Genomic DNA, 144,179 nt, shown 5'->3' on the forward strand with positions numbered 1-144,179 from the left:
AACCACCTTCCTCCTTCCTTGTAGCAGAAAACCTAAATGCTCATTAAAACTAATAGAGAATAACTGTAACATGTTTAGGAAATATTTGAGTAAAAATTAAGCCAGCAAGTCAGTAAGTTTGCTGCAGCTATGCTGATGCACCACCAATATTAAAATCAAGATGTAAAAATCTCAGATGTTTTTATAAAATTTTGCTAAAAAATTCAAATTACTGTAAAATACAAAATACTAAATAGGTTTGTGTTGAAATAAATTAGTTGTTCTACCCGTGCTTCTCAACGGGGCGAGAATACAAAAGAGAATAATGTAGGTCATTTAATTTACTAAAAAAAAAAAAAAAAAAAAAAACAGTTAGGTTACACACTTACCATGAATTACAGAGGTGAAGTCCAATATTGTACATATTGATTATTTTAATGAAAATCTCTTGCTATTTTGGAGTTTGCAATAAACTGTGTTGCACCTAAACTAATAACTTTATTGTAGTTCAAACATAGTCTATGATATGATAAGAATCAGAAGTTTAACTCAGGAAAGAAAGTAAACAAACAATTATAAATGAAAACAAATTAATATATAACAGCTGGCGCAGATTTAATATTTGAAATAGGATCAAAAACGACCCAATAAACTAAGGTTTGTGCCCTAAGGTGAGAGTTTAACCAAACTCGGCACATATTTACAACATAAGAAATTGCACTTTTTCATCAAAGTTACAACTTTGCCCCAGCCCACAAAATGGGGTATTTTGGGGCAGCCCCAATTTTTCAAATGTAAAGACCTATCATGTGACCCCTCATTTTAAAGGGGTTATCAAGAGAAATTGAATGGTGCAAACGGTCAATATGGCGGTGGGACACACGGGAGGGACGATGGCTAACATAGTGTCAGCGTTCGCCGCTAGAAACCGCTAGTTGAAAAATTTGAATTAAGTTAATTTTATAATTTTTAGTTATAAAATTAACTTTTTAATTATAAAACTAAACTGTCATAACCTAACCTAACCAACCAAACTTGCTGATAATATAAAAAATATATAAGGTAAAAATTAAATGAATGTTTACTATAATTTTTAATTATAAAACCAATTTTACAATTTTGTATTATAAAATTAAACTGTCATAAACTAACCTAACCAACCAAACTTGCTGATATAAAAAAGATATAAGATAAAAATCAAATAATGCAAAATCTTTGCCAAAAAGCTAATGTCCCCGACGGGATTCGAACTTCAGACCTCCTGAATACCAGTCCGCGCTACCAACTATGCCACGAACGCCGCTGGAATCACATCGTCTCGTTACGGTAATCGTGTTGCCTCAAGAGAAGACATTAGCCACTACAGATATGACGTCACCCCACCTTTAGCCATCGTCCCTCCCGTATGCCCATTCCCTCAATATGGCACCCCTAATCAAAATGGCAGCCATTTTAATTATTTAAGATGAGCAAGCAAGATAAAGTCTGGACACCCCCAGTTAACTTAAAAAATTTTATATTTTAATACTGACCAAAAGTTAAATTCTCTTTTTTTATAAAGGTATGCTGAGTTTAGTATTCCTGCTATAACCTGTTAAAAAGTTAAAAAGGGATATTTCAAAATTACTGCCATTTTGATTAGGGGTGCGATATTGACCTCTAATTTGCGCTATTAATTTGCCTTGAAAAACCCTTTAAAATGAGGGGTCACATGATAGGTGTTTACATTTGAAAATTTGGAGCTGCCCCCAAAATACCCCATTTTGGCGGCCGGGTACAAGTTTTAACTTTAATGAAAAAATGCATTTTTTTAAGTCGTAAACATTTGCCGAGTTTGTTTTTCCCGCTGCCACTCGTTATAAAGTTAACTGGGAGTGTCCAGACTTTATATTGCTTGCCCATCTTAAATTAAAATGGCTGCCATTTTGATTAGGGGTGTGATATTGACCTCTGGTTTGCGCCATTCAATTTCTCTTGATAAACCCTTTAAAATGAGGAGTCACATGATAGGTGTTTACATTTGAAAATTTGGGGCTGCCCCCAAAATACCCCATTTTGGGGGCTGGGGCAAAGTTGTAACTTAGATGAAAAAGTGCAATTTCTTTTGTTGTAAATATGTGCCGAGTTTGGTTTTCCTACTGCAACGCGTTAAAAAGCTAACTGGGGGATCCAGACTTTTGCCTAACCCTGTATAGTGTTATGGTAATGGTAATAATGGTAATATTGCCAATTAGTTTTAATGAGTAAAAAATAAACACTTAAATGTTTAACAAATTAGCCTATTTCATTTAATGAACAGATGTTCATAAAAGATCATATTACCTAGAAAATGTCCAACTGTCTCTGTCTGCATAAACTGCATAAAATGGTTTTGAACCACACAGACACAAACCATTTTGCTTTGTGGAAGGTAATTTTGAAGCAGCCTAGCAGGGTACATTTTTACATATATAATATGTAGGAGGGTAGGCCTATATTTTTCCCGCTATAATTAATTCATAAATCACAGATGACATTCCATGTTTCCATTGTACATAACAATACATTGTGGCACAAAAACAAACTATATTACATGAAAATATAAAGTAATGTTATATTTTTTAATATTGTTTATAACTACAAATGTTGCTTAAGTTACAGTATAGTTTAAACATAGGCTAATGCCAAGCAACTTAGTAGACCATTAACATGTTAATGGTTTATGAACTATGTTGTCATTCAATTAAAAATCATAAACCAATATATGGATGTTTGATGTTTCAATAATAGCCTACCATATAGGCCTAATTACATAGAGACAACCTTAAACAAAATAATTCGCTATAAGTATAAAATTGAATAAATAAAAGTACTCACACTTTGAATTACTATCGGGTTTTCCACAAACTACTAATACAACAATGTATATAAGTTATAAGACTAGTCTAGTCTGCAGAAGGTGTTCTGGAAGGTAGGGTTGTGACTGCGGCAGTGTTTGAAAGTTTCGATAATCGATAGTAACAGTGTAGCTGTTATCGAATCGCAATACTCTCATCGTTATTTTCACACTTCACATCCGATTGTGGGGACTCGATATCGGCTTCAGTCTTCAGTCTTATCGTTATTTTCATTCAGAATTATAGCCTACATTATCTTTGTTTAGTTTTAATGCGCTCAATTAATAGTAACTACGGTTGGCCAATTAGAATTCTAACCTATAAAATGAGACGTCAGAGCTACGAATACAAATTTGAGGTTATCTAACACTACGAGAAGGTAGAATGTAATGAGCGATACAATTGCAGTATCCTTTTACGTTTAACTTGTTTGTTGACTTAAATTAAATTCCCTTTATTTCATTATATCCAATAATAAATCATTTTGAAATACAATAAAATGTCCAATCGGTAGTCATAAATACTGCGTATATCGAATGCGATATATCGATTAGTTGTATCGACCTCAATGCGGCATGGTGTTAGCAGACACGCAATCGAAGCGAAGGCGCCAAACCACCCCTTTAACCCCCTCTCCCCCTCACGATCGGCAAAATACCAACAACATACCCTTTGTTTATCTGTCGATACCACTTGGTATGACTCCAAATGACGTAAACTACCCTCTATTCATTTAGAAAGCTTATAATCACAATTTGTTTCAGAATAAACATGTTAGTTGAAAACAGTTTTTAGGTTATACAATAATTTTCTTGCTTTTACAACAATTTAGATCTTAGGTTTTCAGAAATATTTTATGTGAGATATTGTAATTCAAGTGTGTAATAAGAGATAAAACAATATACATGACTTTATAGATATATATTTCAGTTGCATGACAAAATTCAGGTAATGTAGTCATGCATTTTTAAATAATTAAAAAATATTCAGCAGACGGTACGATAACACTTTCTAATTGAATGAAAGGAAAAATATACACGAATGCAAAACGAAACGAGACAGTTGTTTAGTAGTTTGTTTGTTTGTACTTTTGTACATAGTCGTATGTTTGAGTAATTATTGTTGTTTGCTAATCTTATTTTTTTGTTATGCTTTGGATATTTATAACCTGTTATATCTTTGTTAACTTATATTTATTATCAAATTTTGCATACCTATTTTGTTGTATTCAACCATCATGATTGTCTTTGTAAATTGGCTGCTGCCGTTGGAAATAAAATAAAATAAATAAAAAGTAGTAAAAGAATAGGCAGCAATTCACCCTTTACAGAATTGATGATTTAATGCAAATTGTTGGCAAATCTTATAACTAACCATGCTTAGAGCCAACTTTTTTAGTTGTAACAGCTGACTAAATTCTTTTATTCCCTTTAAATATGAATACTCATAAGGTTAACACATGGGGAACAAAAGAGCCCCTGGGGCAGAGCCCGAAAGGATTTTTGAGATAAGAATATGCCTATATTTTAATCAGGAAATGTGTGAGCTATAATCATGCCAAATCTCAGCCCAATATCTGTCCAGTAGTTAATGCGTGATTGAACTTCAAACAAACACACAAACTTTCACATTTATAATATTAGTAAGATAAGATAAAATCAACAGTTACCTTTTGTTCAATATCCTTTTATTCTTCTTAATATTTATTTATTTATTCTTCATAATCTATTATTCTCAAATTATCAATATGATTTTAGAGCAAAAACTAGGCACATGCATTGCAATTGTTAATTTTATGTACTAGTAGCATAAATGCAAAAAAATGGTAACTTATTAGGTGATTTTTATGACAGGTCAAAAGCCTTTGACACTTTTTAGAACATAAGCTTTTACTTTCAGTTTGAGTTTTATGGGTTCACCAACCAACCACTCCATTGAACTTGTAAATTCCTATTTGCCAGGAAAATTTCAGACCGTGTATTTTAATAATTGATTTTCTAACTTCAATCAAGTTAAAACTGGTGTTCCACAAGGGTCAATTTTTGGATCCACAATATGTTTATTGTTTTGTTTTATGTAAATGATTTACCAGCATCTCTCACAAATGTATGTGTGTCATCTTACATGCAGATGTATTGGCAATACAGATTGTTGTCATAATGCTAGACTATTTGATCAACTTTTAGATCAATCAAATGAAATAATTGAAGATTGGACTGCAGCTAATTTCTTGTGCTTAAATCAAACACACAAGTTCACAAGTTCTTAAATTTTCTCTAAGTGATTATGCAGTTTCTGAAGTGATGTTAAATTTCTTGGTGTTTTGTTGCAACCTAATATTAAATGGTACAGTCAAATCAAACACATAAGTTCACAAGTTCTTAAATTTTCTCTAAGTGATTATGCAGTTTCTGAAGTGATGTTAAATTTCTTGGCGTTTTGTTGCAACCTAATATTAAATGATACAGTCATATTTTAAGCTTGTGTAATAAAATGTCTAATGGTATCTTTTTAATTAGGCGACTTAGGTTAATTGTTAGCTCTATATATTGATGACAGTCTACTATGCTTATACAAAGTCATTTAACATATTATCAAATTGTTAAGTGGGGCGGTGACAGTAATATTAAAGAGTTTTTGGTACTGCAAAAATGAGCGATTAGATTAATTTGTAACGTAAATGATAGAACCAGTTGTAAGCCATTATTAAAACAATTTAAAGTCCTCACTTTTCCTTCTTTGTTTATCCTTGAGGCTCTATTGTATGTTAAAGGTAGTTTAGATGAAATTCCTACAACCCGATCTATTTCATGATCATTTCACCAGATCAAGTAGGTAGGTACCTTGTTATGAGTGAAAAAATGTAACTACCAAGCAACAAAAAAATCAGTTTTTGAAAAAGGTAAAAAGTTATATAACCTGTTACCATTGCATGTTAAATATTTATATTTTAAGAATTTTAAGCTTTATGTTAAATCATCTCTATTGAAACTTAGTACGATGTAAATTATTTTGTAGACCATCTCACCAGCCATCTATAGAGTGATGTACAAGTAATATATTATGTATTCTTGACAATACCATAAATGTAATATTCATTGTGTAAAAAAGGCAATAAAGATTTTCATTTGATTTGCTCATAATTCATAAGGTGACTCAAACAGTGATTCACATTCTTTACCAAGAATAAACTAACTCTCCTGTAAACAAAGAAAATAATGTGATGCCATCTCATTGCTTTCAATCAGCACATTGATGTGCATTAACTTTTACTTTGTCTCATTTGTGTAAGAATACCAAAAAATCAGAATACTTCTGAGCTTGTTATACAGAGGTTTCTGTTTGTTCTATATCACAACTACTATAGTAGGGCCTGGGCTGTTTTTCTATTTAATATGCTACCGGTAGCTATATTATTAGTACAGGTAAATGTTTGTGCACATTTATCTAGTATTACTATGTGTATTTCTGTAAGGCAGATTTTTAAGCAAATGACTCTAGTCCAAGATAATAATTTGGTTTTTGGTCAAACACAAAAATATGATTGTAGTTTTACAACTACAAATTATGAGACATTATGAAGGATATAATTTATTTCCTACAGTTACCTAACAATGTACATGTTCTCTCACTGATTTGAGAAAGCAAAGTGGCCAATTCGCTCATCAGTGAGACAATGTTAACATTGTCTCACTCTAATTACTTTGTCTCACTCCATATTTGCAAGGTGAAGGCACAAAATAGTGAGCGCGTAACATGCAGGCAACGTCATATGCGCGCGAAGTACGTTGGCAGCACTGGCTGTAAATCAGCTGGTCAGCTGTTGTACTGTTGTATTTGTCACTTCACATTAAATGTTATATTAAAAGTTCACTTCTGTGTAAAAATAGGTTATGTTTGAAGAAACATAAGACCAATTTATTTGTTTTATGGTAACTGTAGGAAAAGTATAATGTGCAACTCGAGTTCAAAGTACAATTGCCTCACTCGAGAAACCATTCCTCACTCGCCTACGGCTCGTGAGTAAGGATTTCTCTCGAGTGAGTCAATTGCTTACTTTTCTCACTAGTTACACAAATAACTATTGTTTTATTGTGCAGTAGGCCAATTCTTATTTACAACGATTTAGAAGTGGGCATGCTCACACTTGCTGTTGTACAGTATTATGATGATCTACTTTTATAACTTCTTCCGACTTTAAGGACACAGGCTTAATATCCTCTAAACTTCCTCACACAAATCAAATTTTGTTAAAGGCACAAACAGCAACACAACCTAGACTAGTTTAGGGAGGCATGACCAAATTCCTTTAACATAAAGGAAAAAAAAAACTCCTAACTGAGTAGGAAAGAAAGGAAGTTAACAGAAAACTGAAAAAATACACTTTATTTACACGATTACAATTTGTAATTCACTTTTTAAAAACTAAAACATGCTGCTCACATACATACTAATAGATGTTTTAACGAGACATCTTAATTTAAATCATGCAAATTAAAACAGTCAATCCTCTCGACCACTAACCTAAATTACTCAAAGTCTTTGATCTCAGGCAAAGATGCTGTTAGTTTGAAAAAAATACATTTATAAAATAGTTATTTGTGTAACTAGTGAGTGAAGTGGCACTTTGCTGCACACGAGAGATATGTTTAAGCACGAGCCACAGGCGAGTGTGGAAAGTTTCTCGAGTGCAGCAAAGGCACTTTGCACTCACGTTACACATTATATTTTTCCTGCAGTAACTATAAAGCATATAAATAATTAGTCTTTCAAACACTATACAACACGTTTTTAGGTTAGGTTAAATTCAAGCGTTGAACCAAATGGGAAACACTGCACCAGCTGATCGTAGTCGTAGTATCTTTAAGTGTTGCCAACTTATTTTCAAGTGTACACGTATCATGTGCCTAATAAAAGGACACTGTTTTGTGTTGTTTGGTTGGAATACTGGAGTGGGGTAAAAAAATTGTGGCAAAAGTAAGTAAATGCAGCAATTGGCGAATTTCTTAGGATTCCTATATCCGGAGATTACCGGATTTTGATGTTCAAAATTTAGCTCCAAGGGATTTCTGCAAAAAGTGAGAAATCTCTTTTTTACTCTCTATTAAAATACATTATATAACGGCACTTTTGGAATAAAATTAATATTTGCATTCACAAATATAATTATGCAATGACTGAAAAATGCAACTCTCATATTCTCTACTAACAATATTTTATTCCTTGGTTTTACTTTGGGCAGCAACGTCCTTAGTTTATCTTTATCGTCTGTTTCATTGCTCCCAGTCCTTCAATTCCCGTCTGCTGGCCAGTCCAAAGGTATCCAAGTTGACTACCAAAGCCTAGCAGACAGGGAGCGTTTTGTTTACGTTATTCGGTTATTTTTAGTGAGATGTGACCAGCAAGATGCAACATTTCGCGTTCCTTAATTTGAATATTGACAATGCAGCACACAAATATTGAACATAAACGGTAAATAAACATGGACAGATTATGCCACTGGCCCAATGTCTATACTAATAGCTGTAACAACTGGTTTGCTTGTTTTTGACAGTACCATTTAAATATTAATAATAACGGGTTTACTTTCAAGCAAGTGACATAATTTTGTTTATGTTAATGACTCAAACCGTTTCTGTTACAATATTTTTGCTGTGTAGGTACAGTATACAATTTTGCTAGCCCGTTAATTTTCATCCACTATAGTATGGGGGCCGCCAGCTAAAATCTCCTCTTTTTCACAAATTACCAACATGGCAACCCTAAACTTTCTGTGCTATAATCAGTGCAAGGAAGCCCACTTGTCAGGTGACTGTAGGAAAACATATTTACTTTCAATACTACCGCCTTCAGACGAAATATCGCTGAACGGTGCACTGCAGAAAATAGATAGTTTTTTTTGCCGCACCCTATATTAAAAATTTTACTGTCTTTTAAAAAAGGTTATTACAACAAATCTCGTATCTACAATATAAATTAGGTTATTTTAAAATTTATACTTTAAACTCAAAATAGCGTTAAATTGGCCATAAAAAAATTAAAACAATAAATAGTATTGTTTGTTGAGAGTATTTTGTGTTTAACACACTAAACGGTAATTATAAAAAAATATTACAAAATTTTTTGAGGTCTCCGAGGATTTACGGTGTAGTGGGTGACGCCACTGAGTGAACGGACATCGAAAAGTTATCAGTGTCAAGAACAGACTTGAAGAACTTGAGCATGCACTAAAAGTTAAAGTTTATGCATTTTGACTTTTGATTGTTGTTTGGTACATCTTAAACTTAACTGTAACTTTGGACTAGGTTATGATTTTCATAATATACAGACAACCTTAACAGAGAACCAACATAATGAGCACTCTGCTATCAGCTATTGACGTTTGTCGCACATTTTCCGGTTCCAAATAAAATTTACATACAGATACAATTCATGGATACAAAAACCAGGTTGGTTATCAACATTCTCAAACTATTCCAGGTTTTCCCTGGTCAGCTTGACACCCTGGATTAACACTGTTAATAGCTATTTACATTACAAGTGTAGTAAGAGCGTTTTTACATCACGCAGGTGAACATTGTGCAACGAGCGGAAACAGTTGCATCAGTCACCTAAGTGATGTAAACACGCTCTTGTGTAACGTACAAGATTTTACCTGACCTGACAATAGACAGGGGGTTACGTACAATATTTTACATTATCCATTTCACTCATCTTCTAACAGTAACTATCTTTTACAAACAAAAGCTAGGTTAGGAAAATACTTTAAAGCATAACAATAACATTCAAGCGCACAGCTGATTTCTAGCGTTGAACGTCGTTGGCTCCATAGAGGTATATTTTTTAAGTTAAGCAATGTTATTTAAATGGGTTTCATTACCTCGCCGAGTGAGTTTTTTCAACTTTACATCACTCCTGAAGTAAGGAAGTTGTATACATCACGCTTGGGATAGGGAAGTTTAACATGGCGGGTTAGGTAAACAATATTACACTACTAACTTTTAGTTTAAAAAAATCATACGACTAACACCCTCAAATAGATCTATCAAAGAATTTAAAACCTTAAAATAAATCCATAAAAAATAAATATTATAAAGATTCTGATTGTTAAAGGATACAAACTAACATCCCTGGAAAATTAAAGCTTTAAAATTATTAATGTTCTGTAGTAAAATTATCAGTAATGAAAAAAAACCACTACATACATGCCACAAATAAAACAAAATGTTTATAACCAATTACTTAAGGAACATTATTAATTATATTTTAACCAAACAGAGCATAAAGCTAATTAGAAAAATACTATGATTTAAAAGTCATTCAAGCCGACACAATTCCACAACTTTTTATCTTATAACATTGATTATGATTTTGATAAGTTCATTCAAAACTGAGGTTGTTTTACTTAAGGCACAACCAGATGGTAGCAATGGAGCAAACAGATCACCACTAACACTGACAAAACAAGTAAATTATCTTCTGAAACTGCAATAGGTATTATTAATACTAACTTATACTGGAATAACGTACAATATAGTGTCATATTGATATTTATTTGAGACAAATAAATATTGACAATTAATATTGTTGATAATTTTTTCTTTAGTGTGAGGAGTCAATTTCTCCCAGTTATGGTTTTGTTTCCGTAATAAACATTTTAATAATACCTTTATTTTTTTAACCTTGACCAGGCAACTAAAAAGGTTTGTGTTAGGGTTTTGAGATTTGGAATTTGATTTTTTCAAGTTTTGGTTTTTGGTTTTGAGATTAGAAATATAAATTCCTGGTTTTGACCATCACTAGAGCAGTGCTAGCACATGAAAGGTTAAACGTCCAAATTAGGTAAAACGTTAGGTTAAACTTAGGTTAAATTAGGTTAAACAAGTGTCAATATAGGTAACTTAAAGGAAAGTGAAATCACACTATTACACTCCAAAAACCATCTCTTAAATTCAAAATGGTTGTTGATTTAAAAAAATAATAATTTGGTGAGTTTGTGGCTCAGTCAGCACTGATGCAAGATAGGTCTTGTCATTTGACTATTTGGTTGGATACTATCTATTACAGTATCAATTCTTTGAGACAGCTCTGCACACTTGGGAGAATATATAACCTAAACAAGAGTGAAGGATGAGTGTGGAGTGAGATTATCTTTGTAGCTTTGTTACTAAGACCAGCTGTCATTGATCAGGATCAATTTTTTAAAAGTGAAATCATAGACTAACCAAAACAAGTAGATATCTCATACCATTGTAAATTTTGAAGCTCGTTTTTCGTGTCTAGTTCATGTCCGGTGACACTGATTGCTAGTGTCGATGAAATTTTGTTTCTATTATTTTAGGGTTAATTTCATGATTTGTGCTTACTGTTTGGTTGTATAACTAGGAGACAAGTTAATGTTTAGGATTAGATTGTTTTATTTGGTTAAACAAGGTTTTATTCAATAATTACTGAAACAACAAGAAACAAATTGTAAACAAAACAAGACCTCTCAGGGTGTCTAGTTTATTTCCATTATAAAATTCAAGACTAATTCCAGACTTTTCAAGACTAATTCCAAATTTTTCAAGACTAGTATTTCAACAATTAGTGGGTGTTGATACCAAAACGTATCGATTCTCAATTCTTGATACTGATACCAATTTTTATAGCTTAACCAAATTTTCTAAATAATACTACACCAACCCCTGTCTTTGTCATAAAGTAGTATTATGATAATGTTGTGTTTTCAAGTAAAGAAATAATGCAGCAATAAAAAATTCTAACTAGCAAATTTGTTTTTTTTTTATCATGAAATCTTCCACGTACCGTACGTTTAGACATCATCATTGACTGCAGCGGTTACAGAAACGTGATCGTCGTCGTCCTCGATCAAGGCAAAATCATGAATATTTCCCGCGGCCTTGTAGACATCAATGACATCATTGTCATCTCCCGCGGTCACGGAAACGTCATCGTCGTCTCCCGCGGTCACGGAAACATCATCGTCATCTCCCGCGGTCACGGAAACGTCATCGTCATCTCCCACGGTCACGGAAACGTCATCGTCATCACCCGCGGTCACGGAAACGTCATCGTCGTCTACCGCGGTCACGGAAACATCATCGTCATCTCCCGCGGTCACGGAAACGTCATCGTCATCTCCTGCGGTCACGGAAACGTCATCGTTGACTCTCGTGGTCACGGAAACGTTATCGTCGTCCCCAGCGGTCACGGAAACGTAATCGTCGTCGTCCGCGATCGCGATAAAATCATGAACAATTCCCGCGGCCGTGTAGACATCATCATTGACTCCCACGGCCACGGAAACGTCATCGGCGTCTCCCGCGGTCACGGAAACGTCATCGTCATCTCCTGCGGTCACGGAAACGTCATCGTTGACTCTCGTGGTCACGGAAACGTTATCGTCGTCTCCCGCGGTCACGGAAACGTTATCGTCGTCCCCAGCGGTCACGGAAACGTAATCGTCGTCGTTCGCGATCGCGATAAAATCATGAACAATTCCCGCGACCGAGCAGATATCATCGTCGTCTCCCGCGGTCACGGAAACGTCATCGTTGTCTCCCGCGGTCACGGAAACGTCATCGTTGTCTCCCGCGGTCACGGAAACGTCATCGTTGTCTCCCGCGGTCACGGAAACGTCATCGTCGTCTCCCGCGGTCACGGAAACGTCATCGTCATCTCCCGCGGTCACGGAAACGTCATCGTCGTCGTCCACTATCGTGCCAAAATCGTGAACATTTCCCGAAGCCGTGTAGACATCATCATCGGCTTTTGCGGTTACGTAAACGCAAGACAACGATCGCGGCAAAATCATGAAAATTCCCGACTTTGAAATCAAATTTAAGACTAAATCCCGACTTTTCAAGACCATTTTGAAATTCAATACTAATTCCCGACTTTCCCGACTACTAGACACCCTGCCTCTATTTATAGTATACCGGCGGACAGAACTAACAATAACATTGGCTTCAGCTGTTCCATAAGGATGAGAAATCTAGTATGGTAGTATGTTTTGTTTTATTCGTGGTGAAATCAAGGATAACTAGGCCCAGTTTCGAACCATCAAAAACCTACTGACATTACTCAGAATGAATACTTATATAATTGTGCAGAAATGCAGAAACCAAACTCACTTAAATACTTTCAGCCCATTCTTCCTTTCATTTTCTTTATTATCATTCCACTACATTTTAGAAATGTTAAAACATGTAACTCATTTTAAGTTACACAAAAATTATGAAACTAAGCCTTATTATTAGCATGTACAGGCCTATTTACAATAGAATATCACAGATACAAGTTCCAGCGCAGTTTTGGAGGTTTGAAGGTCTATGCTTTATCTTTGCAACTGCGGACAGTTCTGCTTGATGATGTTCCTTGCAATATCAGTATGACCTGTACAACAAGAAAGAGATGTTTAAAACAATTGACATGACAAATAAGTCTACTACTTAAAACTTTATTTTAAATCAAGCAATGGCAAGCCTGAACTACAGATAGTACTAGACCTTGTATTGTAAATTATTTTGATGAAGGTGTATTGTCACTGGTGCGGCTGGAACTGCAGTTGTTGGACATTTATCGCTCGGCAATAATTGTTGCATTAGGCATTGTCACTGGTGCGATTATTACACAATAATCGTATGGTTGCTTCTTGACTGGTTGCCGAGTTAAAGTAGTGATAGTAATTGATGAGTTTAATGAAAAAAAAAAAACAAAAACGATTCAGTTATGTTTTTAGTTGAAGATCTAGAAGTTTAAGAAATCTTGGAAATGATAAGTGTTCCACGACATGCACACATGGTGTAATTACAAAATGAACAGAAGAGGCGTACTTCAGAATATTAAGAAACAATCAATTGAATTTTTTCCGAGTTCTTCAGACTTTCAAAATGTCAGTTTAAGTTTTAATCTTAGACAATAGACAATAGACAATAGACAATTTTCTTTATTTGTGATTTCTTTAAGAAATACAATGGCGTCAGAAAGATTCAGAATGTTTAACATTTAGCCTAATCTTGTTTGATCAATGAGGATCTTAAGAAGACTTCTTCAAACTACATTCCCTATCCATTTACAGGAGATGAGAAGTTAGATCTTACGTTAAGGCAGGATAGTTTATTTATACTCGTTACATTTTTGACTATGCTAATAAACTATTTGAATGCTACAGTAATTTTTTTTTCAGAAGAAAACACGTTCAAAACAGAAATATATTAATTCCCCAGTTGCAGCAAACCTGCGTACTCAGGGAGTTTCCAATGCATTTATGTGTGTCTTAATGCCACATAAAACCACTTACAATTTTACCAAGTATCATAAAAATGCATGAACAATTAAGCGATATACAGCATAAAATTTTAACTACCCTCCATAAGAATAACATTGTGGCTAAGTACACAGGTTTACTGCAACAAGGATCACAAATTAATGGCTTTTTATGAAAATATCATCAATAGATTTAGCACTTTTAATATCTAAATAACAAATTGACGTAAAGCAATAATTCAAAGCACTAAATTGTTTTTTTTTTAGGTTTAAACCGTGGTAAAAACTATAACTTGACTTATACAAAGTTCATACAGTATATATAAAAAATAAAACATTTTATTGTATTGTATTTTGTTGCACGTGAAGAGTTAACTAACTAATAACTGAGATAAGTGATTGGCCTACAAACATTTTTTTAATAATCAGCATCCCAAAAACTTATTCTAAATATTTAATTATTCTATTTTCTTCATGTTTTTATGATTGGCATAGATTTTTTAATTATTCTGATATATTGGGGTATTACAAAAACAAATATTTTAGAGTTATGATGTTATGATACATTTTGATCACACGCTAAACTGTAATCACACTTTCTTTACTCCACCCTTATTTCATTTTTCTGTTTGCAAACCATTGGAATTTTCTCACGATAGTAAGAGAGTCCAATCCCTGGGATTGATACATATATGTAGACTGTTCTAAGATATCTTAATGACAAATTGCATCTGTGTCCACATGGTTTTTTTTCATAAACTGTAAAACAGTAGAATCCTTATGCAGTAGCCTATCTTAATAATTCACTCACACTTACCTAGCAGCAACTCTATGTACAGGGCCAGTGCTATAACATGAATAGGGACATCACAGTTTGGTCCTTTGGACTTCCAAACCTGGAATAAAAAACAAAAATCACACTTCTATGATTTACATACACTACTGAGCAAAAAAGTACCAAAAACGTTCAGAAATAATAAAACATTTTTAATGCCAACACATTAATTTGAAAAGCCACCCATTCTTCCCTTTAAGTCACCAACTCTGATCAGTTTCCTCCCTTAACCTATATTTTTGAGGGACCTGTTTCAACTTCACGTCACCTATTAAACTTTGTTAACTAAACTCATTTCAATAAACCAACATTTCAATAAACCAACCGTGACCGTGAGTCTCAAGTTTCTATAGGTACCTGTATATTGTTACCCATTTTTTTGGTTTTTATAGATCAGTACCACAAACGGTAAAAATTGATTTTGTATGTATTTTTTTGGTAACTGCAATACTCAAGACTTTCTTTTTATGCACAGAAAAAATCCCGTCCCGTCCCGTCCCGAACTAAAAATTCAATCCCGTCCATCCCTACTAACCTGTTTGAGCATGTCGCCAGCCTTATCCAGCTCTCCCCGCAGTGCTAGGGCCACAGCCAGGTTGTACTGAAGGACAGCTCGGCCAGTAGCTGTTGTGGCTGGGAACCACGGCCTCAGTGGCCGAACTCTGGGATCCACCAGTTCGGCCATCTGCTCCGGGTTCAACAACTCTATAGCTGCTGGTATCTTGTCTAGCAGTACGTATGCCTCACCTGCATACAGCCTGGCTAGCAGCCTAAGGACAGAATGGTGTGTGATTATGTAATCTAATAGTATGCAATATCTTGGCTTAAGATCTAATATATACAATTTTCAAAATTTTTCAGGAGCGTAGTCAGAAAAATTAATTTTAGTCAAAATTTTGAAATAATTGAATTTTGGGATTTAAAAGATTCAAAGTCTGTCGGACGGTTTTTCAGGTTATGTGCACAAGGAGATTCTGTTGACATACTCCAGTTGATAGAATGTGCTACTATTGTTGTTCTATGAAAGTTAATGACAAAGTGCTACAGTTAACAATTATTTAATTTTTATTCAGCATTGCCTCCAGGATTGATTTAAGACAATATAAAATAGGTTACGTACCTTTACGTCGTCAATCCTAGGTTAGTCTTTTTAGCAGCGACTAGTTTCGAAACTGACGTTTCATTTTCAAGCCTTGTCAAATATAAAATTACTTGAACATAATGTCGTCGTCAAAGTACACAAATATAACATTTAACACGCACAAATACATTAAGATACAGAAAGACGCGCGGCCGGCCATTACACGCACGACGGACACGACTCAACTACCAAAGTATCATCAGTATTTTATATGACAAAAACCTTGAGGTACATTCTTTCACCAAATTTAGTTGAACTCACTTGTTGTAAACTTACTTGTGTGCACCTGAGAGGTTGGGTTGGGCCAGTAGAGCTTTGGAGTGTTCCAGACAGATGACAGGGTCTCCTAGACACAGAGCTACGTAGGCGCTAGCAGCCAACACACAGGCACGCAGTACTGGCACCTGTCGGGGGTCTACCGGTGGGGATGGAGGTGCTGGCACCTGCAACACAAGCCAGTTTTTAAAATTTAATTGAAACTACTAAAATTTGTTGAGCTATACTAAAAATTGGACCCAACCTCTCACAATCATGGTGCTAACCACTTCGCTATCAACACAACCACCTGAACATCTAACAGTTAAGATAACTAGAATTTCCTTTACTGATAAAATATAAAATATATAATTATTGCCATTCAATCATACTAAGGCATTTTCTCCAAAGCTAGGAGATATAAAGATGCTTAATGGTGCCACCACTTCTACTATGCAACTAAATAAATCAACATTAGGTTACAGGTTTTCACTAATAATGATTTGATTTTTATTATTTATTTAACATTTTTTGTACCAAAACCCGTTTCTGGCCAAAATCAATTCTCAGTTTTTCTTGCCGGTAGGCCTACAATGGGTACCAACTAAATATTCTCAAAAAGTATGTTGAAAACTAGGGAGGGGGTTTACCGGTTTTTAGCAGAAAACAAAAGCTGAGAATTGATGGAAATATTGGTTTTGGTTTATGCGTGACACGATTGCAATGTTTTTGTTATTGCGGGATACATTGCTAATTGACTTCAAGGTTGCGGTGGATGTTCAAGATTTTGCTGCGATTGCAGGCAACAATTATGACGTCTTTGGGTTTGTTTAAAATATTTTCAAGATTTTACAGAGATCCTTAAAGGTGATGACGTCTTCTATATCACAAGGGACGAATATGATTTTTTTATGATTGCAAAAGAAGACAATGATGTCTTCAAGATTTTTCTGCAATCACAAATAATATTCACCGTAATACAGGGTGATTATAAAATAAATGAACAATTACAGCTATTTAAATTACAAGGAGGATGGAACCTACATTTTCCCACGAGTGTCTACCAAATAGCCTGTTTCTACCTAAACTGACTGAAATGCAGCAATATACGGTCAGCTTACAATAATTTTAAATATAAAAAATAATCCATTCACTCACCGGAGGTCCCCCCTCTCCGCCAGTGGAAGGTAGCAGTAGTAGTGCATTGCGTAGACACAGTGAAGAGAACTCTAGACTGACCACAGGAATGGCGTAGGACTCACACCTCGGCTCACAACTGCACAACAAAACATATCACTATTACCTATTATAGCTCGGCCGCTTAGAAAACGACCTGCGCGCTAATGGTAAACCAATGCTGGAGGAGGTCGTTTTCTAAGCGGCCGAACTATACTAACAATGCTTCAAATATTACTTTTGCAGACCCTAAATGCTGGTCCCTTAAAAAGCCATTGCTATTGTTTTTACTTACCTATATTTTGAGTCTTTCCAAATATTTGGGTTTAAAATAATTTTTCTATGAACGCCACTACCAATCACCCCTTGAACAAGGTCGTTTCTTCTTGCTTTGAAATCAAAATCACCAGCATTGCTCTGAAAACAGACAACTAAAATTAACAAGTGTAAGTTAAATAAAACAGTAAAAAGTTTTTTTTTTATTGAACGTATGTGTCTATGTAACTAGTGGCTTAAAAAAATTTAAAAATACAAAAAAACTCCCAAAAAATGAATTTTTTTAAGAATGTTTAATTTTTATCTCAGGGAAATAAACAATTTGACTTCACAGGAAAGGCTCAAACACATTTGGTATATTTTGACTGTTTATGGGATTATAATTAACAAATAAAATGACAACACCAGCAACTTAAAACAATTACAATATAAAAGTGATGTGGATTTTTTTTATCGATCATGTAGCAGTCAACTTTCAGTAATTGTTTCAAAAGTGACTTTTTTAAGTTTTGATAGTACCTGTACTGTCCTTATAATTTTGTTTTGCCTAATGTGGTGTTCGTAACAGTGCTTTAGCCAGTTAAAACATTTTCTGGTGATGGGAACTTAAATGAGATTCTAACTAGCCAGAGCAACGCTTTCCAAAATGAGGATTTCTGATTACAACACTAGGGAGTAACTTTCATAATTAATTACAACAACAAACTAAATTTTAGAGATGTTTTGATACCAAAGTTTATCGAATCTAAATACGATTCTGATACATTAAAATTGAAAATTCAATCCTTGAAACCGATACTTTTTTTTATTTTACAAATTTTTCAATATGCATTGGTTATATTACACCAACTCCTGTCTTTATGTCCTTACAAAGTAATTTTAGGGTAATGGTGACTTTTTGAAATAAAGGAAAAGTTTTAATTCTAAACTAGGCGATGCAAAAATTTAAATCTTTATAAGCCCATGAAATACTATATTAAAAGTAAATTGAAGATTTAACAAACAAGTATCAAAAAGACAATTTTGCTATTACTAGAATTGTGTTGGCCTGAGATTTTTGATCAACCTGAGCTTGATGTAATATCATGATCAATTCTTGGTCAGAGACATCATCACTGTCTTCCACGGTTGCAGAAAAATCCTGAATATTGCTTAGCTGTAACATCATTATTGTCTTCTGTGATCTTGGCCAAATCCTGAATATCTCTCCTTGTCGTATCATTATCGTCTTCCACGATCACAGCAAATGCCTGAATATTCCCAGTGGCAACAGCAACTTCACTTTTTGTGATAACAGCAAAATTCTGAACATCTCTCGCGGTCGTTGTAATAAGGTCGTGTAGACATTATTATCCTCTCCCCCAGTTGTGGCAAAACTACAAATTTGTTCTCAACCGTGTAGGGCATTGGTATCAGCATCGATTCCAATTCGCAAAACATATATATTAGTGTAACTTGATATTGGTGGTATCATGAACCGACACATCCCTACAAAAATTATATTTTTAGATAATATTTTTTACCTCTTTATGAGCCATAATGCAGCACTCTGCTAGTCTCAACCATAACCTCGGATTTGTATGATACACCTGAAAAGAATATGAATTTACAACTGAAAATACTTATTAATGAGGACCTTACATGTCAGCAATTCTGCTTGAAACTATTAAATAAATTGTTTAGAACACCATTCAATTGATTGATATAAAAAACTGGAAAGTGATAATTGAGCGGAGCTCATTGAGATTGGGCATATATATACTATCTCCAATATAATATATGTATATTATTCAACAGTATAAGTAAGAAGTATGTACCGAACAAAAGTATACTCCATTGATGTCCACTGATGTAGTTGGCAAAAGATTTATTTTAGTAATAAAAAAGACAAATTATACTCTTGAATTGAGTTCATTGTAGTAAATCTAAAAACAATTCCTTCCACAAAATCACATTTTAATTGAGCTTGAAGTCGTTTTATTTACGTTTTGTCAACATTAGCTATACTAGTTGCCAAGTTGGTTAGCCTACAAAAAACCACAACAAAAATGTACACTTGCTTACACTAACCCTTCCTTTCACACAAACTCCATCAAAGTTTCCCGCAAACAAAGAATATTGAAAAAAGTATTATAAGTTTAAAATTGTTGGATTTAAGTTGTTCAAAGGGTTATTGTGGGAATTTTTCATCACTGATGATTTAGCAAAACCAAAACACAACTTTCACAAATATTAAACACTGGAATCTGTTGCATCTACACTACAGATTAGGAACCTAGAACTTGACAAGATTATTACAAAATCTGGGCAACATCTGAAAACTCAATAATTGAAAAGAACATTTTTAGACTTAAAGGTAGTTGTGGTGTATAATTCAAGGGTTGTCTGTGAACAGGTCTTTATCAAGTTTCTGTTGCAGCCAAATGAGCTAGTTAAACCTCAGACCAAAGTCTCCTTTATTTCATCCACTACTATTCTCGTTGGTTACCACTTTAATAGGATTATTAGTAACGCCATACAAACCTAACCATACAAAAATGTTGTGAAAGAAAAAGACTCTTCTGCCAAGTATGAATTGTGTTCTGTGATTAGATTTCTGTGTTCAGTTTTGTTTGGACGTAAATGCGCTAAAAATTACCACAAGTGCGTAAGGGGTTCAGAGGTCGTAAAAATTTACACAATATTTTACACGATGAAGGCTGTCTGTGTTTTTTCACCAGTCTTGTTTGAGGCAGCAACCAAATTTAGAGAAATGTTGTCTGCAGATAGCTAAGTGACTTAACAAGAGAAATGGCCTAATAGGGGATGTCTCCTAAGCTGTTAAGGACTTTTGGTAAACCCTGGTAGTCTAAAACACTCCTATCACCCAGCAAAGTTTCCTTGAATTTAATCACTCTCCAGGTGGAAACTCATGAACTCCCCTTGCAAAATGCCTTCTGTTAGTACTCTAAACCACTAATGCACATTTTAAAAGTCAAAACACATTTATGCAGTGGCAACGGATATAACAGGGGTTGACCTCCTTCCTACAGAAACCTAATCACAGAACGTGATTCATAATTGGCGGGAGGGTTGAATTTCTTGCACAAAGTTTTTGTTTATTATGAAGAGATTAATAGTCCCATAGAGGTTTGTAAACAGGCTAAAACAGTAGTGGACAATGAAAAGAACATGAGATTTGTCTCAGATTTGAACATGAAGCAAATCTGCTTCATGTAGATAGTAGCTTCTTTGTACACGCTTGATACACACAGCATTGTCAAATTCTACTATTCACGAAGTATAAGCAATATAAAAAAGTTAACACACTAACATCCAAACAACCAAATCTTGGAATTTCTCCATCCATCTAATGCTACAACAAAAATAAAATAAATACTAACAAAAATACAAAGATGGTTAAAATGTCTGCAAACTTACTAATGTGCGTGAAATAAAAAATACATTTTTTCCAACCACCCAATCCCAAGTACGGTATCCCAGTATCAGTATCCAGTATACCAGTGGGGTATACTGCAATCCCATACCTGTACAGCTTCTATAAGACAGTCAAAAGCCTGCGTAGGTTTCCCGCCGTGCAGCAGTGCAACGCCCAGGTTGTACATCAGGATCGGGGATTTGTTGGATCCGACGCAATACAGAGGTCGTCCTGATAGCGGTTCGCCTGCAGACATGGTTATAATATGTACCATAGGAAGGGATGTGTCGGTACCTGAAGGTGATTCTCCGTTGCTTAATTAACTTAAAGGTATAGTTAAAACCTTCAAAGTTTTTTTATTTAACTAGTTATCATCGGTACGTATGGTACCAGTACCAATAACTGAGAGTCGATTTTCGGTCAGGAACTAACTGGTAACAACTTTGAAAAAAAAAATGGTACCGACACATCAGCTACAGTAAAAATTTAACTAACTCGACAACTGTGGACCCAGAGGTTGTCAAGTTTGGAGGTAGTCGAGTTATCCAGATCATTGAAGTTTTTAATAGGCTTTAGGCTTTCTTTTAATAAAATAATAAATACCGATAGACTAATTTTGTTACACAAAAATTTACTACTTACATGAGTAAAAAATATATAAAGATATGTGGAATATGCAACAATTAAGGCCCGGTTCACACAAGCGACTTATCTAGCCGACTAGGCTATGATTAGGTAAGCCCGACTGGGTAGCGGACCACAGGATCAAATGGAGCCGTTCACACGAGCTTAGGGCGACGACTAGCTAGCCGCGTTTGAGCTTGGTGTTCCAAAACATAGTCTGGCCCCCCTTCCCAGTCACTCATGGCAACTACCCAGTCACCCGCTCTAGCGGCTTAGCAGTACACGTAGCCTTATGGGAGCGTTCACACGAGCGATCGGGTAGTCGCGCTGCAGCTTGCATTCTTCCCTTTGTTCTCATTGTGCACCAGTGATGGATCCGAGTGGTTTTGATATCAATATTTTCATCTAGTCCGTGGACATGTCGCTCGTGTGAACCGGTGTATCCTGTGGTCCAAGAGACAGTACCAAGGGTTTGAATCTAGAATCACTGAGCTCTATAAAATAGACCTGAATCCATGGTAGAGTACACTCCCTCTTATCCAGAAACCTTTTAACCGGAGTGGGTGGTAGTCAAAAAACTTTTCTTGTAGGAATGATTTGAGACCAGTGATCATATGTCTAAATACGATGCTCACCCGAATAATATTTGGGCCAGATTTTGAGTGACGTCAAGTTTAAGGGGACGTAGGTTTAGCCGAAAAACCTGTGTTCTGTACAAGTCTTGGTCCTGATAAGTCCAGATAAGATTCTAATGTATTTTAAAACATACATTAAATGCGTTTTAGAAATCAAAGAAGATATGAAAGTGTAATATTTGAAGATTTAAAGAGTAAAACAAACATATTAAAAATATCTAATCTCTATATTTTATGATTAGTTTTGGAGCATATTCCTGCATTTTAAAATCTTATAAAATCCTTAAAAACACATATTGTCACAAGAAACATGTTAAAATATTGATTTTAGAACATTTTAAACATAGGCCAGTCACCTAAAACAATTGGTTCACACTGAACCAAACACTGAACCAAATCCACAGAAAGTTACGACTCTATCCTATTTTTGAAGAAAATGGAGCAAAAGTGCTCTAAAACTAGTACTGTAATTCAATATTAGACATCGAAGAGAATGGTGGGCCTGTATAGCCATTTTTTCAACCCTGAGGAAATAATAAAGGAAGTATAAGTTATTTATTAGCATTGTACCTTGATCTGGTTTGGGATACGCTTTCATTGCAGCCTCATTTTCCTGCAGTGCCTTCTGCAGATAGAATGCAGAAAGATTAGGTTTTGCCATGTAATGGTGAAGACAGCCCATGTTGTTGTAGAATAATAAAGACGGTGACTCCCCTGACTCTCTTAACACAAAAATAAACATCTATAAATAATCTTGTTGTGCTAAAGTATTTTTTATTGTTTAATTTAAACTTTTAAAACAAGATCGTAAAGTTAACCTTGATTTACATACAAAATTAACTGTGTTTACTTTCAGTAAGCATTCAGTTCTATAGCTTATAGAGGAAGACACAGAGATATGATAAAAGATCAAATACTTTTACTACTGAAAATCTATTAATATCCATGAAAATGAAAATCCAAGTGAGAATGTATCAGCTCAGTGGAGATGACACTCAGACGAGTTGGCCGATTAACAGGTCCTCGCAAGGCAAACCCACATGAGGCTACAGGGAGCTAGATTTGGCTTAGTAATGAGGCATTTGACTTTTCTGCAACTTGTTTAAGTTTTTAACAATGCTATGTTTCTGTGATTGCAGGAGTCGATGATGATGTCCCTGCGAGTTAGGGAGATGTTCAATATTTTGCCACAATCATGGAAGATGATAATAATTTTTCCGTTATCACAGGTAGATGTCCTAGTTTTGGCTGTGATTGTGTTTTGGTAGTTTTTAGTAGTTGGGCTGTGATTGTGGCTGGGAATGACCATAAAATTTCCGTGATCACAGGAAACGGTGATGATATCCGCGATTGCGGAAAATGATGATGATATTTCCGTGACCATGAACAAGATAAACAAGAGTGTTTTGAGAATAAACAAGATTTGGCCACGATTGTGGAAGATGGTTATGATATTGTTCCACACAGCCATGATAAATGGCCACAATATTATCTTGATAACATTGTCCCCAATATGCGATGGCATGGTCGGATTAAGCGAGAAGTCGGACTAGTCGAGGTGGGGTTGTACTATAACTATATTTAATTTTGAGTATAGATATAGGATCTAATCTTGACTCGACTATATATCATAAAATTGACTTAGTTAACTTAGTAAAGTATTTCACACAATATAGACTAAGCTTGAAAAACTTTTCAACTCAAAACACAGCTTACCTATACACTTCAAACTAGTTTACAGTAGTCTAAAAATACTTACTTGAAAATATTTACTGAATTGGTCAATGGTATTGATGATAAAACTTTAATTGATTTATTATAATTTCCTCTTATATATTCTAAATTTCCTTTTAAGAAAACTGGGGCCAGGTTCTGAAACAAGAATTATAGAAGTTATAGAAATTATTAATTAGCATAGTAACATAAAAAGAAAAAACCTTTATAATAAAATTTATTTAAATTATAACAACTTTTAATTAAATCTTCATGAACATTTTTGAAAAAAATATGTTTTTAATTTATGTACATTTAATTTAGGATTTCCTTGTGATAGGATTTTGTCACTATTGCAAGTGACAACGATGATGTCTCCACGATTGCAAGAGATTACCTATCACAGTTCTACGGTGGGTGAACCCCCGAGCTATCTGGAGGCTTACCCCCAGTTACTTTGGGTGATGTTACTCAGTGGACAAACTAAACACTCGCTTACAAAACCCACTTTATTCGTTAGCCCACAAAACATACAAAGAACACAATGATTAATTAATAGCAACCAAAAGTTAGAGAGGACTGGAACAGTGTTAATAATTTAGTACCAAAACAAAACCTCAACCCGGAAAAAGAGCCTAAATTTCAATTTTGAAACTCCAATTTGAAGACTGTCTACCTAGACTATCTTACCGGGACCCTTCTACCCCAGTGGGACCCTGTCTTATAACTCACTACACGACCACTACACACAAACTCTCCCCCCCTATCAAGCCACAGCCTTCTGTAGGTCAGCACAACAAAATGATTTAACAACAATTTAATCCTGCTCACACAACATTGCCAAAAAATTCTCTACAATATTTTTGACCTCTCCTATTACAGTTATTGCAAGAGATGATGACATCTCTGTGATCACATAAGATTAAAAATCCTACATAAAGAAAAATTTAATCCCATTGCAAACTAAAAGTATTACTCCGACCAAAAAACACTAAACATAAAAACAAACCACGTCAATTAAACGTATACGTAAGATTGAAATAACACAATTTTAATATATTTACTTACCGAGGTCACAGCGTTGTTCGCTGTTACGATGCTTTTAAGCTCTCTCTTGCAAGCTTTGATGGCACAGGTGCTAAGGTAACATCTGGTTTTATATTGTAATAGCTTCAGTCTGAAAGCGTCAGTCGCTGCGTCCAAAGTCACAGGCTGAAAATAAAGCCAAGTACTCAGGGATTAGGGAACCAAAATTTGAAGCAACACTTGGTCAGAATATAATCAAATAATCCTAGCTATCTAACCAAAGGTCGGCGTTAGGTAGTAAAAAAATCAAGGTTTGGACAGTTTCCTTAAAAAAGTTTGAAATTTGAAATAAATACAACATTTAGGTAAATTAAGACCAATAAATTCTGTTCCTCACTCAACATATAAAACTCACTGCCTTCTCTTGATGTTCTTTCTCCAGCGTCTTGAGGTCCTTGTCGCCAATCATCTTGGTGGCGTTCTCCGTGGACACAAACTGGTTCTCAATGTAAGCTATCAGCGAGAGCGCCTGGTCAGGCTGCTGTGTACTGAGGTGGAGCTCTATCAGCAACAGACAAACTCTATGGGCCAGTCCCTCCTCTGTAACCAACATTATAACAAGTTTTAGAAAATTAACAGTTAGAAAAGAACAATTCAAATTGGTAATAAGTTATAAGTTAATTTCATTTTCAAGAGTTGTTAGCCTCCGGATTACATTTGAATATTTATAATCGTTTAAATACCTGCATTCAGTAATCAAAAATGCTGCTTGTGGCATCTATAGTTTCAGTTCAGTTAGGAACCATCTTCAGGCCGTAAAAGGTGTCATTATTTACCTCCGTATAAGGTCGTCATTTAAAATATAATTAGGCCTACATAAAACACACACGAGCATGCACATTGATTGACGAACATTTAACATTTAAAAAACCGAGTAGGCCTACTCGGCGACACAAGACAGGTGATGCGACCGGGCGGAAGTTGTAGCTCGAACTAAACAGAGGTACGTTCAATTTCTACTTGTGTTGTTAACACTTTGTAACGCAATCGTTGCATAAACTACGTTTACCAAACTCACAATTCATCATAAACAAACAATAAAGATCAAAGATAAGGTAACACTCACCCATTGGTTCAATAAATGAAAACACTTTGTTCATAAGTTTGAGGGCAGATTGATGTTGCTGAAGATGGTACAAGACAACGGACTGGTTGTAGAATAGCACACAATGTTCTACATCTTCGAGTGCATCACAGTCCTCTACGTTGACATGTGCCTAAACATTCAACGGCGGTTGGTTTATATTACAACGATTGGGAGGTGAAACAAATCCTTATCAGTTACTTATGGATTACAATAGGCCTACTTACCTATTTATAAGATATTTGTTTCAATGGTAAAAAAAGTTATAGCCTATCTAGTATCCAATAATCCAACATAAGCTTGCAGAGCATGTTTGGCAGACTGTTTGACGTTTGCGCTGCACATATAATATGTTCCCAGTGCAGGAGAAGTGTATCGCAAGATGGAGACTGCGATAGGGACTGAGGTTGGCAGAGGTGAACCTTACATTCTTAATAATAAATTATAGGCTAAGTTAAACACTTTTGTATTTTCGGATTCAACATGAAAAACATGTACAAGTAGGCTAGGCCTACATAGAAGTCATAAACTTAACATTTAATTTTTATCAGTGAATCTTCTATAAAAGTTAGTAAGTTAACAGCGCAGTAAAAAGGTATAGGCTTACTTAATGAAGGTGTAAAATAGGGTGCGTTGCTAGCCTAACTTGTTGGTCAACATTTCAGTCTTCAGTGAGAGAGGGATGAGTCACATGCACAAAACATTTAAGTTACTGTAGTGGGTTTGGACGGCTTAACCTCAAAGTGGAACCTCTGTATTTTAAGCACCTTATATAAAAAAGCCACAGGCGTTTGCTAAACAATAACAACAACTAACTTAACTTAAATGAAGCTACTAAGCATATACGGTACCAGGTAGGCTTACCTGTTGACAAACTTGATTCAAGGATTTCCTGAATACGTCAGTTTTCTTCAGCTCACTCTTGTAAAATTCAGCAACAACTCTATTATGAATGACTTTGACATCGTTTGGTCGAGCACTTTCAAGCTTGCTCAAGTGATGAAGACATGCAGCAAAGTTCATTTTGTTGAATTCTGTCAAAGCTAACTGAGCCAAATCTCTCTCTTGTTCAGAAATCTGACTGCTTTGTTCATTACTGTTAGTTTTATCACTTGTTCCTTCCTTATCCGCCATTCTGCAGGAAAAAAGAACCATTTTTATTTAATTAAAAAAGGGCTAAAAAGTAAAAAGTTAATAAGCCTACATTTGTAATACGAAAGAATGTAAGTTATCTTAAGACTTTGTTTTTACACATTCATAAACAACTTAAGTTAGGCTAAGTATGTGGTGGAAAATAAATGAATATAAGTAAGTTAAATTTATTTAAGTTACCATTTTACCTTCTTTTACAACTAGAAAATCACTTAGGCCTAGCTTAATGAAAAAGATACCTGTCTGTCAGTGAACTTTAGATGTCTAGTCATCTACGTATGGCAACTGATTTCAAGATACAAATTTCATTGTTAGGCTTGAACTTCAGATGTCATATCCCTCAAGTTGAGGTCGTCGGTAAACATAAAGACACGAACACAAACACAAAAACACTGAAATGCATTGTACGAATTAACTTATTATATTTAAATTTGGCCAGTAACTTACAGGACACGGCATCAAGGGTAGATGCAAGGTTATGACAGGCTTATTATTCGTGTTCACAAACTATCTCAACTAGATGACATTTGAAGAAGCCTGATGACAAGATTGTAATTTTGTAACCAGTAACTTAACTTAGGAATCGCCCATGGACAAGTCTAGTAGGCCTAAGTTAAGCTGCTTAACTTTCTAAGCATCATGGAACTAGGTCGATATAATCACCAAGAAACTGACCCTTTAGTGAATTGCTAAAATAATTTTATTTAAGACTCAAACTTACTTAATGTTTTAACATTTTGCATGATAACCTCATTCTTAATAGGTTAAAGAATAGCAAAACATTAATCTTTGCACAATGGTAACTTGACACCTATGAATGAGTTACGAACTTTTGCTAAGATAGGCTAGGTTAAATATCCTTACCTTTAGCTATTGAATAGGAAAGAAGACTTATATATATTATACCGGCTAATTAGTTAAAAATACCTGTTAAAAATTAGGTCTAACTTACAACACTCAACAATGTATACAAACAAAATCAGTAAATCAATAATCAATCACACTCACACAAACAATACAATTTTTGTATTATACAAAACAAACTTGACTGAAACACAATTCAATTCAATTCAGTTTTTTTTACACAAATAAAAACAAAACCAAACAAAACAACAACCAGTCTCAAAATCATGTAAAGGTAAAGTGAGAAACCCTGAACTGAAGATTAACATGAAATCTAACCACGTTCACCTAAAAGGTGGCTGTGAATCTAACCAGTTGGTTAAAACTGATTAGGCCTACTACTTTACTTTTGGAAATAAATATACGTAATAAAATACCGTAATACTACAGTTTGAATGAAACATGAAACATTAAACAAGTTTAACCTTGTAATACACCCGTTCCTTAAAGAACTTAAAACGATATAATCGGACAAATAGAAATAAATAACGGACCAGAGGCACGGCCACCTTTAACTACAGGCCGTGGCCTGGTAGAATTGGCAACGTCGCAAGTGGTGTTGTTTAGTGACAGCATAGATAAAATACCCCCGCCGCAGCGAACCTGCAGACTAGGTGAATTTCCATTTGCCTTATTGGATTTACACTAAAATGTCTCCTTAAAAATATCACATTTATTCCCTATTTAAATAACTTTAGTTTAACGAGTACTTAGGTTTGCTGCAACAGTGGTGGGGGGGGGGGGGGGGGGTAAAAAGGTGGTTTTTAGTAAAATGTAATAGTTTAGTGTGAAATTAATACATTTTCCAAATTTGATCAAAATATGTTCATAAACAAGCAAACTAAACTACCGTACAACAGTTTACTTATTCTCCTTAAGAATAACATAGGAATTTTAAATTTGTAGATTTTTAGAATTTTCTCCGTAAGTATTAGGCGCATATTAACGCTTCAATATACTAAATTATTTGTTTTTTAAGCTCTACAAAATGGTTTGGAAAGAAATTGCTAAATTTTAAGTTTTTAGGGTAAAAAAATGGGAAAACCCAATTTTTACTCCATAAAACCCCCCATAAACCCCTGTTCCCATAATCCGATCATGCTGGTTCGCGAACTCGTTCGAATAAACGTAGGTTTATACCAAATTTAATCAAAATCGGATTTTTTCGAGTTATCGCGCTAACGGACACACACACACACACACACATATATATATATATATATATATATATATATATATATATATATATATATATAAATATAATAACATAATTACTAAAAGGGTACTTTGTTAAATATGATTTTGATATAATTATATATATTTAATAAATAATATATAAAATAACATGAGTACCCTTTTTTGTATTCTTTTTTATTTAATATATATATATATATATATATATGAATTTGAACGGATGGTGTTTTTGGTCTCTAGGGACCTCAAAACGAAAAAGTAAATCGGTCCCGGGTCCAGGTCTTACCATGAGTACTGCGGTAATAGCTTATTCCCTATAGGGGAAATTCGCTAACATAGTCCGGTGACAGACGTCCCATAAGATAACATGACAGACAGATGACATCAGCTCATAAATTCACACTTTATTGATTTAAATTTATGAACATAAATTTAATAAAATATTGAAAGTAAAACAAACAGAATTGAAAACCGAAACAATGAATTAAAAATCTACATCTGTACATTTTTAAGTGGAATCAATATTGTCATTATGATAGTCCAGAAACAAATCTTTCGTAAATACACAAATACCATTAGCTGCATCCAAACAAAACAGCTGTTACAACACCACTTGCGACGTTGCCACTTCGAAGGCCGCGGCCTGGAGTTAAAAGTGGCCATGCCCGAGGATGTTTATTTCTAATGCTAAAGCCAAGAGCCAGATGTGTTTAATTTTAAAACTTAAGTTATAATAATAATCCACAAATAAAGATATAAGATGATAATTTCATTCACAACACTCTGCGGTCCATTATTTTGATTTAACATATATTTATAGCTTATTAATTAATAGTAATCCGCTCACTGATCTGACTTAACAAATACCTTAAAAGTAAAACAGTGTAGTTTCATGGTAGTTTTACTAAGCCAGAGCTGCTCGTAAGCGAACAAGCAATACGTAAAAAAGGTTTAAAGTCAAATAATTGTCAAATCCAGAATAATAGAATCCAGACCAGAGTCAGGTTAGGTTTATAGGGAATTAATTATATTTATAATATAAAAAACAATAACCTTATAGGTTTCTACAATAATTAGTTGCTGCCAATAATAACCAGTAACCTTCATCTAAGTGTAATTTAACTAGACCTTTTACCTCACATGAATTAAAAAGAAAATAGATTGATGTAACTTAAACTAAGTTAGTGTTTGCCTTTTCATCATCTCAATTTTCTATACATTAAATTGGCTTTAGGTAGCCAAAAAATTACCATCCATGGCTACGTATTCTTCAAATTCAAGAAATATTAGCTATTATGATCCATTTGGAGCAGGTCCTAGTAGTTCATTGGTTGGCATTAATGACCACGCCTCTTCTAGTAATTCAGGCCATTTGGAGGAAGAGGATTTTCAGTTTGAGGTAGGTCTAAGCTAAGTTTGGTATATGGGCTAGCGAGCCAGTTTAGTGTTAATAGCGTGGGGTCCTGGGTTGAAATCCCACCAAATCACCTTACGGCTTTTATTAAAGTGTTAATGCTGCAACGCCTAGGTCTAGCCTGAAGTAAGTTAATGGGATGTGCCTTCTAACCTGACTGACACAGTGGCGTCGTCCTGCAATCCAGCTACTAGGTGATCACTAATTGTGGATATTTATAGGCATGTAGGCCTACTGTGGATGCGATAATCCCTGTTGTGGATTAACATCCGCACTATTGAGTGCTAATGTACGACTATCCACAGTACTATCCTGATAAAAATGTGGTTTGGATTCCACTAAGTATGTTCCCTTAGTTGCCATTCCGTGTAACTTATGGGCTATGAATTAAAAGCTGCTGTCTAAGGAATATGTCGGCCTTAACTTAGTCACTAACTACAAGATCCCGCCACTCATCTCCATTCATACTTGGCTACACTCGTATGGTTGCGATTTCAAAGTAAACTAGTGTGCGACTGTACCTGTTGCTCGAATTCCAGAAATTTCGAAGTATTACAGGAGTTATTTTAAAACGAATAACAGTCATAATTTCTGATGACTTTAAAAGAGCCGACTCAAAGATTACGGAAATACCGTACCCCATGTTCATAACAGTTCAATATAATCAACATTTCTTGTAAATATCTTAAGTTATAATTTTCAAAAGCTGATCCTGTTTTTTAGTGTTTTCTACAAACGTTTCCCACTCATAGCCACATTAGGTTGTCCATAACAACAATGATAAATTAAAAAAAAAACAACATAATTTCTATTCCCTTCTACTTGGTGGTGTTCTATGTCTTTCCAATGTTTCCATAGTTTGCAAATCGGCTCTTGTTCAACGATTGCTCAAGAAATGCATCAAGTGTTATTCAGTTTTCTTTAAAGTATATCAAATTGTCCAGGCTTTCTTGCTTTTTCCCAGTGTAATATTTACGCCAACCCAAATCAAATAGGTAGCCTAGTAAGTTAAATTCAACCAAGTCAGTAAATGTTTGTAGCACACATTTCCTTACATTGCAACTGTTTTTAATAACTTGTTTAAATGTTTGAAAGTAATAACTGAAAATAACTAAACAATTCACTCACTTCATTTCTGTTCTTAATTTCTCATCCATAACTTATATAAATCCCAAAGTAGGTAGGCCTACCCATGAACTTTTGAGAAAACTACAAGTCACACCCCCATAAACCATATAACGGTACCGGTACTTAAAATGTTCGTCATGATGAGAAACCTTGCGCAAAACTCTCCATTATTTCATAAATTCCCCTTTAAGGTCAAAATTCCTTTCTAAAGGGAAATTTCCATATAGGCCTACCTAATGTTAAAAATACCTCAGCTGTACTTATTTGCTTGGTATTCTTTCAATTTATTACCTTACTAGCTGAGTATCCGTCCTTCGTACGGGGTTGGTATACAATGCATATTGTAGTTAAATACTCGTGCTTTGCATTTGCAATAAGAGAGGACACGTTTTGAGAAAATTTGGTTTACTATAATCTACGGTATACTATAGTATATAGAACATCTACCATAGCCATAATGTTCTACCACTTCACCTAAACAATAGAAAGAAGTTTTTCTATTTAATCATGTGGTTAGTTTCCAAGGGTTAAGTTAAGTTAGGTGAGTGTAATTTTTTGGTTACTTACAGTTCCGCCTAGAGAACCTATAGCCTAATACAAGTTAGCCTATAATTGTGTGAAATATTAGTTCTTTATATTTATCATATAGCGGTAGGTAAGTTAGTTTTCACTCGATATAAATATCCATTTGTATATTATTTTCCTAAAAGACTTTTTACACATGCTGCAATGGTTAGGTTAGCTTAATTCAGTTTGGCTATGCCTTATGTTTATGAAAATAACAAACTTGGTAAAATTTATGAAACAAGAGTTGATATTGAGAGCTGAGTTTTTGTTTACAGTAGGCTAGTTTGTTAAACAGTTAGAACTGAGTTGCAATTTATTTAAAATCAAACAAACCCCCGACCTTCATATTTTAATGTTAAAGTGTTCTAACTTAATTGAATGATCACAATTTTTGAATTCTTGCAGCACAACTCCTGTTACATCTGCAATGGATATTACGGGCCCTGCTTTGAAGAGCCAGTCTGCGCCACTTGCCATGCATTTTTGTTTCCTGAAGAATTGGGGAACGCTCAAGAAGTTCCAGTCTTTAGCGAGGTTTGTATTTCACTTGTGGCTTACTGATTACTTGAGAAATTAAAATTGAAATAAGTACAGTATCATACTCCATCACCAACAATAAGATACTCTGTTTCAGAAATACTCAGTAGTAGGTAGATCTAAATTGTCTCCACTCAATTTCATATAAAATAAACACAAACAGTATCACATATAGGCCTAAAATAAACAGTATCAGCGATTCTGACACATATTTTCATTAGCTTGTCAACAACCCTTATCATGGGCAAGATGTGGGAGTAACAACTACGATATTTTGTGGGGAAAATCCCAAAGTTGCACAATTTTTTCAACCAAATTTTACAGTACTGTACAGCAATGGGGGTTGTACCCGTACTACGGTACCGGTATTTTGTTTTTAAGCGTCAAAAGGACTATAACATAGGCCTAACTAGTTTTTTCAAAATCTATTGAGCCTTTTTTAGCCTAGGCCTAATTAAATTTTTTTGTGATTTTATGGATTTTTGTAGGGAGATCACCATGGAGATATCATGGATTCGTATCGTCATAACAAATTCTTCTTTTTTTTTACAAAAACAACAATTTTCCCATATCCATAATATGAGAGGAGAAAGTGTAAACAAAACCTTGACATGTGTTGATCAACATAAACATCCCCAAAGCAGTAGTGACATGATTGTTGATTTTAGCCAGCTGTTTGATTTTGTCAGTTTGTTTATTCGTTCCTATTTTTACCGGTTAAATGGTGGCTTAATACGATAGGCTACAAGACTACATTTAAAGTGGGTTAAGAGATCGTACAGTATTAATTGTTTATTTTGCCGATTATGTGGTACCGGTAGCTTATTATTCAGCCCAAACATGCAAACCTCAAGCCAAGCTGAATAGTGAATTATTCTCACCATTGTATTTCTCAATTAAATTAGGCTACAATTCAGCCTATGACTATGTGTCTTTACAGAAAACAGATGATGGGGATTCAGGGAATGATGAGCCAACAGATTTGTTCAGTGGCCCTGAGCGTCGCAGCTCTAATCAGGGAGGGGCTGCAGGGGGAAACGCAGCTCCGCCCACACCTCCTCCCCGCCCAGACCCAGTAGCCCACAGGTTGGAGATGCTCTCGACACCACGAGAGTCGGACAACTTCTCCCCTCGTATTGTAGAATGTCTGCCACCAGAAGGTTAGTGATAAGCCTAGAGTATATTTAGATCCGTTGAAAAGAAAATATTGATGTATTTATTTTTTGATGTTATAATCTGTCTGAACTTTTTTCTTTCATAAGTTAGTTGTATAGGTTTAAAAATGCCTACTAAAACATTAGGCCTATTGTTTACAAAATCTTGCTAAAATTGCTTTTACCGTGTTTCAATATTAGGCAAACACCTTCGTTTGTATGACCCCAACTGTCAGTAATCAGTTGCATGAGAGTTGGTTCCGGCATCTTTCTGTTAAAACAACTGTCCAATTTTTCTTATCAGAATGTCCTACTGACAGCCTATTATGGGGTCATCTTCCCTCATCTGGTATAGGTGGTGACGGTATGGGGAAATGAGAGTAAAAGAAACCGATTTCTATTTCGATTTCCAAAGAGAGCAATTCCAACTATCTTCAAAATCAGCTCACTAACTTCCTGCAAAGACTTTTTTTCATTCTTCAAATAGCCTATTTTAACTTTTCCATGCACATAAATCCTTGAAACACTCTCATTTCTGAAAAATAACATTAATATTTTTACAAGTTCCAGATCATGCCCATATTCTTTGCGAAACAATCTTAATCTACACATACCAAAGCGCACAACCATCTTTTTCAAAAAAACATATTTATTATAAAGGTACCTATATATTTATTGTTTTTCAATGCATTGCCAAACTATCTAAAAATTGAGTCAAACCCAGGGGTAATATTCCCCTGGGAGGGGGAGGGGCAATAAACTCACGTACACGGTAGTGTGACAGGTAACCGAATGAAACAACGAAAATGCACTACGAATAATAATTTATTTACTTAATTTATGATAAAAACAATAGTGAAGTGTTTAGCTTCCGACTTGCTGTATAATCCTATAAATTTAGTTTACAACACAAATAAGTTATTGGGGGACATAGCCTTCCGAGGAGGCTATGGGGAAAGGCGACGCGACGCGGAATTTACATGACCGATTGAATTGGATTTAGAATTTAGACTAACTGAACTGAGTGCGCTCTGCCCGTAGCCCAGAGTTGGGCGTGGAGGGGAACCAGCCAATCGCGTTGCGGCTATGCCGCGTGATGTCAGTGCAAGCCCCAGACAGTGCTGCTGCCTAACGATTCATCAGGGCATTAGGCAAACTATAGCTGCGCATTAACTGATTTCATCGAGTGACTTGCTGAGCTGTATCAGCAAATTCCAGCCATGCGCGTTACACTTTCCGAGAACGTTGGCCCGACCCAGCGCTGAGCCACGCTGACGGAATATTCCATGGTGAGGCAACTGGTTGACGCAAAAAGCTGGGAGGTTAACAGTCCAATATTACATACCCTCTTTTTATATTTGAAATAAAGCAAAGCTTCTGTGACGGTAAAGACAGGGTTTCCTGAGGGTGTAACCAAAACCTCCCCAACTGATATGTAATAGGTCTGGGAATTTTTGGGACCGTCACAGTAGTAGCATTAAAACACTAGTCATTTTCAAAGTGATTTTTTTTAATTACCTCACCTGTAATCTTTTACTAGTGTTTTAATGCTACTACCGTGTACGTGAGTTTATTGCTGACGGGTAGCCTTGGGCATACCGTGTGCTTTGTTTATGAATTGTTAAATATTGTTTATTTAAAGTTATTTTATAGTTTATAATACAAATTGCATTTTTTAATATATTTCTGACTTAGCCAATGCATTTATGTAAATCTGGCCAAATAAATGATTTATGACTTCCAGTCCTGCTCGCTGTGTTTTCCTATCTTGACGACATCTCGCTGTGGTGTGTGGGGAATGTTTGTAAGAGATGGAGACAAGTTTTACAATCCCATGTCACAGGTATGTATTTCAGTTGTTTACTTTGTACACAAATCTTTGTTTCAAAGTGGTTCGTTCTTTGCATGGTTCTCACACTCACAATAACACTTCTGAGCTTTGTCGATAGTCAAACAAGTCTCAACACATTTATAAGTTTTATTGTGATTTAGACATAAAAAATTTCAATAAGATTAAAGTCACAAGTTCTCAGATTGCCTGATAGTATACTTGACATTAACTGAAGGAAAAATATGGTTTAAAATAGCAAATTAATAGATAAGATAAAAATAAAAAATAATATACATGAACTTATAGACAAATTCAGGGTTGGGCAAAAGTTTGGACACCCCCTATTAACGTTTTTTATCCAGGAAAACCAAACTCTGCATACCTATGTGGTATAAAAGTTCACTTTTTTGTTGATATCCCAATTTCGTCTGAAAATCCTAAATGGGTTATTTGAGGGCAACTCACAAGTTTTAAATGTGAAGCCCCATCAAGTGACACCTTATTTTTAAAGGCCATTAGTTAAGGATATCGGCGAAACTACAGGTCTCTATCTAAAGTCTAAACCCATTACAGAATGGCGACCGTTTTAAATTTTCATCAGCCTGAGACCCCATGTAAAAGTATACATCAATATCCGCTATACATATTTATGTGTTGTACCAGGAAAACTAAACTCAATATTACCGTAACAAGAAACTAAAAACTACAGTACTTTTTGGTTGGTATGACAATTTTGCCCGGGACCCCAAAATGGGGTATTTTGGGGGCATTCCATAATGTTCATATATAAAGCCCCATTAGACGACACATCTATATGTATTTTGAGTCTGGTGGTGTGTTATTAGCTGTAATATTGTTTTTATTATATTGAGTTGGAACTTTTGGCTCTTTCTAACCCTATCATCTTAGTATGTATCTGTGTTGTTCAGACTACGCTTTTAGTGCTGACTTTACTTCTTGATTGAATGAGACTTTTCAGTTACTAAAACAGCAAATTTATTATTTTTGATCTAGTGGTGTGAATATTAATTATTTGACCTAATGGTAATTTGACTTATTGAAACGGATACAATTATTTCTGTTTAGGTGAGTTGTGGCATACGTACACATACAAGCGATGGCCACTGTACAAGCCTATATACAACGTCCAAGACTGGTTTGCTGTGTATACTCAACTGTGAGTATAGACCCGAAATTAATCAAGTAAAGTTACATCAGTCAATATTTCATGCTTTTATTGTTACTTGAGACTGTATATATATATAAAAAATTTGAAAACAAGCATTTATATTTGTAGCAGAGTTTTCCATTCATGTAATATCAATAATACATTTTGTTACTGAATCTTACTGTTAAGATGGTCGCCAGTTTTATCCAACCTTTAGGTTATACTACAGTAGTCGCAGCTAGTCTGGGCGCGCGGACCCTTGTGTACTAGCCGTGCTGAGAGTAACGGCTCACTCACCCCCACGGCCTCCCTGAACAACCCCTGAGAGCCGTGTGGGCCAGATGTTTTTGGAAATGAGCAATAAACACTCCCCTCTACACCCCCCGCCCTAGCGCGGCCGCGCGCCCAGACTAGCTGCGACTACTGTACCTAGGCCCGTTCCTTAAGAGACCTTGGAGGCTAGCGGCCATCTTGGATGGTTTCAAATAGCTGCCAAAGAGTTATTTATCGTAAAAAAATATTTTTTCAAACACCAAAGTTTTTTTTTAACTTTATTTAATTTACAATCTGTTTAGAAAGTTAAACATTAAGCAAATGCAATAACAATACAACATTAAAAGTTAACTTGAAGAACATGAGCTAGTGATTGATCACTGTCAACACTACTAGCTAACAAAGATAATTTTGATAACACCTAGGCGAATCTAAATGGGAGGTCCAATATTGTATGTCGCTTCAGTCTGTAAATGGTGTGATTGTCCAATAAATTTAGTGCAATTTAGTGCAAGATGATTTGAATCATTTTCCAATTTGATAATGTATTTTTCACTAGATTTTGTAATTTCTTCTTTGACTGTTTGAATTCTTGGATTCATAGTGTGTCTGGACAAGGGTTGAAAGTGGCTGAAGCATAAGAAGGATGAAGATTTTTCATGGGGAATCGGCCTGGCAAATAAGTCCCAGATTTATTTTTTTACGAGTTAGAACGTCTAGGCTCCAAGGACTCTTTAAGGTCCGGTAAGAAAGGCTGTACTATGTATCCTATTTATTTTGGCAGTTAAACATTAAAGTGATCTTTTAGGTTATCTGCCCTAGGCCTGGTTCCCTGGGGGCCAATAAAGAGAGTGTAGGGCCTACTGTGTGTATTTATCTTTGCCGTTATGAAAAAATCAGTTTCAAGTTGTGTTTCTCACAGGATTGAAAGCTGTCCTTGCAAAGCTTGCCTTATACAAATGTCTGAGCAACAACAGCCAATAGGAGAGGAGAATTCTTGGAGAAGACACAGACTGAGGAACGAGATCAAAGGTTAGTGATATGAACATAAATATCATTTATTACTGTTGTAGTCTATCAATGTCTGTCGAAGCCATGGTTGAAGAACTGTGCTTGTGTTCTAGAAATATGGTTGTGAATCCGACAACCACCCATTGTAAAAAGTACCGTTCTCATTTGTTATAAGAACCCACCTTAAACTGTTGGTCGTATCTAAATAAAAACTTATAAGTGAGAATCACAGGTTGGAGATATTTCCTCTTCTACTTACCAACTGAATTGGCACATCAGAAATCCACGGAGACCTTAAACCTTGGTTAATCGTAATAGTTTATAAAGTAAATTCCTTCAGATAAAAAAAAAAAAAAAATAGTAATCACACTGTTGGTGTTTTGATACTAGCAGCAAAAAATTAAGTCACACTATAAGCTTCCTAGCTGTGACTAATAAGATATTATATTATACTGTTAATTCTGTTCTATGAAATGGCGACCATACAAAGTAGGTATTTTAAGCCAAGTATGAATGGAGATGAGTGTAGGATGAGTGGCGCGATCTTGTAGTCTTGTTAGTGACTAAGGCCGACATTCCTTAGACACAGCTGTTAATTAATAGCCCATACAGCTAAGGGACCTACAGTTTATAGTGGAATCCGAACCACATTTTTGCATTGGTAATTACGAATTGGTCTAATTATCAGAATAGTACTGCGGATAGTCGTAGTACTCACCCGTGGGGACGTTAACCCACACAAGGGAGTATCACATCCACATTGCATGCCTATATATATCCACAATTCGTGACCTCCTGGTAGCTGGATTACAGGACGACGCCACCCGTCCCAGTCACTTACCAATCATTGATTAGCCCTGAATTTCCACATATGGTGGTCGGTACATGTTTTGACATAATAGTGTAATCATCAAGATGATTAGCGTCACATTGCAAAATAAGCCATGTTTGACATGCCTTAATATAGAGTCTGCACTTCTCTTCTAAACCTCTACATGTTTAAAAATTTAAACAGCTAGAAGCATAGACAAAAAGAATTAAATGTATACTGTCAGCCTATGACTGTCCTATGGTTACCATAGGTTCTGGCGCACACCACTGGTAGCGCCGTGTAGTATAGGCATGCACTGTGGATGCGATACTCCCTAGTGTGGATTAACGTCCGCACGGGTGAGTACTACGACTATCCGCAGTACTATCCTGATAATTAGACCAATTCGTATATACCAACACCAAGGCATAAATGTGGTTCAGATTCCACTATAAACTGTAGGTCCCTTAGTTGGCATTAGCTGTATGGGCTATTAATTAACAGCTGTGGCTAAGGAGTGTCGGCCATAGTCTTTAACAAGACTACAAGATCGAGCCAATCATCCTACACTCATTTCCATTCATACTTGGCTTAAAATACCTACTTTGTATGGTTGCCATTTCATTGAACAGAACAGAACAGTAGTTACGTATTGCGTGGGCCGTAACTACATAGCTCTCCCAGCTGTGTGTACCCGAACCTATGGTAACTGCAGCACAGCTGACGGTCTATATTTAATTCTTTTTGTCTATGCTAGAAGGTAGGTGGGTAAAATAAAATGAATTCGTTAAAATATTTATCTACAGCAAGTTTCTTTTTATCACTTCTTATAATAATTTTCATAAGGCTTGTGCTGATAGGTTTGAAGATAGATCCGCCAGAAGGTATTGAAGCTGTGCCCCTAGACCAGAAGAGCTGTCATTGGATGGCCACGATCACAGGACCCGTGGGTAGTCCGTATGAAGGTGGAATCTTCTACCTCTATCTACAAGTTCCCTACTGGTAAGCACCAATATTGTATCAAAATCAAACCAATGATTTTGCGAGAAAATTTTATTTTTATTAATTGCCTCTTGGATTGAAAACTGTTTACAAATAAATTATGGTCACGTTAATATTGTCAATCTGACAGTGTGAAAAGTGTTTCCAATAACTATAATTTTAAGGCTTGGGATGCATCTCTGTCAAATCTCCTACCTTCAATGTTGAATACTCATTGTAAAAAAATGTCATTGATAAGTGTTGATTTTTCAAGTGTTTTAAATATGATGTCAAGTTTTTAATTGAATTTCTATTTTCATGGAATTCGACTTTGAAACTCTGGAAGGTCGCTATGTTCAATTGGATTGGACCATTTTGAATTTTGTTACATAATAGGTATCTTTTAACCTAAGATTACATCTCACTTTACATAAAGAGCAGTTAAAAAGTAAAAAAAGATATAAATTTTGGTGTATAAAATCAATTTCTGAGATTAAACCATCATAAAATTGTGTACACTTACCTGTCTAGCTACCCAATGAAGCCTCCTACGGTGAGGTTCATCACCAAGATATTCCACCCAAACGTGTCTCGTCACGGAGATGTAGGGATAGACTGTATACAACACAACTGGACATTGGCCTTGACTATATCTAAGGTCCTCATCTCTATACAGAGCCTACTCACTGATCCTTTCTGTCAGGTATGTTAAATTTTATTCCTGGGTCTTTTGAGCACCTGTTGTGGTGGAAACTTAGTAGTTGGTAACGATTTTGTGGTTAAATCAAGTTGCAATCACCTTCAAAACTAGAGGCCGGCGTGATTGTTTTCTTTTTATATTTTTTCGAAATAGTGTGGGTTTATGCCAGTGGAATTTTTACTTTTTGGGTACATTTCAGCAGAGAACCTACGATGTATTATTGGATGAAATATCAGTTTGATTTTCTGTTATGGTTTTTTTCAAGTAGAGTACCCGTCCACCACTCTTTTACAGAGCCCTGGCCACTGCTGCGGCATTAAGTTCAGTAGTGTAAATTATGAAACTTATGAAAAAAGAGGATAGTACAAATAAATTTATCTCTTAACAAACTACACAATTTATCAACTTTTGTTTTTATCAATTTTCTTTTAATCATTTTTTTGTCTTGTCATAGACTAAACTAACTTAAACCGCAGCACAGTGAAAAAAGTCTTCATGAATACTTGAAAAAAACATACAATAGATATTGTATCATGTGATTAGATCCGATACGACGATATAAATATCAAACTGATATTTCATCACTTTTGTTTTTCCCAGGTGTGTATGGAGCCAGCCGTTGGGCGGATGTATCGCAACGACAGACAACATTTCGAGGCGATCGCTAGGGTCTGGACTTGGAGATACGCAATGCATGACGTATTGCCTCCATTCAAAGACTTTGGTCAGAATCCGTTTGTAAAGTAATGATATTGGTTTTTTTTTTATAAAAGCTCTTTATACATGTTGTACAGTTTTTCAATTTCAAGTTCGAAACAAGAATTTATATTTTATTAAAACAAACAAACAAGGCCAGGTTCAATTGAAAATACAATTGTTGTGTTTTAAACCTGGGCCTTTTTTTTGTATTCTTTGTGATTACATTACTGAACTTATTTTGCTGACATGCATTAATCAACAAAAATAACAAAATTTCCTTTTTAAGATATTTTGATTTACTTATTTTTATTTTTAATTCATTCCGTTTAATATTATTGATTTGTTTCAAAACACGGTATTTGAAAGAGTAAACTGTAGAGATTTTGACTATATTTGTAACTTTTGTTATCACTTTCAGTGAAATAAAATTTTGGTTAACAATAGGTACACTGTTTTCTCCTTAGTAAAATAGCTGTATCAATTGTTTTGGTATGTTTTAAAGATATTGTTTTGAAAAGTACTTTTTTGTGTAATTACTTATAAAAAGGTAGGTTTTTATGATAAATATCTAGATACAAAATTGCACCACCATCTATGTTGGTTAAAAAAATATTAAGCCGTTTCGGGACTTGCTGATCCATAAATAAAGAAATTGAGAGATTCTAACATTAAAGGGTAGAGAAATAATGTAAAACCAAAATATAAGAAAACGTACATTTATTATAATTTTACGTATGTTTAGTCAATACGATGCAACTTCTAAAAAAACTAATCAAACTATTGGAAATGCAGCACAACTGATTTTAGATACATACACATAATGCTTTACCTATTAACGTTTGTACATTTTACTGAATGTTGAGTAGAGAGTAATTAAATAAATTCATCAGGCTCCCTTGGGGCATCAAGATCTCTGTAGTGGATAACTGGACGATAGTCAGAAACTCCCCTGTAAAATAATAGATGATAGGTTACAGAGCAACAAGAAATAGTCCAAGGCACATAACCGGCAGTATTTTCTAATTGGTAAATTGACTTTTTTTGGATTTCACAGTAGAACTCTTAAATGGACAAGCTATAGCCAATTCTTTTCAAATAGAAAATATTTGAATGAGCCACATTGAAATTCCACGGTCTCCTTTAATTTTGATAATTTGATTAGTCGGATATCACTTAACTGGTGCTATTGTTTACCATTAGTTGCCCATTCAGTTTGGCTTTGTTAACAAGTTGGCCTACTCAACTATGTAGCTGGTTTATCATTTAAGTGTCAGTAGCTCAGTTAAACTACTATATATTCATTTTTGTTCTGAAAGTGGCTATGACTTAAACATGGGAACGGAATGTCTAGCTCTACCCAAAGTCAAAGAAAAAACACTTATCAGTTATAAATGAAGAATACTAGGAAATGTATGATTATGAGTCTAAAACAATTTATAGGCAATATTTGTCATGTCACAAGTTGGCTACTAAATTTTATATTTTTAACAAACCCACACCAAACTTAAACACTTATTACGCAGGACATGCTGACCTACATGCCAAATTCATCATAGTAAAAAAGTGATGATTTAAATAATTTTTCACATTGTTCAAACAGCTACCTATTGAGTATAGATTTACACAGAGTAGATTTACACAGAGTTGCAGAAGAAACTTAGCTTCAGTTTGAGCTTCTGGCACATAATAAAGAATTAGTATCTGTAAAATATGTTTGATCTCTGTAATTGCAAAAATTGCTTTAAATTTCACACAAATGTAGCCAATGCCAGTATATAGATATCTTTTATTGTCCTAAAAAACCTCAGAAATAACTTAAGTTCTAAGATTGAGCTCTTCGAAATACAGGTCGATTGGTCTCTAGAAAAAATGAAAAATGGATAATAACCAAAGAAAATTATGTAAATGAGTTGTGCAATTGAGTGTTGTTACAATGGTGAGTATGTAAATGTTTTCTACAGTGGATAAGAAAATTATTTTATGCACGAAAAGACAAAGGAAATCAAGAGTCTACCACTGTGTAAGTTAAATGAAATAAGGAAGAGCCTTTTAAGGATTTAGTAAATAGCATCGAGGGAATAGGATGCAAGTAGTGGAGAATACACGAAGCATCAATAAAAACACACCCCAAAGAATGAACAATTCTACCTAAATATACAATAGCACTGTTAAATAGCTGACCACCACAATGAGAGTTTATCCAAGACCACATTTAAACCAGAGTTTGCACAAAATGTTTAAAACATGTATAGACAACAAATGTTGCAAACTCCGGTGTAAAAACACCTTAAAACAAAGGACTCTATCACATGTTTGCAGCTTCTTGTGGAAAACAAAATGTCCGTTGAAATACTGAAAGTGTAGAGGTTGAGACCAAACCAAACAAGCATTCTTTTAATTGCTGTTTAAAACAGCATCTAAAATCTCTGTGTGTGTTTTTACATTATTTATTATTGTGTTGCACAATACAATCTTTTCTACTGTAAATTAAAAGACCCAATACTGACATAATAGATCCTCCCTTAATAAAAGTGTTGAAATGATAAATTAAAAGAAGGGAAAACGATCTTATAACACAAAATCACCCATTGACTAATTATTAATATAAAGTAAGGGACCATAACGACATCAATACAATTTGAGTTTATGCATAGTAAGTTTGAAGCCTAAAAGTAAGCAAACAAGCTAAAATTAAGCACCTCTGTCCCTCAGAAATTGTTAAGGCCATCCTCAAAATGTTATTGACCAACAAATTGTTTTATAATAAACAGAAGAAACTTCAAATGCCATCTTCAAACTGTGATCTTACTTGATGAATTGTTTCTAGAACTTGAATCGCAGGGGTTAATTTGCACTTGTATCAAAGGTAGAACATATTAATTATTTATCTATCATCTCAGCACTATAGATTTGATACAATTTAAATTTGTAAAATAGCAAAAGTTAACATCAGTATAAAATACCCCCGCCACAGCAAATCTGCAGACTAAGCAAATTTCAACTTGTCTGATTACATTTTTACTTAAATATTTCCATAAATAATACCTATTTATTCCGTATTTAAATAACAGTAGATTTAACGAGTGCTTAGGTTTGCTGCTACGGGGAAGGAAAAAAGTGTTTTTTGACCATACGTCAATAGTATAGGATGAAATAAATAAATTTGCCAAATTTTATCAATATATATCCATAAACAAGTAAACTACAACAATTTTCATTTTCTCCATAAGAACAACATTGGAATTTTAAATTACACTATTTTTGAATTTTCTCCGTGACCGTTAGGCATACAACAGCGCTTCAATATACTAAATTATTTCTTTTTTTATGCTCTACAAAACGGTTTAAAAAGAAATTGCAAATGAATTTGTTTTTAGGGTAAAAAATGGGAAAACCCCATTTTTGCTGGATCGCAAACTCCTTCGAATAAACGTAGGTTTACACGTTTGTATCAAATTTCATCAAAATCGGACAAGTTTTGCTCGAGTTATCGCGCTAACGGACACATATATATATGAATTTGAACGTATGGTGTTTTTGGCCTCTAGGGACCTCAAAATGAAAAATAAAATCGGTCCCGGGTCCAGGTCTTACCATGAGTCCTACGGTAATAGCTTATTCCCTATATGGGAAATTCGCTAAAAGACACTAGGTTGATGAAACTTTATAAATAATTAAAGTGAAACGCACACCACAATTTGTCTTAAACACTGTGTTTAAAAGTTGAAGCTATTGTTTTTAAAAATTCCTAGAGACCATGTAGTTTTATTTTGTTAAATAATTTAGATACATAATAATTTGGTTTATTGGATACAGTTTCAAAAAAAAAAAAAAAAAAAACGGTCAAACCATTTATAAAAAGGGGGAATGATCACCACCACCGTGCTTTCATAAATCGTACACATTTACATTCCCTTCACCAATGATGTGGGTAGTTATTCTTCCAATTCATCCCATCATTCCTTCAAACACCAAGGCAAATAGGAATTGTAGAAGCCTTCAAATATAACATACTATGTTTATGTTGGCATGTTGGTGCACATACTAATAGTATTATTATTATTGCATTTAGATATGACTGCATTTTGACTGGTTTCCAGAAGGCTCTTTTTCAATAGTAAAAATAAAAAAAGGCCGCTGAATGGAATTTGCTCTTTATTATAAGATGTTATTTTTTATTTAATGTTTTAAGCATATGGTTTTGAATATCACCAATGCTTGGTAAATATTTATTTTTTTCTAATTTGTTTAATTCTCAATATTTATCTCATGTATGAGGGATAAGCAACAAAACAAGGCGAATTGAGATAAAACATATGTTTCTGAAACAAAATGGTAGGCATTTAAAATTAAATGACAATACATAGTAAGTAAAATAAAACAAAATAGTCTTGTTGTTATACATACTTGAAATATGAAACCAAACATTTTTGTATATCACTATCAAACTCTAAAATAATAGATCTCTACAATGATTCAATTGAGTCCAACATTGCTTATTTGATACATTGTGTTGTATAATCTCTACTGTGTCGAGTACAGTAATCAGTTAGGAACAACAGAGTCTTTATTTTCATTTCATGGACTTTCACTGTTCATAAGTTTGCTTTGATCATGTAATTTTCTAAGCCGATGATGTTCTATGGTGAAGCAAAAGAAATTGCTGATGTATCACATGCTTAAGACGTGTCAGGCGAGGAATGTTTATAAACACTAATCAGTTTGTGCAAGTTGTACACAAACTCCTCATGTGACATCCCGACGCGTCCATCGTTCCAATACAGGCAAGGTACAACAACATTCACAGTCGCTCCTGTCAGTCGTTGAAATTTGACCAGGTTTGCAACAAACTTCTCAGGTTTGATTTTATCCCTCATGCAGCCCATTGGAGAGCATATCAAATGTCCAAATCCCTTGTTTTGGAAATCATTGGAGAGCTGATCAAAAGCCAAATCGTAATCCTCTTGTTTGGGTTTGTTGAAATATTTTGGCTTTGTGATCAAACCGTAGATTCCTGCTCCTCCGAATTGCTGAAAAGTCAGATGAGAGGACACCCGATGTTCTGCCGAGGGTTTACCAAACATTCGGGCAAATACAACAGCCACTCCTCCAGACATGTGTCTCTCTTCTCCGAGGTCATCAGAGATGCAATGAGAAAACGCTACACTCGGATCTGTACGACACCTTACCATCATCCTTCCCATCGTCTCTTCTATGATCACAATTTGACTTTCGCTGAAAAACCACAGATGTTGCATGCATGGCTGTGAGTGGGGGGGAGGGATGGATCTCGAATGGCATTGGAAGTATTTTGTGGTTGAGACGGAACTCTATGCTCTATAGTTATGAATGTAACATAGAGCACAAGGCCTAGGTTAACTGGATGGATAGTAAACTTACACGAATGGGAAGGAGCCTATTCTGTCACAAGAAAGCAGATTTACACATTTACATTAGAATACGTTAGTTCACTGTCTCAGTATTTCACCTTCCTTGGTTGAAAATGCAGTCAGTGAAATATTATAATTTTTGCAAAAAGTGTTGTGTTTCTTGTGCCAGATTACTCTCTTACCCATTTAGATAAGCCTGCTATCCTAAAAAAATCCTAAAATAGTCAATACATTGACAGCAACTTAAATATTTTGGAAGATTTAATGTTGCTTAGCGTTCTTATCTACCTTGACCATAGCGTGAATCTAATGCAACTGAATGTAACCCTTGTAGGGTCATAGATAAAAGACTAAACACACTTTTTAGAATACAACTTCTTTGTTTGAAAAGATTCAACAAAAGAAATGAGATAGAAACGGATATACAAATAAATTTTTCAACTGTGTTAACGTCTATATGGCCCCTTACAGTAAACAGTCCCTTAGACATAAATTTATCAATCACAAAAATTAAGCTTAGATTCAAAATTTTAAAAAGTAGTTTACCAGTGTTGATGAGGCATGGAAAAAGGGTCATAAGGATGGGAAATGTGCTGACCAAAATGTCTCCTCATCATCCTGAGAAATTAGAAAACAATCAGTAAATGTGTAAAGTGAACGCATACTGACAAAATAATTATAGTCGTGGACTGGGTATCTCTGAACCAGGAAAAGGAGACCTAACCTCGTCCTACCTAGGCTATTGTGGGGTGGCCGACCCTAATTAATGTCGCTTGGCTGGGCTCAACGAAAACTACTAGATACCCAATAACAAAAAAGTAAGTTAAGTTATTTACAAAATTATTAATATTTATAATCATATTATGTTTTGTTTTTAAATCTCAGATTATTTTGATACTAAAGTTGATGTAAATTGGCCTATTTTGACCAACTTCTACTGCCAAACTAGGTTTTCTTTTAAAAACTAATTTTTAATAACCAATTAAAATTGTATATAATTTATATAAAAGCGTGAGCATATGGAGGGATAAAAATAATTTACTCTGTAACTTTATTTATTGTACAATTAATATTTACAAACGTTTTTAAGAGATTTTTAAAATTAGTTTTAAAAAGAAAAACTAATATTTCTACTGGCGGTACAAATTGGTCAAATTGGCTGATTTACATCAAATTTAGTATCAAAATAATCTACATTCAGAAACAAAACATAAGATATAAATATTAATAATTTTTGTAAATTTTGTATTGGGTATCTAGTAGTTGTTTTCGTTGAGCGCAGCCAAGCGACATTAATAATTATTAGGGTTGGCCAGGCGGGCCACCCCACAATAGCCGAGGTAGGTAGGTCGCATTTTCCTGGTCCAGAGATACCCAGTCCACGACTATAATATAATAAGTTAAACCTTTTGTTTATTGAGGTCCGCACCTCACCTATCACTGCTTTTTTTACAATAGTTAAAACATATTTTTTCTAATAAACTTGATGAATTCATGATGATGAATGATGTAGTGACTGAAGCAAATATGACTCAATCAGCTTGATGATGTACATTACCGTTGATTTTGAATTGATTAAACAAGTTCAGCAATCAACTACAATTTTATCTGCAATTTTATACATATAAATTTTTTTTAAATTTAAAGGTAGATAATATGGTGAGATTTAGGGCAGAGTACCTACACATTTTCTATAATGTTTCAGGATCTATAATTTAACCAGTAATATAACGTCTTTAGTAAAAAACTCCCACAATTACAATACGATATTTCAAACAAAAAAATCTTAGAAAAACTTCATACAATGAACCAGTTTGTCTTTGTAAAGAAAAATAGTGTTTTTAATCATAAATCATTATTTTTTTATCAGATAAAACTCTTTAACTAATAAAATTACATTAGGAATTTACACATGTGAGCAAAGCTGTGTCAATATAAGCAGCGATAAAGCATAATAAAACCGCCACCACTCTCAATTCCAAAAAGCAATACTAGGTACAATCTTTTTGGTTAAACTGCAAAATGGGAAGTAGTTGATAAAGCTGTTGGTGCTTTATTAAAGTGAAAATAAAACAACTCAGCCTTAAGAGTATTATAGCTCTTTCTTTTATAAAAAAAAGAGAGTGCATACCTGCCGCCACGGGGGAACATTCCTCCTCGGCCTGGTCTGCTGTAACCTGTCGGATATCCTCCATAGTGTTGATAACCTCTGCCTCCTCCATAACCACCGTATGAAAAGCTGCAAACACCGTAACTAACTCAACCAACTAGGATATAACCTCAATATTCACTATCTATCTATATATTAATAGGCAAGCATGTTTCTTTAAAACCTTTTTTCTCAGCTCGTGTGCATCGCAGGGAAAATCTACGCATACTGTTGGAAAGATATTTTCCTGTAGATGTGCAGAATGCTTTTAAAAATTAAAATAGGCTAACAAATAAGAAAAAAATGAATTTGAAAACTTCAAAAAATTAACATGGACCATATGGGTTGCCATGATGGTGACGAAATAACAACAAAATGTAAACAGAAAATCAAAACAAATGGAAGAAATTCCAATCACGTGTTTTATTTACAGTGTGGGGAGAAAATAGAGACGTCTGTACATTAATTATTTTTGGTCGAGTTTCAACCACAGGACGACCACTAGTTTAAATTATAGTTAGGGGTCTGCGGTGCACCGAAAAAGTCGGTACGGTACGGTACAAGCTTAATTACCGTCATCGGTTCGGTACAGCATTTTACACGGTACAAATTCGGTTCGGTACAGCCTATTATAATAATAAATTACTTTCAGTTTACTATCGTAGTCAACGGCAGTTGGTTCCGAGCACATAAAAGTCTTATCAGATGTTTGTTTACGATCTTCATAATTTATTACTAGCGTGACGATGCAATAAAAAACCCATTAGCAGTCCCAAATCCATTAACATTTTATCACGACAATAATTGTTGTATTGAAGTACTTCCAAGAACTGTTGAGTTTTATCACTTTTATTTCTTTACGACTTTCCCCAATTCTGTTTTATCATAAAAATAATAGTTTTATGATGACTGTTAAATGTTATCTCTAACTTAATCAGTATTTTCGTGAATATTGAATTTGCCGCTGGCCATTGCCTACTGCCATAAAACTGTTTATGGCTACATATAAAACTTGTAACTAATCTACAATCTTATTTTATAAATTAAATATTTGTTATGGATATTTTATCTTTCTATTGACGTCCATGGATATATATAAACTTTTGTCGTGATTTTAATTTCAACATCAAAATACAATATTGCACAATCGTGATATTTTAGGCCATTGACCTTTATTATGCATCCGGTATTGCTGTTTCAGAAGAGAAGCAAGTTGATAAATTATAAATTGATATTCCCGTAGTTAAAAAGAATTATTTTATAAACCTATAAAACAAAATCATAAAATCTTACATAAAGATAACAATAACGGAAATTGTAAAAAGGGTATAAAGATAACAACGTCATTCTTTCTCTTTGTTCTTCTATTTCTTGGGTTTCCCTTCATCACGCATTCAACAAGTTGCCATGGTTACTAATCACCCATGTCGTTATCAGCTTTTCTGACATAGCGCACAGCAGGTGGTAAAACTTGACGAAAATCGGTAAATTTTTACCTATTATTTAATTACCAATGAATGTACGGTACTACTTTATTGGTATTTTATTAATAATCGGTTCAAATGGCAGATTTTTGTCAAATTTTACACCAAATTTATTGAAATTTCAAGGTGAATATTAATAAAACAATTATTACCAAATATTTGTATTCATTTAAAAGATTGATTTGTGGTATTGGGTTCCCCACTGAGTGCAGCCGAGCGGCACTAATGAGGGTCGGACCTTCTTGGGGGTGAACAATAGACGGCTTATCAGACCCTCCCCTCCCCCGTGGTCTGGAGAAAGCATGTAAACAAACTATTGCACAAGCGTGACTTGACATTGAGCTGCTTCAACTATAATTTTGTCAAATGAACTGTGATGTTTCAAAATCAAAAACAATAATTTGGGACCATACTGCTTAACACTAATGGACTGCAATTATTGTTGAACATACAATCCATTTTTAACAAACTAAGATTATACGATTCAAATACAATTATAAAAATTATCTTGGTATTTTACTTGGGGTAATGAAGTTATGTAGGCTAGTGTAATTCTCTGTTGATCAAGGTTCTACTGAATTATGTTTGGCAGTGAATAAGTGTAGAATGCAATTTATAAATTCAGGGATACACACCTTTTACACAGTTATAAAGTCTAATTGCCCAACATCAAATCTTACTCTGTGATAATCCAAATTTTAGTTTCAGAAAAAACTTTGCAAGAATTGTATCCATCTTATAACTTAACTAATTTTGAAGCTGATAAAAAAAAATGGTCTTTGCCATTACTTCATCATAACCTCCAGTTTTTCATTGTCATCTGCTGTGAACAGCTGGCAAAACTACACTGTCTTCTACTGAATGCTTTTATATGTTTTTAAAATTAAAAAAAAAACAACTAGACATTGTGTTGGTTGGAAATAATTTACCAGTTTTGTGAAATTATCTTGTCAATAAATGTTTCACACATGTTTATTCATAAAAACTCTTATCCTATTTTTAAACTACTTTATCATGGCTATTCAAAGTATCTCAGAGTAAAATAGGTAAAGCCTTTATCTCAACTGTGATTTTTCTTGACACAATCCTCGTAGTAGTAAAAGGTTTTGTTTTAATAATATGTGGTACAGTAATTGTTGTTAGAAAACCATGAATGTAGGATAATATCCATTTTCATAGTAATGTCTATGTATTAAAGTTAAAAATAATGGTTTAGATACAGTTCTGAGAAGAAAACCGCAAAAATACGGGTAGCCGCGTACCGTGCCGATTTTGTACCGAGAACCGAGGTACAAAATATTGTACCGTGCCGAACCGTACCGACCTTAAATTTTCTGTACCGCAGACCCCTAATTATAGTGGACCATGTTTAATTCCTACTTCGGTAAAAATCTTTGTTGATATAAAATTATCTCTCAGTCCTTACAACTGCTATGTATAATTAATTTTGAAACACACATTGGTATATAATTTTGGAAGATTTCAAATGTTTTGAAGATTAATGATATTTATCGTTTAAAAAGATTAATGAGTCAAAAACTGATATTGAAATAGGCCTACCACGTTCGGGATAAATAATAAAGGCCTACTACTATTACTGAACATTACTCAGGGCCTATTACCCTGGTATAGATTACTGAGAATACTCTATTATTTCTAGTAGGCCTATCGTCACCTGAACGAGTACGAATGAAATAACCATTTTGCCGATAGCGCTTTCCTATTAACAGCGAACATGACAAAATAATGGTACCTTGGTAATAGACTACTGAGAATACAATTATTTTTGTAATGTCTGATTTGTTAACATGAGCGAGGGAAATAATGTCGATTGTGTCTTCCTATTAACAGAGACGGCTGAAATGTCCTTGAAAGGGACTCAAATAGGTGACAGCAAAAATAGTATTATATCACCTATTATTATCGAAAAGCTACGGCAAGTTCCAGACTACATTTGCAAAGTACCCTAACAGTATTTCAAATCTCCATGCTTAACCCAGTTAAGATCATTGCCCTCCTCTCTCCTATTCTCCCATCTCCCTTATGCTTCAGCGACACTGTTTTCCTGCTCAAATTTACTGACTGCAAGTATGTCCACTTCAGAGACTTTGTCAACAAGCCTATCTTGTTCCAACTCTTTCTATCAAAACAGCTGAGAAATCCCTACTACAAGCAACCAGCTAATGTTAATAATGATAAATGTGATTTTATTATACTGCCAGGTTATGCAATATTGACTCACTAAGGTCCGGCAGTGTGGTCAGGTACGGGATCCTTCTTGGCCTTGTTGCCTGGGTGTTCAGGTAGCATAGGACGCTTTGGGTCTCGCAAATAGTTGTTGAAATACTCAACCTGCAATACACACATTTATGAGATAACACTTAACAGTGCTAAAAAAACATTGCCTTGACTGTGCAAGTATAGATAATTATTTGAGTGTTAACAAAGCGGTTCACAAATTTGAAAAAAAGTCCAAATTCCTGAGGGATTATAAGTTAAAAACCTAATAATACATCCACTGAACCTAAAGAAAATATTGGCATCTGAGATTTGATCGGCTGGATTTGAGCACTTATTCATAGTCGTTTTCACAGAACAGAATAGTACTTGGATTCTAGACTCAACTAACCTCCTTCTTCACCTCCTCGATCTTCTCAGCATGCTTATTGAAGATGTGTTTCTTCACAAACTCCGGCCCTTTGAACTTCTTACCAGACAATGGACAGAGCCACTTGTCTTTGGCCAGCTCTTGAGTGTTAGCCGCCACAAACTTCTCTACCTGTCAATCACAAACATATCAATTAAAACAAATAATACACTTCATTGAGTTTATCCTTGAATAATTTTGACTACAGAACTATTTATTGTAAATTATCTGTAGGTGTACTACTACTCCAAATTTAAATTCATAAGTGAAAAAAATACCTTACACAATGGGTTTACTGGTTTTGGACTATGTTGACCCTGAATAACCGTCATGATCATTGAATATTATTCCTGGATCTCAGGAAACTTTCTCTAGTTTACTGTACATTCACTTTTGGATCCCCTGTGTGTATATCTCCCCTGAATATCCTCTTCTGTAAATCAACTATAGTCTCACCTCGGACTCTGCCTCCTTGGCCCCCAGTGCTGTCAGCTCCTGACCCTCCACGTCCCCACAGCTGTTGATCAGACAGGTCATCTTCTGGGCAAACCCTCGGCAGTACTCCTGTATCTCCTGACTGGTCACCTGCACAATGCACATTCAATCACTACAAGCACTACAATACTGCACATACATTTGACCACTGAACTCAGTGGGCTGTTTATCCTAGTAGTTTAGAATAGTAATTTGATCACCTATTTAATGCAAAACTGACATGTACATATTGATTTGAAATTTAATGTGGTTGCTATTTGCAGCTGTCTACATTTTTAATTCTATCGACATCCTGTCCACACAGTACATTTTATGTTTGACCATCAAAATTTTGCAAGAGGAAAAAAACTGTACGCATTTTTGTATTTAATTACAGTAGACTCTCTCTAGTTCGGCTTCGGTTGGATTGGCCGCCGAATGGTCCGGCCCGGTCTCAGGGGGACAAGTCATATACATACCCTCGGCGAATGACCTTCGACAGGATTCAACTTGAATGTTTAGTTTCCGGACATAGAAGTAAACAATTCATGTCAGTTTAGTTTACGGGTGCTTCTATGGGTGAATTGCCGCATATTACCTATGCAAAACTATGTTACATATAACCTCAAAAATACCAAGAACATTTTATAAATAATTTTTCTTCGGTCTAATATGTTGAGATGCAGTGTATATTTTAATATTTCGGACCACTTTTTTATGCAGTAGGTTCCCCCATTATTATTTTTGAAACACCACGGTTTATTTGACAACAATAAATTAAAGCAAAACAAAGAACTAGCCATCGTTAGCTTCAAGGTCAAGCTATCCGCTTGCACTGACAATCATCTGCTCACACAACTGATGTCTGCTGTGCACTTGCTTGCTATCTCACAACAGTTTGTTATTGGGTGATTAGTAACCATGGCAACCTGTTGAATGTGTGGATGAAGAGAAACCAAAGAGGCAAAGAAAGAATAGAAGAACCAAGAAGAAAGAATAAGCGGTGTTTTACGTCATCCATTGTTATCTTTATCCAATTTTACGACTGTCCTTATAACTTTTAAGACTAAGTACTATGATTTTATGTTGTTTTATGAATTGTCTAATGTTTTTATGGACATTCTTATGTTCAGAAACAACATGTAGTAGTAGCCTATGCTGACTACGGTAGACTTTCTGTTGTTCTGTTCATTACGTGATTTATTGCTGTATGTACAGTGTTGTGTAATTTTTGTTTTGATTGAGTAAGCGTGGTTTTAAACGTTTCAGTTTTTATTACTGAACCAAAGTTATTGACTTAACATATCACGATTGTGCAATACTATTATTTGTAATTTGATTATGTAAATTGCACTACATCCGGTTAGTCCGGCCGTTTTGTAGTTCGGCCAGTGGTCCGGTCCCGAGGTGGCCGAACTAGAGGGAGTCTACTGTATTAGGAAATGAAATATAGCATCAGAATCATTCAAACTTAAAATTTAACAAACACATTTTTGTGCAGACAACATTTTTAAGGGACAAAAAATATTGAGTGAAGTGCTCTGATTGTCAACTAAGAGGTCCACAGTTACTTTTAAGTCGTTTGGGAACCACTTATGTAGGGCATTTGGTCCTGAGATTCACCCTTTGGCCTTTACACATATAGAGCACTTTTGGTCACAGCTTTTATCTACCAAGTACAAACATTCATGATGGTTTACCTTAGTAGTCGGCAGTGAGCCTCGAGCATGCATGATCCCACAGCGGTTTGGCATCTCATCCTCGTTGGGATACTCACAATGGTTGTAGTAGTCGACAGAGTGGACAATCCTTAAATACAGCAGTAGCCTGTCCAGCACCTGTACAGTCAGGTATATGGTTAGATAAAAAAAAAAAAAAAAAAACATGGACTAAGATCAACTACATAACCTGAGAAAACAATATTCCACAGGCTTAGGGATACACATATAATTTTACAACACTAATCTATTGTCCTTATGTAGGACTTCTTCAGAAAGTAGAATAAAAAAAAGCAATCTGCACTTAAAACAAAAAAATTGCTTGGATTAATTTCCTTTTTATCAAATTCAAGAAACATAATAATTATGCCTTAGTAATAATACTTACTTATCCAGTCGTGAACAATTAGCAGCTAAATTTATCCAAGGAAAAAATCAACCCACAATATTCAACTATAAAAGAATTAGTTGAGGTATGACAATATAAGACATTAATAGGATTTACATACCTCTGTCATTTTAAATCTACCTCCATAAATTCTTTTACTATCTTAACAAGTCTAGCGGCCGGAAACATAAATTTTGATCACAAAATAAATTGAGGATTAATGAAAAATAGTAACAGTTAAAAAGTAATTAAATTGAAATATAACTGCCTCATATGAAATTTACAGCTAACCTTAATCAATCCCTGATCCCTCTCATCATTGTCTTCTGTCTCGGAAGCTTGTCCCAGAAGTTCCTCTTCCTCTGCAGAAGCCTCTTCAATCAGGTAGTCTGTGATATTGCGCAACACAGGGTTCTGTGAGACCAGCCCAAAGCTCTGCTGTGCAAAACAAAAATCAATCAACAGTGTAAAAATTTAAAATCTTGTAGCTTACAACCAAATAACAAATTGTCCTTTCAATTTAACAACAATTATTAGAAATATACTGTAATTTGTTTCAGGAAATCTTGATGCTTTTATAACCAGTGATTTTTAACTAAATCCACACTATTGAACATCAAAAAAATAGAAGCTATGGACAGGTTGGCTCTATTCTTAGGTAAATTATGAATCATTATCTATGACTGCTGCCAAAGGGAATTTTTAATCTTTACTTCTTATACATAGCCTAACTAAAAAATTAAGGGGAAATTTCTGTCGGGATTAAAGTAAATTCGGGCATTTCCCAGGTAAAGAAATCTGTCAATGTCATCACAATTGTGAGAAATCAAATCAAATTAAAATAGCATTCATTCCGCCAAAATATTTACAAATTACATCATATTAGTCATGTAAAATGTTTACAATACAATATTGTTTATTTTTTAAATTATATATAAAAAATGTATGAAAAAAAGAAAATTAGGGCTACTATATATAAATAAAGATTAAACATTAATAAACTTAGTACCCAAGTAAAATTATTTATTAAAATATTTACTGACTATAGTTTCGGCTCTAAGGCCATTTTCAAAGTAAACAAAAATCAAAATAAGATATGTAAATAAATAAATAACATATGATTTTATAAAACTTTTCTAACTTGTAACATAATTTTGTCTTCATTGACTAATTTATACTAGTGTACATGTTGCTCGAATTCGAGCAATTGCAAAGTATTACAGGAGTTATTTCAAAACAAATAACAGTCATATTTACAATGAATTTAAAAGAGTCAACTCAAAGATTACCGGTGTGTAACTCAGACCATGTTTATCTTCGTTATTGATAAACCTAAAGCATTCCGGCCGGTTTTCTCCTTCTCAAAATGCCTCGCTGTACAGGTAACACAGGTCATTGATAGAGGGCCAATTGAGAACGAAAAGTTATTTTGGGGTTTTTTAACCTAATAGTTGAGCCTATTACGTGTCACTGTTCTGTAGCTGCGGTCGATATCACGATTACGCCTCCTGTCTATGTTTCATTGCAGTAGCGTCGGAGGCATTTAAATGAAAAAACAACAAATAAACAAATTATAGCTACACAAAACAACGATAAATTCACAAATTTAAGTTACAATCATACTAACACGATCTGTCATAGCGACACAAAACAACGAAAAATACACACATTTAAGATATAACCATACTAACACGATCCGTCTTGGAGGTTATGTTTAAACAAACTCAAATAGTAAATAAATGTACTCAATGCGTTTCATTGAATTGAATAAATAACAGCAATTAAATTAAACAGCTGATCAAAATGTAAACAATTATATTCTCCATAAGGATAACATGGGAACTTTAAAAGCCACTGGGGCAGAGCCCAAGGGACTTTTTCAAAAATGTAAGGCCAGTTTGCAAATCTACGCGACACGCTCTTTCCAATGAGACGTCAATGGTTAAAATCGGTTAAGAAATGGCGGAGGAGTTCAACCGACAAAGTTTCATGTAGCGTATTAATTATATAGATACTATATGATGTGTTGTACTTATTTTCATTAATATTTTCTCAATTTTGCTATTGTTTCATATATTGGATTATTCAATTTTGGAATCATTGTATTTAAAATATTTGATTTGTTATTTTTGTAGTTCATATAAATATTAATTTCTTCTTTTACATTCAATTTTTCTCTGTCTTTTTCAATTTCTAATATTGTTAAGTTTTCTTCGATCTTAGTAAACTTATGTTTGGATTTTAGTAAATGATCTGCAAAATTTGATTTCATTGATGTTTTGTTCTTCGATTTATATGCCTGTATATGTTCGTTGAATCTAACGTTAAAATTTCGATAGGTTTGTCCAATGTAGTATTTGTCACAGTCAGAACATTGAATTTTGTAGATATAAAAAATGTAATATAAACATAAAAATGTAAAAAAGCTTTTTAAATTAGCCAAATATCTTCCACAAAGAAGAAATATCCCTGTGTGTGGAAGAGAGTTGTTGTCAATCAATAATCAAATCATAACAATTTCTCAGTGATCATAAGGACGAATTGTGATTATGTGGAATTAATCATGATAGGCACAATTATGGAAGATAATCATGATGTTGCTGCAAAATTTCTCATTCATAATCAAGTAAATAATAGTGAGAATGGATTTTCAAAGGTTTTCAAAATTTCTGAACCCCCGTAGTAGCTTTACCTCTTGGGAGTGTTTCTTGTTCTCCTGCCACAGGTTGGTCTTGGCGTCCAAGTTGTGAATGATCTTGGCGCCCAACTTGAGGTCGTGTCTCAACACCTGTTTGTGTCCCGTCAGTCCAGTGACAGTCCTAATGCGGCGGCTCAGGTCTCTGTTGACGATGGCGCCCAGTTCACAATCTCGCAGCTGCAACAACCATTACAAATTTGCTTCTGAAATTTAGCTGTACAAAACTGGAACTGAATCAAATGAATTGTGTTTCAGTATTCAAATCTTGTTTAAACGTTGTTACATTCCATAAGAAATTATGATGAATTTACATTGATACATTCCAATTGTTATATTATATTTCACCTGACCAAGTGGTTTATCTGGATTTATTAAAAGGAAGAAGTTAAGTGAGCTTAGTTGAAAAAAGTAGTCCACAGGCTAATGGATAAGCATTATAAGTTCACAAAACGTAATACTGTTATGAAGTCCTGATATATGTCTTCTTCAGAAAGGAGATTGAAGGGAGCAAGGTAAGATGATGTAGACTTCCTCAGGAATCAGTAGATTATGACCATTACATTTTATAGGTTGCATCGATGACCTCCTCATTTTGTTTGATAGTAAACCAATCTTATTATTAAACGTCAACTTGATTGAATTTTAAGTGTAAGGAAAATTAAACTAAATCTTAGACCTCTGAATTGAGCTCTTAACTGGTTTAATACAAATCAGGTTTTTTAAATGAAGGTAAATCAAACTTTACCTTATGGTCTGGTTAAGGTTGGTTTGTAGCACCAAGAAAATGTTGAGTATTTTCCAATATATTAGTAAAGGCCTCCCTAGATTTAAAATCTGCCTTTCGACCCTTACTCGACACCCAAAGCATTGCATGGGTAGCTGAGTGGTTATAGCGATTATCTTCGAATCTCAAGTTTGTTAGTTTGATTACAAATGGACTTAATTCTAGACTCAGACACCATTTATCAGTTAAAGGATCCAACAAAAGGCCGATGTTAGATAGTAACAAGACCACATGGACTGTTAACTTACATCAAACATCCTTGGAATAGAACAGTTGTCAACTCACCCTGATGTTGTTGAGATTCCAGCAGATCTCTTTGATGTTGACGTCTCGCTGAAAGGTGACCCAACCTCTGCGGAACCACCTTCGCTCTGGCTGTGGGTCTGCAATGGCTACCCGTAGAAAGCCTGGGTACCTCTTGCACATCTGTGACACATGGTCAGATTACAACTGCTGCCTAGTAACTACATATCAATGTCAATAGAGATAACGAGCCTAAGCTTTTGAGTGGGTAGACAAAACATTGGATAATTTGTTGGAGAAAATTGTATCATGCAATTGGTTAGGGTATATGGATAAGCCTGAACAAGATGCATGCAAGGACGAAAGAAAAGACAACCAACTTTATCTGGCTTTGATTGATAAGTCTTGATCATCCTTACCTTTTTATTTGATAAGCCATACCTTCCTCCTCTTTTACAGATATTTTACTGTTTGCTAAATCTTATATACAACAGGTCAAGACAAGGACAATGAGAAGTAAGGCTTATAACACAAAATAAAAATATATAATAACTCTTACTAATAACAGGTTCACAGCACGTCTAATTTAAGTAGTCTGGCTAACATTTGACTCTAGAAAGGACAAAGTCATATTAGCTGTACAGAAAATAGGCCTGCATTGTTCTTTTGAGGTTATAGTACTTATTTGTTAAGTAATTACATGAGGTTTAAAAGACATACAGTGTATACTGTTTAACATTAGATGAAGTTATTTAATTTTACATAACCTTTTAATAAAGACAATCTTGACTCTAGTCCGAATGACTAGCTTAAGACACAATGTCAATTTTTATTTTTGATCAAAACAAGCAATTGCATAGTAAGAAGAAAATTATCTGTGTAATATTTAAGATTCAAATAAAACATTAGGTTATTGAGATTCAACATAGACAACACAACATCCTATGTGTTTAATTGGCAGTCTAGTTTGTATAGAGCAAAAGCGCACTAGAAAGTGGTAGGCCTAAACATATGACTCCATTAGCCATCTCTATTAATGAATAATACATTTTTACTTACACCTTCAACTTCTTGTTTAGTTATTGTTGGAGCAAGGTTCCGCAGAAATATGGACGCTGTCCTATGCAGAGGCCTTGGCTTTGGAGAGTTGTCATCTTCTTTTTTCTACAAAATACATTTAGTTGAATTAATTACTGTACACTAACAGGTAGGCCTATATATTCAATTCACTACAGCCTATGTTTTGATTTTAAGGCCATTACACTAAATTTTAATTCAATGTTTGTTGTAACTTGTACTTCAATCTGATAACAACAACTTAAAACTAAAACATTACCACATCATTATTGACAAAAAATCCAAAAAGCTTAATGTATTTGTGTTAAAAGGCTACTTTAAGAAACTGAAAATACACAATGGTCAGACTTATTCATCTTTACAACTGGTCAAGTGAAAAAATGAATCCAAGTATATTATTATGACCTCTAGGCTATCACTACACCTTACTCTACCAATTTAAATTTTTGAATAGTTTTACCTCTTCATTGATAGTTTCTACAGTTCCTTTCTCAATCTTCTCCTCTGATTCTTCTGTTTTCTTCTCATCATTACATTCACCATCATCAACAGACATCTCATCATCTGAAAGTAGTTGACAACTTGATTAAAACTATACCCCTGGACAAGAACACAATAAAATGGGGCAGTAATTTTCTGTGAACAAACTTATTGATTGAGTACAAAACTGCATTAAAACCATAAATTCCCTGTTAAAACAATATTATTTGTTCTTCTAGATGAGTGAGAGCCAGAGATTGTTGATCGAGCCGAACTTTTTGTCAAACTGTGATTATTCAATCAATGGATTGGACGTAATGCCATTTAATACAATAGTTAGTCACCAATCCTCTTTCCAACATACTTAATGTTATGAATGTATTTAGACAAACAGTATTAAATTTAGTAGACTAATATGAGGTACATACCTTTACGTCAACAGCTCAATCGTAGTAAGTAAAACTCACAACATGTTTCGGCTATTCAGGCATCGTCAGGTGATATCCTAGCAAGAATGCTTTGTCTTCATCCATGATGGGGTCGTCAAGAAACATTTAAATATATATACATACACACATTACGCACAAAAACATTTAACAATTAGAGTAGGCCTAATACTATTAGTAGGCCTACTATTACCGGTCGCGGTACTGAGGCAGACTGAACTTGCTGGAATTATGTAACACCGACCCCTACTCCGTTATCAGTAGTTGTACTACAAAGGTCAAACTGTTCTTGTCTATTGTTGAAGGCTATTATGGCATTGAAAATAGAGAAAAATCACACCATAGATACAATTGACAATAGCCTGGAAAATTCTTCATGTTTTTTGACCATGTAGTACAACTACTGATAACGGAGGAGGGGTCGGTGTTACATAATTCCAGCAAGTTCAGTCTGCCTCCGTACCGCGACCGGTAATAGTAGGCCTTCTCTAAGTGTTAAATGTTTTCGAGCGTAATGTGTGTATGTTTAAATGTTTCTTGACGACCCCATCATGGATGAAGACAAAGCATTCTAGCTAGAATATCACCTGATGATGCCTGAATAGGCAAAACATGTTGTGAGTTTTACTTACTACGATATTAGTCTAATTAAACAGTTCAGGGGCTACATCATGAATTTTAATTAAATTTAGTTAGTCATAAATTTGGTATAATGTGCATTCATCAAATGTCACAATGTTAATGCAGTTACATTGCGACACTTGCCATCATCGTGTTGATATAATCACAAGCTGTCTCTTGCGATCGCAGAAAACTCCTGTTTCTCTCCTGCAGTCATGTAAACATCCTCGTCTTTAGCAATCGTGGCAAAATCCAGATCGTCTACTGTGATTTTGTAGACAATATCATCTTCCATGATTGCGACAAAACTCTGAACATTTCTCACGGTAGTCTAGACATCATAATTGTCTCCCTTGAACGCACCAAAACATTGAACATCTCCCACGGTCACAAAAAACATTATCACTGTCTTCTGCGATCCCGGAAAAATCCTGATCATCTCCTTCGGTACCAGAAACATAATTGTCTGGTATAAACCTTGTGAAATAAGGTGGTTTGTAATTTTATTCAGTTATAACCTTAAGAATATCCAGGGTATAGCTCTAAAGAAAAGGACCATAAATTTGAATACCGGTAATAAACTGATTTTCTGACATCAATGTAATTCAAAGATTATTTTTACCATATTACATTTGTTGCACTCACCAGCTTTCGTTTTCTCAGTTTCTTCTGGAGACTTGGGTGGTTTGTCATCCTCCTCTTCTGTTCCTCCATTTAAACTGACTGCTTCTGTGTCATCTACATCAAACAAAGAGACAATTTTGAAAATACTCAACATCCACAAATGAAATACTTAAAGGTAAAACTGCTTACATGTCAATCCAGTTACACACACATACAGTGTTAAATTCTTAGTTTTTGAGTACAAATTTTAGGAAAATTGTTACTTTGAGAAGAATTTATAGAAAAATTATATTCCCTTTTGGCGCTATCAAATATTAGGATGAATAGCAGAGTAGACATATAATAAAATACAAAATACAAAAAAAATAAAATTGTTGATGAATTTGGTTGGGTAAAAAAGAAAAAAAAGACTAAGCCATTGGAATAACATTAGTAGTACTATTGTATGGATTTTAGTAGAGGAAGTTTTGCAATACAGAAAAATTTCTTCTTGAAGAATTACTTCCTTATGAAAAAATGTTTTCTTTTGTTTTTTAGGTATAGCCTAGTTTTCCTTCTAATGAGCCTAAGTTAGACCATGAACCTGGTCAAGTTAAAGGTGATAACAACATAATACCTTATCTAAAAGCCATTACCCACTAATTGGCAGGATTTTAACTTGGTTCTCCAGTAAGCAGTAATATGCTCTAACCACCAACAACCTTTGGAAACATCTAAGTAATGTAGGTTGATATACAAAATAAATATTCAACTGAGCTGAACAGAATCATTAAGTGACAACAATAAGAGGGGGTGTATTTTCGGCATAAAATCTCTAGGGCATTACTCTGGGTATTCTGGGGTCAATGACCTAGATTTTAAAATGCTCACTCAAATAACTCTATGCAAACTAACAACATTGTCTAAAAGAGATATGGAGGGAGTGAGCTGGTTTAGTAGTAAAGCTGCAATGCTTCAGTCCACAATGTCACAGGTTCAAATTCTCCCAAATACTAATGGTTTTGCTAGAGTATGTGATAATGCCCAGACCCTCTAGGCCTAGCTTGAAGTAATGTGTAAAATGGTTGCGGGCACAAGCCTAGTTTCCTAGGATGAGAAGGAAGGATGTAAAAGAGGGTTAGGTTACAGATCTTGGATTGGCTGATAAAATTACAGTACAACGAACATACAGTTAATCGTCTTGATTAGTTTGGAATATCCATTTAACATAGTTAGGATTGTTTTATTCTTACCGATCGAAGATATTTTCTTTTCCTCTGACTCGTCTTTCGGTTTAGGTGATGAAGGAGGTGAAGATTCTCCTTGTGACTTATCATCTGTTTGCTTATCTTCGTTGTTTTCTTCTGTTTTCTTTTCACCCTCCTCACCTTCTTCTGAGGCTTCCTCCTTTACTTCTTGTTTTTCTTCTGGCTCTCTGTTGCACACAAATTGGAGTTGCAGTTGATTAATGACAACTATAGAGTAAAGAGTTATTCTAGATCATAGATAAAAACTGTGTTCCTTAACATTGCAAAGCTCAAGAACAGTGTTCTGTACTTTTTAGTAATTTGACCAAAACTATCTGGATATTTTACTTAAAGAGTGGCCATTTTATAATCAAGATTTGTGGTCAAATAAGTCACCATAAACTCATGTATCTATGAATCACAATAGTTGCTTAACAATGTACTAAGATGACTAGACATTGACAAATTGCCGTTGCATCTTCAATCTCACAGTTTTATGTAGCTTGGATTGTAACTGTTAGGATAACAAATTTTGGAGAGGCAAACTTACTTTTTGATCACAGCTTTATTCTCCTCCTCAGTTGAAGGTTGAACAACTGGGGCGGGAGGAGCTGAAACATTTCAAATAATTTATACAAACATGCATTATAAATGATGAAGGAATCACTTAACCTGACACACAAATAAATTCTGATAAATTCTAAGCTACTCTTTTGTTGCAATAATTTTAATAATATTATACACTGAAATTACCATACATAAACATAACAAAAAATTGTCTTCAACTAATCCATATGGAGTAAGCTACCATTTGCCATTGGGTCATCAACTAATGATACTATTAAAAGGTTTTAGCTAGTTAGTAACAAGATTAGACATACAATATTAGTAATATGGGATGTTTCCTTAAAACAGTTAAAACAAACAAAAAACACGTAAAAATACTATAATGGCGCGAAAAAAAACTATTTGCATTGACCAATAAAATAAACTAACAGATTAATCTTAATTTACAAGCATGGGGTTTGCCTACCTACTACTTCGTCCAATATTTGCAGGTCAAAGTCATTGCCTCCTTCCAGTTTGATAACCGCAGCGTCCAACAGTTTGATCAGCTGTTCTGATTGGTCCGCGTCTACGCTCACTTTGTCCAATCGTCCACTTTCCATAAACTCCATAAAAACCTCAACACGTTTCTAAAAAAACATCACAGCACTAAGCAGTTGGTAATATCCTCGTTAACTCCCCATTTCTGAGCTAAAAAGAAATATTTTTTTCTTAGTGTATTGCCTACAAATTTGTTTTGTATGAGTAATTTTTTTTAAGTAGTAGAGCTAGCTTGTTGTGTGCAGGGGCCTACACAAAATAACACTTTGTTCAACCTATACTCCATTTCACAATCACGGTGCAGTTTGTGTTCAAAGCCATGTATTTCAAATGGAAGTTTCAGCGACACTACCTGTCCTAAAAACATCAAGACCCAAATAACGCTTCTACTGTTTTTACCTTTACTTATCCTTATCTACTAGGCTTACTATATTAATTTTAACTTTACCAGAACTGAAACTAAATAATTAAGTCAACATCAAATCTGTATAATGCATATAGTTACAGAAGTTAAATATACTTTGTCTTGATGAGGGTCGTGAGGACAGTTAACGCTCACATGTTTTCAGTAATGTGAATAGCACGAAAAAATCTCCTATAAGAATTGTAGGGTGCATTGTGAATATGAAATTGTGTATTTAAACTCCTCTTTAGCCTAAATCATGGTAGATACAGTAGGTGTGGCTTTTTGTTCATTTTTTTAATTTGTCAAAAACATCACTTTTTTTTAGGGATGGACGGGATTGAATTTTTAGTTCGGGACGGGACGGGACGGGATTTTTATTTCCTTCCTGATTTTCGGGACGGGACGGGACGGGATTTTTTTCTGTGCATAAAAAGAAAGTACTGTATTGCAGTTACCAAAATAGACATACGAAATAAATGTTTACCATTTGTGGTGGCACTGATCTATAAAAACAAAAAAATGGGTAACAATTTACAGGTACCTATAGAAACTTGTGACTCGCGGGTCACGGAGTGATCGTCTGTATGACTCACGGTCACGGCGCGATCGTCGTCATGACTCCGCGGTCACGGGGTTGTCGTCGGTATGACTCCACGGTCACGGCGTGATCGTCGTCATGACTCGCGGTCACGGCGCGATCGTTGGTAAGACTCCGCGGTCACGGGGTTATCGTCGGTATGACTCCACGGTCACGGCGCGATCGTCGTCATGACTCGCGGTCACGGCGCGATCGTCGGTATGACTACGCGGTCACGGGGTTATCGTCGGTATGACTCGCGGTCACGGCATGATCGTCGGTTTGACTCGCGATCACGGCATGATCGTCAGTATGACTCCGCGGTCACGGCGCCATCGTCGGTAGGACTCCGCGGTCACGGCGCGATCGTCGGTAGGACTCCGCGGTCACGGCGCGATCGTCGGTAGGACTCCGCGGTCACGGCGCGATCGTCGGTAGGACTCCGCGGTCACAGCGCGATCGTCGGTAGGACTCCGCGGTCACGGCGCGATCGTCGGTATGACTCGCGGTCACGGCGCGATCGTCGGTAGGACTCCGCGGTCACGGCGCGATCGTCGGTATGACTCGCGGTCACGGCGCGATCGTCGGTATGATTCGCGGTCACGGCGCGATCGTCTGTATGACTCGCGGTCACGGCGCGATCGTCGGTAGGACTCCGCGGTCACGTCGTGATCGTCTGTATGACTCGCCATCACGGCATGATCGTCGTCATGACTCGCGGTCACGGCGCGATCGTCGGTATGACTCCGCGGTCACGGGGTTATCGTCGGTATGACTCGCGGTCACGGCATGATCGTCGGTTTGACTCGCGATCACGGCATGATCGTCAGTATGACTCCGCGGTCACGGTGCGATCGTCGGTAGGACTCCGCGGTCACGGCGCGATCGTCGGTAGGACTCCGCGGTCACGGCGCGATCGTCGGTATGACTCCGCGGTCACGGCGCGATCGTCGGTATGACTCGCGGTCACGGCGCGATCGTCGGTAGGACTCCGCGGTCACGGCGCGATCGTCGGTATGACTCGCGGTCACGGCGCGATCGTCGGTATGACTCGCGGTCACGGCGCGATCGTCGGTAGGACTCCGCGGTCACGTCGTGATCGTCTGTATGACTCGCCATCACGGCATGATCGTCAGTATGACTCCACGGTCACGGCGCGATCGTCGGTATAACTCGCGGTCACGGCGTGATAGTCGGTATGACTCTTGGTCACAGCGCGATCGTCGGTAGGACTTCGCGGTCACGGCGCGATCGTCGTTATGACTCCGCGGTCACGGCGTAATCGTCGAAATGACTTCGTCTCCTGCGTTCGCGGACCTATCGCTCGCAATAACGGCGTTATCGGCACTCGTGAAGCGGAAAAATCGCCGACGATCGGACCAAATCCCGTCCCGAAAAATTCCCGAGTCAAATGTAATCCCGTCCCGATAATCGGGAATATTTTTTTCCCGAAAAATTCCCGAAATTTCGGGACCCGTCCATCCCTACTTTTTTTTCTTTGCTTCTAAATATAGGAATAACACATCACAAGATCATGTGAATGATTTAATAAATCACGAACGTTGCTGCTAAGAAATGCTTAAGCTTTTAAGGCTATACAGGTTCAGTCTACAAGACTAGTGCTGTGTAGTTGCAGTCACTACAGTGATTTATAAATACTACATATAGGAAAACTACACTTCACAGAAAACCGGCATTAAGACAAGAACTAAAAATTTTTACTGTGAACTACCTTATTCAGATAAATCTAGGTCCACTGTAGCCTACAACGCACATTATGAATAGACAACTCGCTGCATATGCTCATAAAAATTTTATTTTTATAATTTATAATGTGATAAAATACATGTCATACACCTAAATTTAAATTAAAGGAATTGCCCTACCTTGAGTGAATCTTGCTGTTCTTGCTTCCTTTTGATCGATTCTTCAGGATGGTATTTTAGTTTGAACCTTTAACAATAATTGTGCAAATTACAAAACAGTTTCCTGGTTTGCCAACTTCCACAACACAAAAAGTTCTCCTTTTAATTTATTGAGTCTATAAGGTTTTTTTATTCTTGGTTTAAACTTGCACAGGCGTGTTTGCAGTTAGCAGCCATTAGACTAATGAATTATCGATAAAAGCCATCTTAAGACCAAAATTGCTATAAAAGAATTATCGAGATAACATACCGATGGTTTATAGACAGTTATAAAATATATCTTAAATCTATTTTTAAAACAGATAGGCTACTAATTGAGATTTATAAACAGTTTTGGCACGGCAAATAGATATTGGTTATTGGAGTAATTTAATCATATCGATCTATATAAATGAGAATATGTATTATTAGGTTATGTGTGGAAGGTGGCAGGAATGATATATTATTCAACCTGTAAAACGTTATTAATGTCTCTTGCTTACTCATAGTATTATAAATTATGTCTTCCTACAGTTTAAAATCAATAATAATCACGTATCGATATTTTTTCGATTTTGGATGATTAAGTAGGCTACCACTATAGATTAAAAAAGGCTATCACAGAGGCTAGGAACATATCAACTTTAATCACAATTTTGAAAACTTTTTAAAATCAAACAATAAACTATGAGTAAACAAGAGAAAAGCACAGAGTGAACGATGCAATTGTCAGCGTAGTCTATACCTCACCTGTATCAACATCTTGACGATTCGAAGAGGTGCGCGAAATAAATAAATACGCAACGCGAGTTAAAAATAAACGCAACTAAGGGTGATTGCATTGCGCGCAACCCCCTGACATATTGTGAAAGTCCTCTTGATGTGCACACAATACAATATAAACACAATATATCACAATATCAATATAGAAGTGACCAGCCTGTTGACCAGTATGCTGTAATAAAGATATCGGGTTAGCAAATCACTGCTACAAAACACAACCATCGGCAATCTCAAGCTTTCAGTCAAGACGACAACATTTATATTGTCAGTTCATATTTAAGGTGTGTACTAGGCTACAACAATAAATATTGTTTATAAATACTGAGGACAGGTGAATCTTGGTTAAAAACAACGTAGACATATTTCAATGTGTAAAATTTTAGCAGAAATTACAAATTTGAAGGAAAACATGTTTTTTTTAATTAATGGCCACTACAACACAGATCCTCTTCCTTTCTACAAGATTCATTATATTAATTAGGGATGGTCAAGTCTCAAAATTTCGGGAAATTTTCGGGAAATTTTAAATCTCGTTACACGAGACGAGATTTCTTTTTGGCCGAGATTTTTATCGAGACGAGAATAAAAAAAAAAAAATAAAAAAAAAATTAAAAACGCCTGCAGAAAGTCAATGCAATACCCGCAATACAGGAGCGTGTAGTAATTGCGTTTCCTTTGCGAAGGCGTTCTTATTTAATTAATTCTTTAAATGTAAATATTACTTTAATAACATTTGAGAAGTTTTGTTAAGTGTAAGCAGTGTGAGGAATGTTTTATTACTATAAAAAGTCAAAACAAGTAACTATTTTATAAAAATTAATATTGCTTTTATTTTATGATTTATTCTATTTTAGGATAAGTTGAACTCTATCCTAACTGATATCACTATGTTTCCTAATCGTAGGCCTTTTTAATAAGTTAGGCGTGATTAATAAAAAAATGTTATGCTGATGTTTTTTAATAAAAGATTGTAAATATTCTTGCCTATTATCATTATTTTTGTATTTAAACAGTCATCTAACAATGTTACAAAATCAGGTAAAAATTTTGAACGTGCATTTCCCGTTGTGTATGAGATGGGAAATCCCGTCTCGATCTCGTCTCGAAATTTTATGAGAAATAAAAAATCTCGTCTCGTCTCGTCTCAAACTAAAAATCCAATCTCGTCCATCCCTAAATTAATCAAATAATTTTCTTGTTTCGCTTAACAATGTCTGTCTAAATAACTTTAAAGAAAGTAGGCAAACATGAATGTGTATATTTGAAGCTAGAAAAGGGGAACAATTTTTATGATCCGCTAAATTATTTCACACAAGTTTTGTCAGAAAGTTATTTTGGAAATCAATATAGCCTACAACACGTTGAAAGCAAAGTGTACTTAATTTATGATAAATAATTACATGGCAGATAACTAACCGCGTACCTAATTACTTAAGGTTTATAATCCTCTGATTTTTCTATCTGAAGTTTGTAGTTTAAGTGTTTACAAGTCAAATTCAATCTACTTACCATTCTTCCTCCTTGTGAGCAACAAAAAACTCATTAAGCTGCTGCCGTCTGAACTCCAGCTTGTACTCATTATATTTACGGATTGCCTCTTCGTCAGATATATTATCATCTTGCGATTGTAAAAATGCTTTCAAAGACATCATTGGTGGCTGAGTTTCAGTTTGCTCGGCTCTGAAATCAAAAAAAGATGGTTAAAAATTAAGGAAAAGCCAATTGATAGGCTGATTAGGGGTATTAATCAAATTTGAACTTTAACTGCCAGTCTTCTTCTCACTTCTGATGACGTCTCAAACAGGGAAGAAACTTTTACTGTTTTGTGTGCGTTACCAAACCTAATCTTGACACTATCTACTAGGTAAGCTAGCTGATCTATATCCCTGTACATAATACTCTTAAAAGATGGTTAAGTAAGTTGTGGAATTAACCTAACAGCAGCCAATGACAATACTGATTAAACTCTGATCAGCTTTGGCTACCAATGAGTTGAAATGTTTCTGAACGACTGATAAGCTTACCTCTGAGCATTGTTAGTATATGGTGTTTGTGATTCTTGGCCCCCCCAAGACGCAGAATAGTTGTAGCTTGTATCTGCATAGGGCATCCTCCTGTCATCCCTGGAACAACCAAACATTAGCCTTCGTCAATGTATATGACGTAATGTCATACAGACGTTCTCAAGAAACTTATGTTTCATAGTAATGAATTAGGTTTTGAATTAAGCACGTAACATTGAGCACAAGGGCCAAAGATTTTCAGGATTTTTTAAAAATCAGAATGCTTTCTTTATGTCGGTTTAGTTTGGCAATCTAAAAAAATGTATTAAGCAACAAAATTTAGGTCTTGGGAGTAGTTTTCCAGTTTTCTATTGGTCTTGGTATTGAAAGTGTTTTTATGTATTTCAGTCAGTAGGCTATAGCTCAGTATACCTTATGCGTCACACACCTAAGCAACTGTATGTGGCAATCGGTAGGAAATGTTGAAAAAAGAGAATGACTAGATTGACTACAGTTACCTACCTATAAAGATTTTAGGGTTAATTTTGTTTTCCTTTTTACATCTACATTGATGTAATTTTTACGGGAGGTATTTAGCCCTACAGTAGCCTACTCTTAACGCTTTTAGAGAAAGCGGTCTTAACCAATGTATCGTATGGATGTGATGGGAACTGATTCATCCCAGTCCAAGATACTAAACACTAACAACACGCCTTTCTACAACAATGTAAATAACATGCCGTTTATCTAGCCACTAACCACTCAGTCCTGATCCTCTTGGGAGGTGGGGAGAAGTCATGTTGTCTGGCTGGACTGTACCTCTCCCTGACTGTACCTCTGTAGTCACCACGAGCTCTACTGCGTCCACCTCCCCACGTATCTCTGAAACAAAAACATTGGTTAACTAGTGAAGATTAGACTTACCTACATCAGTATAACATTTCACCAAGAAGGGAATTTTAATTGAATTGGAATCACAGTAAGAATTCAAAATCTGACGACAGAACAGTAAAAATCCCTAACCACTGGATTCAAAATCTAAAACTGCTTGTCCAGTTGTCTGTTGAAGAATATAATTTTATTTTTTGAGACAATGTACCATACACACTTGGGCGCTTGTACCCATATAGCGCCACGTGGCTACATCTCCTAAGAATTCTAAGGTTTAACTTCGTCAAAAAAGCTACAACACAGACGAATTATCAAAAGTACAAGTTGAAAAATACGGAAATCCAATTCATGGATATATTTTGATCAAACTTGGTAAATTAATTTAGCTATTTTATACTGAGTTGTTAATGTTTTACCAAAAAACACACTTTACATTGAATTGAAAATCAATTCAGGCAAATGAAAGTTCGCTTAGTCGGCAGGTTTGCTGCAGCAGGGGTATTTTTAATTTATTTCTTGGCTGTCAACAGTTACCTTAGGCCATTAAAATCAGTAGGCCTATAGGCCTAAGTGTTGAGATAACTGTTTTTTATTTTTTGTGGTAAATTTCTGATGGATGGGTTGGCATCACTGATGTTGCATCATCTGTTGTTTACAATACTTGCCGCTGAGTCATCCTTAATTGTTTCTCGCAGACAGTCTGTTTAAGTGATCTTGAGAGAGGTAACGTCCCCAAAAACTTGTTAAAACGGACCGTTTAAATGCATAGTATATATACAGTATTTGACTTAAATTTAGGAGAGCATTGTATTTAGACACGTGATCAATGGTCTCAAATCTTTCCCATGAGAACAGTCGTTTCAGTACCGCCCACTTCCTGCCGATCTAGTCAGGTAAAACCGATGTGCTGATAAAAATTGTCCGGTTAAAGAGATGCCATTTCCACCGAGTATAGTCCGGTTAAACCGATAACCGGTTAAGAGGTGTCCGGATAAGAGGGAGTTTGCTGTATCAAGATTTTTTCATTAGGGATTTATTACATTAGCCTAACCTTTGTAACAGATTAACAGTTTATTAAAAAAATGTCTTTCCTAAACTAAATTTACAAGCGTTAGATGTATATATTACATAAAAATGAGTAGGATGGCTAGAAAAGTACAAAATAAATGTATTTTCTCTAAACTAAAAAAATAAAGTAACTAAGGTAAGTGCCCTAAATACCAACACTGCACCAAATACCGACACTTTCACTTTTACACTGAAAAAATAAGCTCACATACGTCTCCACTAACCTAATATTTAGATAGCTGTGAGCGCCGTGTTTTTTTCTATGATCGAGAAGAAGAAGAATCCGTTCCCTCCTTTTCTGAGTTTGAGCGAGTTGAATACGTCGGACGCTGTATGTCAACTGTGATTTCAGGTAAGAAACTTAATGTATTTCACTAGGAACATAGAGTTCTGCTTTAGAGATTAAAAGTTTAAAAACATATGTACGTGGGTTGACAGTTGGTTTAATGATCACGTCAACATTTATACTTTTAAAATCAATATCAAAATATTGAAATCTAACCTGTTTCTCCTTAATTTTAATGCTGTCGGTATTTGAAGCAAAATTTCGTCATTTCGCCAAATACCGACGCGGCGCTGTCGGTATTAATTCCAATACGTTTGTACGCAAAATAATACCGACACTTGTTTGAAAACAAGTACAAACTGTCGTGATTTAATTCTTTTACTACTAATAATAAAACAAATCTTTATTTTTTATACCGAACTAGCCTTTCTACTACTTGAAGTTGTTGACATAATTATTAAATGTTTTTATTGTCGTTATTTTTTAAATTGTGTTAAGAAATACAAAATCCAATAACTTACATGTTAAAGTTGACAACGAAAACAAACACATATACCGGTATAAATAAATATAATAATATATACACAAATGCTGTGTTTTGATTTTTTTTTTTTTTAGAATGCCTGCAACAAAAACGCCCCCGCCAAAGAAGCGGAAGCAGTATTCTGACGAAGATATGAAAGGGGCTATTCTGGCGGTTAGGAGCGGTACCGACACGGTGTCATCCGCGGCAAAACGGTTTGGAGTACCTAGGGTAACGCTCCATGACAAAGTGTCTGGGCGTTACGACGAAAACTGTAAGTTGGGTAGGAAGCCAATTCTCTCTTAGGACGAAGAAGACATCCTAGTGAAATGGGTTTTAACATGTAAGACGAGAGGTTTCCCCATCACTAAAGATCAACTCATCCATAGTGCTGGGCGGATGCTCACCAGCACGGGTAGGCCTAACCCATTCGTCAACGATAAACCTGGCCGTCGATGGTATGAACTCTTTATGGGCCGCCACAAAAACCTCGCCGTCCGGGAGTGCCAGACCCTGACGACTTCACGTGCTGCCATCACTGAGGAGAGGGTCGCGGAGTGGTGTGCAGAAGTAAAAAGGTATGCAGAAGAAAAGCAGTTGATGAGTGTCTTCGAGGATCCGCGGCGAATCTTCAATTGCGACGAGACCGCCTTTTTTCTTGCTCCCAAAACAGGGAAGGTCATTGCCGCAAGAGGAGACAGAAGTGTTTACAATGTGGCAGGCAACACGGACAAAGAGAATGTTACGGTCCTTATGACAGTTAGTGCGGACGGTGGCGTTGCACCACCAATGCTATTGTATGCATACGAACGTATCCCGGTACAGGTAGGGATGGCTGTTCCAGATGGGTGGGCATTAGGCAAAAGTGAGGCAGGATGGATGACATGTGAGTCATTTTTTGAGTACATGGCAAACACCTTTGAGCCATACCTGACCGCCAACAACGTACCGCGACCAGTGATCATGTTCTTGGACGGTCATGTATCACATATGTCCCTAGAGTTAAGCGAATTTTGTACATCCAAAGAAATTGAGCTCGTGGCCCTTTTGCCTAATGCCACACACATCTTGCAGCCATTAGATGTTGCTGTTTTCCACCCGTTAAAAACGGCGTGGAAAAAAGCTGTTGGCGAGTGGCGGTTTCAAAATTCATCACAGAAAGTGAGAAAAGAAGATTTCCCGGCCATTCTGCAAACCGTCATCAATTCCACCTTAAAGCCGGAAACCATTAAACACGGGTTTAAAACTTGCGGCTTGCTAAGTTTGAGTGTCCAAGACATTGACTTGACTAAAATAGTTGGGAACTTGGCCCAAAAGCAAAAACCACAATCGGTTGTAAAATCAAATGACGATGTGGAAAAGATAAATACCGCGTTGGTGTATCTCGAGAAGAAGATAGGGAGTGAGAGAATGAAGGTTTTTAGGCGAGGTGGGCCTGTTAAAAGGCGTGATGAATCTCTATTTGAGATATGGAGAGGTATTAGAGAAGATTTGAAAATTGCAGCCAACGATCTTCCAATCAATCAAGACACTACAATTGATCACGTTGAAGACCCCGACGCCACAATCGGTCCCAATGATGAACACGACGCCACCATTTTGCCTGAAGAAGCAGACGCCCCTAACGTTCTCACACCAGCTGTGGAGGCAGATTTCAACTTTGACATGACTCTGGATGACTTAAACGAGACCATTGTGCTGAATGAGGAGCTATTTGAAGACTTGGGCCTCGGTCAAAACATGGTTGTTGAGTTGGATTTGCCAGTTACTGTTATTTCTAACCCGATTTTACAAGATATAAAAAACTCATCATTGGCTTGTCAACCAACCCCCTCCGAGCTTTCGACACCATCTACCTCACAGGCTGCCAGAAGTCAAACGCCCCCGCCATCTACCTCACAGGCTGTTAGAAGTCAAACGCCCCCGCCATCTACCTCACAGGCTGTTAGAAGTCAAACGCCCCCGCCATCTACTTCTACTCAGGACGTTAAAGACATCATTCCATCGCCTTTCAAGGACTGTGTTTTTTGGCCTGGTCCAAAAAAAGACTCTGGCAAAAAGAAGAAAAGAAACAGCGTAAAAATGCCTACAGTCATGACATCTGAAAGCTGGAAGGTGTATCACAGAAGCCTAGCAGAACAAAAAGCAAAAAAAGCTAAAGATTTAGAAGAAAGAAGAGAAAGAAGGCGAAATCTACAAGCCATGAAAGAACAGACCGTGAAACTGAAGAAAGAAAAGACGAGCAAGAAGAAACAAGAAAGAGAAGAAGCTTCATCTGAGCTCGACGAGAATGACTACCCTCAACCACCAGTTAATGAATTTGACTTTGACAAACTTTCAAGTGCAGAAAGGCCCAACACAAAGGATATTGGTGTAGGACATTGGGTCGTAGTACCATATCCAACTGCTAAACCCGATCAAGACAAAAAATATATTGGTCAAGTGCTACGTGTTCTTCAAGACAACACGGCTGAAATTAAATATCTCGCCCGAAGAGGAGAAAAATTTATTTGGCCTGAAGTGGATGACGTTGACGAAGTCCCTTTTGTAGAAATAACAAACATTTTGAAAGAACCACTATTTGACAGACGAGGGTACCTTACTTTTAGTTCGTAAGTAAACGAACAGTGAATCAACTGAACAAGGTATTTTGTACATATAGGTAGTTAATGTTGAGTAGGTTAAGTTAAAACATTTTGAAATCGTAAAATTGCATTTTCTTCTTTGTTTTGCTGTAGGCCTATGTTTAAATTTCTTTGCCTGAATGTTGTTGTAGAGCCTTTTTGTACATAAGTTGCTACAGATATTGTAAATTTTGATTAGTCATAGTTAAACCCATTTAAATTTGTAAAAGTGTATTTTATTCTTTGTTGTAGGTTTTAATCCTTATTTGCTTGTATTTGTATTTGTTTGTGTTGTTTGACTGTTGATGGGTTTTTGTACATAATTTGTACCACAGACTTTGAAATGTTGAGTAGCCTAAGATAAACCACGGCCGCCTTTGTAGTTAAAGGCGGCCGTGGATAAACCCATTTGAATCTGTAAAAATGTATTTTCTTATTTGTTGTGCTGTAGGTTGTAATTAATATTTGCTTGTAATATTGTTGTAAAGTCTTTTGTACATAAGTTACTACGTACATTGTGAATTTTGATTAGTCTAAGTTTAACCCATTTTAATCTGTAAAAATGCATTTTCTTCTCTTCTTTGTTGGTGGTTTTATTCATATGTTCATGTCGTGTGATTTTATAGAATAAACAATGATTTTATGCAATATAATGCAATTGATTACTTTCCACATCTTATTATATAAGCTAACATGTAATTGAGTATAACTCGGAAACTAAGCAAACACTACTCTAGGTGGTCATGGCGAAGCTATCGTCATCGGCTGCTAAGCTGTATGTCGGTGCTAAGCAGTGTGTTTATTTTCGTCAGATGTCAATGTTTTTACTACTGATCACGATTGTTATTGTTAAAAATACCCTAACTTACTTTTGCTAAAGGTAAAAAGACATTTTGATACGACTTTGAGCATTTGTTTTCAGCAAAAATACTAAGTGACTTTTGTTTAGCAAGATCGTCAAACATAACCTGTTGGCTAAGGATAATTTTTTAGGGTGGTGAATGACAAAATATTAAGATACGAGTGGTAATTCAGGAAATTGAAAACACAAGGAATCTTTAAAAATACATTTATTACAAATACAAAGTTACCTTGTAGTTTAAATCCCTCTTATAAACATACTGTCGGTAATTAGGACATGAGATGTCGGAATAATTTTCATTGTTGTCGGTATTTTTTGTAAAGTTGCATATTTGCTACCCAACATTTAAATGCTTATAAGTAGTTAAAACTAGGGTTTTTATTTCATATTTTGATGTTTTTTCATTGTTAATATTATGGCAAATTGATTTATTCCATTAAAAACAGGTTTTACATAACCTTAATATTTTTTATGACCTAAGACAGCTTATTTCTGGTCTTAGGGTGTTGGTATTTGGGGCACTTACCTTAAGTAAAAAGAAGTTTTTTCATTTCCAAATTCATGATTCAATTAACATTAACAAAACCACATGAAGAATAATTAATAATGAAGTTAAAAAAAAAAAAATAAATAAAATAAAAAAAAATAACACTTTAGTCTTTGACTGAATGATGAACTAATTGAAAATCCTATTTATGTTGCAAACATGTTTGATACTTACTTTATAGATGTTGTAGATAGCATAAGTGCTACACAACCTTTAGATAAAAAAATAATTTATAAATAAAAATACTTTTTATAAATGTCATGTTTTTAAACGCACTAAAAAGTTGAAAATAATTTTAAAATATGTGGAGAGGATAAATACTTGTAAGATTTGAAACAAAAGACGTGGGGCGCAAGCAGTAGATAATAATAGTTCAATAGGTGAAGATGTTTGTAAATTAGCATGCGCCACAAGTTTTTCGTTTTAAATCTTAGACTCATTATCTTCTTCATTAGACCATCTCATTGGCTGATTACCGATAGAGTGTGTGGCTTATAGGTTATAGTTGTTTCTCAGAAGTCATCCCTACCGGTCATTGCCTAGCTCACATCAGCTGGGAAAGGATTTTGAAAATCGATGCTCATGCTACTGTTCAACTCTGTTCACACCAACTGAGTCGACTAAGTGTAATGTGAACAGAGTGTCTGCGTAGATGATCACCGTGGAAACAGGGTTAATCCCCTTTCTTACAATATATGTCACTACAATTATGTTCATAAATCTTAAGAAAAAGAGGTGTTAATATACCTAATCAACTTTAAACATCATATAGAAGTGGAAAAACGTCAAAATGTACAGTAAATTTTTTAACCCCAACAAAATTACTGATCGGGTAGTGAGTAGGGCTTCGCCCTGCAGTCGTCTCTGGCGATGGTTAAAATTACACAGGTAAGTTACAACATTAACAGTAACTTACATTTTTAAAAGGTAGGCCTACCTTACTGCAAGTACAGTATATAAAGCCTTTCCAAATTCTATTTTTATTTCATTGTCTTTTTAGAATATTTTGCATGCTGAATCTGAAAATACCATTTGAATTTGTCGGAGACAGCCTTGTGTACCTGAAAACTGAAATTAAAGTTTACAAATCCATAAGGAAATTAGGAGCCTACCTCTCTATCCAGTCATCTCTTCTTCTATCTTCTCTTCTTCCTTCTCCACTTCTGTAAGATTCTGTTCTTTCACCACGAAATTTGTCACGACGTTTTCTATCTCCATACTCGTCATCGCTGTCACCCATTTCTGAACACAAAAATATAGGTTTAAGTTAATTGTGAGCTCAACTGTCGCTAGACTTCAGAGGCTATGAGTGAGTTGCGCAACAGTCCCCCTACAGTAGGGCCTAACCTAAATTAGCCTTAGCAGTGGCCAATGTTAGAAGTGTGAAATTGCCAACCCATTTGACGATTTTGCAGACCTTTGTTTGAAAATTCATAAAAATTCAACCGTAGAAGTAAACCTAGCCAACCTCATATTTCTTTTGTTCAGAAATAACAGGAGATTCTAGAAATATAGGTAGGCTAGTAATATAACAATGATTTATAGTTCGGCCGCTTAGAAAACGACCTGCGCGCTAATGCTAAACCAATGCTGGAGGAGGTCGTTTTCTAAGCGGCCGACCTATAGTAAGTCTTTTTTCTTCAGTAGGCTAAAGTGAGAGAATAAAAAGAATTTTTAAGTAAAGAATAGGCTACTTAAAAATACATTTTAAGTAGTCCGGGTAAAATTTTTTCTACAGATTTTTTATGGTGGAAATTCATACATTTTAAATGTAGACAATCTAACTTAATTCCCTACATAGAAATATATAACAAGTTAGGAAAATATTTTGTTTCGTAAGTTTTTTGGGCATATAATAAAAAACGGAGAACCGAAAAAAAAAAAATTGAAAACCGTGTACAGCGTTAGTTTGTTAAAAAAAATTTATCATAAACTTAATATATGTAAGTTACTAATAAGTTAATGATATTTACATATTTGAAAAACTAAAAATCAATACCACAATGAAAATAAACTCAATGGCTATCCAGTGGTACCACCCGCAACATCCCAATACCAAAAATTAACCTGAGCAGGGTAAGTTAATGCCAAACAAGTTGTGTGTGTGTTTTTAAATTTCCCGAGTGTTGACTGCAGGAATGGCGTAGTCACCAAAATGTCATTGTAATTACCGTACCTATAACCGTTATGACATTGTTATACAGCTTGTAACAGTTAATTGATGTTTAACTTAATCAAATGAATGTTCAGAATGTGATCTTTCGTATCCTGGTAGGTTAATAGGCCTAAGTGTTCACTTCTGAGTTGATTCAGTTATTAACTTAGGCCTAGTGGATTTTTAGATACTTTCCTGTTAAAGGGAACATTCATTATTATCGATGATTTTTTTTGGATATATTGATATTTTATTTTTTTATTCAATAGCTTAACTTACCATAGGCTACCTATATTGATATTAACAGTTTGAAACTTATCAGCTGACAACTAGGGTAGGGCCTACGATAATGTTCAGTATCGACAAACAATAAAAAAATATTATATTGAAATGAAACTGTTCTAAACCAACCAAACTTGCTGTAACATTTCAAAATCCCGTTTGATAGACTGTGCCTTTTCTGTTATCAAACGGAATTTCGAAACGGTAACTTAGCCTACAGCAATTTTGGTTAGTTTATGTTCTAGGTTAGGCTAATTTAAAATAGTTCCATTTCTAAATTATATATAGGACTATAGGCTATTATTTTTGCATAAACATGATTAAGTTACCTAGTTCTCAATCCCATTCTCTTATACGACCTTCAGTAACTCAGTAACTCGGTTATTGAACCAAGTATAACTTAGACATTTTTGCTTTCTCTGTATTTCTGTAATTCTTTTGAATAAATTAAAACAGATGGAATATGGATCATAAAGGAAAAAAAATGCCGATAGCCTATATAGGTATCGATTAACCCTCCAAGTAGTGTCTCTAGTTTTGGTCTTAATGTTCGCCCATTTATTGCGCAATCGCAGGGTTTTATTAAAATGTATTTTAGAAACCTTAAAAACAATGTAAAGTATACTATATAATTTTGTTTGGAAAATTATGGGCTTCAATGTAGGCTAACATATAAAACATTACAAAAAAAAATGTTCCAACAATTTTTGTGTGGTTAACATTTCTCAAAAAGGTACCTACTTGAGTATTAAACGGAGGCCACATTTTGTCAGCGCGCTGCGGCGGTTATGTTAGGTTGGGTTATCATAATAGAAAGTATAACTCGTCTGGTATCGTTCGATTCATAACGAAGCGAGGAAATTCCTACACACATAATATTTACGATAACCCAACCTAACATAACCGCCGCAGCGCGCTGACAAAATGTGGCCTCCGTTTAATACTCAAGTAGGCCTACCCTCAAAAATTATAAAATGAATGAAAAAAATTTATGTTTGCGATCAATTGTTATAATTTATAGGTCTTCAAATATTTTTAAATAGCCACTTTGTTCAGAATTTTATGAGGATTCCAAAAATATAATATTAACCCTTAGAGTGCCAGGCGAGAAATAAAAGTAACGCTCAAAAAATGCCGATGATTTTTCCCGAAGTCGCGCTAAAAATGCCGAGCGCGATCTGGCGATTTTTAGGTTAAAATTTCGTAAAAATCGAATTTTCGATATTTCGACCAACGAAAATCGATGTATCGCATCTAGTAACTTTCGACTCAATGTTAATATATGGGTTAAAAGAATCCGAGTATCCATTCGGTTGTTATGACAACTGTTCGATCATTACGAAAAGTCCGGTCAGCCGGACGTTGGCACTTTTGGCTCGTTTTAAAAACGTCCGGTCGGCCGGACGTCGGCACTTTTGGCTCGTTTTAAAAACGTCCGGTTCCCCGGACGTTGGCACTCAAAGGGATATAAGGAAGTAGGCAAATAAATAAGTTATGGGCAAAAAACAGATTTCGGTACAAAGCGTTTAGCTAAGAATGCATAGCCCAACCAGCTTGGAATCTGGCTGATAATTTACATCAATATCACTATCTACTTCTTCAGGATCATCAACCAGCCCTTCAAAATCACTTAAATCTTCTTATAATGCACCACGTATATCACTACTTTTGATTATTAACACTAAAAAACAATGATAAACGTAATAAAACACATCAGTCATCAGTGCGAGGTTAACCAAGCTGTTTCAAATACGCACGTCAGCTGTCTGCTACAATATTTTCGGAACTAAAATGAAAAGCGTATAGAAACAGACATCAGGAGAGAGCTCTGAATCTTCTGAAAAAAAAAACTAGGCTATACCTAACTCGATCCAGTTCAATCTGATTCAGTCAGTCCCAGAGCCGTCGCCGTAAACAGTGTTTGTGAGTCGCAAAAGAGACACATAACACTACAGCGGATGTGTTAGCCTATGAGTCGCTTTTACGACACATAACACTCGGAGGGTTAAGAAATGGGTACAGTTTTTTAACTGGGCTATGCTAATAGGCCTATTGATTAAAACTATCAAATTGAAAATATTGATAAATAATCGATATTGGTTTTTAAATATTTTTAAGTATAAAATAAAACTATCATAACCTAACCTAACCAACCAAACTTGCTGATGGTGAAAAATTGCATGAAGGTTTACTAATCAAACCGATAGTTTCAATCAATATTAGCATAGCCCAGTTAAGAAACTGTACCCAACACATTACAATTGTTGCCCATTATAGGCACAACTGCTAGGCCTAGGGTTAAGTTAGGCTAGATGTTAATTGGGCAACTGTTGCAAGACACAAAGTCGCCTGGCCTTACACAACCTTTTTTACTAAATTCTTTACAATTTTACTAACACATTAGTTTAGGCCTACATATACTAGCCTATTAGACCTATAACTTAGCCTAGGAATGTTGAGAAAGTAGGTCAAGCTAGGCTGGGCAAATCTGAAGATGAACCTAGGCTTGGCCGGTTTACTCAATTCTTAAAAAGCAAAATCTCTTGTTTATAAGGTTTTTATATACATTATGAATAAACTAAATGTCTAACGTTTTAATTTATCTTATGTTGGAATAAACTTAGCTAGAAAATCATAATCCCGTAAGTGCCTAAGCTTACCTGCAAATTTAGGGATGTGGACGATACACTTGTGATAGTATTCCTAGATGAGAAAATAATGCACTAACTTAGAACAAAATGGTATGCCGTAAACCAGGTGTCCTTTTAAATTGTTTAACTAGTTTTAATGAAGATTTAACATAAAATTTCAACTTTTAAGCTTTCACTAGCGATAACTTAGTGAAGAACATCGAGGCATCAGAACAGAAATCGAGTTTCGATTGGAGGAGGAGGAGGGGGGAGGAGGCGTCAGGTTCAGTGGTCGGAGTGGTTCAGAGATTTGAAATGGACTGGAGTCAGTGGAGTTTGGAGTCGGATTGGAGGATGGAATGGAATGGAAATCGGACTCAGACACGGAATGGCGCCGGCGTGGCGATCACGGCCGCCTTTAAAGGCGGCCGTGGTGGCGATCATCGATGGTGGCGATTCAAGGAAATGACAACAATGGCGACAGGGCAGGGGTGGACCACCGATGAGACGGTCGACCCTAGTCACGGCCACCTTTAAAGGCGGCCGTGCCCTAGTTCAAGCATAGATTAAACAAACATACCCTCTTATTTAGTTAGTAAATGGTTTGAGCTAACAAACTAGTACACAGTTTGATTTATTTATAAGCGGTTGCACCATTTTTACGAGAAAAATACAATGTCTTACAGAAAGAAGAAGCAGAGGAAAAAAAATCACAGGCCAGTACAAAAGTAGTGAAAAAACTGGAAACAAGACTTCAACAACAAGACATAAAAGATAAATAACAACTATAAATAACAAACAATCTAAACAAGTTGACAAAACAAGAGATTCGAAAAACAAAACCAGTATAGGAACAATAATGATAGCAATGCAGTAAGCCGGGTAAAACTTTAGTAAAAGAGGCAGAACAATCTTGATGAAAAACAGATAAAACTTGCAGAAAAATAACAATATGATATACTCTGTACAAGAACAACAGGATAGACTATATTAAAAAAAATAACAATGCAATAAATATAAAGTTTGGAAACATGCAAAGATTGATGCAGGAGTTCAGGATGGAGTAGGACAAAGGTCGGAGGTAAGCATTTCCCTCTGCAAACCGATGCCAACACACGCACAACCCCCGGATCCCCCCACTGTCCCCACACTATTGACATAGACTCATTGAACCACCGTGAACACATCCCCACAGATGATTTCTAGTTTACGTTGAGGCTAGTTGTATTGAAGAATGGAAGTCGCTCTCCGTTTGAAGGCAGCTGGGCTCAGGCCATCGAAGAAATCCAGATGAGAAGCTACCATTTTGCCAAGACATGGCAACAGTTTTGTGAGTTTTGTGTAAGAGTTACATTTGTACCCTAATGAAACGCCCATACAATAATGCAGTCTATAGCATATGAATCGAATTCAAAGGCGCCCTATTGAAAATATATTCCATTCCTGTGATTGAAAGGTAAATAAACCTTAGAAACTACTGGTTATTTTGGTTCGTAAAAGTATTTTAAACCCAGCCTGTCTTCACTCTCTCAATCCATTCATACTTTGGTTAAAACTATGTACTTGTACAGTTTTAGCATTTAGGAAGCATTGCCATGATCAAAGTTGCCATGAAGTTCCTTGGATTGTTCTTAGACGAGATACTTAGATTTCATGACCATATCAAATACTTAAAAAATCTCAATTCTGGTATTTTCATTCTGCGTAACCTCAGGAACAATGAGAATCTGGAGATAATGTTGACGGCACCCACTATGGGCTAATTTATCCTCACCTAGCATACCGTACGCCGTTCCTATTTGGGGTTGTGAGTGCCAGCAGACTAAAATGCTGTTTAAACTTAAAAATGGCTGTGAGAACTGTTTTCTCTCTACAAAGGCGCAAATCATGCCGTAAATGTTTTTTCAATTGAAAAATTTTGACATTCCCATCTATTTTACATTCTTGAATCTTTAAAATTAGTGAAACAGGAATTTTCTAAATTTGACTTTTCTGTAAAAAACCAGTATACATTACGCAAACCGATTGACATGTTTTTGGTGTCATTGGAAAGAGCGTAACGTGAAGTTGTGCTGGAAACTTTCGTTTTAGGGAAATAATTAGAGAGTGAGGCCCCGGGGCCCTTTAAAGTTTCGCATTTCTCCATAAGATAAACTTAGGAAACAAACATTGTTATGAAACTCCAGCTGTTGTCAGAAATTAAAAGTGAGAAGAAGAACACGTTAATTGTAAACAGTCAATAAGTTTGCTAATTTTAACAGTTTGCTACAAACATTTACTGACTTGGTTGAAGTGAAATATTTACTATTTGAATTTTTGGGTTGGCGTAAATATTACAATGGAAAAAATCGTGAGAGCCTGGATAGTTTGATATACTAAAAAGAAAACTGAATTAACACTATGCTGCATTTCTAGAAAGAGCCGATTTGCAAACTGCAGTCATTAGATATTCCTCATGGTGGAGTTCGTCAAAAGTTTATAGTAAATAAATAAATACATAGACACGACATAAAAACACAAAAACACGAAACTGAACATCTATATATAAAGCCAAAAGTACCCATGAACTTTTAAGAATACTACAAGTCACACCCCCATAAACCATATACTTAAAATGTTCGTCATGACGAGAAACCTTGCGCAAAATTATCCATTATTTCATAAATTGCCCTTTAAGGTCGTAATTCCTTTCTAAAGGGAACTCTTCATATACCTAATGTTAAAAATACCTCAGCTGTACTTATTTGTTTGTGTATTCTTTCAATTTATTACCTTATTAAAATCAAGTGCGATTATTTTTTGTTTTACTGTATTTTGTTAATTTCATGTTAACTTAACCAACCAATAGTTTTATTGACACTTATGAAGTCAAACGGGATGAAGCCCGTGGGTAACAGCTAGTTTATTTAACACTGGTTATGGTGCCGTATCACGTGTTTGGTTACCATTTGGTCGACCAGTGTTAAATAAATGTTGAGTTTCGTGTTTTTGTGTTTTTATGTCGTGTCTATGTATTTATTTATTTACTATAAACTTTTGACGAACTCCACCATGAGGAATATCTAATGACTGCTTGACATTTTCCCGACCTGAAGATGTGCTCCTGCAGCACGAAACAGCTGTAGTCACTACGAACTACATAGGATCGTTTTGGACAGAACAAGGTAATTTAAACCACTATACGTTATATGGTTAGGCCTATTCGTGTAAGGACATATATGCAATCCCGTTTTGGTTGGGCTCTATTGCTCCATTGTCAGTAACAAATTGAAGCAATTCCACAAACCACCAACGCCGCCTATCGCAGTGTTCGATAGCCGCGAACAACACCTGCCCAATCTTCTCAATATACGACCTTGTTACAGACATGTTTTGACCATGTTGAGTGCTGTGTTTACAACTACATTGACTACATAACCTTAATTTACACCACATTGTAAATTAAGGCACAAACCTTGTCTTCCTACGGTCAAAACATCTTTGAAAACATAGTTGGATGACACAAAGAGTTTAATGCCCGAAACGATTAAACAGGAAGTAAAAATAATATTGACTTTGGATTACTTTGAGTATACCCACAGCCACCTTTAACTCCAGGCTACGGCCTTCGAAGTGGCAACGTCGCAATGGTCGCAAGTAGTGTTGTTACAGCAGTTTTATTTGGAGCTGTTTTGTTACAGCTAATGGTATTTGTGTATTTTTTAAGAATATTAAAGCTTGGTTACTGGGCTATGAAAATATTAACTCAATTTTAAATGTATAGAAATAGATTTAAAATATATATTGTTTTGGTTTTCAATTCTATATGTTTTATTTTCAATCTTTTAATAAATTTATATTTTTTATCAATTTAAATTTAAATTAATAGTACGCGAATTAATGAGCTGGGGTCACCTGTCTGCCATGTTATTTTATGGGACGTCTGGCACTGAACAACACCACTTGCGACGTTACCAACTCTACCAGGCCACGGCCGTGGTATACTCCTTACTCGATTTTAAAATCTTGAGTGATGTTTTGGCTTTGTTTTCGATGTTTCGTGCTGGTGCCTGTGCTTTCCACTAGGTTAAGAAATAGCCAATGAAATGCTTGGTTTGAATGTAATGTAGCCTAATATAATATTATTAGAATGGAATAACACCTAAGTTGGCAAATTAAATATTAATAAGTCAGAAAAATGTTTCCCAAAACTACCTTTTGCCAAACAATATAAATATAAAATATATGTCTAACTACGACCGTTGTTGGCATAGTCTGTGATAACGAAAGCAATAAATTAGTCAACCTGAAGTACTCAAACTTTTAGTTTTTAATAAAACAACAATTATTCAATGCTAAAACTTTTTAATATACTTTGAATTGAAACATGTTCTACAAAATTGATGTTGCAATTCTAACATTGGAGTATGATTTCAAAAGAAGGATCATCTCTACGCAGAGAGACATCCCCACTACTCAGGACTACCAACTTATACCGTAAAACAAAATAGTTGTTATAATATAAACTCATAAAAAACCAAATATTAAAGTACTCTTGTTCAGACCCTGATTTATTGAGCATTGTTAAAGTTTAGTTTAATTTTGTGCTTGTATACAATTAATTCATATCACACCGGTCATGACGAGAGATGTAAGTGGCAGAGCACGTTTGGTACAATGTAGTTTAGTTTTCATTCACTGGCACACGTTCTGTATGCCTAGGCCTTGCACCAGGGGTAGGCTACATGACACTAACAGCCCATATATTTTCACCCACATGTGGTGTTGCCAGCCACATTACGACGTTATCGGGTTTAACATGTCATTTTTAACATTTCTGTATTGAGCTCATGGTGGCTTTTAACTTATGTAAATTTAAATGGCTTTTTGCTTTTTGCAAACTTGATTACGCTAGGGCTTTCATCATGAACAAAGCTTGTTTTAGTATTATTTTACTAATAGATATTATATAGAATATTTTTGGAGGTATAGACCCACAACTTAATTGATCTAGTGTACCCTGTAAATCTATTGTGTCTGATGGTATATGCAAATTTGTACGTACGAGGGAACCAAACTATGCTCGTAGTTTGTTTAGGTGGTCAAAAAGTATAAAAAATACGCATCTATATAATGAATACGCGACCACGAAGTTTGTCGGTTGAACAACTCCCACCATTTCTTAACCGATTTTATCCATTGACGTCTCATTGGAAAGAGCGTGTCGCGTAGATTTGCAAACTGGCCTTACATTTTTGAAAAGTCCCTTGGGCTCTGCCCCAGTGGCTTTGAAAGTTCCCATGTTATCCTTATGAAGAACATAATTGTTTAACTTACATTTTGATCAGCTGTATAATTTAATTGCTGTTATTTATTTTTCAATTCAATGAAACGCATTGGGTAAATTTACTAATATTGGTGAAATTTAGGTAGCCTGCGTATCTATGAGTTGAGTATTTTAAACTCATCGGAAATTATGACTTTTATTTGTTTTTAAATAACCACTTTAATTCTTTGCAATTGCTCGATTTCGAGCAACATGTACACTAGTAGGTACATAATATGCAACAAATAGTTTTATTATATAAAATAAAATTGAGTGTAATTTTGTAATCATAAAACATCTTCAATGTAAACATGTTCAATGAAACCAGTAAGGATTGTAAGGATGATCTCTAAGTGTGAATAATATTGACTAGAGGTCGTCCAGCGGTCGAAAACTCAACCAAAATATTATTTATGTACAGACTACTCTTTTTTCACCCCACGCTGTAAATTAAACATGTGATTGGAATTTCTACCATTTGTTTGGATTTTCTGTTAATATTTTGTTGTTATTTCGTTACCATCATAGCCATTTAGTAAGGCCCATGTTATTTTTCTTTTATTTTAAATATAGTTTTTGTACTTAAATTGGGCCTATATATTTAAATTTATAAACGGATTCTGCACATCTACAGGAAAATATCTTTCTAACACTACGCGTAGATTTTCCCTGGGATGCACAAGAGTTGAGAAAAAATGTTTAAAGAAACATCCTTATAGAAACTTGGTTCACAATATTTAGCCGGTTTGATGTACTAAGCCTCAAGAACTGCACTAAATCACTTTAAAGGTAAGGTTCAATATGGAGGGGCTATATTTCTTCCCTTAAAATTACCTAAATATTGTGAACGAAGAATAGGTAATCTATGTATGTACACAGGTAATGAATAAAGTATGGGTTGAGTTATGTTGATCCTAACTTCGTCACTTCAAATAAAGAACATAAAAAGAACTGAATGATAAAAAAATTACAAATGCCCCGCTCAATAAATATATACAGCGTAAATGCAAACAAAATATGCAAATCTTGCTTTGGGGAAGAGAGCTGAAAACGGAATAAAAATAGTATAATTCTTAAAAAATATACTTCAAAATAAAGAGAAACATAAGAGACAACAGTGATGAGTATGATCTAACTCGAGGCCGTGTTAGGAGTCTCGGAGGAAAAAATAATAATACAGGTTAGGCAGGAAGGCCGTAGTATGTTTTTCACATTGAAGCTTTCTATTTTTGGGGGCTGAATAATACAATAAGAACGTAATATTCTATCACCGGCTATATTGGTCATTTAGTTCAAATATTATAAGACGCAATACACTTGTTATTTATAATGTGTTTTATCACTGTTAAACTCACTCTTATTATAAAGGCATACAGCTCAAACGTTTTTAATTAAATTTACACAATGTCTGTAGATGTTTATAGCTTAAGTAATGAGACAATATTGATTATATGTATAATTTAACTATATAAATTTAAATGACTGTTCAGTGTTCATTAGCCATCTATATTAAAAAGTGAAGGATTTTTTTTTAAGATTCTGGGTCAACCATTTGACGGATATTCATGATTATTTATTAATTAATTTATTATTTATTAGAGTCTTGTAACGCTCTCAAAATTATCCTTTCTTCAGAAGAATGTAAAAGCCATAGCTTTAATTTTGTGCGTTAGTGTTTCAGAAACTTAATTGCATATATTTTCAGAGTAAATACGTTTTCTACTTAAATGTTGATTCTCTCTATCGAGCACCCATCATACATCATAGATATATGATGGCATATTTTAATTCCCTTTATACTTCATACAAAAGAGAATTGTAATACTTCCATTATGACTCCCTTAACCTTGCGCCCATCAATCTCCATTAAGGCCTATTACCTACTGAAATATAAGTTACGATAATTTTTCATGATCTGGATAAACAAAAATATAAATTCTTCCTCATAGAGGTTATGAGTAGTGATTGTTAGTCCCTTAGTCGGTGGGAATATATTAGGATTTGTAAAGATTTTTTATTGTTAGCTTAGAGAAAATATCGCTCGTCACTCCTCCAAAATGTGTTTACCGTACTCGTATGGTAATTGGTTATCCCACACTTGACTTCGTTTTGCGGGAATTTGGGAACGACCACACTCGTCTAGTAAACACCTGTTTTCAGAACTAGAAACGTAATATACTATTGTGAGTGTGTTTTAGTAGACATTTACAAGGGTTGTCAAGTGACTTGTCCCATGATATTTCTTCGTGCTGACTTTCCTGGGCCGATATGCATATTGTTCTGTTGATTAACTATATTATTGTTATGGTTAGTATATATAATAATATTAATATTATCACTGGTAACCAAATAAGTAACCAATGCTCTGGTTAAATAATATGTTGTTCTTTAAAATGTGAACATTTGAGCTCAAAGACACAATTTAGGCTTAGTGTAATATTATAAATTAAAATAAGATTTACATTAAATCTATCGAATCGGACACGTACAATTCTGACAGTTCACATTGGTTTGAGATTGGTTTAAATCCATCAGAACTTTATTGTTTGTTTGCAGGCGTCCAAGTCACGTGCACACCCAAGCCTCTCTACGTGAGCTCTCGTATCACGGACAGCTGAGAGTCACGAACAACAACGTGATCTCGTCCGGAGCTTGAACAAGAAACGTTTGGTTGGTGGATTTAATTCATAATTTAATCGAACGTTTTCCCATAAGAATATTAGGCTAATTGTTTAATCATTCACCCCACGATTTAATAACGTGCAAGTTCTTGAACAAGGTAAATTTGAAATGAATACTTAATGTAAATATAATAACATTGTTTTTAAAATTGAAACCTTTTGAAAGTTTTCATAAATTTTTGTACACGTTACAGGTTTACGCAAAACATTAGAATGTCTCTTATTGTATATATATATATTGTACTAATTGAAGTTAGTTTTTAAAATTCATGATTCCCATGCCGATTAAAAGTAACTCATCGTTCATCAAACGCAAAAAAAACGAACAATTGATTGTCAGACAAAATTATAAATGTGTTTAAAGTACGTAAGCTATTTCGGTTCGTTTCACACAGCTTACGCTTATGCTGAATATGAACACTACAAAGATTGAACGTTGAAAATGGATTTTAATAGTTGTTCTCCTTTTACCCACAAAACCTAAACACAGAACGCAATTTGAACTTGGCCCCCAATAATCCATAAACCCACAGCCACACGAATCACCCACATCCATATTAACCTAACAACACCATATACTACGGCAGGTCGTAGCCCCCTCAACGCAACCCAAAATGTTTAAATAGTGTTTCTGTATTTAAAGATCGTATTTTTGGTAAAACATAAAATGTAATGTTAACCTGTTTGACCTACCTGTTGATTTATGTATTGTGTCACCCTAAATTTTGCAAGTTTGGTGTGAATAGTTATACATTCAGAAACTCCCTTCTTATGATTTTAGTATCTTTTAGAAATAAACTCACAACACCCAAACCAGCCACAAAACCCACCCGAAAAACCATAAACCACTCCCACAAGTAATCTCACTCAAAAATAAAATCCAACCAACACAACCTAACCAGTGCCTGTGGCGGAATTGCAATTCGTTATTATACTTTCCGTTATTTACACGTTACTGACGCAGAAGCAACCCTTTCCCTGGCTGAAGAGGACAAAAGAGTCTTAAAATAGCCTTAGAAGAAAAAAAAATGTTAGTGGGAGTGTCGATTTCCCCTAACATCTTTTACAGCTACTATTTATTAATTAATTTATTTTTCAAACGGCTGACACCAATACATTTGATGATTAAGATTATGATACAATGTAAAAGAAATAACAAGATGCATAATGTGAAACGATTCAGATCAGTAACAAGCTACGAGATAACAATAATTGAACAATTAATACAAATACAACAATAAATAGCAACAATAAATACAAATACAACAATAAATACAAGTTGACAAACAGTAAGAAGTTCACAATAACGATCTCTAATTCAATAAAATTATTAGATAATGAATTTGGGTGCAACAACAGAAACAAAAATTATGCATGAACCAAAACAAGCAAAGCAACAATCCAAACAAAACAGAAAATATGCTAACCATACTGCCGTGATAATTTAACAAAATCAGAAAGGGCAGTTGAGAAATGTGCGTAAACAGAGAGGCACAGGCACAAAAACCCAGAAAGATCTTCACTTCACCACTTCGAAATCACCACACTTTTCCTGAAAAAAGCCATCGACATATTAAAAAGGTAAATACCATCAGGTACAGCATTTACAAGTCGTTGGGCTCTGGGAAATGGGCTGAAGATATGATAGTTGGTGCTGAGGATGCTCACGAGAGAAGAGGTCCTTGGATCTTGAAGATCTACCCGCCATGAAGTTCAGAAGTTTGAGAAGTCCGGGACAGTCGATGAAGCCATTGGCCAGTTTGTAAATGAGTAAGATGTCCTGGATCTCACGTCCGGACTCCAATGGAAGGATTTGAAACTATAACCAGACTAATCGTCCCATAGAAGTGGGATTCTGATACTGAATTAAGTAAAGTACACGATGATGGTGTAGTCGCTTGGTCGTGACGGGATGTACAAATCGGGATCTTAGTTTGCGGATGTTCCTAGTATATACACCCATTTGTTGATAATATATAAGGCTAAGTTTTATTCTAAGCTATACATATCGCGTGAAAAAAAAAAACTACTACAGTATTAAGAATATTAATTTTCTTTAAGGTCAATATAAAACTAGAAACGTGTAAGAATAATTTAAAATTTAAATAAACGCGAAATGTACCTAATTGTTAACATTAAATATCATTACATAATTATTAACTTAAGTTACTATGACTTAAGCCAAATATCAGTAAATAAAGTTATCTAAAACCGTAAAAGTTCTTTGCCTTAAAAATGTAAAATATGCTTGTAGGAAAGTTCATTAATATTCGTATCAATGACGTAGATAATAAGAGACACGACTCCTTCCATTCCTCTTCTCAATTCAAATCGAAATGATCAAATCTAAATAGCGTCCTGGTTCTCGATGAATTATAAGGCGATTGCTATTCAATCTTTGAGTTATTGGTCTTATCTTTATACTTGTGATTAAGTATTGTAATTACCAGTAATCACCTTTACTGAATTAAATATTTTTCGATAAGTTTTTGTGCAAAGAAATAATTTAGACTAACGTGAATCTGAGATTCACATGCCTTAACCTTAAATTATTTTCAATGGATCGCCTATACAATTTGTGTTTTACCTTGATTTAGTCATCGATTTAGTACGGGTTGTATATTTAATAAACTCACTATGGAAAAATCTGAAAGATATTTGGTCCAGGTTTTAGGTAAGATACCTAAAACTTTAGGTTATCCATTCAATAAATTCTTGAGTGATAAGCATATTTTATTTGATTGACCAAGTTAGCAAGAAATAATATAATTTCTTCCTATGGTTAAAACAAAAGTCAAAGAAAAATATAAAACATATACTCTTAAATACTGTCAAAATTATTAATAGCAAACAGAAAGTTTGTATTTACTTAATGTTGAATTATAACAAATGCTAGGACCAGTTCCAGTTGTAAAATTATATATTTTAAGATATAGTTTTATACTATATAATTATATATATATATATATATATTGAAGTATAAAATGATATATCGTTCCATTTTATAAATCAGAATGAAGCTCAACACTAACAGCCACTTCACACCAGTTATTGCTGTGGGTTGTGTTCGAATCACATTCCACGGAGATTTACATTCACCACCGACAAGCTGTTAATATCGTTGTGATTTGATTTGTCGATATATCGATTTGTAATCATATCGATATAGCGCGATGCGATGTTGAACGTTGCCATTGTTTAGTATGGCATTTTCCAATGCATTGCGCTACCTACATTGTAAAGCATTTCGTAAAAAAAACACTTTTTTATCTGAGAATTATGTTTAAAACCTGTAACAAGGTTGGTTCATATTAAATACACTTTTATCACACTAACGAGATTTTTTGATATTACGAACTAAGAAATTGTTCCCGAATTTGATAAGATTTTTGTCATATTTTAACTCATTTGGATTTCTTCCATGATGAAATGTGTTTTTGGTATACCCTATGAGATCTGACGAAACGTAAATATCGAGCTTAAAAAAGATTTCCACAGTATAGCTAAGTAAATTGTTCGAAATTATTATGCCCTACAATAAAGACTGTCAATTATTTATAGGGCAAGAGACAAATTTATATTTCGAGCTCTTATGCCCCAGAAATACACGATCATTATCGAAAAATTGTAGATCTGTAGATTAGATAGAACGATTCATTACTGAACTGCTTCGGTTAAAGCATAGATCTTATATATAGCTAATTTAATCATCCAACTGAATTAATACGTTTTCAATAATTCCATTTTGAATACTGTCAGTCGACTTCTCATCTTCTGTACGCTCTACTCTGGAAGTTGTTTCGATGCTATTCATAACCAGTCAAATTGAGCGTGCTGAGGTTGAAAGTATTTTAAGCATATGTAGGTTATAGGTTCTGCTCAGTGTGCCATGTGTTCTTTGATGATAATACTAGAGGATAATCAAAAGTTTATACGTATAGTTTTATTCGATAACTTGGTTTATAAATATGGAAATAACTGGAAATCAACGATAAAAACAAAAACAAATTTGACTTACAGAGTGTAATATTCTATTGGATTATGCGTATCTTACCAGTAAAACCGTAAACACAGCCCACAAGCCACTGCTGTAACCACTACTGTATATGTAACAACCAATGTTATTGGGCAAAGGGAGACATAGCTAATCAGTTAATCGGCCGTGATTCAACCAACATAACAAAATGTACATAAACAATTTAAGATGGGGACGCCACTAGGTGCTATTTTAACCCAAATATGAGTGAAGGATGAGTGTAAGATGAGTGGCACGATCTTGTAGTCTTGTTAGTGATTAAAGGCCGACGTATTCTTTAGACACAGGGGTTAATCAATAGCCCATACAACCAATGGCAACTAAGGGACCCACAGTTTATTGTGGAATCTGTATACTGGAATACTGAACTACATTTTTGCCTTGCAATTAACTAAGTTGGTCTAATTATCATGATAAGACTGCGGAGTCGTAGTACTCACTCGTGCGGACGTTGATCCACACCAAGGAGTATTGCATCCACAGTGCATGCCTATAAATATCCACAATTCGTGACCTTCTATCAGCTGGATTACAGGACGACGCCACCGCCCTAGTCATTAAAATTATAGACCAACAACAAACCTGATGACTCCTTAAAGATAAAGATTCGTGTTGTTGATTTCCATCAGGGAATACTTTTGAAATCAATGTTTGGTGTCGTCCCACTTAATTATGTTATTTATAAATTGAAGATGGAGTATTTAAATAGTAAGTTACGTAAATTATAGGATGGAGTAGATAAGGTACGTTTTTTATGAAGCGATATTCATGGAGTGGGTTGAATAAAATTTCATAGATGCAGCATAACGAGGATCGAAAAGTTTACACAGAATTTAAAACATTTCTGGCGCTTAACGGAATAGCTATGATAGTACTGCATTTTTAAAAATTACACTCCACAGGCCGTGTATTGCTTCGCCGACTACAGAGTTAAAAGAATCTCATTTTGCGGGGTTTATTGGAATTCCAAAACAGAATAAGCGCTTTCATGTAAAAGGTGTGCTTCATACATGAAGCATATCCTATACATAGGGTCTAATATGAGTAAATATGGAATTCCAAAATAAAATGAGTCCTTTCAAAGTTTGAATATTTGTTACTTCCATCTCGGAATCCCATTTATTAAGGCACCCCTGATTTTCATAATTTCCTAGTTTCATAATTAAATTTAACAATCTGAACTTTTATAACTAAAAAAATACTTTATCTTTGCTTTAAGAATAAGTTCCAAAAAAGTCTAATACCTGTTAAATATTATTATTAAAATTTTCAAATGAATTTGATGTTTATTTAATATGTCGATTATTGGGTGTGTTGGACCAAAAAATAGCAACCAAACATATACACAGTACATAAGAGTAATGAATGCTTACATAAACAAAGTTAACTACGATAGTAACTATTTATACATATTTCATAAAGACTGCAAAAGAATATTTGGACAAATTACATTTTACCAAAGAATACTAAGTAATTTTCCCCGAGCAAAGGTCGTTTCCCAGGTAATGCATTGTAATTTTAGCACAGGTAACTGATTTCTCTGAGTAAAAGTGTTTACCATAACATTAGGAGATTGGAATACTGTTTGGATAGGACTGAAATGTGTGCTTAGGTTTTAAGTTTCTGCGATGAAAAGATTTTTCGTGAAATAAGCTACATTTATAAAAGTGGATCCATATCAACCAGGTCTGAGTGGAATTTGCAATTTTGCCATAACTGTATTTACTTTAAAGCTTTTGTAAATAAGTAGTTAACAAAACCTCTACGTACAAGTATATCACCAATGAGGACTTATATTTACATCAACAAAAATGAAAACTATTTGTAACTAATAGGTCAGTGTCACTTATTTGTTGAGTAACAAATGTTTAATAAACTTTCTAAGCTAAAAAGTAACGGGAGACAACTTACCGTATACCAAATATAAAACCAAATAACGCCTGTAATACTTCGCAATTGCTCGAATTCGAGCAACAGGTACACTAGAATATTTTTAGTTTCAAACCTGGCAATATAGCATTTACTTATTCATTGTTCATCAAAAACTATAGCCTACTATTGTTTTATTAAATACTACATTAATTAATTTGAAAGTATTTGTAATATTTTACTTGTTTTCTGCGTGTTAAAAATGAGTGAAGATAAAGAATATTGTTCTTCCGATCAGATAGTTTATATTTACTATGCGTTATGAAAAGAGGTTCCTATAGTGTTTGGTTAGGACCCGATTGTATGTACTTAGGTCTAGAGTAAATCTATAGAAATAACATCTTCACGTTTATTTATGTTATGTGTAATGTGTTCTAATCTTGTTACAACTGAATATAAGTGCCAGAATTTTGAAGACATGTATCATATTATATTTACTAAACCAATCGGTATATTAGTATTTTATGCAAACACATACTAACGCCAATTTAATGACGTATTGAATTTTTAAATTCAATATATGATTTACTAAGGAAAAGCTTTGTTAATAGACGTAAACTTACTACGATTGTTAAAAAACTATAAAATTGGAACTCAAATCCTGAACTTAATAGCTATATTTATCAAAGATTTTAGATATATAAAAATTTACACTGTATTTTCAAACACCTAAACCTCTATTGAACCTTAACATTGTAAGGTTTATTGGTTAAACTCTGAATACATAAAAAAATACAATACTGTGTGAATAATGGTTCAAATTTAATTAAATTTAAAATATTGAATTGTTTATAAATGAACATACAAGGAGAAGCAATGTCAAAATATTGCCCATGTCTTAAAGTGATTTAGTTTATCACGTAAAAAATCAACAGGAGATACTTATGAAATTCAAACATTCGATAATATACTGACAATAGTGGTTTTGAAATAACAGTAAACCCAAATGGTTGTTCAGAGTTTATCACCAAAGTTTGAAAATCGAGGACGGAACCGGAAATCATTTTCCTTTTTCATGTTTGGTGCCAACAGTTTCGTTCTAATAGTATGAGTTTAAAAGAAATTGACACAATTTTAATACGATTGAAGGACCTATGAAATTGAACTGCATTTAAGCTAAAAATATTGTTTTGTTACTATGAAAATCCCTCTGATAAAATTGTTGTTCCTTCTTAAGGAAAGTGTAGGCAAGAGAAATAGCTACTGCAGTCCTTCAAGCAGTTCTCAAACTATTAACTCCCAAATGGAATTGTCTTGTACTTTCACATTAGACCGATGTCCAGAGAATTGATATATTAGAAAGGGTAAGTACACAGCATTAATATGGCGTTGGTTGTTTGATATTGCTTAATATTTACTATTAATCCGTTATTGATTTTTGCTTTATAGGTATCGGTATGGTAAATTTTGAAAACATATGTCAAGATTGATATTAAATGATAATTGCACTGTCGATATATAAATAGTGGGTAATTTTGTTCCACTGTCCCGGCATCGTAAAGGTGTTTGATTGGTAGTGAATCTGATGTAAAAGATCGATTACCATTTGTAAATCAGTTAACTTTAATCACCATTACTGAATTCACAAAATTCCAAAACTTACAATCTAAATAGCCTTAATAGCTGTAAAATATTCTCCCTCTATAGCAGAATAATTTATTTATTGGCATTTTGCGTGCTTTCGCTTTTGTTGGGATGTAATAAATGAAATATGTATCCCAACTCTATTTATAAGGGTAAAAATAATTATTAATGATGAGGGTAAAAATAATTAATGAAGTTGTAAGACGTGTTTCTTTAATTACATTAATTTTACAGCTGTGTTTCGTAAGATGATTTTCAAAACTACTATCATGCTTATTAGCTTAATCCTGTAGGTCTCATGGTAAGACCTTGACCTAGACCCGAGACCAATTTACTTTTTCGCTTTGATGTCTGCAGAGACCAGCGAAACAAATTTGAGAACATATCATTTTGTGATTGTCCAATGTGTTTCTGGTGTAAAACGGAAAGTTTTTAAAATCTTACCTTGTTTGTCATTATCATAAACTAAACTATACAAACCTAGTATTACTTAACTGCCGCAGCGTACTGTTAAATAGTGGTAGCTACAAGGGATACAAGAGTGTATGATATTTTCAACAAAGTATAGTAGCAAAGTATGATATAAATTGTACATTTATTCGTGTGGTAATATATTATAACTTGCTGGATTCTAACCCTTCATCATTAGTAAAAGACCTGTATAACATTGACATTATGATATTATGCAACATTAAGTTTTCCCTGCCATCAAGCTATTTGGTGTACTTTCGTAATGCATAGTTGCATATACCATAATAGCGCATATAATTCTACATATATGTAACTAACTATTTCATGGTAAATTGCAATAAATAAACGGTGTTTATGGTTTTATGGGATGTTGAAAAATGGATGCCCAAAAGTTCAAAAATATATTATTTGTTTACTAAGGTATATTTATTTTATAACTAGCAGAGTGCCCGTCCTTCGTACGGAGTTGACATTAATTGCAGTTATACTCGTGCTCTGTGTTTGAAATTAGAGAGGACACGGTTTGAGAAAATTTGGTTCTTTAGATTTTACGGTATGCTATAGTATAACACATCTACCATAGCCATAATGTTCTACCACTGCACCTACACAATAGAAAAAAGTAAATTATCAAAAATTCACACAATATCACAAATAAAGCATTTATTAAATTAAGAACATAAACATAACTGCAAACAATCCTATTTTGACAGTTTTCATTGTGCATCACTGCGTTTTGTCGCTGCTTCGTTCAAATTAGCTATAAATGCAAAAATAATATTTCTTCACCCTGTTGGTAAACCTCATAGCCTTTAAATGCTATTGAATGTCTTAGAACTAACTTGTTTAGTTGAAACAGCTGACAAAACTCTTTAATTTTCTTTAAAATACTTATAAGGTTAACATGGGAAACTCCAGAGCCACTGAGGTGGAGCCTGAAAGGATTTTTGTGATAAGAATAGGCCTATATGTTAATCGGGAATATCAGCTAACATCATGCCAAATTTCAACCCAATCTGACCAGTAGTTAATGCGTGATTGAACTTCATACAAACACACAATCTTGACAACAACAAAAATGTCAACACAATATTTAAGGCGATAAGGAAAAGAAGAAGACTGTGCAAAACATCAGAATAAAATATTATTCCAGCTCACTGAATCTGATCTACTCTATTGTTGGCGAGATTCGCATTTCTTCCAGAAAATGTGCTTGAAAATTATCTCACTCTTTGATAAAGTTCGTTATTTAGTTTATGCTCTGGTTTATAATAGTACACACAACTGATTGGCAAAAAAAAATTGGATTTGAAATAAAGTTTTCTCACTCTGTACTGGTATTATAAAACGTAAAAGTAGGTCAAGTATAAAAGGTGATTCAATCGGAGGAATTATTCAAACTTAGTTTTTTTACGATTTCCAGGCAATAGTTTCTTACTAAGTTAGTTTTCTTGAACGATTAGTAGTTAACAATTTTATATCATTATAGATATACTTCAAGACTATTATATCCCTGAAATAAATTTATCACGTTTAAAGAAAGATTTCAGGCTCTAAAATGCTTATTGATATTTTTATTTGTTCGAACATTTATAAAAAAAAGTTTTAATTCTTGATAAGGTTAATTCTTGCTTTAGAATAAAAGATAACAATAAATTTTGTCTGTCTTTAAAATACGTAGACGGACGATTGATTCAAGAAATCTAAATGAAAATGAAAATCAACACACAAATGAAAAACATATAATAGCCGGTAAGTCAAATACAAAGAATTATGATCGACCCAGGTTTATAAGTTTTAACACCCACTCTGCAGCGGTGTTTTGCTAGAATGCGGCCAAGAAGCCAAGCGGGATAAACGAGTTAGTGTTAAATGAACCATAAAATACTTTAAAAGAAAAGGGTACGAGTAAAGCTTTTAGTAGTTATACTTTGTAGATGGTGTTTTTATTTTTAGCGTTTTGGATCAGCAAAGGAAATTCAACATGTAACAATATTGTGTTTTAACGTTTTATGTAAAGATAACTATAATAAAACATGCCTGCTTTGTATATGTATAAAAAAAATACGAACTTATCTTACTGAATATTTATTATATTAGTCTGAACCATTAAGTTACAATATTATGGAATTTTTATTTCCGTAAAGTTGTTTTGGGGAAACACAAATATTACCTTGTAGAAAACAGCACAGCCCAAAGATTCGGGTTTCTTCTCATTGACTATCTTAACTTATTACTCCTACATGCATGAGAGCATTGACTACAACACATCAAATCTTCGTTTTGATTTACTGATACTGTTTACTATTTAAAGTAAAACTTTGTACGTAAAGTTTTGTGTACTATTTAAGTAAAACTACATATCCAAATTACATTAGCATAGTGTAAGGAGGGTCTAATATTGTGAACAGGAAGTGTTTGGCAATGTTGTATGAGTAGGTTGGTAGTGTTGTTAAACAATAACTTGTGCTGACCTACAGAAGACTGTTGCTTTAAGTAGGCTAGTGCACTTGATGAGGGTGGCAGTTTTGTGGGTAATGGTGTGTGTGGTGCACCGGAGGACAGGGTCCTGCTGGCGGAGCTGGAGCCCAAGGCCCTTGACCTTGGGTCCAGGTAAGACAATGTTAAGGGTTTTCAAAATTGGGGTTTAGAGTCTTTTCCAAGTTGGGGTTTCAGTTTTTAACTAAGGCCCGATTTCACCAAATTCTTGCTAACGATGGTTTAGTTAAACTTCGGTTAAAACTAACCGATGATTTAAACCACAGTTAAGGAAATCTGGTTTCACCAACGAAAACGCGTCAAAACTAACGCTGGTTTTATAAACGAGAGTTTAGAGTAAAATCCAGGTGGCAGTGGCAGTGAACTGTCATAATACCGGGCTGTTACGGGAGCAAGTAAACATAACCTAGAAAATAAATCAGTGTTTATGAGGTAGTGAAAACAAAACTGGAGACAGCAAGCTTACAGGAATACAATAGATTCTGAGCAAAATAACAACAGAAAGCAAGAATAAATACCAAAACAATTAACATAAGTAAATAAAGGCAAAGCAATGTTGATCGAGGAACTAATTGGTTGAGTTTTGCGGTCGAGTCAAGACTCAAAATCCAACTTTTTACAGGGATGTTCAATATTCTGTTTGTTCACTAACCAGTTTGGTACATTTGAAGTAGTGAAAAAACTGGAGTCAAAAGAATTACAAGAACGAGACACAATGTAGATAACACCAAAATAATTATTTTCTATAAAATACTAGCAGAATAATGACAATTTAGGTTTAGATTTTGGTTTACTTACGTCTGACCTAACGCAAAACAATTGTTTGAACGTTGGGTTAGGGTTACCCAAAGCCGGGAGAAGGAAAAGGGAGCCTATTTTTTCGAACAATGAAATAATAAATTTGATAATGTTGGTAGAAGAGCCGGGATAAAAGAGTACGGCTCTTGATCGCCAATCAGTTCAATCACAGTCTAATATAAATAAAGTCTGTATAAATTATTTATTGTTAGACCGTGGTTCAATGCGGTCGCTGATCACAGATATACGCCTTAACTAAAAACCTTGTGGGATAACCTAAAGCAATGCACTATGTGGGATAGCCTAAACACAAATACTACAGTGGTTTGTATTCATTCTCTAAAAAAAGGCTAAACGTTTTGATAGCTCATATATAATAATAAAATCAATTTCATCTTTGTTATTTAAATCATTAACCCTTTCTCTTATCCACCTAGTTGGTAGAACAACATAGGCTACTCTTCATTGCCATCACTTAACTTTCAAAAGCTAATTCGTACCGTATTCTCTTCTACCATTTCGCCTTTCCATATAAACTTTAAACTTAAAGCCAGCTGATATTTACTTAACGAAAGATTAAAGAAGCTAACCGGTCAAAATTGGGCAGTTAATTATCTAACGACGGTTTAGTCTAAACTAGCGCTAACGGCGAGTGGTGAAATCCGATTTCGTCAGTTAAGAGCTAACTGCAGTTAGAGCAAGGCTTACCGGCGGTTTAAAAGTTTGGTGAAATCGGGCCTAAATGATTTATACAGTTTCAGTCTACTCTACCATTTTGATTGTTACTTAATCTTTCTGTTCTTTGTATTGTTGTGGGTATAATTAAATTTGGGTTTGCAAGTGAGTGCACAGTTTCATTCCTGAGCTACGTCATCCAAAATAACAGTGGGTACCTCCAGCAAGAGTTACCTACCGTTAAAATAGTACATTCCACAATAAAATGATCCTTATTAAGATTACACGTGTATATTGTATTACAAGTTTAAAGAAGTAACAACACGTCAAAAAACAATACAAATAGATTTTTTTATGAGATGCTAAAATTTAAGGGGTATAAAATTATAAGGTTAGGAGAGCTTGGGCTTTCACATCTTCGGTGTATAAATTATCAAATAAAAATTTTACCTTCCTACACACTTGTAAAACCTAGGTCTCAATCTATCCATAAGTGTTTTTATAGTTTTTTCGATGAAAAAAGTTCAATATCATAACGGGTTTTTATCAAGTGGCGTAGCTATGTTCGTGCATAATTAACATATAACTTATATAACTAAAAGTATACAATTTAGTGAACGTTTTAATCCATTGTTTATTTTTTTTAAGTTTAAGAATATTGAGCATTATCAATTCTCGTGGCATTGTATTAATGAGGGCATAGCTATAAAATGGTTATTTTCAATGCATAAATTATTTTACAATGTAAACTTAGATGTGTTAATCTTGGTAACACGTGCAGCGTGACCAACTAAGAAAGTCATAGGTAATAGACATTTGTATTTCTGTCCCCTAAAGACAGCTAAGTTATCCATTAAATATATTTTGTTTGCCAGAAAATAATTACTATAATATAAATAAATTAACAATACAAAAATACATGACCGAAAAATCTAAATATTGCTAAATCGATGTGCTAATTACATGATAGTCGTTTCACAGGGGCAATTAACACTATCATAAAATATTCTGTCGTGAACAAATGTCCATTGCGATGCTTTTTGAAGATCGAGCAATTGCAAAGAAGTACAGGAGTTACATATAAACAAATGACTTGTTGAAAAAACTGATAACAGTCATAATTTTTGACGATTTTAAAAGAGTCAACTAAAAGATTATTAACTAATGGAAATACTTACAATTTACATAACAGTCCTATTCCAGTTTAAAGGGTTAATTTTTAACTAACAAACTGCCCATGGACGGGAAAAGGTAAGCTTACAATTTAAGTCAACGTAAAAAAGCTGTCAGCTTTTATAATGTACCATACCTAAGTTATTTAGCCAATTTGTAGACATTAAGGTGTAGGCTTAAACTCTACAGAACAGTGTTAGGCAAAAACTGGCAGAACTCTGAAATGGTGTTATTTATCATAGGCATACTCATTTGCCAAATCTTAAAAAAAATCAATAATTAATAACTTATATAATTTATTATATCGTTGTAATAAATAATCTATCATAAAGTTTAAGACAAAAATTAACCTACCACATAGTTGTTTTATTTTTTTGTATCAGCTGTCTGAAATTGTGAAATAGGCATTTGACAGTTCTGATTGTTTACATTTAAATGTCAAAGCAAATGTAAACATTGTGAATTTTCTCATGCTTCCATGGAGACCAATTATTAATATTTAATTTCTGACAACAGCTGGAGTTTCAAAACAATGTTTGTTTCCCATGTTAATCTTATGGAGAAATACGAAACTTTTAAGGGCTCCAGGGCCTCACTCTCTAATTATTTATCTAAAAAGAAAGTTTCCTGCACAACTTCACGTTACGCTCTTTCCAATGATACCAAAAACATGTCAATCGGTTCAGTAGTTTCGGAGGAGTAATTGTCACAAAATTCCTACTTGCGTATTAAATAAGTATAGATTATTATTTCTGCAACGACAAATAAAAAAAATGTAATTAATTATAAGTGTAGTTAAATGAGGTACGCGTAATTACTGCAAAAACATTTAAAATACCTCTACTAAAAACAATTTTTCTACACTGGAGAGGTTTTAAAAATTAATGAAGCTTTAAACCGAAGGAAGATATAAAACCTTTGTACAATGGTGAGATTTTTATCAAAATGAGAAGAGAGATTCTTCTAGTTAACTGAACTCGATTCTCTTGATTATAATCGTTTACATCTTTTTTAAAGCTGTGAATTAATTTTGACTCATAAAGAGTGAAAAATGACAATAATAACTAAGAATAATGAATATTTATTAATTATTTTTCTTATTATGTTACAACATAGAGTACAAAAAATATTTGGGTACGTTTACAATACTAGTGGATACAACCTCTATATTTCAAAGAATGAATAAATATGTTTCAACGGACACACATATTTTCAGTAGCAGGAAACAAAATGAGATGTATTTAACATTTCTACACCCATTTAAGTAATTGATGACCTAAGTATAAGTATATTACTTTATAAAAATAGATCATCCACTATATTGAGCTGTATGGCGCTTTTACTTAGTACTGTATTATGTTTCTGAACCTGAATGCTAATATTCGTACAAAGTTTGAGTTTCTAATGTTACTATTTCCGAACTTAGTGACATAATGTACTAGAAATTTAAAAATGTTGGTATATCTTGAAACTATCTGTTATACATGCATATAGATTAATATGTTTGTAATTTAAATATGTTGATCGACCACAGTGATAAACCGTATTATTTTCATTAAAAAAATTAACACCGTTTCTTGACTATTCATATTCTATAAATCCAACCAATCACAGCTAGTGTCACTGACCTTCACCTGCCCGAGACAATTCATCCAAGCGGTCCAGTTGTTCGCCAGCTTCACGGGCTTCACCATGTAACATTTATTCCGTTCCCTCGGATGATGTCAACCAGTGCCGGTAGTTTTGTAACTAATTTCACTTATTATTTCACCTGGGTCCTTATATTGATATGTTTTTTTAGTGTTGTTATTTACAAGTGCAAACAGTTTACTATCTTAATAATACTCACAAAGATTTCAAATACATTACGTTAGTGGTCGAAGAAATCCCCTGCTGACTTGCTTTTGGTTTTTTTTTATATATTTGTGTGTCTAATATGTGTATGTTTTATGCATTATCAAATCGAATTTTCACTAAATGTTACATTGGGCGAAAAAGTGTTTGATAAACCCAAAAATGCATTTGTTAAATACGAATAAATCTGTAACTGGTCACTCTACTTACAGAAGTATTAATGCAAATCTTAATGATTGCAATGCATGCACGCTGAGTTAAATACAATGCGAAAAGAAATTAATTAATTTTTATATAAAATAATATTACAATTACTTACTCTACTCAATATGAATTTTAGTAATGTTTCCATGCCAAACAGTGTTAAAAATTGCATCCTTACACTTGTACTTGCTAGAAATAACATTTACAAGCTGTTGAAACTTACCTGATCGGAAACATAGAGTGATGTCGAGTTTCAAGATAAACAGTGTTTACAAGATGTCAAACAGGTCGATACATCCCAGTATATTGGATACGTGATTGGTTGTGTTAGTACAAGTCTGCCAAACTTTCTTTCTTTCACTGTCTAATTTTATTTTAATTATAATATCCTTTTTTAAATAAAAAAAAATCATTACAAGGTAAGTGTAAATGTGAGTTCTGTTATTAACATTCCAGTACGAACTTAAATACAGTACAATATCTAGTTTTTATACCAATGAAAGAGTCTTTAAGAATTTAAAAACCGAGAACTATGATTAATAGTTTAATTTTTACAATACACATATCAATTCTTACAAAACTAATTTGATACTATTTCCATTTGAAGAACTTTAAAAATTTAATTTAAGACCAATCTTAGTACACAAAGGCTTTAAACCAAAACTCATTCAAAATACAAATGTTATAAATAATATTGTGAAAACCCCCAACAATCCTCATCTCTGTACGGACAACAATGCTTTGAAGTGTTTCGGGGCATATGACAAATCTAACCCGCGGTGTTATTGTCTTTTGATGTTTTATGCAAAGTAAAGAACAACACGACGTCATCATGACGCTGAAAACATGTCCGCCGTGTTTTGATTTGACATGAAATTGGAGAAAAATACTTTTTAGAGGGTGAAATAAACTAGATAATCATAGTGTTTAATACTAATAAGAATTCATCGTAAAACATGTATTATTAAAAGCAATAAAGTGCTTATTTGACGTTGTTCGAATTTAGTTCATAGTATAATAAAATGAAGAGACTTATATTCTAGCAAGGAATTATTATTCTTTACTTTAAATATGGGTTTTAAATATGGTTGGTTTGAAACCCTATCCCTAATGGAATACATTTAAACGTTTAATTACTATTATTTATTTTATAAGGTCCAAGAATACTTTTAAAAAGACCAACTAAAAAAATTAAAGCCCATAAAAAAGAAAGTTCCCATAAATTAAAACCCACCGACATAGGTTTTAAACCTATGGTGGTTATTTCGTTTTTCAGTGTAAATGTATCTTTGTGTTTGTACGTTGTATGGAAAAAAACAATAAAGATTTCTAAAAAAAATTGTTAAAATTATTCTAACAAAGGAAAAACGCTGCATGTCAATTACATAACAGTATTAATTAGCTGGAGATGGAGAAATATTAAGTAATGAAATTGTTACAATGAAGAATTTTAATTGTATGCTTTTACTCGAAGCACTCTTGAAATTAATTAGTTTACTGCTGTATGGTAAACATAGTTTTAAATATGTTTAAAGGTAACTCCACAATCCTCAGTCCCACGGGTTGTGTTTGATTTTAATCCCACAGAGATTTACATTCACTACAAATAAGCTGTTTGTTGTATGTAATACATTGATGTATTTATCCAAAGCTCTTTCTTGATGTTGGCAATATAAAAAAATACCGAGATTTTCCGTGTTCCTTGAAAGATTTATGTAAAATAGTTAATAATATAAAATAACCATTAAAATTCATAAGAACCTAATTGATTCTATAAGAGACCTTTTGCTTGCTAGAGTATTAAAACAAAATCTCACATATTTTTTATTTTATGGATGGGGACAAACCAGTAGAGAGTATATAGAGATATAAGTTTATACGAAAAAATATGTTTTTAAATATTTATTCTCCTAAAACCTAAAACTGCAAATAGAAACAATATTCAAAATATTTTCATTACTAAAGGCTTTTATGACTAATAATCATAAATCCGCAGCTTAAACAAGGATTTATCAATTTGTAACTGTTGCGAAAAAAGAGTAATTTAAACGTTCAGATGATTAATGATCCTTTTCATTTGCAGGTATAAAAAGAGTAGACTTTTGTTGAATGGAAATTTCGCAATCGTTAGCTTACAATATTGGTTTATTAGAAAGAGTCTTGTAACAGTTTACAGGATCGATTAAAAATATAACTTACCCCAATTTATGAATATTATTTATATGTATTGGTAAAAGTTTGAAGAAATAGGTAATTTATAAAGCAAAGTCAATATATAGCTACAATCTATCAAATACCTATTTAATCCATAATAGATTTTGAAAACACCAATGGTGGTCTTAATTGTGAAACACATTATAATGTTATTATAAAAACATTCGATATCTCCCCATAATATGCCAGGAGATATTTTTAGGTTTTTCATAAAATAATACAGCCCCTCTCTTGTCTAATTATTTTCTTACACGTTTTTATAAAGCTAAAGTAAAATTACCAAAATTGCAGTTTTAGAAATTAAATCGTATTTAAAGACGGAAGTGTGACACAGAACTGCTTATTGAAAAACTTTAACACATTTAAACAGTATCAAAGTAATTACGTTATAATTAAAGTTCTTCAATTGTGATATAGGTATTGAGAAACAAGGGCACCAAATGACATAAAATAAAAAAAAAATTAAGTGTAATACAGTAGAACCATGCTAATTTGAAAACTTCTATAATTAATTAGTAACTAGCTGTTACCCACGGGCTTCACCCCGTTTGACATCATAAGTATGAATAAAACTATATATTGGTTAAGTTAACCTGAAATAAACAAAATACAGAACAAGAAACAAATAATCACACCTGATTTTGATAAGGTAATAAATTGAAAGAATAACATACAAATAAGTATAGCTGATGTATTTTTAACATTAGGTATATGAAAAGTTCCCTTTGGAAAGGAATTACGACCTTAAAGGGCAATTTATGAAATAACGGATAGTTTTGCGCAAGGTTTCTCGTCATGACGAACATTTTGATTTTAAGTATATGTTTTATGGGGGTATGATTTTTCCCAAAAGTTCATGGTTACTCTTGGCTTTATATATAGATGTTTGTCTGTTCCCCTTTAGAAAAACTCTGAAATTCGAAAAACACAGTAGTTACTTGATGATTTACAAGATAAATAAGACAATACTGTCAACAATCAAAACGATGCTCTTGCTGTAATAATTATTTATGATCTACTAGAAGGTAATGTTGAACTGCAATCCATAACTCAAATGAAACTAAGGAAGGTGATAAGGTGCGATATGTATTTTATTCATATTAGTACCATGCAATTATGTGACTAAGATCTACCACAATTATTTAGCTATAAAAAAAAATCAAATAACAATTTTCACTTGTATGATACAACATGAGTCAAATGAATTAGTATTAATACTATATGTGTTTACAACAATAACTGTTTACTAATCCAACGAGAACATAGCCGTTGGGTCAGGTTGTTGTGTTTCATACAATAGAAAGTTTAACATACATCATCAACACTCAGACATCATTAACTTGGATGACGTCATAATACAAGATAACTACGAGGTGCGGGTTGAGGGTTATGTTGTGTATTGTTGAGGAATATATAAGGTCTTTTATTATTTTGCAATGCGAAGTTGGGTCTTATAGCCGGAGACGCCTTTATTGTAAAATAGCGTCACTGTGGCGTCAAGACGATAAAGGTTGGCATTAAATGAACCGAGTAACTTGTTAAAGGCAAGATTTTCTGTAAAAGAACTTTGATGTTAAAAGCTTTTCCACTGAAATAAACTGTGACATTCCAAAAAATTGGTCGGTGGTGAAAACATTTAGTATTTTTCCCATTTCAACATAATATATGATAGATTTTGCCAAACTAAAAACCTTTTGCTGTCGATTAAAAACTTTTTGTAAGCAAGATACTTATTACATGTTGTACAAACGGAAGGTGATATTATACAATTCAGGCAATATTTTAAATATGAGTAGTAGCCTACGATCATACTAGAGAATAAGGTACAAAAGTGTATTTCTATTATGTATTTAATCAACATACATTATGAATCACGGATAACTGTACAGTTTTGTATTGTAATAGTAAAACGAATTATAATTATGTTTAGCTTCAAAACTAAAGAGCAATTTAAGCGTAATAAAATAATACAGCAATTATCTTTGACATTCTGATAGTTTTACTATATGGATACATTAAGAACCCAAGCTCTAGTAAATTCCATTAACTTAGCAGAACTTTTCAGTCTTGACATAAACCCATATGTATGCTTACAATCATAGCTGGTAGTGGGGAATCTACGCACATAAAAACTACAAATTGTGATAAAGGCGTTGCGAGTATTTTTGGTTTCACATGCACTATGACTACGGTTAAATTGGTTAGCAGAAGTTCAAAAGTCTTCGACCGGAGGAACAATTCTGGGTTCAATTGAAAGGTGCTACAAAGAAACGAAAATTAGATGGCAGGTTGTCAAACTATTGTAACCGATTTCGCCTCTTACAAAGATGGCCTTTACACATTTCTATTTTTCAACTTCATTGTGTTACAATAATGATGATTGTACTACGGTAGGACAATTTCAATACCTTTAAATACCTTATAATTTAATTATTAGCTATCTCATGGTTAGTATTGCTACTTTGTTTAACAGTTGAAATAATAGCCTAGAAAGATAATTGGTTGGAGTTTGGAGGTTACAGATGTTTCTACCAAGTTGTTATGCCAATGATCGTAATATAGTTACGATCACTAATTGTAGCATATACAAAATCATTTAAGCCGGACACATATCAAAGAATAACCTCCTCTAAAACATTTACAATATTTATTATAAATATAAACATATTTTGTCCATACAGATTGCCATGATAGCTTCGGTTGACACCTACTATTAGCACCCAATATAGTCAATTGGACTGTTGTATTATCCAAAACATTTTTGGGAGGCAAGTGGATCCATAAATCATGTCCAAACGCTGATGTTGATAATCTCCATAATCACCTGACACGTAATCTTCATCACACTTGGTTAATGTCGAATGGGGATTGTATGTTAATTTTGTCGGATCAAAATATACATTCAGTGATTGTGCAAACAAGCCATTAAATGTTAAATTTGAAACCATATATTATTTCAACAAAGCACTATTGGTGTGACGGTGACTGTTTGTAAAAATAATTTCAAAGTCAAGGACCTTAAAAATATAATAGAAAAATATAGTGCTATCGTTAGCATCCTTAAAAATATATTTAATTGCTGACGGAGAGATATTGTATTCCATTTAACAAATTAAATTAAACATTCTTTATTTCAACAGGGAAATTTCATTCACAAGATTTCTTACACTTAACCTGTGGATAAAAATTCAACATATTATACTGTACAATATATCCTATACCACAATCTATTTGAAATGTTAAAACGCCACCAATATGTTAAGTATGATTTTGAATAAAGTTTGAAAGGGAGAAATCGGTAAACCAGCCGACAAATTTGAACTATCTATATGTGTTATAATTTAACTGAGAAAGTGGTGAGAGTAATATTTAAGGCTTGTAACACAAGGTTTAATTTATCAGCAGTTCGTAATTTGACTTAGCGTGTTTGTTCGATTATCAGATTTTCTAAATTGCAAATGAATTAAATTCCACTCTGCGGTAGCAATCCAATTTTACCTTAGTCATGTTATGTAAAATTAACAAAGTATTCCATATTATATTTTAACGTACGAATGCTTACAATTATTTTCCAATACAGCTTATTATTATTTTTAATGTTTGGCTTGAAAAAACAAAGAAGGTATACGTCTAATAACACTAGTAATAATATATTTACACTTATACTGTTGACTCACAAGACGGTAAATACATATGAAAGATGGTAAGTGGTGATCAATTTCGATTGGACACTCCAGTCATCATCAGACCCAATAGGCGAATGACCCAATAGGCATTTCTTGAATCTAAACATCGTAAAAAATATTCATCCATTCTTCCATTAGAATAGAACATTAGGATATTATTGACACTATAATATTTTAGAACTGTAAATGCATTAAAGATTAATTTTTAAAAGCTGACAATTTAAGCTATACCACTAATATTGTGATTAATATTAGCCTAATTGAAATGATGTATGTAATAATGAAATTTGTGTTACTGAACTTTCGAATTTTCAAAAGAATGTAGTGATAAAATGTTAAAGAAATTTCGCAAATCACTAAAAAAACGCACCAAGTTCTAGATTAGGTAATTTGATTCCATTATCACATTATGAACCGTAAACCACAAAGTTAGGTTTTGGAGACTATTAAGCTCAACGCCCTGTGAATATCTGTAATTGAAAGACCCACTGAATTTTAAACTTTATTCACTCTTCCTTAGAACCATAATCTTTTATCAGGTTTGATAGAAAATAAACTTTAACATTAAAAGTCAATGCTAGTGATCACTGATAAATATATACGTTTTACGAAAATACTCCGCTATAGTATGTTGTAGGGGTCTTTTAAAGGAAATCTTTAGTTCGATACTAAAATGTTTAAACGGCTTAAAAATAAACGAACGTTATTGAAACCACTTGTCAAACGAACCAATCAGACATGAGTATCAAAATACGTAAATCTATGGAATCTCCATTTTAGTTTAACAATTTTAAAAGTTTTTCTAATACTTTTGATGAGAAATATTTAATCACATTTGTATACAATAACTTATAGATTAACGAGATGTGATAATTAGCAATTAAATGTGTAAATTGATTCAAAATATACGGTTTGGATGTAAGTAGAGGATGGAATTTCAACTTTTGAATTCAAGATTATTTTATCCAATTCTGCATAAACATTCTAACATTGGTTATATTAGTAAATGTCAAATATACAAAATGAATTGTGGCTAGTCTTGTAGAGCTCATAAATAGCCCTTGTATGGTCTGTGCAATGTTGTACAAGCTGGAAATTAATCTCAATAGTTACTGACTTTATCTCACATAACCTAATTTCACTGATGAACCCCCATTAGTATTTTCTTTGCGGGTGCTTAAATTTTTCCTCACATCGTCAAGAACTATGACAAGAACAATCGTCGCATACTAGGTGTTGGGATATTAAATAACACATTGTGGGATTGGTATAATCTTTTAACATGGTTATTTGGACAATAGCTTGAATGAAACCTTTTCTTATGGAAAACTTCGTATTCATGTTTATTTTTCTGATAAACATTTAAAATTGAATATTTTTTTATGAACCATTATTACAGTGTGAAAAACGAAATTCAAGAACATAAATTTGCTGAAAATACTTTAAAGTAACATCACACTATAAGTTTCTTAAAATTTTTATTATAATATATTTACCTTTTACTAGGTCTATGTTATATTATTAATATTTAACAATTGTAATTAATGAAATCATTTGAATCACAAACTGCTTGTACCGGATATCTCAGAAAATCTTGAAATTTGGTTTTAGGAAAAGAAAACATTTATAATATTAGGAATTGACGTAGATAACAAGAGGTGTACACTTACATTCCAGGTACACTTACATTCCAGGTACACTTACATTCCTCTTTTCAATTTAGGTCGAAATGATTGAATCTAAATTGAGTTCTGACTTTCAATGAATCTATTAAGGTGATTGCTGTTCAATCCTTGAAATATTGAGCTTATCTCTCTACTTATGATTAAAACACGTTTTAAAAGGTATTATTTAATCTTTACTAGTCAGTTTAAGAATTCAGTTCAAAAGTATATGAAAAAGATTTAGGCAAAATTACCTTTAATCTGAGACTTACATATTTACATTAAATTATTTTATTCGATTTGAGTAAAGAATTTTTCATTGAAATGCCTATCTTAAGTTTGGCATAATATTTTACGGGTAGTTTAAAATTAAATTGAAGTGATATTTGATGAAATAAATGTACTTGTCAATCATGAATTTAGTTCAAAGGATATAAACTTCAAGGCAAAGTCTAAATAATGATGATTTATTAAATTTTCAATATTTAGATTCAACTTTCAAGTTTATGTTCTTGATACTAAATCCTTGATTGACAAATACATTATTTTTCTACTATTCAGTCTGCAAGACATACGCTACATAAAAATAAAAGTCAAAGCAAAATAATAAATGAGTTAAAATTATTCTTAGTAAACGGTAAAAAACACATGTAATGAACGGTTAAAAATGCCTAATCTATTTGTATAGAAATACAGGGTGTTGAAAATGTCTGGAACCAACATTATATCTGGTTAAAGAAAAACAACTGATATTTTGTGTACGGATATACTATGGTCTTACCTATCTTTTGGTGCCTTATGAATTTTTTTACCACTTATAGGGAACGTCCTATGGAGGATGCAGTAAAAAGTTTTAATGGAAGCCTATGGTAAATGATACATCATTTTAAAGGTAATTTTTTTCTGAGTTTTTTTTACTGCATCCTCCACAGGACGTTCCCTATAAGTGGGTTTTTAAATTTCAAACAGTCGCCATTTTCGCTAGGGTGGTCCTTTTGAGATGAAACTTGTTGCTCCTTACTCAGAAAAAAAATGGCCTTTAAAATGATGTATCATTTACCATAGGCTTCCATTAAAACTTTTTACTGCATCCTCCATAGGAAGTTTCCTATAAGTGGTAAAAAATGTCACAAGGCACCAAAAGATAGGTAAGACCATAGTATATCCGTACACAAAATATCAGTTGTTTTTCTTTAACCACTCACCAGATATAATGTTGGTTCCAGACATTTTCAACACCCTGTATATCTTAACATTTAATCAGACTGAAGTTTAACACTAACAGCCACTTCACACCAGTTATTGCTTTGGGTTGTGTTCGAATCACATTCCATGGAGATTTACATTCGCCACCGACAAGCTGTTAATATCGTTGTGATTTATCGATATATCGACTTGTAGCCGTACCGATATAGTACAATTTGAAGTTAAACTAAAGAATACAATTACGTTTGCTCGACTAATATGATATTTTACAGTGCATTGCACAACCTAAAAATTAAAGAAATTTTGTAGAATTACAGCATTTCTTTTCTTTTTTCTCCTACATTTCGGGATAGATGTAGGAACAAAATTTAAAAACTTTAAGTAGAAGTTCTAACACACATATTTTGTAGAGTTACAAGATTTTTGCATATTATAAACTAATAAATTGCATTTAATATAAGATGTTTCTCGAACCATACCTCATTGATTATTTAACGTTTTAATTCGTTACTAGGAATTCGTCATTAGTCAATGCTCCAGTGAAAAGTTAAAATTGATTTGCGTGGAAAAATGTATTGTTTGAACAGTAATCGGTGAATACCCTCCATAATTAGGATTATTATATAGAAATCATGGATCTGTAGATTATACAGGATGTTTTTAAAAATCCCAACCCAAATTTAAAGAACCGGGAGACACGTTTTCGACGGAACAAGTTTATATGTTGTTATCCCAGTTTTCTTAACTTCATTACCGATCTAAGTACAGTATATCTAGTTATACTAGATATAATCTACCTACCTACTACCCACCTACCTACAAGATATAGTTATACCTAGTTATCTAGGTATATCTATAGTTACTAACTATAGGTATATCTATATATATTCTTCACATAAAATACCTATGAGGTTTAGTGAAATTGGGAATTTATTGTAAATATGACAAAACGTGGTGTTTCTCAAAATTTAAGCAAACCAGTACTCTATTTGAGCTTGTGAAAAAGCCATGTATCAGAGTCTTATTTAAAATAAACTCAAAACAACACTAAAACTCATAGATAACTATGCAGCAATGCATATCAACTGATTGGCAATGAGGTAAAGATAACAGATATACCATAATATGAGCTTGTTCTGTAGTTAAAAAGTGTCCCCTGGAAACTCCAATTTTACCTTGAGTTGATAGCTAACTAAATACCAATTTTAAGATACACTACAAATTTTAAATAATAAATCAATTATAAAAACTATAAAAACACTATACAAGCACAATATTTGACCAGCGTGTGCGTTATTCACCAGTACAACTGTAAACCCAACCCAAAAGCCGCTTAATGTAACCACTGTTTGGTAATTGTGGCAACGAAATGCAATTTGGTCGGCTTATCGTTCGATGGGAGACCTAACAATTAATTTGATCGCAGCCAAACCATGGCCAAACAAAAGTGTAAAATTATGGGCAAACAATCTTACTAATTCTTCAAAGCTAAAAAGTCGTGTAGTTGATTTTAATTCAACACTTTTGAGAACAGTGTTTGGTGTTGTTTTTGTATAAAATAATTTTAACAACTTTTTTAAGAGGTAGTTTTAGAAAATGAACAAGTTACTTTACACGAAAAGAGTGTTAATTTACTAAAATGTCTCTGGCACATACTAAATGTCATCAAAACATATTTAACATGTTTCCCTTGGAAGGCACAAGTTTTTAAAACATTTTATGGTAGGTGTGTTATTTAAAGCACAATTTCACCTTGAGTTGGTAGCAAACTGAATACAAATTTTAGGATAAACTACAAACCGTGTACTCAAAATGTTATGACAAACGAAATTTGTGAATGTTTTTATCGATGTAAAATTAATAACTTGGTGGACTTAGTAGTTTTTGATTTGTTTTTTACGTTGATAACCGTAGTACGTTTTATTTCACGAGTAGCTAAATAAGGATAAATGTAGACCTGGATCCGTAACTAGGTGTAAGTGACATTATGTACAACTTACTATACAAGAGAGCCCAATAATGTTCAATATCAAACTTGAGCACATACCATCCAACTTTGCAGCTAATAGATGCAGCTTGGTAATCAGGAACAAAAAGCGTCTTTTAACTGGAAAATTTGCTTAACTATCTATCTTGCCTAGCCATTAGATGCTATTTTGATGTTTTGTAAACAGATACAGTTAAAACATTTCTGTTTAGATATGTAGGCATTTATTCAAAAAATACTGTAGGCCTACTTAAAATTGTGTTCCCTTTACTATTGTGATTGATTGTGTGGTAAGAAATAAAGGATTTTCAATATAAAATCGAATTTATATGGCTATTAAAAAATCAACTTTTATCTTTGGGAATATTAAATAAGGCGTAAATAAGTTTGGATTATTTATAAAACGATATCGACGGAGTGGGTCTAATGAAATTTCACACACGTTACTATGTTACATGGTAATAACAAGGGTCGTCAAGTTTATAAAGGATTCCAAAAATGTCTGACGCTTAACCGGATAACTATGTTAAAGCTGTATTTTTAAAAATCACATTCCAGAACCCGCAATTAACTCTGCAGACGAAGTTAGAGGAATCTCATATTGTGTACTTTATTGGAATTTCAAAACAGAATGAGTTTCTCCTGATAAAAGTGTAACATACGAAAAACACGTAACGTGTGTTAGAAGAGAAAACTGATTTCTCTGTGTAAAAGGTAGTAAAAGTGTTTACCTTAACATTAGGAAGAGATTGAAATACTGTTTGTACAGGACTGGAATGTATGCTCGAGTTTTGCGTTTCTGTGATGAAAATATGTTTTGGTAAAGTATGTTTGCAAAGGTAGATTAAAGTTGAATCTTTGTTTAGTTAATATCACACCATTCTGGGTCAAATTTTCAGTTCTTTCATAAATGTATTTATTTTGAGACTTTGGTAAATATAGTGGATACCAAAATTTATCTTAGTACAAGTTAATCTGCACATGAGTAATTAAATATACAGAATCAAAATTGAAAACTTGTTGTCGTAACTAGTTTTGTTGCAAGTTTTGTTGACCCAATAAAAGCTATAATTAAATAATGCACATAAAAAAATCACGGGTGTCAACTTACCGTATTTACATTTGTAAATAAACAAATAAATTTGTTTATTTATTGCCATTCTTCACAGTTACTGTTTATTGAAGTAATCATATTATATATATCTATGAATTAACTTTGATTTCGTTCTCAACAAATCTTAATATGAAAAATTAAGAAAATATACACATTTTGTAAAACAGCTTCATTTTAAGTCCTATTCCTAATTTAATTAGGATACATAAAACTCTGTCTTGTCCCAAAAGGCCAAAATTAAAAATATTAAACAAATGTTTGTAATATAATGGAATATACTGTACTTTCAAATTAATACCCTCGAATATGAAATTCCCACATTCATTGTTTATTAAACATTATATTTTCTTTGGTAATTTTACTCCAATTTATTAAAAAATAAATGTAAGATTTTACCTTTTTAATGCTATCTTTAATGTTTACTATGCGTCATGAAAGTTTCATTATTGTTTGTTTGGGACTCGTTTGCAAGGATTGGAAATACTATTTTCGTAAAACTATGGAAACAGCACATTAGCGTTTAATAATACTAAAGGTCGTCCAGCGGTTAAAACTCGACCAAATTTATAATGCAACCTTGTATTCATTAAATTTACAGACTTCTCTATTTCCCCCCCCCCCCCCTTGTAAACATGAGACTGTAATTTCTCCCATTTGTTTTGATTTTCAATTTATATTTCGCTTCTATTTCGTCACCAGCATGGCAACCCGTAAGGACCGTGTTGATTTTTTAAAACTTTAATTTTTTTTTGCTTATTTTTTAAGCCTATTTTTATTTATAAAGGGATTCTGTACATATACAGGAAAATATCTTTGTAACAATACATGTAGATTTTCCCTGTGATGTACACGAGGTGAGAAAAAAGGTTTGAAAGAAACATGCTTGCCTATTAATATAATACTAGTGGTCGTCCTGTGGTCGAAACTCGACCAAAAATAATTAATGTACAGACTTCACTATTTTCTCCCCACACTGTAAATAAAACATGTGATTGGAATTTCTTCCATTTGTTTTGATTTTCTGTTTACATTTTGTTGTTATTTCGTCACCATCATGGCAACCCATATGGTCCATGTTAATTTTTTGAAGTTTTCAAATTCATTTTTTGTTCTTATTTGTTAGCCTATTTTAATTTTTAAAAGCATTCTGCACATCTACAGGAAAATATCTTTCCAACAGTATGCGTAGATTTCCCCTGCGATGCACACGACCTGAGAAAAAAGGTTTTAAAGAAACATGCTTGCCTATTAATATATAGATAGATATGAATTTTTGTTATTTTGTAAATCATTAAAATTGAATATAAGTATACAAGTATAAATAATAAAAGGTAATATTGATATTGGTGTTAAAGATTTTTGTATAATCATTGCATATCAAAATTTTACTGTTTTTAATATTCGTAGTAAAATTATGCCTAATAACAATGCTTGTGATTTAGTAAATTATAGGTGTAATTTAAAATGCATTACGTCATTATCAATTTGTAGAATTACATAAATACTAAGATACTGATCAGTAAACAAATCAAATATAACACGCCTTTATTATTCTTTAAGAATACTAAAAAGACGTGTTATAATACGTTATAATATGCTATATTTGATTTGTTTACTGATCAGTATCCTAGTATTTATGTAGTTGTACAAATTGTTAATGATGTAATACATTTTAAATTAAACCTATAATTTACTAACTCAAAGCATTGTTATTAGATATAATTTTACTACGAATATTGAAAACTGTAACATTTAGATATGCAATGATTATACGGAAATTTCTAACACAAATATCAGTATTACCTCTTATTATTTATACTTATATACTTAAACTTCTTTGTATTTATACATTTTCTCTAATACTTTATCAGTTTACCTTTTATTTGGTTAATGATTGAAAGCTATAAGATGGCAAATTAATATATTTTACTGATTGAATTCCTACACATGTTCTTTTTTTGACGCATTATATATGTGAAGTATATTTCAATTTTAATAAAGAGATAATCTACATTTGGGATGCGTTTTTAACAAATGCATAAAAAAGTAATAATTGAAAACCGAACTATTAAATTCCAGGCAGCGAAACAATACATGCTTCTCGTAATGAAATCCAATTATAAAAATGGTTTCTCAGTTTGTAACTGTCACGAAGAAGGCGTAATTTAAACGTTCAGATGACTGATGATCCGATTTAATCTGATTTTTTTAAAATAAAAGTGAAAATTTTAAGCGATCAAATACGTTGCCAGCTTTACTAATTTAAACACTAAGTTCAACTAGGTTGAACAAAAATACAACAAAAATACAATTCTCTTTCAACATGATTTAGTTGTTAAGATTATTGTCTTTTTGTTGTTTTCAACAAAACTTTTTTTGCCTTATGTGGAACTAAACACAAAATCACTCAGTTTTGTCAGCTTGCGTTGTACAGCCGACAGCCTCCTATGCGTTATACGTTGTTTGCTGTTTGTTATTTTTAGTTATGAATGGAAAGGGTTCTTAAACATTGTAAGGTACATTTGTTTGACTCATTATGGAGCATTAAAAATTAAACAACACTTTGTGAAAAAAACTAACATGCTGTATATAGTTTAAAACGGCATTAAAAACATACTTTTGAGAAATGGTTATAATGTAATTAAATTTCTTGTACTTTTCCTATAGCTTAGTATTATTATCAGTCTCCAAATGTTCACCAAGCCAGGGATTCAATTTAAATTGTATATAGCCAGCAGGAAATGCTTCTGAAATTCAAATATTTTATTAAACAATAGTGATAACGAAATAATGGTCTAAATGGTTGTTTACAGTTTATCACCAAAGTTTGAAAATCGACGGCGGAACCGGAATTTATTTTCCTCTTTCATGTTTGGTGCCAACTGTTTAGTTCAAATAGTACTCTTTTGAAAGATATTGACTAGGTTTTAACATGACCATTGCACTGGTATATTGATTGCATATATAGTAAAAAATATAATTAGATAATTATCGAGAAAAATCTATTTATTGTTTTTCCTTGGAAAATTGTAGGCAAGAGAAATAGCTACTGCAGTCCTTCCAGCAGTTGTGAAACTATTAACTTCCAAATGGAATTGTCTTGTACTTTCACATAACCTACTTAATTTATATTCTTTTCTGATTGAAAACGCAAAAAATAAAAACACCAACTACAAAAAATAACTACTAAAAGCGAGTTATACTCGTACGCTTTACATTTAAGAGGTGTCATGGTTCATTTAACACCAACTCGTTTATCCCGCTTGGCTTCTTTTGGCCGCATTCTAGCAAAACACCGCTGCAGAGTGGGTGTTAAAACTTATAAACCTGGGTCGATCATGATTCTATATTCTTGACTTACAAGAAATTAAATTATTTTTAGTTTCATTTAGGTCTTGATTTTTATTTATGCATTTAGATTTCTAAGATCAGTAGCCCATTTATGAATTTTACAGACATTCTATCTTTGTCGTAATCTCTTAATCCAAAGTATTCATAAACTGTGCTTCATTTTCCACAATGAATGTTTAAATTTCAATAAACATGTTATAGTCTGACAGGCTCATATTAATTAATAAAATGTAATATGTTTATTTATATCATTATTCAGGTATAAAATAGTCTTAACGTTGATAAAATTTATTTTAATTAAATAAATTAAATTTAATAATACAAATTAAATAATTTAACTAAACGGATGGTAAGGCACAGTTTTACTAAGATGAATCGCTAACAAATGATTCAACAACTACAACAGGTAAAGCCAACTCGTTCGTATTGATTCCCCAGAAACTGTCTAACATTGTTAACTACTAATCGTTCAAGAAGGCTAACTTTTGTGAGTAACGATTCCCAAGAAATTGTTTGATAAACAGCTATAAATTCTACAGATGATTCCCTGTGTATCGCTCCACTCAATTTTCCGTTAGGTTACTCAGTTAGGTATTTATCTTACATTCTAAGTTTGCGTTTTATGTTTGACAGCGACTCTTAAACAAAGTTTCCTCTAGTGTAATCTAGATTTACCCGCTTTTCATCTAAATTTGGACGATTTTTGAAAAGGGACCATAACAATACCACATTGCAAATTTAATATGTGAATCTGTAAATAAAATTGAAATTAAAATACATCTATTTAACATTAAGTTATAGATTTAATTCTATGTCATTGTAAATACAAATGTGTGTTATTGTTTTTTGCCCAAACATTGAATCTTACAATTTAAGAATTGAGTCAAAAAAGCGTTTGATATTGATAATGAAATCCACTTTTAAAGTAATATGCTACGTAACAATACGTTAATTATGTGAGATAAAGGAAAATGTTTAGGAAGGTATAATATGTCAAGAAATTCATAAAAACTTGATGTTATAAGAAAATAAGCAACATCAATAACAACTTTGTGCAACATCATTTCTTTCACTTTAATGTTGAAATGCATAACTTTTCTATATATCCTAATCAAACAATGCTAGGTAATAGTTTGACACTGGTCTTTCCTTACATTACAACAAATTAAATACAACAAAATAAAAAATAAAATAAATACAATAAATTATTACACAAACAACTGAAAATGTGACAGTAGTGACAGTAGTATAAAAAAATTAGTTATGAAAAATCAGATTACGGATAAAAAAATACTAAGTACATAGGATGTGATAATTGCTTAATAGTTTTTTTCCTATAGGCAATTAACATTGTTATGATAAATCTGTCATGTGCACATGTCCGTTGAACGGTTTTCGATGATATAACTTTTCAATTAATATTTGTGAAACACTAGACAAGGTCGTCTTTCTTTTTCGTCTTAAACGTTTTGCAATTTTGTTTTTATCAATATTTAGATTAAAAAAGATGTAAAAAAACTAATAAGATGTTATACTGAAAATTATTACAATTTCACCAAGCTTTTTAATGGAAGAAACATGAAATCGTCTCTTTTAAGTTGATAGGTTTTTTTCAAAAGGGGAAGAGAGATTCTAATAGCCAACAAAATCATATCATATATATGTTTTTAGTGGTCTGATTTTTGTTTTCTTATGGTAATTGTTTAGTTTTGTCAAGACCTGTAAAATGAAACCAAAGTCGACTATACTTCCCATTTGAAATCTTTGAGCTAACCCATACGCCTGCGGAAAAATTTCAAAACCATCATTATTGTAGCTCTTTATATCTAAGATGCCTTAAACAGATTTAAAATATCTCAAACAATTAAGAGGTTAGGGGGGTGCAATTCACTTTATATCCATCAAGTATACGTCATTTAAGTTTTTTGTATTTTAATTCTTAAATTACAACTCCTAACAGCACAGATGTGTTGGTAATGGGGATTTCAATAGAACAAGCAGTTTTTGTTTTAGTGTTTTTTGGTGAGTACATAAAAATATCTCCGTACTTATCTATAAATGTCGTACTAAAACTCAGGGTGTGCCCTACTTGTGCCGGGTGTGAATTTGATAGATCTTGTACAGGGGAGCTGCCGATGGGATTCTTTGGGGTATCTCAGGGACCAGATCTTTCGGGTCCAAGTGTGGCACGGATGCAGAGGTTGTACTATGCACTGCTACGGGCGACTTGAACACAAAACAAATCATTAGTATTTCTTAGAACTAGGAAAATGGAGACTTGGTAGGGGTTTTTACCCCCAATGGTATATCCGTTCCCGGTTATTCCGGGTCACTCCATGCAGCAAGATGCGATGCTCAAATGTTTTAGCGGTACAGATAAGTTGATTAATACCTCGCCTAGTTTCTGCCCACGGGTTTATTCAGTCATACCTCTCCAGGATGTTCAAATCCGATCGAATCTACTGCCCGGGCACACCCGACGGCGAACCGAATTTGTTCAATGTCCACGTTGTGAAATGCCCCCCCTGGAGGCTCAACACTATCTAGGGCTGCTGTCAGTGGATACGGTCTTCACGACGATGGCGGAGAATGAGGACAGTTATACATGTGTGTTCACATTTCATCCAGGGTATTTTCCACACCAAGAAGCTCGATCTTGACCGGGATGCGGTCTAGGTTATAAAATAACTCTTTGCCAGAAACGGTCCAAGTCCTGAGAGCTTATGTCATTTGTTGGCCTGACTTGAAGTAATGTGACGAACCATTCCAGGTCAGTCCAACAGAGTACAGGGTTCTTTTTAGTGAGTTGTCTGAACAATTCAGAAGTCTCACTCTACAGGCCAGCCACCTGTGTGCGTAAAATCATTTCCCCCTCTCCTTTAAAAAAGGTATACCAAAGTTTATTTTAAGTAAATGCTAACAAATAGCATCATGAAATTCACCGAATAATGTCAATCATATTTAATTATACATACAAACTACAAGATAGTAGTTAATCCACCTTTGATGTTAATTAACCCAAAGTATAAAAGTTCAGTTACCAATGAGAAGTGAACGGGTAATGTCAAACACAAACCATATTCGCTTGGTATTTGTACTTAATCAACTTAACATTACTTTGTCAATAACAGTGATTAAAACTAATGAATTTGTAGCTTGTGGTTTGATAATTAGCTCTAAATTTAGCTAGTAATGTTCATTTACTAAGCATGTTTGTGGCGTAGTAGTATTTACATAAGTTAGCTTTGAGATGATTCTACGTTTATTAATTCATTCCTCAATTAATTCATCCGTTTCGTATATATTGTATACAGATTTGAAATCTAAGCTAGGCAAAAATTGTTAGATGCCATTTTCTAAAGTTAAATAATACCACCATTCATTATTTTGCCTATTTAACTTGGTATAATAACTTTTAATTTTCCATGGCTAATATCAAAACCTATTTCAATTTTAAATGTTTTTAGCTCTATGACATGTGATAAACACTACCCCTTCACCAATATAATTTCCACAAAGCTGGATATATACATAAAAACATACGCTAACCACAATTTTCTATAATAACAGTAAAACTCTAATATTAACGTTGGGAGTTTTTATCTAATTTCAAGCAATTAACTTACAAATATTTTATGGATGAGCATACCCCTTCCATACCCCCTCCATACCCCCGGCATACCCCTTCAATCTCTATTAAATCTGAGCTGAATGGTTCGTATTGTTCTTTGAGTAATATTTTGCTGATAAAAGACTGGAAAACCCCTATTGTTACTTTATACTCGGATTGCTTTCAAACTAGTTAAATCTTGCATCTGTTGTACAGTGTTGGCTGGGGCGATCACATTTCATGATTTTCTTATGAAGTAAGAAAACTAAAACAACGTCGAGTTTAGCGTCGTCAAACATTTCTATCATAAATATTTGTAACCCAGTAAATATTTTCAGTCAATATTAAAACAAAGTTTTTATAATATTTATAATGGTACCATATAACCGGTTTTCAATAGAATTTTTTCCTTTGACCTTTATTTATGTCGTATATTGCTTGTTTATAAACATATGCTATGATTCATTGTTAAAACTTTCTATTTTTATTTCATAACCACCGTGCCAATCCACAGCCCTAATGTTGAAAATTTAAAATTACTAACAAACTGTTTAAGCATTTTTCATATTTTGATTGACATCGTTTACTACCACAATAAAATAGAAAAGTATCCAAATATTGTTGTTAAAACATAATAATCCTTATTACATTAGGTATTACTTACCGTAATATTCATAATATCTCTTAAGAATAAACATTCCTCTTAACTATAGCCTATTTAGAACATACATTACGTCAACGTCGATTTAAGCCATTCGACTACGGAGAAAAAGTTTCTTCCCCTTAAATTATGTGTTTGGGCACCCAAATAAATCTAAATATATTACTGAGAAACAATATGTTTTACAGCCTCACATGTAGCTATCAGACAAACGAGGATCATCTGTTAAAGGCAATGACTCGTGTAACCTCTATACCTCTGTTGTAGCTGTATTTCAGGATAAAAACATTACACACACAATTAGTAATAACCAAACTTACCAATATTCTACACCTTTTGTAGCTTGAGACTCGTACCTTTTAGAATTTCAATTTGACCGTGCACACATTTAATTGCAGCCTGTTGATATGCAAATCTTTACACAGATTTTATATTTCAGGTTCATTTTTAATATACTGTTTACTGAAGTTTTTTTGAAGGACCAATAACCTAAATTAGTCACAGCATAACAGACATCACTTGAAGAGGTAAAACGAACAAACAACAGTGTTCAATATCAACCTAGATTCTATTAGAGGAAATTTAGGTTATGGTCATAAAGTTTACCACTTTTAGAATGATAAATATCAACTTTAGAGAGTGCAAGTAAAGTAGTAAAGCAAGTTATCAGCTATTTGAACCTTTAGTTCGGTTGTTTTGCAAACAGTTTTCAGATAGTCTCAAAGCACAAAGCTTATTCTCCTTGAATGATTGTTACCTAAACAATCTTAGACAGTTCGTGGGGATCAAGATGGACGAGACTTAACTGTTGTAGTTGTTGAACCGTTTGTTGGGAATACATCTTGCCGAAACTCTAATTTGTCTCGCTAAAACTTGCAAAGATTTCAAGGGAATCTATGCTTTTGTTGTAGTAGATTTCTTCTCATGCGATTGAATGTAAAAAGTATAAAAAAACTACAATGTTATATAGTTAAAAAAATAAATAGTAAAATAAACTGTGTATATTATAAAAATGTTAAACATGTCCTTATCTTTTATTAAATACTCTAAATGGAGTATGATGACCATCGAAAAGCTGAACTGTTACTAAGCCATTGAATGAAAACCCTAAGATTAAATGTAACCCATGTTAACTAACTTCCTCATATTTAATCTTTCCCTTATTTTAAATCCATGTCTATTTTTTAACAAAAACATGTAGCTTTCGTTTTTAAAACTCATAAAATACTGATCTCATAAACGCCATTAGTTATAAAAATGTACTGCCTGCTTTCGTTTGGTATTTATGAAATAATATATCAATTATGTTACACATGATATGTACTTACGTAATATTTTCACGCTAATTTGAAAGTGAGAACAATTATATGCGCACATATATACTTGGGGAAATAACATTTACAAGCTGTTGAAACTTACCTGATCGGAAACATAGAGTGATGTCGAGTTTCAAGATAAACAGAGTTTACAAGATGTCAAACAGGTCGATACATCCCAGTATATTGGATGCGTGATCGACTGTGTTAGTACAAGTCTGGTAAACTTTCTTTTAGTGTTGTACTTTATTTGTATTTATACTATTCATGGTAAAAAGAAACATTAGTTGCTAGATTTTAAAATTTGTTAAGATTTTGAGATCCGATCAGTTTTTCTACTAGTTTTTCATTATGGTATTTAAGGTATTCTATTTACTTGATAAGAGTGCCTAAAGAGCCTAACCACCAATTTGTAGCTACAAATTGTTTGAACCACTTTTAATAAAGAAATCATGTTAAAAGCAAATATTAATTTTGTTATTACTACCTGCTATGAAATTAAACAATATCTTACTTTTTACATTAGCAATTAATTAACCTTTAAGGATCTGATAAACAAGATGAATAGTTTTACCTATAAACATACATCACTCAAAAGTGCTATAACATTTTATTTTACACTTTTTTTATTTGATTGGACTTTGTTTTTGGACTAGGATCTTTGTTGCTGCTTAGGTGCTGTTTATGCTCAATTAAATTTTAAAGAAAATATTTTCAATCCATCCTTAATTTTAAAATAATTTCAACTGTAAAGAGCTATATATAAACGAGTGTTATTTACTTAGAAAGAAAAATATACTTTTAAACACGATACTCTTTTAAGCTTGATGATCAAAATCAACCCCAACATCTTTAATCATCTGAAAATCGGACTGACTGTGAAAGGACTGCTTGGGTTAACTCAGTTTGTGGTTTTGGACCTCACATGGCTCGGCCTGAATTGAGGTTTGTCTATAAAGTGAATCGTAATGCAGTATTAATCTAGTTCATTATCGCTGACCAATGATCACAAAACACAAAATACGAAAATCCTAGTACATGACCAAAACTGTGGAATCAAGTTAAGTACAAACAGCTCGTCGAGAAGTTAACGTGGTCAACAATCGTTCTAAATAGAAGTGTTAGTTAATGTTTTCTTTTCAATTCCAATTAAAACATAATAATGTTTATTATTACTTAAAAGTTAGTATTTTTGTTTGCATTTGATTAAATATTAAAATACCTTTAAGGGTGTATCAATAAACTAGAAAAACTATTTTTTACAGTTAACTGACAAAGCAGGCTTCCTTGTACTCATTAGAGCACGCAAAGTAGCTAACTTCTGCATTTACTTACTTTTGCCACTCTCATTATTTGCCGCACCCATGGTTTTGCCACACTTCAGTATTCCAACATAACAACACAAAACAGCGTGCTTTTATTAGGCACGTAATACGTGTACGCTGGGTAATAAGTTGGTAACACTTAATAATACTACGACTAAAATCAGCTGGTGCAGCGTTTCACAGACTTTTGAATTTTAAAACTACGACCAGCTACGACGTAATCTGTTGTTTTGTACTAACATTCTATTTTCGTTCAATGCTTGCATTTAACCTAACCTAAAACGTGTTGTTTAGTGCTTGAAAGACTAACTATTTATATCTTTTATAGTAACTGTAAGAAAAATATTACAAATAACTACTGTCCCAAATTTTGTTTTTGGTACGAAAATTTGTAAACATTAATTTTTACGTTAAAAACCGGCCCACTACAATAGCTGAATAGCTAGAGTTTTTACATAAAAAAATAAACCTATCGCTTATAATATAGTGTTATAAATATTAGCAAAAAAGTTAAAAAATATTGTAAAGCATCTACCAAAAAGTTTCATTTGTCCACCGACAACAATACTGTCTTTAAAGTGTTTTGGGGCATATGACATATCTAACCCTCAGAGATATGGTCTTTTGATGTTTTATGCCAAAGCAAAGGACAGGACGAAATTAAAAACATGTCTTCTGAATTTTGTTTTGTACGTAAAAATAGTAAATAAGCATTTTTTTTTTAAATGAACATCAAGTACTTTTTACGAAATTTTGAATTGGTCATAAAATATATCTATTCAAAAAAGGTATTTTTTGTATATTATTTGACTCAAGCTATAGTCAATAGTATGACATGGGAAAGCCTTAGATATTAACTTTGTACTTTATTTTATAATATACCTTTTTTATTAGATTGACTACATTTTTTTACTACAATCTCCATCTTGTTTAAGTTATAAATTGCGCATGAAAAAATTTATTTTTTGGTAGCTTTGCTTTAAATAGTAAGAATTGTAACATTCGTATGCAAACACGATTAATGCAGTGAATAAAAACGACATTATGTTAGGAGTTAAGGTAGCTTATATCTGTTCCAATATATTTTTCGAACCTCATTTTAGACTTTAGAAAAATTACTTTTAATATCATTAAGCAACTGTAAAGTAAAATTTTACTCACAGATTCAGTGAGTAAAATTCATCATAGCTGTGAAATTCATAATGTTATTAATTTTTATCTTTCAAATTTGTTATAATATAAAATGACCCTAATCGATACATTTTACAATCGTAGCTATCTGTGATGGTAAAGGATAATGAATTGTCAGTATAAAATTTAAAACAATAAACAAGATCTTTAAGAACTGGTAATATTTCAATGAATATAACTTTAAAATAACAACTTTACCAATATTTTCAGAATTTTTAATTTCATGAGGCCTTTCGCCAGTTATGAAAACACAAAACACACACTCAAAACTCAACAAAACTTGATACACAAAACTCACAAAACGTTTGTGATGTGTCTGATGATGGTGGATAGAGCTGGCGAAAGGTCTAATAAAATTAAAAATTATGAAAATATTGGTGAGGTTTTTATTTTAAATTTATAATAAACAAGGTAGTTGGGTCATACTTCATTTTATATCTACACTTGAGAAAAAAAATAATAAATTCCAATAATAAGATTAGTAATATATTTACAATATTCCATTGTGAACTCATAATAAATATGACGAAGATACGTTTAACTTGAGTTAGTGATATAAATAACCGATATTTTCCATATAACTAACCAAATACTCTATATTTATTAGTTAATACTGTAAGTAGAATATGCGTTTGTCGTTCAAAGAATATGCGAAAAATGCACTAAGAAATATATCTACCTTCAAAATGTTCACCAGTGACTGGTGAACGTTTTGAAGGTATATATATTTGGTTTCCAAATCAATTTTAAGAAAAAAAAAGAAAAAAACAACAAAAAGCTTTGCTGAATAATGTGGAAATTGAGTAAGAATTGTTCGACATAGGTATTTGTTTCGTCATAAAATATTCTCTTGTTTACACATTAGCGACATGGTTTCCGGGAATATGGCCGTGTAAACCACTGGTTAAACCAGCTTGGCTCCGTTTTTTACGGGTTTTAGTATATTATTAAACTTTAGAATTCAAACTTTTACATTATATAAACAAAATAATTATTTTTTAGAACTATCAGTAATGTATACAGTACTAGTATCTCTACAAACTGTTACAGTAATACTTGTGTGTTAATGTTATGTTACTGACTACCTTCTCATATGAGTATATATAATAAAATAATTAAAGAGATTTTCCTTCTAAACCGAACTATAATAATATAATTAGTATTTAATCTGAATGAATAATGTTTAAAAAGCATTCGCTTCTCTTACTCTGTCAATAAATAGTTATTTTTATTGGCAAAAGAAAACAAATCCCTGAAACCTTGAACGAATGAAGATATAAAATCGTCTCTTGTAAAATGAGAAGGCTTTTATCAAAAGTGAAAAAGAGATTCTTCTAGTTAACTGAACCCAACTGCTTCTTTTGTTGCAAAAATGTTACACTCCTTTCAAAACTCCAAAACTTTGCAACATTGCAATATTGTCATCTTAATAAAAAAATCACTTAAAAAACTATATAAAATTGGGTTTCTGAATTAATTAATATAACTTACTCATGCAAAAACATTTACAGTTATTTAATAATAGTTTTCATACGCCAATGCAAACCTTGAGTGAAAATACCCTTACGTGTCGTAGCATTGTGAAAGGTGGGTTTATTAAGGTTTTCCTTTCATATAATATACTTCTTCTGATTATATGAAGGTAACTATTGTTGAAAGGGAATTCTCATAATAATACTTGGCAATAAATATACAAAACTTCAATAACTATGTGAGGAAGGTATGGGGGTTTAGTGAGTGGGAGAAAATTTCGCGCCGTTCCGGCCAAACCTCGCATGCGGGGTTGGTTCGGCAGATTGGCCACAACCTAAACCCCAACTCTCACTTGTTAGCTGCGGAGAGCTACCTTCTGCCACTGGGTGTTGGTCCACCTACAGAACCAAGTGAGGGGGGCCCTAGACTAAGGTGTAATGCGATCCGTCCCAAGAGTCTTGTGGCACTGGGGGCCTAATATTCAGTGTCTTAACGGAGCCCTCTGGGAACCAGGGGTAACCCAGTCGTACGCACCCCTTACCTCTCTAATTGGGTCACTGGGGAGGTGGACTTAAATACCCGGTATTCGTGAGAACAATGTAGACAATCTGACCCAAATGGAGGAGGAAGGTCTACTGGAATCTGACGATGACGACAAGCTCGCAGAAACCGGAAAGGAATGAAAAACGACTTTCCAGGGGCGAGTTGCAAAGATGGAGGATAGCGGATGCTTAAGCCAAAGGCGAAAAGGTGCTATCCAGAAGTGAGAGGAGGCTGGTGTGGGCTGCCAAGCACCCTAACTCTGCTGCCTGCAAAGCCAGTTCTTCCGGGAGCTAGGATGCTGGGAAAAAGCAGAGCAAGGGTGGTACCCCCAAAGCTGACTCTAATGAAGCCTCCAGGAAGAAAGGTGGAGGCTGTGCTAACGCAGCCACAAAGGATTGGCTGGTCAAGCAAGTTCAGGAGCTGAGTCCTTTAAGGAAAATCTCGCTACGGCTTGCCCCAGCCAGAGACCTTGTGAAAGCTGTGAAGGTATATTTATGTACCCAGCCCTACAAGGTCTGCGTATGAGATCCCTCGTACGAAAAACGACTTTCCAGGGGTGAGTTGCAAAGACAGAGGATAGCGGATGCTTTAGCCAAAGGTGAAAAGGTGCTATCCAGAAGTGAGAGGAGGCTGGTGTGGGCTGCCAAGCACCCTTGGTGCCCTTGGTGCCTTGGTGCTACGGCTTGCCCCAGCCAGAGACCTTTTATGTGTCCAGCCCTACAAGGTCTGCGTATGAGATCCCTTGGCCTATTGATGGGAGATCAAAGGGAAAAACAGGTCACCATAGTCAAAAGGCTCTCACGGTTCACCAAAAACCTGGGATTTGACGGAGAATGAGGATCTGTGAACGAGGGTGCAAAATAAGCTGTTCTAGCTGCGATGCAATCCCATGGTAACTTGTAAGCCTGGCCCTCTATAAAAAAAAAAATAAATAAATAAAATAACTATGTGATATGAGTAATATTGTCAAAATCAAGACAACACAATCAATATTCAGCTGGGCAAATTCTGCTGAACGTCTTTGCATAAATACCTGTCATTACCTGACTACAACATTATGACACATTTGAAGCACTTCACATCAAGTTCAACACATACATCACAATGCCGCTCTCCTAACTACCGAGTGATTGTTGCAACAACAATAGCTCTGCTGGCGTTGTTACTGTAGCTTGAACTTTGGAGTCAGATGAAAGATTCTTCGCCAGTACTATTGTACTACTGTCTGCGATTGTTCTATTGTACTGTTCAAAACCTGTGTTTTGCACAGTTTCTATAAAGTTACATTAATATAAGTAATTAAAAAAAACAAAAGGGCAATTTAATAAAAAAAATCTATAGCATATTTTAAAAATTTTGTTTTCGTAGTTTAACTTACCATTGACGGATTATTTTAGGTATAAAAAAGTCCTATCAAAAAGAGAAAAAAGTACAAATAAATCTGATGTTTAGCCCACCACGACAACACACCTATACAATTTATGGTACAGGAAATAGCATAATGTATATGTTTGACCACCATATAAAATAATTTTAACACATGCAAGATATAACAGCAAGCTAATATTGATTTTACAGCAAAGGTTTGAGAAAGTTAAGAAAGGTTGGAGCGTAATTTAACTCTGAGAACCTAATCTGGTTTTATTTATTCGAATAGCGCTAGAGTCTGCCATGTCAGTTTATTTTGTTCAATTCATGGGTTTTATATCAAGATCTTTAGTGAACAATACTTGTGAGAATTGATTATATTATTATGTGCCCTTGAATAAGGTGTTTAAGTAGTACATCGGTCACTGAGAATATAATTAAATGTTTATATCGTCTAAGCGCAATGTGATTGATTTTTTATAATAAATGTAAATTCATTAGGTAATCCATACTTCCAACATGACTTTTGATAAAAAAAAACCAAAACAATAAGTATATAAATAAAATGGGATGGAGGGATGATATGAAATGAAACCGTCAACCTCCAAATAAATTCATAGACAACCAAAAATAAATATTAAAATTCATATTTTTTATATTCATGGAGACTATTCAAACATTATCAGCGGTTTGATATATTTTTTCTAATGATAAGTGAAATGATATTATTTTGAATTTAAAACAGCAAAATTTAGCAATGCAATAATCATATTACTGTCGTGCGTAATACACGCACTTGTTTATTTGTTTGATAAGGAATTAAAGTTTGTTTAGTAGTATTTCTATGTGTAGGAAAGTGATGGAATACCTTACAAAACGTATATTTCTAATATATAATACATGTTAAATACGTTTGTCAAAATATATATTGAAGCGTAGCATCACTTTAACAACAATCATAGCTCCTAAAAAAATGTATGTCGTTACACACTTCAATCAACAATATTGCCACTCTTATTATAAAAAAAATCCGTGAATAGTAAATGGCTTCGTAGCTTTCAATCAAATATGAAAATTTTTTAAAGATATAAATAAACTCTTATGTAATATCTGATCGTTTTGATTATTTAACGATATTAAAAAATAACAGTGACCTCAGATGAGAATATTACATGTTAGCGTGGCAATCCAAAAGAGAGGGTTTTAAGCAACACGTTTACAAAGGGGTTTCACACCCAGAGAGAGAACGAGGATTATTACTTTTTGATCCGTGACACAGAAATGATTAAATCTTTAAAACATTGTGTCTCTAGAATCCAAGGAGATACGTTCATTTTATTCCCCTACATGATGATTGTACTAATTATTGTATTAATTTTACGTTTAACTGTGTAATTTTCCTTTACAGATAAGGAAATTTTGCATTCAACTAATTCTGTTGCGAAATACAGAACAAAGTCGTAGTTTCAACAATGTTTTACCATAAAAAGCATAAAATATATTTGTTAAAGAAATATTGGCCAGTTGTAAATTATTGTTGTAAGCAAAGACCAAGCAACGTGAGGCATTTAATGTTTTTTTTTGTTTCCAGACCTTGAATTTTTGGAGCCTTGAGGCTTTAGAGAAAAGTCTAGTGTTCCAATTAAATTTGAATCTTTTCAAACTTCTCTTAACGAAGTAAAATAAAAACAAGCTCTGAAAACACTTTGTGTTTTGATATACAATGCATTCGAGTCTTATGCTAAAAACGTATTGCAAACCGATATTTTCGCCATGTAGCCTTGTGTAAAAAAGGGCGAGAACGGAAATTATTTTTTAAGCTGGGGATTATTTCTTTCATACAGGATCTCTTCGTTTATTACTTGGCTTAGTTTTTGGAAAACGTGCTCTCTTTGTAATGAGTTTTTAATGATACATGAGCTCACAGATACCAAGTACCTTTATGAACTAAAAAAACCTATAATGTTTATAGTGCTTTTATAAAATGTGTATTCGTAATATCTGTATTGTAAAATAGCGCATTCAAAAATAATATACCCTTTTATGTATAAACTATTAGGTTTATTATTAAAATTTAAAATACAGCTCAGGTTTTTTTTAACCAGCTACAAGATGATGCATTAAGGTTTAGTGTTTGTTTATCAGAATATAAATTTTTTCATGTAATAACAATTTTGCATTGTTTCTAGAACATATTTTTGGATTAAGTATACCTATTGAAATTTTCTTAAATGATAAATATACCTCGAATACAAACCTTATTAATTTTTATTACAGCGATTTCGCTTTCTTTTTTGTATTAATTTTTTTACCAAAAAATTACATGTTTAGTAATCCAATAACAAAATCTTTAAGTTTGAGCTATATAATTGGTCCGAGTAGTTTTGGTACTAAATTACAAAATATTGGTACTAAATTACCCTTTTTATTCTATTCTATAAATTAAATTACTTGTCTCCAACGTTATCCTTGGTAATTGGAATGGCGACTGGTTTCAACACTCTAAGTTGTTATTTGTTGTCGCTCCTAGGAGGTCACCAAAAGTCTACAAAACACATACATGAGACACGAAAGGCCATTTTTACAAATAAATACTACTGAGCCTCCTTATTATTAATGATCACAGCGCGGTTGCGGGGTTAGGGTTCAGGTCTAGGTCTCGTTGAAGGTTTTACTGGACTGAGGTTAAAGCTATCTAGTATACATGTAAATGAGCATCATCTACAGATATTGGCTTGGTGTGTTTCCAGAAAGTTACTCTAAAAATAAGGTAAATGCTCCCTTGCTAACTGTTATAGTTGCATACTGTAGTCCTCATGCATAAGTTAGGTAATTCTTTTAAAATGCAATATTCGTCAAGTATTACCATTAGTTTACCTTTTACATTTGTGATATCATTTCTATACTTTTATACTTACTTTTAAATGTTACTTTTTTATTAGGTTTTCATATTTTTGCACCCATGGCTAGTTTGCTTGTATTAGTGACTTAATAAGAATCTTACTTACTTATGACGATAACAACGAGAATGGTTTTATGCAATTGATTGTTAAATCAGTTTACATTGCTATGGTTTTAGTTAACGAAATGTATTATTCATTTAGTCCATTATACGGTCAAAATAAATACATTTATTGCAATAAAGTTATACTAAATTATGTTTAATAAACACTTTGTACTTATGATTATTAAAATATATACAGCTATTTAAAATGCCAATGAATAGATATTGTATACTAAGTTTATTGAAATAATCTCTTTATTTATTTAGAAATTTTACTAAAAATATAATTTAACGTAAATTTAATAACGAAATAAAATCATTTTATTATCATATCCTATCCTTCTTCACGTAGGTAAATAGCTCAGCTGCTAACACTAATATGCATAAGTCTGTAATATGTAGCGTAATATGAAGGTGTTAATTTTGGTAATTGCAGTATCTCATGTCTCATGACATGGTTCAAACATTGTTTGTTTTACCCAACAAGTAATATAACCTTGATTGTATTTAAGCACGCTGAACTTTATTTAAGTAGAATTGGCAACGTCGCAAGTAGGGCTGTTTAATGTCAGACAGGGGGTTTATAAGATAACATGGCAGATGCTTAAAAATATAATCATATTTCTCATATTTATATGAAAAATTAAACATTTAATGTGCCATTAGCTCGCTTAATAAGGCATTTTTTTTGCAAGAGTTGTGTAGTAGAACTACTGTAAAAGTAGGCCAGGAACTAATATATATATATATAATAAGGTGGTTCATTATTATTGTTTTTTTTTTTACTTTATAACTTGCGTTTCAGCTGTTTTAAAGCATTTGTGACACAGTGTACTAAATTTAGTCATGTAGTTCTCTATTTTAATGAAGTTAACATGTCACAAATGAACTACTCAATGAAGCTAATGTATAATTAAATCACTGTGGCTAAGTCGCATATTCAGTCATATTGTGGTTGAGTGTCAAATACAGTCACTGATTTAACCAAAGTTTTGCCCTAAATATATGGAAAAGCGGATGTTATTTACTGTATAACTTGCTTTTAAAACCAGCTAGTTTAGTTGATGATTTATTAAAGGGTTGTGAATCATTATTGGTTTGTATAACTGAACATTTTGTAGCCTAAATTAAAACAAATCAAACTAAAATAGATTTAGGATACTTATTTGACAAAAATTAATCTGGTTTAGAGAAAAAAGGTTGACACAGTCATGAAATGCTAAATTATAATATATATTTTACAAATCACTCAAAGTTTCTCATTTATAATATTAGTAGGATTTTACAAATCCCTAGGTATAGGCCAATGTTTAAAATAACCCCTTACCGCATAAATAAAAGTTATTCACTTGTTAAGCTAAACTACCAATTAATAAATAAGTAATCACATTTATTTGTAGCTGTTAGGTTATATTTATAAACTACAAATAAATGATTTATCTTTACTGAAGATTAAATTTGTGCAATAGTGGCTTGTAAGTTCCGTTAAAATAAAAAGAAATCAATTAAAAACCATCCTTTTTGTCATACTAAAAGAAATATTGGGAGTATAATTGCAAGGAATATATCGTTAGTTTGATAATGATCATGAAAGCTGCCAGCAAGACACATACAGTGCTTATAATAAAAGAAATAAAGAAAGGCATGTAACTATATTTGGGTAAATAGTAACCTTACCTTTATCATGTATTTGTATAATATATGGTCATAGAATCAGTATTTACACTGTAACTTCTCGTGTGTCACACAACTCCATCATCAATAACTGTCAGCGACTGATAAATTGTTTCTGGATAACTCTTTGACTTTGAAATTCTTTGTCTGAGATTTTCTAGGGGTTTATAAAAAGATAAAAACAGACATAATCCTACAAATATACCAGTAACGTTATAGGTATGCATATTTTTCGCATTAAATAATTATATTGTTTCGAATGTGGATATTTGACTACATCTAAATAACTCACGATGAAGGTTATATTCAAAATATTTTCTTAATTAGAGATAAATAACAACTATTAATAAATATATAAAAGAGAAAGCCCTCACTCACTGACTGACTTGACTCAACCATCACTAATTCTCCAACTTCCCAACTACCTTGAAGATTGAAACTCGGTAGGTCTATACTCACTAATCAGGTTACATAAATAGGAAAGTGAAACAGTTTTCATAACGATTTTACAAAAGAGTTGCACCATCTGAGTAGCCACAGAGCATTGGACGGTAAACTGAGTAGGTTTGCCTATTACAATTATGTATGAAATGACGAGCCTGTCATGGCAGTGCTGCGACTTTTTAGTTCTCTCTTATATTATACGCCATGATATAGTTTCCAGCCGTTATACAATCCTCAGATGGATTACCAATTTGGGAAAATGTTATGTATATTTGAAAAAAAGAAGTCCCTAGCCAACAAATACTCTTTGGATGCTGTAGAGTGTGGATGTTGAAACGGTTTAAAAAGCTTTGATTGGTATGTTTTGATATGCTCAAGCACCTTTTGAGTCCACAGATGAAACAGCAACGTTTTCATAAACTATACTTATTTTAATTTTTAACAAGATTCACCAAGCACACTGCTCAGAACTCGGTTGCAGTGGTGTTGATTATTTTTCTAGGATTAGTTAATTTCACATTTTCCTGATATTCTGCGGTTTCAAGGTCACCAGATTTATGAGTGTGAGATAGTTGTTTTGGCGTGTTCTCAAATTTCTGTTCTTGGTGGAAACATCAGGAGTCAAATCAGGACACAATTAACCAGGAAAAGTGGTGAAAATTACTGATGACCGTGAATTGCTGAGATACGTAATGGAGCAATTTGAGAAAACCATTGAATCCCGCATGAATAGAAGTTAACTCCGCCTGACTGACATTATTTTTATAGATATAGGACGTCTGTCAAGTTTCGACAATCATGTTTAGTGAATAGTGTATTCCTTAAATGTCAAGAGTTAAAAAACCAATATTTTAATGCAATAAAAGTTACAATTTACTCCAAAACAAGCTTGCTTATTTTAAAAACTTTAGCTTTTTTAAAGACTTAACTTTTTAAGCATTGTGTACTTAGCTACTACCCATGTCTTTTTCAATTTCTATTCAACACTGCTTTTTATTTTTGTCAGTTTTATTTTCACTTCAACATTTCATTGAATACTTGGCTTGAGCTTGAAGCTGTAAACGAGCCTTAATTGGCCACTAATGGTTCTTCAGTGTATGTTTTGCGGCTCTACCCGATCTCTCACTGGCGTCGATTAGACCCAAAGTTTTTGTTAAACTAAATTGTAGGTCTAAAATATATCACTTGAAAAGAAACCCATAATAGGAAGGTTTAAAATTTCATTTCCTTGCATATTAAAAACTTGCAAGGGATACTATTTGATGTATTTCTTAACGACTATTCTTAATAAAAGCTTAAACGTTTACAATTCGCAATCAAATTTGATAACCTTTGCACTTAGGCAGTTTTGAATATACATCAACAGACTGTGTTTTTGTAAATTATAAAAGCTACAGCATGTATAATAACGTCAACACAATGTGAAATAATAATAAACACGTCTAAACATGTACAGTGAAGTTTATAAACAAAATTATTGTTTGAGGAAATTGTAAATCTCTTTCATTACACGTTGTATGATACCAGAGTTTTATTTTGTGTTGGAATCAGTTCTGCACTGATTGAAAGAAGAATGTTCTTGGAAAACGCGAGAGGATTTTCTACAAATGATAAGTCAAGCAAATGCAAATGTTGACAAGACTTGTGAATACAAGACATTGGAAACATTTCTCTGTTAAAACTTTCCGTCAACCAACAAACATCAAAACCGTTTAGAGTTTCGTTACTTTGATTCACCTCAGTACTAAAAAACTAAACACATGCTTTTAGGAATTTAGATATAAGAGTGGCAATTTTCATAATGAGATGGATCTATAAAAGGAAATTTGTATCAACAATATTTTTAACAAAATCTATTTTTAGCATATTACGATATAGTGATCGTACAGACCATATAGGATCATGCTTAAAATAATAGTTAATGGTAAAACCTATACAGGGTGGCTGAAAAGTAACTTGCACCCCCCCCCTTAACTTTTCAACTATTTGAGATATTTGAAATCTGTATGTGGCAACCTTCTTAGCTATAAGGGGCTACAATAATTATGGTCAATTATGAAAATGTTGCCCTTAGGGGAAGTGGGGGTAGGGGGTAGCTCAAATTTTGAGCTAACCCCTACCACCACTACCCCTAAGGGCAAAATTTTCGAAACTGACCATAATCATTGTAACCCTTTATATCCAAACAAGTTACCGCAAACCGATTTCAAATATCTCAAATAGTTAAAAAGTTAAACGGGGTGCAAGTTAATTTTCAGGAACCCTCATGGTTATTTGGATTTGAAAAGTTTTAGGGCGCCATTTTGTTATTAGTGGGCCGATTTTGGTTTTTTTTATGCCAATTTGTATGTTTTGTCAAGACCTGTAAAATGATACCAAACTCGACTATACTTGTCATTTGAAAAATTTGAGCTACCCCCTACCCCCACTACCCCTAAGGGCAACATTTTCAAAATTTACCATAATTATTGTAGCCCCTTATAGTTAAGAAGGTTGCCACAAACAGATTTCAAATATCTCAAATGGTTGAAAAGTTAAGGGGGGATGCAAGTTACTTTTCAGCCACCCTGTATGTGTCGAACCCATTAAAGTATTGCAGAAATAACATTTTTGTGAGGCGTAACAAGTAATTATACGTATATTAAGTAGTAATTTGTATAAGAAGCTTTACCATAAACGAAGTTTAATATTTCTATACAATTCAGGAAATGTGACAAAAAAACTATTGAATTTTTATCATTGTTATGTTCCGTTTTAAATTGAGGATAAATACTTGTGGATTTCCTCGTGATTTGCAACAGGGAAATATGCCAACTGAAAATAATATATTTGTTTTTATCTATTTACATCAGTAACATCACCAAATCTTAATGAACACTTAGGAGGAGTGACTACTTAATGAAACACATTAATACTGTCACTTGGTTTTAAACAACCCAATTCGATTAATAAACTGTATTGTCTTGTCAAATTAAACACTAATTATTTACGGCCATGATGTAAGAAACAATTAGTACATAAATTGGTATAATGTATCATTATAAGTATTAATTTATTTTTAAAACTGTAATGTCAAATAGTTTCACCTTATATGCGATTTGCGTAAAGTTTTTTGATTGACAAAATCAATACGGTCCAATTTATTACAATATTTTTTACAAATATCTCTAATTACATGAATCAGTGACAGGTCAATTACTTTTGAAACTACTTTTGTCCCTTTTGTTGGGATACCTTCATAACTTAGAGCTTTGAGAAAGTGAAAAGTCATGTCACATTATTTATGGAGGGTGGAAGTAACTTAGATGCCATATATGATTCCCAGGTAGTAAAAAGATAAATCCATTACTGAAACCGACTCCTTATAAATACCGTCTCTAAAAATAAAGTGATATAGCCTAAGCTTATCGTCAACTTCCAATGACTTAGCAGATTCCTTGTTAGTTGCAAGCCGTTTGCCAATTTGGTATCATATTTTGCAGTCACATTTACAATGACTACTCTTTTGTTTGGTTATTTCATAATTAAATGCCGTGAGTTTTATGTGTTTACCTATAGGTAAAAAGGTACCTCATGGGAAACCCTGCATATGATGATAAAACCGACGTAACAAATAATATTTCTATATAATGAAAACAAATTACAATAAAATACTCTAAGTAAGTGTTTTAGAAGAATAAAACAAAACAATTACCTTAGTATATTACCAATATCAATCAGTTATGACTACAAATTAACATCCTATCAACTTTCTACATTAATATTAATAAATAACTACATTATAAATCAATACCACTATCGTGAACGCTTCAAATTCAGAAGACCACTCTGTCAGGGAACGCACGATCTGTGATTACATCTTAATCCTGCACATTACTCGTCTGTGATGGCAGGGATTGGGGATTGGACATTTCAGTGATTGGCTTAGACGCCCAAAATGTATAGTTTAGATAACACATCCAAAACCAACAATAATATATACAATAACTTATACGTGTACAAGTTAAAATACGATTATAAAATAAAAGTAACCTGAAAAATACAGAAGTATATACGTCTAATAACCCTTGCAATAATATATTTACACTTATACTGTTGACTTACAAGACATGTAAAAGTTGGTAAGTGGTGATCGGTTTCGATTGGACACTCCAATCATCATCTGATCCAATAGGCGAATGATTGCCCATTGGGATTCGCCTATTGGGTCTGATGATGATTGGAGTGTCCAATCGAAATCGATCACCACTTACCAACTTTTACATGTATTTACCGTCTTGTAAGTCAACAGTATAAGTGTAAATATATTATTGCAAGTTAGACGGATATATTTCTGTATTTTTCAGGTAATTTAATAACACGTACAATGCTAATCAAGAGTTATTTATAAAAGTAAACAGATGGATGCAATCATTTGTATGAAATATACACTCATTTGTTCTTAATAGGAAGTATGTAGAATATAGTAGTAATACTAACCACAAAACCCTTAAAAAATATGGAAGATTGGAACGGTAACATCATTACATGCATATGTAGACACTTCTTATCATATCGGAATTGCTATTCACATTATATCGGTTGATAATCATAATGAGGACTTTTTAAATATGAGAATAAATCGATTTCAAACACAAAAAAAATCTTTGAGTATGTTTTAGATCAATTTAAATTTGATCATCTTAATCCTTCACGAATCAGACACAATTATTTGTATGGAGACCAAAGTTAATATTTGTAAATCCAACCTTTTTTAAATTTAGTAGTAAATTTAGAACCACGAAGTAGTTGTAAAGTAACTAAAACGGATTTTATTGAATAGTTACTTAAAATTACTTATGTTACGAACACACGAGAAGGAGGAAAGAAATAAATTACTGAAAGGTCTTCAAGTTTTCCAAGCCATCGAGCCTAACCCTAACAGATGGGATTTGGTCACCATTGATGTTACTTACCTCTCCAAGCTTCAATGTAACCATATATCTCCGATCATATGATACACTTTAATGAAACTAATTATTTATCAGCATAGACCACATTAGTATACACATTATAAATAATAACGAAAAAGAACATTAACAAATTCAGTTTTAAGATAAAACCCAAATCTTTAGCCTACTATTGATACAAAATATACACTTAATCTCTTGGTTCTAAGACCAAGTTAATTATTATTAAATGTATTTATGGAAAGAGTATTCAGATGTTAAACGTTCCAATCGTATTATGAACTAAATACACAGGAACCCTCTAAATTATGTAAATACATAACAGAATTTGCTAAATAATAATACAACAGAAAAAAGCAACACCTGAGTCAACAGTGATGATTATCATCTGCCCCGAGGCCGGGTTAGGAGTCTCAGAGGGAAAATAAATAATACAGGTTGGGGCACAAAGGTCACTGTGTGTTTTTAAAAATAAAATCGTCTGCTTTAGTCGGAAATATAATACAAAAAGGGCATGCAATACGGACTACTTTATCCCTTCTGATCCCTTTTGTATGATATATTTCAACAGAATTGTCCAAAAATGAAGATAAAGATGTTTTGATATTTTTTCAATTAAATGGGTAAACCTTCAACATAATTGAAAAATTATTACTAATTTAAATCTGCAGTAAATTATAAATTGTGCTTAGAACAAGAAGAATGTAATCAAATAACAAGTAAAAATGGGACAACTGTATTTTGGTTTAGTCGTCAGAACTAAAGCACCTATTGCTGACGTGCACCTTTAGATACAATCGATTTCTGTCAGTTAGTGTTTGTTTGCGGACTTCAAGTCCCGTACACACACAAGCCTCTCTACGTGACCCTCGCATCACGTACAGCTTAGAGTCACATACAACTACGTGATCACATCCCGAGTTTCTACCGGAAAAATTCGGTCGACCATTTGGTCGAACGCGTTCCGAGCAAGACGCCGACTCAAGAGTCGTAAAAATGTCGGGAAATGGAACGGGAAAATATCTACCAACACAGTTTGTACAACAGGCCAGTTTGTTGTTGTATGTTTAATTTGTAATTTAAAAGGTTCGTGTGTGTTATGTTTTTGACTTCAACGACTTCAGTTTAACGATGCCATTGTGGTGCCAAAATGGCCGTAACCAACGCAGTTAGAACATTTGAGCTGTATTGACGAAGGTAA

General features: G+C 33.7%; 3 protein-coding genes across 6 annotated transcripts; 1 reads left to right on the top strand and 2 right to left on the bottom strand.

The window, feature by feature from the left end:
- Positions 1-12,829: 12,829 nt before the first annotated feature.
- LOC128996353 (CCR4-NOT transcription complex subunit 10) lies at positions 12,830-28,467 on the bottom strand. The gene is made up of 15 exons (XM_054421625.1): positions 28,386-28,467; positions 27,234-27,504; positions 26,352-26,502; positions 25,641-25,825; positions 25,268-25,411; positions 24,246-24,358; positions 23,057-23,208; positions 21,337-21,473; positions 19,333-19,398; positions 17,829-17,950; positions 17,516-17,633; positions 16,379-16,545; positions 15,497-15,731; positions 14,944-15,022; positions 12,830-13,253 (listed from the first exon to the last, which is right to left on the bottom strand). Exons 2-15 carry the CDS (start codon positions 27,501-27,503, stop codon positions 13,195-13,197), a joined length of 1,998 nt encoding a protein of 665 aa, XP_054277600.1. The 5' UTR covers position 27,504; positions 28,386-28,467; the 3' UTR covers positions 12,830-13,194.
- A 2,141-nt stretch (positions 28,468-30,608) lies between these two features.
- LOC128996475 (uncharacterized) lies at positions 30,609-41,980 on the top strand. The gene is made up of 9 exons (XM_054421831.1): positions 30,609-31,017; positions 33,133-33,261; positions 34,205-34,424; positions 36,163-36,261; positions 37,336-37,426; positions 38,613-38,722; positions 40,373-40,514; positions 41,025-41,196; positions 41,794-41,980. Exons 1-9 carry the CDS (start codon positions 30,874-30,876, stop codon positions 41,938-41,940), a joined length of 1,254 nt encoding a protein of 417 aa, XP_054277806.1. The 5' UTR covers positions 30,609-30,873; the 3' UTR covers positions 41,941-41,980.
- A 612-nt stretch (positions 41,981-42,592) lies between these two features.
- LOC128996287 (serrate RNA effector molecule homolog) lies at positions 42,593-83,228 on the bottom strand. 4 transcript variants are annotated; one of them, XM_054421501.1, is made up of 22 exons: positions 83,020-83,228; positions 79,035-79,164; positions 71,881-72,003; positions 71,143-71,241; positions 70,628-70,798; positions 68,318-68,384; positions 65,375-65,537; positions 64,892-64,952; positions 64,348-64,529; positions 63,137-63,229; positions 61,405-61,508; positions 60,927-61,031; positions 59,910-60,050; positions 58,835-59,017; positions 56,434-56,580; positions 55,737-55,874; positions 54,019-54,147; positions 53,545-53,694; positions 53,158-53,267; positions 49,414-49,521; positions 47,829-47,900; positions 42,593-42,841 (listed from the first exon to the last, which is right to left on the bottom strand). In XM_054421501.1, the coding sequence occupies exons 2-22, from the start codon at positions 79,160-79,162 to the stop codon at positions 42,766-42,768; spliced, it is 2,550 nt and encodes an 849-aa protein (XP_054277476.1). In that variant the 5' UTR covers positions 79,163-79,164; positions 83,020-83,228; the 3' UTR covers positions 42,593-42,765. The 4 variants fall into 4 exon arrangements, with proteins under 4 accessions (XP_054277476.1, XP_054277475.1, XP_054277474.1 ...); XM_054421500.1 differs by having other exon boundaries at positions 56,434-56,577; positions 63,137-63,235; XM_054421499.1 differs by having other exon boundaries at positions 63,137-63,235.
- Between the last annotated feature and the right edge of the window lie 60,951 nt (positions 83,229-144,179).

Source organism: Macrosteles quadrilineatus, unplaced genomic scaffold (assembly GCF_028750875.1).
Source record: "Macrosteles quadrilineatus isolate MER2022 unplaced genomic scaffold, UCM_ALF_1.0 Scaffold_6__1_contigs__length_79288215, whole genome shotgun sequence".
Taxonomy (NCBI): Eukaryota; Metazoa; Arthropoda; class Insecta; order Hemiptera; family Cicadellidae; genus Macrosteles; species Macrosteles quadrilineatus.

Bases quoted from the DNA above. Each gene is read 5' to 3' on its own strand.
- LOC128996287 (XM_054421499.1), bottom strand. From the start codon at position 79,162: ATGGGTGACAGCGATGACGAGTATGGAGATAGAAAACGTCGTGACAAA. The intron at 63,236-64,347 runs GTAAGAATAAAA...TCTCTTTGTTTG, and splicing joins AAAGAAAATATCTTCGATCG to ATGTAGATGACACAGAAGCA. The intron at 47,901-49,413 runs GTATGCACTCTC...CTAATTTCTCAG, and splicing joins ATGTTCCCCCGTGGCGGCAG to GATGATGAGGAGACATTTTG.
- LOC128996475 (XM_054421831.1), top strand. From the start codon at position 30,874: ATGGCTACGTATTCTTCAAATTCAAGAAATATTAGCTATTATGATCCA. The intron at 37,427-38,612 runs GTGAGTATAGAC...TGTTTCTCACAG, and splicing joins TTTGCTGTGTATACTCAACT to GATTGAAAGCTGTCCTTGCA. The intron at 38,723-40,372 runs GTTAGTGATATG...TTGTGCTGATAG, and splicing joins ACTGAGGAACGAGATCAAAG to GTTTGAAGATAGATCCGCCA.
- LOC128996353 (XM_054421625.1), bottom strand. From the start codon at position 27,503: ATGGCGGATAAGGAAGGAACAAGTGATAAAACTAACAGTAATGAACAA. The intron at 19,399-21,336 runs GTATGGGATTGC...TATTCTTTTCAG, and splicing joins GTCTTATAGAAGCTGTACAG to GTGTATCATACAAATCCGAG. The intron at 15,023-15,496 runs GTTAGTAGGGAT...TTTTTATTCCAG, and splicing joins CTGGCGACATGCTCAAACAG to GTTTGGAAGTCCAAAGGACC.